General features: G+C 37.1%; 2 protein-coding genes and 1 long non-coding RNA gene across 5 annotated transcripts; 1 reads left to right on the forward strand and 2 right to left on the reverse strand.

Annotated features, from left to right (window-relative positions):
• Positions 1-32662: 32662 nt before the first annotated feature.
• CCER1 (coiled-coil glutamate rich protein 1) lies at positions 32663-35648 on the reverse strand. The gene is made up of 2 exons (XM_077955976.1): positions 34298-35648; positions 32663-34252 (listed from the first exon to the last, which is right to left on the reverse strand). Exons 1-2 carry the CDS (start codon positions 35213-35215, stop codon positions 33959-33961), a joined length of 1212 nt encoding a protein of 403 aa, XP_077812102.1. The 5' UTR covers positions 35216-35648; the 3' UTR covers positions 32663-33958.
• A 16549-nt stretch (positions 35649-52197) lies between these two features.
• Positions 52198-107621, reverse strand: EPYC (epiphycan). The gene is given in 7 exon segments (NM_001194215.3): positions 52198-52845; positions 58606-58701; positions 60314-60516; positions 61323-61481; positions 66658-66832; positions 104992-105169; positions 107542-107621. Coding segments are annotated over 6 exon segments (969 nt in total). The 5' UTR covers positions 105157-105169; positions 107542-107621; the 3' UTR covers positions 52198-52674.
• On the forward strand, positions 70134-74047 carry LOC144332707 (uncharacterized). Of its 3 annotated transcripts, none has more exons than XR_013400698.1 (3): positions 70134-70571; positions 71717-71900; positions 74020-74047. It is a non-coding gene; the product is annotated as an uncharacterized LOC144332707 (long non-coding RNA). The 3 variants fall into 3 exon arrangements; XR_013400697.1 differs by lacking the exon at positions 74020-74047 and adding an exon at positions 72553-72669; XR_013400696.1 differs by lacking the exon at positions 74020-74047 and adding an exon at positions 72491-72669 and having other exon boundaries at positions 70135-70571.
• Positions 107622-144179: the final 36558 nt, after the last annotated feature.

A 144179-nucleotide genomic window follows, 5' to 3' on the forward strand; every position in this document is an offset into this window, starting at 1 on the left:
ATTTATGATAATGAGGATTTACTGTACTAAAGACAATTCAACCATGAGACACCAAAGATTACAAATGTTATTAGGTTGGTGCAAAAGTAATTGTAGTCTTTGCTAGTACTGGTTTTTGTTTTCTTTTATTTTGTTTTTATGCGTATCCTCTAAGGCCTCTCTCCTTTGCTTGCATTTATTTATTTAGAGACAGAGTCTCACTCTATCACCCAGGCTGGGGTGCAGTGGCGTGATCTCAGTTCACTGAAACCATGCCTCCCAGGTTCAAGCAATTCTCATGCCTCAGCCTCCTGGGAGCTGGGACTACAGTCACGTGCCACCACACCCAACTAATTTTTGTATCTTTTTTTAATAGAGACGGGTTTTTTCCATGTTGACCAGGATGGTATTGAACTCCTGACCTCAAGTAATCCACGTGCCTCCACCTCCCAAAGTGCTGGGATTACAGGCGTGAGCCACTGTGCCCAGCCCTGCCATTACTTTGAATGGCAAAAATTGCAATTACTTTTGCACCAACCTAATATTCGTTCTTTAGTGAGGTTGGAAATAATGTTTTTAACTTTTTCACCATTTTTCAGCTTGCATTTTACACTAGTGGTAAGAAGCTGTTTACAGTTTCCAGATATATTTATTCTTACAAGCCTCTAAAGTTTTGATTGCGTGGCTCCCTCTGCCTGGAATGTTGTAGTCCTATTTTCTTTCATTATTTAATTTTCATGCAATCTTTAAAGCTCAATTCAGCATAATCTCCTCCAGGAAGCCTACTTCCAAGCTGACCAAGGGAACTCTGAATTTTTGCATTCCTCTATTTTCTCAATTGGAATTTAACAGATATTCTGTCACCTCTGTATTAAGAACTTCTTAATAAGGCCTGTATTTACCATTTTGTAGCCTTAATATCTAGCACAATGCCTGGCTGATAATAGGTGACAAATATTGACTTGAATTGAACTGAGCTGAATGAGGAAAAGCATTGGAAAAAAACTGTTAATGTATAAAAGGATGAGAATTCAACTTAAATATGTAAAAAAACCTAGGACTGAATTAAATAAATTTAAATAAAATATTACAGTGAGGAACAAAGGACAAATTTGATTGATTTAAGAAAGGAAAGATTTTGTATGCTCAAGTACTGAGAAAAAATGATTTACACTCATCATATAATACAAATCAGATGAGTCAGCTGCATAAAGCAATTTTTTATAAAGGAAACATTATGCTGGAATATATTAATAGCAGTATGACTAGCTTATCATGAGTGAGTAGTAATCTTTCTTCCATATTTGGCAATAATCAAGCCTTTCCTAAAGTATTTATGAAAGTTGTAGAGAAATTGGAGCACATTCAAAGAAGATCAACAAAAATGAAAATAAGACTATTAGAAAAGATGAAAGGGACTCCAGGACTCCAAGCAGGGCAGAGTACAGCAAGAAAGATCATGAATTAAAACTTGTCATCAAGCCCAGCCCAATACTGGGCACAAAACTCAATAAGAAACTTTTTGATTAAGTACTTAAATTGAGGCTCAAAGGGCAAAGATCAGTAGTCCTACCTTAGCATGGTGGCCAAAACCGCATGAAATATATTAAAATTCAAGAAATAGATTAAAAGTTATTTGAAGGAGAATCTCCTGATGATACCAAGTAATTAAACACTGGAACAAAAACTTCAGTAGAAATCATGAAATATTTCTGCATCCATATCAATTAGAATCATTTAGGTAATAAACTGCTTTGAATGGCATAAGTTCAGCCTAGAAACAGAGAGCTGGGCTAGTTGCCCTTCTAACAACTCTTTCAGAATGATAATGCTGATTGGTATATCTAAAAATCTCTTACTATAGTTTTATTTAATCAATTTAACCTGTTTGTACCATAACTATTTTCATATTTCTCATTTTCTCTCTGATGTGGTTTGGTTATGTCCCCACTCAAATGTCATCTTGAATTGTAATTCCCACAATTCCCATGTGTCATGGAAGGAACCTGGTGGAAGGTAATTTAATCATGGGATCAAGTCTTTCCCGTGCTGTTCTCATGATAGTGAATAAGTCTCATGTGATCTGATGGTTTTAAAAATGGGAATTTCCCTGGACAAGCTCTCTTTTTTGTCTGTTGCCATATGAGACGTGCCTTTTATCTTCCACCATGATTGTGAGGTCTCCTCAACCATGTGGAACTGTAAGTTCAATAAACCTCTTTGTTTTGTCAATTGTCCAGTCTCAGATATGTCTTTATCAGCAGCATGAAAATGGACTAATATGCTCTCTGAAAAAATTTTCCTAAGCGTGATAGAAAAAAAGTGTCTTCATTTACTTTCTTCTCCTTATTCTCACCTTGTAAAATATTTGAACCAACCTACAGAAAAGAAAGAAATCTTGATTGGGAGAGTAGACTATATCTCTTGTATAAATAGAAAAAAAATTATTTTTATAGTATCTATTAAGAATGTAATTTCCAGGCCCTATGATTCTGGCTTTATATGCTTTATCTCCTTTAATCCTAAAATAATCTGAGAAAGGTACTATTGTAATCTCTTCCGTGGATAATTTTAACTAAATTAGTCTAAGTCGCAGGAATTCAGAGAAAGAGTTAAGACTGCAATATAGATTTTTTTTGACTCCAGAAGAAAACTTCTTAACATTTTCTATTCTAGTCCATTCTTTTTTATTCTATTTTATTCTCTATTCATCCGTTTATTCAAAAAGTATTTATTGAAGCATCAACTGCACATCATGGTTTTTACAGGTGCAAGGGTATAGATTGGGTTCCCCAGGAAACAAAGGCTGAGATGGTTTGCCTGCAGGAAGTTTATTGAGGAATTCTCTCAGGAACAACATTTAGAGGGAAGTGAAAGAAGCAGATGTTGGTGGAGGGAGAGCTGAATCACAGCACAGTTGCGAAAAAGACTTCCATCTTTGAACTGAACTCATGAGCTCGAGCTCCATGCACCTTGAAAGGTGTCCTTAAATGTGGCAAGAAGTCTGGGCCTTTGTACTGTCATCAACCAGTCATGGAATGGTGGCTTCTCCCAGGGGGAGCACATATCTTGGTGAGGCATATCCTATTTGGCCAAGGACCTTTACAGGAAAGAGATTCAACTGTGGGCCGACTCCCAAGTGGATACCACAATGCACCGAAACAGAAGAGTACCTACCCTCATGATGCTTATTTACTAGTGGGGAAATTGGAGAAAAGACCAATTAATAAGTGTGTTGTTTTGTATTTTTCCTATGGCAGATGGTGATATGTTGTAAGGAGAAAAAGAAGGGAAGAGGTAGTTCAAAGGGAAAGGGCTGAGTATGATAAAACTTAAGTAAAGCTTCATCGAGAAGGTGACATTTGAGCAGATTTGAAAGAGATGAGGAGGAGATACACTAGTACATATGGGGGAAGATCATTGTTGATGGGGAAAACAGCCCCATGCACACACTCCTAGAGGGAGCATGCCTAGAATGGTTGAAGCACTGCAAGAAGGTCAGCTGACCAGTGTGGATAACAGCCTGTAAAGAACAGAATGCTAAGAGATAAAAGTCGAACAAATAATAAGAGATAGAAGACTAAATAATGCAGGAACTCTATGACACATTAAGGACTTTGCTGTTTTTTTCTGAATGAAGGAAGTCGTTTGAGAGGTTTGAGAGGGGTTTGAATGATCTGACAAATTTTAGAGGGCTCCCTCTTATGTGTTAAGAACAGACTCCAAGGAGACAGCAAAAATAAAGTATGAGTTGAACTATTGGAATAGTTCAGGCAAGAATTGGTGGTAGCTTGTGCCAAAGTGGTAATCGTGAAGGTGGTGAGAAGTAGTTAGATTCTGGATGCATTTAGAAGATGGAATCAACAGAATTTGCTAATCACAGCGCGACAATTTACTGTTTAGCCTTAAGCAAACTAGCTAATTTCTTAGAGCCTTAGAATCCTTTCCTTAAAAATAGGGATAATATGTCCATTCTACAGAGCAGATTGTGAGGCTTAAATGGAAAATATATGTGATGTGCTTGGCATTATGCCTGAAACACAGCAGATGTCCAATAAACACGACTTTCTCTCCTATTTTGTGGCTCCTATATTTTTCACTGTGCTTTTTCTTTCATCATTACATGTGGTCTTAAAAAAAAATACTCTAAGGTACCAGAGTACCTTAATAATACCTTCAAAAGAAAATACTCTAAGGTACAATATTCTAAAATACCAAATCAACCTTGATTTATAAATAAGGCAATCAATACCATTAATTTAAATGATTTATATAAAATTGCATCAAAAGATAATGAAAACATCTCTGGACTTAACTCCCCATGCAGTGTACATTCAAGTGTAGAGTGAGATTTCTTACATGTTGATCTTTGAATCCTTTCAGATATCTCAGAAGAAACAAAATTCACCCTGGTGGATTTTAAAAGAGTGCTCTCCAAATTTTAAATTTTAAAGGTTTCTTTTAAAGAAACATATGCTATCCCAGCTGTCTACATCTAATAAAGCAACCACTGACATAAGGGGGAGAAAAATGGAATATAACATTTCAGAGGTTTTTCAGATACACTGGGGACTTTTGAATAATATGAATGCCATTAAATCAAGTTAAAATATAAGTACAGGAATTATGGAAGAGTGAAAGTCTCTACAAGGCATGTAGTATCTAAGACTTTCAAAGGCAATACTGTCTACAATGAATACATTATTAATTAACTAGAAATATCACAGATTATTAAAAACAAAATCTCAGTTTTTTCAGCTATTGACACATTTAAAATAATGTGTTTTTAAAAAAGATTCTTATATAAGGTTTTATTATAACAAGATTTATAATTTTGTTCATCTAACTTTTGTTCACTATGTGAATAATTCTGCAGAGTACCAGTGCATGTCTCTGTGTGTTATACTTGCTCCTGGTTAGACCTAGAAGTACTGCAGCATTCTGTTGGTAATATTGCTCACTAAAACAAATTTATTGAAGGTCACAATGGTCAAAATCTGTGGTAGGGCTCCTCTCACCAGGCACCAACCGTGGTAGTGATCTTATATAGGCCAAGACTAACCTTTGTCCTACCACAGGTGCTTAACTGCCTCCTACTGCGGGGTGGGCAGAAGTTTATTACCCACCAATGGCGTTTTCTTTAGGCCTCAGGACCTGGCCTTTCATCTTTACCCTCTAGTGGTGTTTACTCACAATCGTTTAATCTTTACTAAATAAATGTAAGTCTCACTGATTGAGGCCAAGTCACAACTGTTTACAGGACTCTGCTGGAGTCTGTAAGTGGCTCAGACACACTCAGCTGGACTGGCAAAGTGGAATATCTGTGTGCGAGTGTCCTTTAATCATCGGTCACCGGGTCAAGGGTCTGCAAGGGACAGAACCACCGCAGCTGGTGCGCCCGTGAGAGGAGCGCTACCACAAAAATCAGAAAAAAAAAAAAAGTATTATTAGACTTGCTAATAACTAATGCTATGCTTTCAATTTGAGTCAATAACTTAAATAAAACAATTTTTCATATAATTGATCATGAGAGCTAATATTTTGTGTTATTCGTTGTATGACTTAGTTTTCAAAGTCAACTTAGTTTCAGGCACAAATAATTCTAATCTTAATTTGCTCACAAAAAGGCAAAATTAGTGAGCCAGGGCCAAAAAGAAAGAACAAGGACTCCCCAAGCTGTCTACGTCCTCTTGATAGTCTCTCTTCTGCTGGGGAAGTCCAAATAAAGGCCTAATAAAAGGAGAGTTATGAAAGGCCCAAGTGAGCCTCACTATCAGAATCATCTGGAGGTTCATTAAACATACAAATTCCTATACCACAACCACCCCTCCAAAATTAGAATCTTTAGGGCGGAACCTAGAAATCTTAAGATTTTAGATGGTGTTGGTCTACAGAACGCTCCACCCCAAATCAACAGAATATACATTCTTCTCAGAACCACATCGCACTTATTCTAAAATTGACCACGTAATTGGAAGTAAAACGCTCCTCGGCAAATGAAAAAGAACAGAAATCAGAACAATCTCTCAGACCAGAGTGCAATCAAATTAGAACACGGGATTAAGAAACTCACTCAAAGCCGCACAACTACATGGAAACTGAACAACCTGTTCCTGAATGACTACTGGGTAAATAACGAAATTAAGGCAGAAATAAATAAGTTCTTTGAAACCACTGAGAACAAAGACACAATGTACTAGAATATCTGGGACACAGATAAAACAGTGTTTAGAGGAAAAATTATAGCACTAAATGTGCACAGGAGAAAGTAGAAAAGCTCTAAAATTGACACCCTAACATCGCAATTAAAGTAACTAGAGAAGCAAGTGAAAACAAATTCAAAAGCTAGCAGAATATAAAAAATAAGATTAGAGCAGAAGTGAAGGAGATAGAGAGACAAAAAAAAAAAATCAATGAATCCAGGAGCTTTTTTTTCTGAAAACATTAACAAAATAGATAGACTGCTAGCCAGACTAATAGAAAAGAGAAAAGAATCAAATAGATAAAAAATGATAAAGGGCTTATAACCACTGATTTCCCAGAAATACCAACTACCATCAGATAATACTATAAACACCTCTATGCAAATAAACTAGAAAATCTAGAAGAAATGAATAAATTCCTGGACACACACACCCTCCCAGGACTAAACCAGGAAGAAGTTGAATCCCTGAATAAACCAAAAATAAGTTCTGAAATTGAGGCAGTAATTAGTAGCCTCCCAACCAAATAAAGGCCCAGGACCAGACGGATTCACAGGTGAATTATACTAGAGTTACAAAGAGGAGCTAATAACATGTCTTCTGTAACTATTCCAAACAATAGAAAAAGAGGGACTCCTCCCTAACTCATTTTATCAGCATCATCCTGATACCAAAACCCAACAGAGACACAAGAACAAAAACTGGAATTTCAGGCCAATATCCCTGATGAACATCGATGCAAAAAATCCTCAATAAATACTGGCAAACTGAATCTAGCAGCACATCAAAAAACTTATAAACATGATAAAGTTGTCTTCATCTCTGGGACGGAAGTCTGATTCAACATATGTAAATCAATAAATGTAATCCATCACATGAACAGAACCAATCACAAAAACCACATGATTATCTCAATGGATGCATAAAAGGCCTTCCAACATCCTTTCGTACTAAAAACTCTCAATAAACTAGGTATTGATGGAATGTATCTCAAAACAATAAGAGCTATTTAAGACAAACTTATAGCCAATATCATACTGAATGGGCAAAAGCTGGAAGCACTCTGTTTGAAAACTGGCACAAGACAAGGATGTCCTCTCTCACCACTCCTATTCAACATAGTATTGGAAGTTCTGGCCAGGGCAATCAGGCAAGATAAAGAAATAAAAGGTATTCAAATAGGAAGAGAGAAACTCAAATGTTCTCTGTTTGCAGATGACATGATTGTATAATTAGAAAATCCCATCGTCTCAGCCCAAAATCTCCTTAAGCATCTGATAAGCAACTTCAGCAAAGTCTCAACATACAAAATCAATAGGCAAAAATCACAAGCATTCCTATACACCAATAACAGACAAACAGAGAGCCAAATCATGAGTGAACTCCCGTTCACAATTGTTGCAAAGAGAATAAAATACCTAGGAATACAACTTACAAGGCATGTATAGGACCTCTTCAAGGAGAACTGCATATCACTGCTCAAGGAAATAAGAGAGGACACACAAAAATGGACAAACATTCCATGCTCATGGATAGGAAGAATCAATATTGTGAAAATGGGCATACTGCCCAAAGTAATTTATAGATTCAATGCTATCCCCATCAAGCTACCATTGACTTTCTTCACAGAATTAGAAAAAACTACTTTAAATTTCATATGGTACCAAAAAAATCACCTGCATAGCCAAGACAATCCCAAGCAAAAAGAACAAAGCTGGAGGTATCACATTACCTGATTTCAAGCTATACTGCAAGGCTACAGTAACAAAAACAGCATGGTACTGATACCAAAATCAATATATAGACCAATGGAACAGAACAGAGGCTTCTTCCCTGGGATGCAAGGCTGGTTCAACATACGCAAATTAATAAATGTAATCCATCACATAAACAGAACCAATCACAAAAAACACATGATTATCTCAATAGATGCATAAAAAGCCTTCAAACGGGAAGCTTCCAGCTTTTGCCCATTCAGTATGATATTGGCTGTGAGTTTGTCATAAATAACTCTTATTGTTTTGAGATATGTTCCATCAGTACCTAGCTTATTGAGAGTTTTTGTCACATGAAGGGATGTTGAATTAATGCCACATCTACAACCATCTAATCTTTGACAAAGCTGCCAAAAATAAGCAATGGAGAAAGGATTCCCTATTAAATAAATGGTGCTGGGAAAAATGGGTAGCAATGTGCAGAAAATTGAAACTGGACCCCTTCTTTACACCTTATACAAAAATTAACTCAAGATGGATTAAAGATTTAAATGTAAGACCTAAAACCACAAAAACCCTAAAAGAAAACCTAGGCAATAATACCATTCAGGACACAGGCATAGGCAAAGACTTCATGACTAAAACAACAAAAGCAATGGCAACAAAAGCCAAAATTGACGAACGGGATCTAATTAAACTAAACAGCTTTTGCACAGCAAAAGAAACTATCATCAGAGTGGAGAGGCAACTTACAGAATGGGAGAAAATTTTTACAATCTATCCATCTGACAAAGGGCTGATATCCAGAATCTACAAGGAAATTAAACAAAATTACAAGAAAAAACAAATGACCCCATCAAAAAGTGGGTGAAGGATATTATTGGGGGAACCCACCCCCAATATCTCAATGTAGGTTCTTTCTATTTTACATAAGTGTTGGCCAGCTGAGAAATAAAGAGAAAGAGTACAAAGAGAGGAATTTTACAGCTGGGCTGCTGGGGGTGACATCACATATCAGTAGGACCATGATGCCCACCTGAGTCTCGGACCAGCAAGTTTTTATTAAGGGTTTCAAAAGGGGAGGGAGTGTAAGAACAGAGAGTAGGTACGAAGATCACATGCTTCAACGAGCAAAAAGCAGAACCACTAATAAGGGTCTAACAAAAATCACATGCTTCTGAGGGAATAGGACAAAGGGCAAAGACAGAACAACTGATAAGGGTCTATGTTCAGTGGTGCATGTATTGTCTTGATAAACATCTTAAACAAGACAAAACAGGGTTCGAGAGCAGAGAAGTGGTCTTGACCACAAATTTACCAGGGCAGGGTTTTTCCCCACCCTGGTAAGCCTGAGGGTTCTGCAGGAGACCAGGGCGTATCTCAGTCCTTATCTCAACTGCATAAAGCAGACATTTCCAGAGCGGTCATTTATAGGCCTCCCCCCAGGAACACATTCCTTTCCCTGGGTATTAATATTAACGTTCCTTGCTAGGAAAAGAATTTAGAGATATCTTTCCTACTTCCATGTCCATTTATAAGCTCTCTGCAAGAAGAAAAATATGGCTCTTTTTGCCAGACCCCACAGGCAGTCAGACCTTATGGTTGTCTTCCCTCATTCCATAAAAATTGCTGTTATTCTGTTCTTTTTCAAAATGCACTGACTTCATATTGTTCAAGCACACATGTTTTACAATCAATCTGTACAGTTAACACAATTATCACAGTGGTCCTGAGGTGAGGTACATCCTCAGCATACAAAGATAACAGGATTTAGAGAGTAAAGTAGACAGGCATAAGAAATTATAAAAGTATTATTTGGGAATGATAAATGTCCATATTAATATGAAATCTTCACAATTTATGTTCCTCTGCCACAGCTCCAGCCAGTCCCTCCATTCGGGGTCCCTGACTTCCCGCAACAGGATATGAACAGACACTTCTCAAAAGAAGACATTTATGCAGCCAACAAACATATGAAAAAAAGCTCATTATCACTGGTCATTAGAGAAATGCAAATCAAAACCACAATGACTTTCCATCTCACTCCAGTTAGAATGGCAATCATTAAAAAGTTAGGAAACAACAGATGCTGGAGAGGATGTGGAGAAATAGGAAAACTTTTACACTGTTGGTGGGAGTATAAATTAGTTCAACTATTGTGGAAGACAGTGTGGCGATTTCTCAAGGATCTAGAACCAGAAATACCATTTGACCCAGCAATCCAGCTACTGGGTATATATCCAAAGAATTATAAATCATTCTACTATAAAGACACATGCACACTATAAACGTGTGTGCAAGTATTCTTTTTGAATAATGACTTATTTTTCTCTGGGTAGAAACACAGTAGGGGGATTGCTGGATCAAAGCGTAGTTCTACTTTTAGTTCTTTAAGGAATCTCCACTGTTTTACACAGTGGCTGTACTAGTTTACATTCCCACCAGCAGTGTAGAAGTGTGCCAACATCTACTTATTTTTTATTTTTTTTTTATTATGGCTGTTCTTTCAGGGGTAAGGTGGTATCTCATGATGATTTTGATCTGAATTTCCCTGATCATTAGTGATTTTGAGCATTTTTTCTTATATTTGTTTGCCATTTGTATATCTTCTTTTGAGAATTATCTGTTCATGTCCTTAGACCACTTTTTGAAAGGATTGTTTGTTTTTTTCTTACTGATTTGTTTGAGTTCACTGTAGATTATGGACATTACTCCTTTGTCAGATGTATAGATTGTAAAGATTTTCTACCTCTCTGTGGGTTGTCTGTTTACTCTGCTGACTGTTCTTTTTTTTTTTTTTTTTTTTTTTTTTCCATGCAAAATCTCTTTAGTTTAATTAGGTCCCAGCTATTTATCTTTGTTTTTATTGCATTTGCTTTTGGGTTCTTGTTCATGAATTCCTTGCCTAAGTCAGTGTCTAGAAGGGTTTTTCCAACATTATCTTCCAGAATTCTTATACTTTCAGTTCTTAGATTTAACTCCTTAATCCATCTTGTGTTGATTGTTGTATAAGGTGAGAGAAGAGGATCCGGTTTCATTCTCCTACATGTGGCTAGCCCACTATCCCAGCACCATTTGTTGAAAAGGGTGTCCTTTCCCCACTTTATGTTTTTGTTTGCTTTGCCAAAGATCAGTTGGCCGTAAGTATGTGGGTTTATTTCTGGGTTCCCTATTCTGTTCCGTTGGTCTATATACCTATTTTTACACCAGGACAATGCTGATTTTATTACCACGGCCTTACAGTATATTTTGAAATCAGGTAGTGTGATGTCTCCAGGTTTGTTCTCTTACTTTGGCTATGTGGGCTCTTTTTTAGTTTCATATGAATTTTAGAATTGTTTTTTCTAGTTCTATGAAGAATAATGGTGATATTTTGATGGAGATTTCTTTGAATTTGTTTATTGCTTTTGTCAGTATGGTCATTTTCACAGTATTGATTCTATCCATCTATGAGCATGGGATGTGTTTACATTTGTTTGTGTTGTCCATGATTTCTTTCAGCAGTGTTTTGTAGTTTTCCTTATAGAGGTCTTTCAACTCCTTGGTTAGGCATATTCTTAAATATTTGATTTTTTTCTGCAGCTGTTGTAAAAGGGGTTGAGTTCTTGATTTGATTCTCTTTTTGGTCACTGTTGGTGGATAGAAGAGCTATTGATTTGTGTATATTAATCTTGTATCCAGAAACTTTGCTGAATTCTTTTTTTCAGTTCTAGGAGCTTTCTGGAGGAGTCCTTAGGGTTTTCAAGGTAAATGATCTTATCATCAGCAAACAGTGATAGTTTGACTTCCTTGTTGCTGATTTGCATGCCCTCTATTTCTTTCTCTTGTCTGATTGCTCTAGCTAGGACTTCCAGTAGTATGTTGAAGAGGAGTAGTAAGAGTAGATACCCTTGTCTTTTTCCAGTTCTCAGAGGGAATGCTTTCAACTTTTTCCAATTCAGTATTATGCTGACTGTGGGTTTGTCATAGATGGTTTTTATTACATAAAGGTATGTCCCTTGTTTGTCGATTTTGCTAAGGGATCCTGGGCTTTTAGAATGCTTTTTCTGCATCTACTGAGATGATTATGTGATTTTTGTTTTTAATTCTTTTTATGTGGTATATCACATTTATTGACTTGCATATGTTAAACCATCCCTGCATCCTTGGTATGAAACCCACTTGATTATGTTGGATATTTTTTATATGTTTTTGGATTTGGTTAGCTAGTATGTTGTTAAGGATTTTAGCATCAATGTTCATCAAGGATATCTGTCTGCAGTTTTATTTTTTGGTTATGTCCTTTCCTGGTTTTAGTATTAGGGTGATGCTGGCTTCATACAATGAATTAAGGCAGTTTCCTTCTTTCTCTATCCTGTGGAATACTGTCAAAACGATTGGTACAAATTCTTCTTTGAATGTCTACTAGAATTCTACTGTGAATCCATCTGGTCCTGGACTTTATTTTGTTGGTAATTTTAAAAATTACCATTTCAATCTCACTGCTTATTATTGACCTGTTCATAATATCTAATTATTTCTGATTTAAGCTAGGGGGGTTATATTTTTCCAGGAATCTATCCATCCCTTCTAGATTTTCTAGTTTATGTGCATAAAGGTGTTTATAGTAATACTGAGTGATCTTTTCTATTTCAGTGGTGTCAGTTGCAATATCTCCTGTTTTGTTTCTTAGTTAGGTTATTTGGATTTTCTCTCCTCTTTTCTCTGTTAATCTTACAATGGTCTATCAATTTTATTTATCTTTTCATTTATCTTTTTGTATTTTTGTTGTTGTTGCTGTTTCAATTTCATTGAGTTCTGCTCTGATCTTGGTAATTTCCTTTCTTCTTCTGGGTTTGAATTTGGTTTGTTCTTGTTTCTCTAATTCTTTGAGGTGTGACTTCAGAATATCCGTTCGTGGCCTTTAAGTCTCTTTGATGTAGGCACGTAGGGCTACAAAACTTTCCTCTTAGCATTGCCTTTGCTGTGTCCTAGATGTTTTGATCATTGTGTCATTATTGTCATTCAGTTTGAATACTTTTTTAATTGTTATCTTGATTTTTTTTGACCCAATACTCATTCAGGAACAGGTTATTTAATTTCCATGTGTTTGCATGGTTCTGAAGGTTCCTTTTTGAGTTGATTTCCAGCTTTATTCCACTGTGGTCTGAGAGAGTGCTTGATATAATTTCAACTTTCTTACATTTATTGCAGTTCGTTTTATGGCCTATCATATGGTCTATCTTGGAGAAAGTCCCATGTGCTGTTGAACAGAATGTATATTCTGCAGTTGTTGGATAAAATGTTCTGTATATATCTGCTAAGTGTATTTGTTCCAAGGTATAGTTTGTTTCTTGTTGACTTTCTGTCTTGATGACCTATCTAGTGTCATTGGATTCTGAAGTCTCCCACTATTATTGTGTTGCTGCCTATCTCATTTCTTAGGTGTATTAGTAATTGCTTTATAAATTTGGGAACTCCAGTGTTAGGTGTGTATATGTTTAGGATTGTGATATTTTTTCTGTAAGATAAGGGCTTTTACCATTACATAATGTCCCTCTGTCTCTTTTTAATTACTGTTGCTTTAAAATTTGTTTTGTCTGACATAAGAATAGCTACCCTTGCTAACTTTTGGCACCCATTTGCATGAAATGCCTTTTTCCTCCCCTTTACTTTATGTGAGTCCTAATGTGTTAGGTGAGTCTCCTGAAGGCAACAGACAGTTGGTAGGTGAGTTCTTATCCATTCTACAGTTCTGTATCTTTTAACTGAAGCATTTAGACCATTTACATTCAATATTAGTATTGAAATATGAGGTACCATTGCATTCATTGTGCTTTTTGTTGCCTGTGTACCTTGGGATTTTTGTTTTATGTTTTTGCCTTTTAAAATTTATTTTTGTTTTACATGTCCTGTGTGATTTATGCTTTAAAGAGGTTCTGTTTTGATGTGTTTCCAGTATTTGTTTCAAGATTTAGAGCTCCTTTTGGCAGTTCTCATAGTGGTGGCTTGGTAATGTCAAATGCTTTCAGCATTTGTTTGTCTGAAAACAACTGCATGTTTCTTTCCTATATGATGCTTAGTTTTGCTGGATACAAAATTCTTGGCTAATTGTTTGGAGGCTGAAGATAGGGCCCCAAATCCTTTCTAGCTTGTAGAGTTTCTCCTGAGAAATCTGCTGTTAATCTAATAGGTTTTTCTTTATATGTTACCTAGTGCTTCTGTCTGACAGCTCTTAAGATTATTTCCTTTGTTTTAACTTTGGATAATCTGATGACAATGTGCCTAGGCAAAGATCTTTTTGAAATGAAATTTTTCAGGTGTTCTTTGTGCTTCTTGTATTTGGATGTCTAGGCCTCTAGCAAGGCCATGGAAGTTTTCCTCGATTATTACCCTGAATACGTTTCTCAAGCTTTTAGAATTCTATTCTTCCTCAGAAACACTGATTATTCTTAAGTTTGGTCATTTAACATAATCCTAGACTTCTTGAGACTTTGTTCATATTTTCTCATTATTTTTTCTTTGTCTTTGTTGGATTGGGTTGATTTGAAGTCTTTGTCTTCGAGCTCTAAATTTCTTTCTTCTACTTGTTCAATTCTATTGCTGAGACTTTCCAGAGCATTTCATATTTCTAAAACTGTGTCCAAAGTTTCCTGAATTTTTAATTGTTTTTTCTTTAAACTATCTATTTCCTTGAATATCTCTCCCTTCACTTCTTGTATCATTTTGTGTCATTTTTTTTTTTTTTTTTTTAAATTTCCTTGCGTTGGGCTTTACCTTTCTCTCATCCCTCCCTGATGAGCTTAATAACTAACCTCCTGAATTCTTTTTCAGGTAAATCAGGGATTTCTTCTTGGTTTGGATCCATTGCTGGTGAACTAATGTGATTTTTGGGTGGTGTTAAAGAGCTTTGTTTTGTCATATTACCAGGGTTGGTTTTCTGGTTCCTTTTCATTTGGGTAGGCTCTGTTGAAGGGAAGGTCTAGGCCTAAAGGCTGCTGTTCAGATTCTTTTGTCCCATGGGTGTTCCCTTGATGTAGTACTCTCCCCCTTATCCTGTGGATGTGGCTTTCTGTCAGCCAAACTGCAGTGATTGTTGTGTCTCTTCTGGGTCTAGTCACACAGAGAGTCCTGGCTCTGGGCTGGTACTGGGAGCTGTCTGCAAAGAGTCCTGTGATGTGAACCATCTATGGGTCTCTCAGCTGTGGATACCAGCACCTGTTCCAGTGGAGGTAGCGGTGGGGTTCAATGAACTCTGAGTGTTCTTAGCTTTGGTGGTTGAATTCTCTTTTTGTGTGCTGGTTGGCCTCCTGCCAGGAGTTGGTGCTTTCCAGAAAGCATCAGCTGTATTAATGTGGAAAGGTACCGGCAGTAGGCGGGGCCCTATAACTCCTGAGATTACATGCTCTTTGTCTTCTGCTACCAAGGTGGATAGGGAAGGACCATCAGATGGGGGCAGGGCTAGGCGTGTCTGAGCTCAGACTATCCTTGGGTGAGTCTTGCTGCAGCTGCTGTTGGAGAAGGGGATGAGATTCCCAGGTCACTGAAGTTGTGTACCTAGAAGGATTATGGCAGCCTCTGCTGAGTCATGCAGGTTGTCAGGGAAGTGGGGAAAAGCGAGCAGTTGCAGGCCTCACCCAGTTCCCACACAAACCAAAGGACCTGTCTCACTCCCACTGTGCCCCCGCACAACGGCCCCAAGTCTATTTCCAGGTGGAGGGCAAGTTGGGCTTGAAAACTTGCCTGAGACTACCTGCCTCGCAACTGTGAAAGAAAAGGGCTTAGTTCTTCTCATGCCTGTGGAGTCTGCACACTAGATCTGTGCCCTTCCCCAAGTTCTGGCCAAGAGGCTTCTTACCCTGTTCAAATTGTTACAAATTTCAGCTAAAGAATTCCTTCTCTCTGTAGAGTTTTACCCCCTGTTCCTCCAGTCACCCTCCCTATGGGTCCCTTTGGTGCCAGGAAGGAATGGCCTGCTAGGGGATGCAGCAAGCTCCCAGGGCCTTTCTGCTGCTTCCTCTACCCCTGTATTTCCCTCAGCTCTCTAAATTGACTCAGCTTCAGGTAAAGTCAGAAACTTGTCCTGTAAACAAACCTTAAGCTTCTCCAGTTGGGGTGTGTGTTCGGGAGAGGAGGGTCTCCCTGTCTCACTTCTGTAGTTGTGGCACTCACAATAATTGGGGTGTTTCCCAGGTCCTGCAAGAGCAGTCTGCTTCTTTCAGAGGGTCTGTGGGTCCTCTCGGGATTGCTGGTTTGTTCTCACAGTTGATCTGGAGCTAAAGTTCATAAAGTGAGCTTCCACAAGCTGCTCTGCCCTGAGCTGTAGTCTAGTCCTTCCTCCTGTCTACCATGATCACTTCTAGGTCACTTTTAATTTCTTATATGGTATTTTCACATACTAAAGTTTGAGAGTCAAAATTCTAACTTCAAAAATAACATAAACAAGTCTTTGAAATTTGTCAATTCACAATTCCCTTATATGTAAATTGGGGATAATTGTATTCACCTCATAAGATCACTGTGAAGGTTAAATCAGATACAACCAAGATAAAGCATATGGAACATGCAATGTTTGGTGCTATTTTTTGTCATTATTATTGACTTCGAGTTTATGGTTTCCTGGACTGGTGCAATGGAAAGAGAAGAGAAAAGATACTTTGAAAGACAAGAGATAATATATTTTTAAGAAAGCAATTCGAGTAAGATTGTGAAATGTATATATTACTGATTACAGTGAAACCAGAAAAATTTGGCAGAGTGAAATAAAAATGAGTTCTGGAGGGCCTGAGACTCTTAAAAATGTCAAAGAAAATTTGTAGTTAACTTATCTGGAGAGTTAGCAGGATGGAGAGTAGACAGAAAGCCTGTGCTCCTTCACCTTGAATTTCCAGAATGGAAGTGTGTGTTCATGTGTGTGTGTCAGTAGTATGCATATAAAATTGTTGGAAATGTGATAATGACAGGTGACAACGTGCTAGCAGCCCTCGCTCACTCTCGGCGCCTCCTCGGCCTTGGTGTCTGCTCTCCGAGCTGGCTCCCTCTGCTCACTGGGAGGTGTGGAGGGAGAGGCATGGGCAGGCGCCAGGGCTGCCCTCAGCACTTGTGGGCCAGCAAGGGTTCTGGGTGGGTACTAACTCCATGGGCCCCACACGCGGTATGGCTAACCAGTGCCTGTTGAGCTTGATCAGGAGACAACTCCCTCTGGGCTGATGGAGTGCCCGGGCTAGATGCCACAAAGTCCGGGGAGAGTGTCAGTGAGAGGTGAAGGGGCTGGGCTTCAGGGTGGGTGGGGACTTGGAGAACTTTTCTGTCTAGCTAAAGGATTGTAAATGCACCAATCAGCACTCTGTGTCTAGCTAAAGGTTTGTAAAGGCACTAATCAGTCATCTGTGTCTAGCTAATCAGGTGGGGACTTGGAGAACTTTGTAGCTAGCTAAAGGATTGTAAATGCACCAATCAGCACTCTCAAAATGGACCAATCAGCTCTCTGTAAAATGGGCCAATCAGTTGTCTGTAAAATGAGCCAATCAGCAGGATGTGGGTGGGGCCAGATCAGGGAATAAAAGCAGGCCACCTGAGCCAGCAGTGGCAACCGACTTGGGTCCCCTTCCACCCTGTGGAAGCTTTGTTGTTTTGCTCTTCACAATAAATCTTGTTGCTGCTCACTCTTTGGGTCCCTGCCACCCTTTAAGAGCTATAACACTCACCGCGAAGGTCTGCAGCTTCACTCCTGAAGTTGGTGAGACCACGAACCCACCAGAAGGAAGAAACTCCAGACACATCTAAACATCCAAAAGAACCAACTCTGGACACACCATCTTTAAGAACTGTAACACTCACTGCAAGGGTCCGCAGCTTCATTCTTGAAGTCAGCGAGATCAAGAACCCACCAATTCCAGACACAATATTATCAAACATACATGAAATCAACTACAAAGATACAAAACATAAGACATCAGGCATTTGATATATAATGAATTAAAATCTCCTTGAGAGAAAATAAAATCCTATCTCTATTGCATCCAAATAATGTTTTCCTCTCCCCTATAATGTGTCAGCAGAGTAAAGGGTTATGAGAGTAAAGGGTTAGAGAACATAACAGGGGAAAATTGTCAAAGAACAAGAGATTAAAATGTAAGATTTCCTAGTTCTAGTGCCTCATGGCTATGTCAAGGTGCAAGATATAATTTCAAAATTCAGTTATTAAAGTGGAGTTGAAGAGTAATGGGGCTGAGGTCAAAGGCCAGTGACAGAGATTGTTGCATGGATTGTCAATGTAGCTGGGGGATCGCAAGGTTTGAGGGTGAGAATATTGTACTCTAGAGGCAATGAAATAATCAGTGAGAGGGGGAATAGAATACAGGAGGCTGACTGATGAAAAGTAGTAGAGTGTAGTGGAACCACTGTCAGGATATGCACCTCATTGACATTAGGTGGAAAGAGTAATGCTTTATAAGTGAGTCAGCATTGTGAAGCTGAAAATTCTTCCTGCTTCCCTTTCCTCCAGCACCCATGAGCATGAGAGTATAAGCAATGCATGCTCAGGCAGGTTCCAATGAACCAAACACCTCTGAAGAGCACCAGATTTCAGTAAGACAGAGACCTGATCTGTAAAATGGTTGAGAATATGGGGAAAGCCATTTATTGTGGAGGGGACAGACACAATTTCGTGACTGCTCTCAGTGCCATCAAATAGAGCCTCACTCTACAAAAGGGACCCTGCTCTTGGGACTTAATGCTCTGTGGACATTATCTTGAAATTCTTTTTTTTTTTTTTTTTTTTTTTTTGAGATGGAGTCTCGCTCTGTCGCCCAGGCTGGAGTGCAGTGGCCGGATCTCAGCTTATTGCAAGCTCCGCCTCCCGGGTTCACGCCATTCTCCTGCCTCAGCCTCCCGAGTAGCTGGGACTACCGGCGCCCGCCACCTCGCCTGCCTAGTTTTTTGTATTTTTTAGTAGAGACGGGGTTTCACCGTGTTAGCCAGGATGGTCTCGATCTCCTGACCTCGTGATCCACCCGTCTCGGCCTCCCAAAGTGCTGGGATTACAGGCTTGAGCCACCGTGCCCGGCCCTATCTTGAAATTCTTAACAAGATTATCTTGGAATTTGTGTTATGTAAATGGAATCTGATTGAATATTAGTAGATGTGTCAGAGCTTGGAATCTTGGCTCACCTGTGGTACTGCCTTTCCACTGCTTTCCTGCCTCCTCACCTTCCTAGGACAGAATCACAGCTATCTGCTCCTCTCACCTGCCCAATGACTTGCTACCCACAGTGGAGGCCTAGGCATGGGTCTGGGGAGGGACAAGGTCAGGCATATGAGCCCCACAGTTTGTGGGCAGGACCCAGGTGCCTGTGATGGTTTGCACTTGCCTCGCATGTATTTCCATGCCCCAAAAAGCATGAGATTAAATAACAAAACCAAAGAACAAAAAAGCCACATAACTGGTTTAGAGATAAATCACAGAAGGAAAATGGTTTTTTTTTTGTTTGTTTGGTTTTTTTTGGCCTGCTTTTTGTACAAAAAGCCTTGCATTGACATTTTGCACTGGACTCCACAAATTTTGTAGCTGGTTCTGATTGGAGATTTCCAAAGGTCACAGTGGAAAGGTGGAAAGAGTAGAGAAGGAAGGCAATGGTGAAGAGTTGGGAAAAAGGAACATCAACAAGACTTTATGGGAGGATGGATTCATACATTGAGATAATGCAGCTGATGAGCTTAACATTTTGAAAAGTGGCCAAGGGTAAGTTTGGAAGATACAGGAAGTTAGTCTGTCAAAGATCCAAATGGAACTCTGGCCAAAATTTTAGTAAGTACACTGAATTCCAGTGCTTAGCTTTATTGCCCATGGCTTCTGCTCAGGGTACCAAACATAGAGTTAAGAGGTTCTCATAAGTTGCTTCAATAAATCCTTTCCCAGGGGCTATTTAGACACTTCACTTCAAATTTGAAACCACTCCTGACAGTCAATACAGGAGTAAACACGTTATTTGTGAGCAGGAAGAAGCCAAGGGAAGGCAGTGGAGACATAGTATGAGTCTCATTATGAAGACTGATTACAGTCAAAACATGAGTGAACTTACAAAGGAATCAGAAAATTCTTTGAGTCTTGGGTTTCCAGTGGCCAGCTTTTTAACTCTAATGAAAGACCTTAACTTCTCTGAGGTTTATCTGTAAATTGGGGATGATGATGATTCCTGCTTTTTAAATGCTCAGGGCTGTTGCAAATGTCAAAGTACATCACTAATATAAAGTTTCTTTGCAAATAGCAAATATCGTTATTTTAATTCTATACTCCTGTTTTTTGTTTTTGTGTTTGTTTTGTTTGTTTTTTTCTGAAGGCTTACGGGATGCTTCGATTGCTCTGTGGCTGCATTTAGGAGAGGGAAGCTGCAGTCATGCGTCATCACTGCCAGCCTCACATCTCTTGATGGTTAAAGCCTTAGGGTGGAGCAAGGGAAAATTTAAAGTAACAAACAAAGCAAAAGCAAGAGGTGACGTTCCAAAGCAGAGGAAGGCTAAGTTTATGTATGTATGTAAATGTCAAGTGTGTATGGGTGTCTCAGAAGGTTTACATCTTCTATAGAAATGTAGAAGTAAGGAGACTGTCTGCATAGGAAGAAAGGTCTTTTTTTTTCTGAATTTTAGAATATTTTCTGCTCCATATCATTTATCTACACCTAAGTAGTCTGTTTTTCTATTTTAATGTCTCCTCCTATCTTTCAATATATTGAGGAACATGCTAAGATGTAAGTGGGCTTAGCCCTGCCTAGTCACCTGTTTCATTCACCAGTGGGATATCCTACCTAAAGGAGCTGTCACAAAAGAGCAGCTGTGGGCAGCATGAAAAACAGCAACAACAACTATAACTCTAAAGAGATGGATGAAACCCATTGTTATTTCATTAAATCACAATGTTGGGGTTTTAGGAAGAAAGCTGTAAGCAATGAGCCCAGAAACTAAAATTTGAGTATGATTTATCATGCTACATCCATAATTAACCAATATCCCAGAACTAATGTTTTTGAAATATCTTTTCGCTAACATATATTTAAGTTCTTAAAGTAGATAACATCTATACATCCAGTTTTGTAAGATTTTTGAGAAGAGGCTTTAAATTTATATTGTGTCCCCACCAAAAAATTGTATTTTCCCTTCTGTGTAGATGAAGGTAGCATTATTAATAGCCAGAGTGTGGTATACATTTATATTAACTCAATTTTCTTTGATGGAAGTGCCTGTACAGCTTCTTTGAAAAGATCGCCACCTAGGGGAAATTAACAAGAGTTAATGCAACATCTGCAATGCACCACATATGCTGCGTATTATCTAATGGCGTATGTATTTAAGGAAAAAAAATGCAAAACTGTGTCATATTTCAGCAAATGTGGTGGGCCACCTAGGAAAAATAGACTACTTTGTAGACCTAGAAAGTGTGCTTGGGCACAATTTTATTGTTATTTCTAACTAACATAGAACTGCATGTAGCTTTTGTTTATTCATTAGGGCTTGATTTTAATGACTTTCTCCATATCCAGAGAGATTTTAGAATATAGATTTTTTACAAAATAGATATCCATTTGATTATGAGTACAAAACATATTTTTGGCAATTTTTACTATTAAAAATAATAGTTTTAATTAGTACAAATGTTAAGATTCTTACATGTAAAAGAATTTCTATCTGAATTAAGCCTCAGAAATTAACAAAGATGTTTCTCCTTGAACTCATTTATTTGTTTCTGAGAATTTATAGCTAGATCTCCAAATGAGAGCAAGTAAAGTGGGAAATAATTTAGTTGGTTCATTCAAGTAAAAATGGATTATTTTTCTTTACTTCAATTTCTGATATTTTTGATAAATGTCTTAGAGAATCACTGCATTTTCTGAAAGCACATTTAACATAAAATATGATCCATGTTATAATCTTTACATGCTATGTTGCAGATATGGGAACCTGAAAGAATGCAACCTATCTTTAAGTTGAAATGGATGCTTTAGCAACCATGAAAAATTTATGTTTTGTTTTATAAAAACAAGCTACTAATTTCAAAAGTCAGCTTTCTAAAAAGTCAAAATGTAATTTTAAATTAAATCACATGCTCTGAAGATAATTTTTGGTTAATTAGATACTTTTGGATCATAAATTTTAATGCATCAAGATTATAAAGTAGGCAAGAGTCTCATAGGGAAAAAAACTTCAGGGATTATTTGAAAAAGTTTTATGTATACTGTGTTTACAATTATTAGAACAGTTGTCAAACTGTCTAGTGACTGCCTGTTAACTCAGTCTTCTCCATTAAGTGGAAAAACTCTTGGTGACAGTGAGTATTTTTATATACAATTATTCCTGAGGTGCTATTTGAGCAGTATCTGTTCTGATTACTTGGTGCCCATAGAACCAGTAGTTAAACAATTTGAATATAACTCCTAGGTGTATCTATAGCATTTAGAAGAATGCCGAACATTTAGAAGGGACATGAGACACAATGGGTGAATGAATGAATAAATAGACCCTCAAATTAGGCCTGTCCCCTGCTTTAAGTATATGTTTATGGAATATATAACCCTCTCATATACACACAAAAATGAGTCTACTGTAGAAGGCATAGTTAATCTTTGTAAGGTAAAGGTAAATATAAATTATTCTATCCCTTTTGAGATTATCCCTGCCACAATCATCTTGATAGATAATCAAGAGCTAGTGGTACACCAAAGGAAATTGTTTTGTCATATGCAATTATATGTATGTAATTATTTAGTGTGTATATATACACACAACATATTATATATGTATGTATACATATACAATATGTATATATATTGTGTGAATATCTATATATAGATATAAAATTTTAGAAATCAGTAGTATATTTGATCATGGAATAGAAAAGATTCTTCGATGAACTAAGATGAACTTATATACCTGGATAAGTAAACTTGATATTTTATCCCTGCCTATTAAAATCGTTTAAATTATTTGGCAATCCAACTGTAACATTCCTTAGCTATGCTAAATTCAAGAAGCACTAATTATCTTCAGCTTGCAAGGTGGATGTGTTTTAAGGTATACCAACATTTAAACTCTGTCTTTTCCTTTACTTCTGGCTGAATCTGATGGTACTTTTAGTGAAATAGGAGTTATAATATCTTACCTGTAATAGTGTTCTTAGACAAGTTCTTATTTCTTACTAAATCTAATCCATATTGTCTATTTAGATTTTTGCCTACCCTGAAATTCCTGATACTTTCATGGCTCATCTTTTCAACTTTTAACTTTCATTCTTTATTATATCCATTTTCTTTCGACTGACCTCCAGATAGTGGCTATTACTTTGCTTTTATACTGTATTTTTTTTTTCCTAATTGTAACTGCCATATAGCAGCTCTTGGGCTCTTCTCCTGCCAGTAGCTAGTAGTTTTCCATTTCTACCCACTTCCATTAGTAAAGGCTGATTCCTAATTTAGAGAATTAAGAATTCTGCAATCAGAGTGAGCTTTATACTTTCACCTCAGAAGAAATGGAAAAGGGGTCAGGGAACTGCTTTAATGATGTGAATAGCCTAGCACAGTTTTGCACTCTGCTGTTTTACTCTCTTTAAAACATCTCATCACATAAATAATTTATCACAGAACTTTTGGACATCAATTACTGAGACTCAGCACTTTTTCCAGGACAGCATTACGATATGCGGTATGACTGCAAAAGTTTGGCTTTGGCTATTGACTCAAAGTTATGTCCTTGAATAATCTGAACTTAATCTAAGATTTCATCACACTCCCCTCCATTTCAGAGTGGACTTAATGGTATAAGGAAACAGACTATGTGGCTTCCAACCTCTATCACCTATTAGCTGTGGGATCTTGGGTAAGTTGGTCAAGAGCTCTTAGCATTGGCTTTTTCAGTGCTAAACTAAGCATATGTTCTGAATACAGCTTCTACACAAGGTAAACACTCAGCAAAGTGAAACAGAATAAAATAAGTGTTGGCTATGTCAAGCTTCACCAGGTACTCTAAATTTTAAAATTACAATAGTCTAAAAATATATTTTCATGTGCCTTTTAGAAACAGGAACATTGACATGAGCATTTTCAAGATGGTTTATTTATACTCATGGTGATTCTGTGGCCCAGCAAGTTGGAACCAAGAGCTTCTTGTTACATTATAAAATTTTGTGTTCAATTCCTGTGCAAATCTATGCATGAGGACAGGGCTATTATACCACACAGTTTAGCATACAAGAGATGTGGTTGAGTCTCTACTTACTCTTTATTCTGCTTTCCTAATGAAGTAGGTTTTAGTACACACATGGTTAAGTCAGTATGCTTCTCTGTTGGAACTACCTAAGAATCATGGATCACTTCATAGATTTATTTCTATTTTATTCTTTTTTAATATTGAAATTATGTATTAAGAGCTTCTTATGTGCAAGATTGTGCACTGGAACTAGAAAGATGATCAATTCCTTGCCCTATAGCCTTTTCTAGACAGAAGAGAACCACAGGTAATTAACGATAATTTAGAAAGGATAATGGAAGTATCAATAAAGTGAAGTGTTAAGGAAGTACAAAGCAAGAAGTACAGAGCACCTCTTTCTAGAAGTACTGTGGAGTAACTGATGAATGCATCACTAAGGCAGTTGTAAATGTAGAAACTACCTCTCAGGCTAAGGCAGAGCCCACTCGTAGCATTCATTTGTGCTCCCACTAGACCTAAATAGCAGCTGGAAAGAGCTGGGAATCAGGCAGCAATAAAAATATTAATTATCTTCTGGGTGCCAGAGCAACAAACAAGCAAGTTTATTTATTTCCCTAACAAGATGTACTCTAATTAGTGGCCATGACCATTAACAGATTACACCGTGTTTGAGTCCCAGGAGGTGACTGACTATCACAAGTCCTGCTTTTACTACCAGGTCAATGGATACATACTCTCATTTTTACTTCTCGGGATTAAAGAGTTAAGCATTATTTAGTTTAGCAATTTCAATTTTGATAATTGTCTTGTCTATTGTCAGTATTTAAAGGAAAACAAATACACTGTCAGTACAGATTGTGAATGTTAATTAGTGATGTTACTGTCAAAAAGACTTTGAATAGACAGAAGTATTAGAGAAACACCTTTAGATAAAATATGATTCATGGAATAAAGTTATTCTAACTATATCAAAATAATAATCCATAGACATACAAGGAATCTTGTGGGCCAATGTTTTCCCCCTTTCCTTCACACACTTTGGTAATTTATGTTTATGTCTTAGTCTTGTAGGTCAAAAAGATACTAACTTTTAAAAACCAAGCCATATAGCAGCATATTCAAATAAATAATGTAAATATCTATCTTAATAGATAGATATTCTTAGTGCTTTGTCACAATACCATTACAGTACTCTTTTTGCATTTGTATTAGTGTATTATGTATTCCAAAAAATGCATCTGCGAATATAGTACAAGAGCTCATCAATCATTAGCTTACATGTAAATGTTTTGCCTTTGCCACTAGGTGGCACCTATATATTAATAGTTGTAGAGCATAAGTTCTACATAAGAAGGCAAAATAGACAGTGAAGGAGAGATAAGTAAGCTATTTTATTAAATCCGTTTTGTATTTCAATATTTGTTCAGGAAACAATGTAAAATTCACAAATTTGTTTAAGACTAAGGGAAAACATTAAATACTCATTATTCTTTTTTAAGAGAAGATGAACATTGATTTTGGAAAAATTCGCTGGGGGTTGCCAGGGGAACATATAGAACCACTTAGTCTTGACCTCACCTTGCCATCTTATATTATAATCTCCCAGTTCAAGGAAATTCTGCAATCAAAACATCAAGAAAAAATAAAAATTGTAATTATATATGGCAGCACTAAAATTCTGCTTTTGGTAGTACTATTTAATGATAAATGTCATATGAAATGTCTAGTCTAACAGAAATTTTTGTGAGAAATGGTAAATTAACACTAGTTAAGAGTCTTAAATTACTAGGACTAAAAATGACATGCTAAAAATCTAAATATATTCATAGGAGAGGATACACAATGCATGATAACAGAACTATCAATCATTATAAAAATTTCAAATGCCATCTGAAACCATCAGAAGATGCCACTATTAATAACTTAAATAACAGCTAAAAATGCCAGTTAATGTCAAATCTAAATTTTTAAAGAGAAATGTGGATTTCTAGTCTTAGGTGTTAAAAGTTTACTCAAAGTAACCTTCCCAGGATAATAAAATATCACCAATAGAATTTGAAAGAAATCAAAAAGTAAAAGAACATGCAGTAATCATTAAAATTTTATTACAACTCTTGGTACTGTCTATGCTTCACTAAATATTGCATTGCATTTATTTATTGAAATCACAGTATTGAATTTAGGCAGCACAAACTTAATAGCTGAATAGAAGTATAGTGTCCAGCTCATGAGAAGAGTGCATGGATAGTATGTGATTAGTGTCTTGAGAATAACCATTCTAAAAGCAACATCCAAAAAAGAAAAGGAAAAAGATTTAGGATGAAGGAAGCAGCCTAGAAAGACGGTAAGTCAAAGTGTATGTAACACGAACAATGGTGTAAATAAGTAGGTGAGCTTCTCCAAAAGATAGTCCAAATATAGCCAAGTCCTTTTTGGTTTGAGATATAATACCTTTGTTTATTTTCCTATAATGCAAAACTAGGACCAGTTGGTGGAATTGGTGGTCAAAAGCAAAAGCCTTCCTTTTTTTTTTTTTCAAGGTAAGCGTCTTGCTCTATCACCCATGCTGGAGTGCAGTGGCTCCATCTCTGCTTACTGCAACCTCCATCTCCTGGGCTCAAGCCGTCCTTCCACCTCAGCCTTCCAAGTAGCTGAGGCCACAGCCATGGACCACCATGCCTCAGATAACAAATATTACTTTTTTTGATGGGGATGGGTTTCTCCATGTTGCCCCTGCTGCTCTTGAACTCCTGGGCTCAAACAATCCCAAAGTGCTGGGATTACAGGCATGAGCCACTGCACTGGGTCAGACATTTTTTTTTTTTTTTTTTTAATTAAAACTAGAACTTCTTACTGCGGGAAATAGGACCATGTATTTTAAATTGCAAAAAACAGTTCTGCATGTGATCTTCCTATAGAAAACAATATATTTTCAGTGTAAAAAGAAGGGAGGAATAAAAGATTTGAGCTGATGACCTTTTAACATACAAAGTCTTCAAGCTTTTGATTTAAAGCTATTGCTTGTATGTTAAATTTTACAACAATTGAGATAATTATTGATACTCTAGTAGTTGGAAACCAGAGTTAGAAATACATGCATGGTCTACATGTTGGAAATAATTTTGTTATACTAAGGTAGACCTACTAGGGTATTATAGCATCTGCAGTGGAGAAATGACCCTAGCACGTTGTCAAAAGTCACCAGGGGCTCAAAGTTGTAAGGCATTAGGACCTAGTGTTCATAGTTCCAGAGAACATTTTAGCTCTATTATGTAGTATCCTATAACTGCCCATTATTCAAGGAGGGCAATTGTCAGTCACTCCCCTTGGGAATCCTTCTGAATATAGGATTTTTCTGTTAGAGAAACTCTGCTATGTACCTCTATTTATACAAGTATTTATATGTAAGCGGATTTTCTAAAATGGTTGACATCTAAAAGTTAAATTCTGCACTTGTTATACCCATCTTGACTGATTTATTTTGAAATGAAAGTATGCTTGATTTGAGGCAATGCCAGAGAAGTATTTAAATGTAGTTTGTTCCAGGAATACATTTGTCTCAAACACTCCCTCCCTGCCTCCTACCCTGCCCCTTATAGTAGAACTACTACATCATATTACCATGCAGCAATATGTAGGTACAGCAGTGAAAGATTCTCCCCAGAGCCTGAAAGTTTAAGGGAATGAATAACTCCTCCCTTCTCAGGCCGAGTCCCAAGACACAAGACCACTTGCGCCAGCAGCCTGCATCAGCAAGATAGCAAAAGCAGGAAGAGAGCTGCCTGGAAAACACCTACCCTGGCCAGAAGACACCTACCCTGGCCGGAAAACGTGTATCCCTTAAGATTAAGAAAGAGGACATCTGGGTACTAAGTAGCAGTCACGTCAGACTGCGACACTTCCTGTTTACAGAGAGCTATAAAACCCCTGTCCCATCCTCACTTGGGGATGATGCCATTTTAGGCCTCAGCCCGCCTGCACCCAGGCGCTCATTAAAACAGCAGGTTGGGCCCCGCTGTGGCTCACGCCTGTAATCCCAGCACTTTGGGAGGCCAAGGCAGGCAGATACGAGGTCAGGAGATCGAGACCATCCTGGCTAACACAGTGAAACCCCGTCTCTACCAAAAATACAAAAAATTAGCCAGGCACGGTGGCGGGCTCCTGTAGTCCCAGCTACTCAGGAGGCTAAGGCAGGGGAATGATGTGAACCTGGGAGGCAGAGCTTGCAGTGAACCGAGATAGCGCCACTGCACTCCAGCCTGGGCGAAAGAGGGAGACTCTGTCTCAAAAAAATAAATAAAATAAAATAAAATAAAATAAATAAAATATAGCATGTTACTCCACATCGCCTTGTGTTGTGTTGTTTGTTGGCGTGGCTCTCTGGGCTCAAACCAATACAAGCACCTTTCAAGCAATATATTCCTCAGTGTCTTGATCCTCCAAATAACTCTCTTCTAATTCCTCCTGACCACACACACACACACACAAAAGCACTTATACTCTAGGATGGCTGATTCCAGCCCAGTGGCCTGGCAAGGGTGAATTACACTTTGCATATCACACTCTTGATATTTGTGTGTGCTAGCATAAGAATTATAATTGAAACAGGGATTTAAGTATCTCTTGTCTAGGTGCCTACCTTCCTTGGACTCAGGTCAAATTTATTAAAGGAAGTTTTGTTTCTAGATAGGTTGTTTGAAATAAAACAACAGTATGTTCAAGTAACAGTGTACCTACAGCTTTTAACTAAAATAGAGGACTTGGGTCCTGAAACAATTTCTTTTGATTTTCAGGTATTTTATCTATTAAAAGGGAGATAAAGCATTAGTTCATAGGGTAGTTATATGTTTAAATGTGATCATGTATGTTAACTACCTTACATGTATTCAAATGTGTTTTGAAATCTAACGTCTACATTTTGATAGTTTAACTGTTCTACATAAGGGACTTACAACAAGCATTAAATATTGTTTGGCATTTTCATCTATCTGTATCTGTATCTTAATCTACAATGAGCTTAACTTTAAGTGTAGCATAAAACAGAATCTTCAATAAAGTAATATTAGGAATGATATCCAGTTATTTTATGCACCTATAAAGTTACCTATAAATTCTTATGAATATTTTTCTAAAGTAAAATTTTGATTTTACTTTATAGATGAGAAGCAACAAAGCAACATTTATAACAACTTCTCGCATTCAGGCATTTTTTTCCCACCAAATGCGTATATTGATATACATACACATAAAATATTCCTGTGTTACACTGTCATCATATCACTTTCATAAACTATTAACCGACAGAACTTTTTTTTCAAGTATTACAGTTGCATTGATTTTGATTTTGAAAATATACATTCAACTATCCATTGCTTCTATGGAAAAGGACGGGTAACTCTTAGCACCAACCATTAGAGCATTAACGTCAACCGTAAAAGGAAACATCACTGACCTGGGGCAAGGGCAGGCGCAGGGGAAGATAAAGCGTAAAGAATATTATCTGGGGAAAGAGTCCAACTCTAGAGATTTAACTAGTTCTCATATAGTCTGCATAATAGTATCTGCAACTCAAAGGTAATGTATCTGATTACAGTTATACTAGGGGGAAATAGGACAGAGTTAATGAATCATTTTGTTATTTTGAGAGATTTTACATTTGTAGTTGCTTGCATTACTAACAAGTAACTTTTAGACACCAAATAATATGTCTATGACTTCATTTGTGCATTTACTGAATACTTACTATAACTAGGAAGTATTGAATGTCACTGTTTGGAGTGCTTGGTAACTATCATCTCACTTAGTCTTTACAATCTAATTTCATCCATGAGGTAGGTAGTATAGATGAGGAAAATGAGATGTCAATATTTCAGTAACAATCCTGAGGTCACACATGTAAAAAATGATAGTTTTGAATGCATAAACCATAATCTTAATCATTAAATTCCCGTGAGGCTTCTACAATGGATCTAACACCTGGGTGTCAGTGCTGCTGGTTCATAGACCACACTTTAAATATCATGGCAGTAGACCATGTGAAGTGTCCATTTACACACTATTTTACCTGAAGCCAGAACTACATTTCAAGGACAAGTTGGTTCATACTTGGTTCTGTGATATTAATAACAACTGAAATATCTGATACGTCAGCCTCATAGAATTGCTATGAGATTTTCTGGGCCTTGCTAATAAATTTAGACTGAACTAATGTTCAGAAATTATGTGAGATAACTTTATAAAATGTAGTTTAACGTATAATGGTCAACAGTGTTTTGCAGTTATAACACAATTCTTCTTAAATATTGAGTATTTTGTCTTCACAATACACCTAAGTGATAAAGTATAATCACTAATACTGAGGAAACAGAAACCCAAGACAAGTGGCTACCACCACAGGTCACTTAGGCAGCAGGACAACACACATCCAGGCCTTCCCATGCCACATCCAAATCTTTTCTTCTCTTCCATTAGCTGACCTTGACAATGGAGTGTATTCCACTAATTAACTAAAACTAAATAAAGAAAACTGCTACTCAGCTACTGAAACAGCTAAGATAGCCACATTCTGATTTTGATTTTAATAAATAGATAATCAAGGCCAAAGTGCTTTGACAACATTGAGTAATTGTCAGTTGTTTTACATTAACATAAACCTTATTGAATACAAAACATGGCTGCATGTATCGTTTTATTACGCTGCTAAAAGCAAAATACAATTCAAGGACTTTTTCTTAGTCTTATCGACTCCCTTAACCCAAGGTCACCTATGGGGGATGTATCATTTATATCCCAGATCTGTAGGTTTGGTGTTAGCTGGAGGAGATTGGTCATTTCACCTCTTACATTTATTTTAATGGAACTAAATATGTTACAACTACTGTCTTCCTCATATAAGGATGTTCTACAATTTTATAAAATCATACTCAGAGTTCAGAGTTGATCTCTAGATGTGAAGTGTACTTAGCATCTTTAGAGGGATAATATTTTTATGGAAAACAAAATTCCTCTAAGTTACTGTAGAGACAAAGTAATAAAGACAAATCAAGAAATGCTGTCAGTCTCTAGAAGATGAAAATGCCAGAATCTCTACGTGAGAAACAAAACCTCAAAATAGACAGCAAAGATGCTTATCAAGTCCAAGTCCTATAATCATGTTTTATGATTTATAATATTATTCTTATGACAATTGGCAAAATAGCTCCATTCTTGAGAGAAATGCCTAACAGGTACTTCATCCTCACTGTGTTCACCTGACAAAGTTTGAAATGATTTTAATAATAATGAATTTATTTTGGAAAATTGTATTTTCTCTTCAAGTGTACACATACCTCTAAAACTAAAGACTGGGTTTTTCAGAGCCATACAAACACTGTAAAGGCTATGGGATCATCAAGTTTTACTGAATAAATTTTGCAAGAGGCTCTCCATGGGAGTTGAGAACTGTGGTGCTCCAATCATGCTGAGCAGGAAACCCTAATATCCCCCTCATTACATGATAGTGGGTGGTTAGAATGGTGAGTGTTCCTGGATGACCAATCCCTTCAACCCCTAACATGGTTTAATTATTTCATATTACCCGTCAGGATTAGTAAAGCATCACAGTATCTGGCTAATTATTAAAAGAAAAAAAAGGTCAGGTAGAGAATCATCAATGACTAATAGTTTTTTCCTCTCCTTATGTTTTGCTGGTGTCCATTTCAGAAGATACGGATGGCATAAAAGTGAGTAGATAATATGGTTTCTGCACCCTTCTCTCACTTGTCATTGGCCGTTGCTTCCAGACATGCTGGTCTTTCTATCCTCAGTTCCTCAAAGGCATCAAGCTCCTCTCAGCTCTTGGCCTTTAGACTTAGGGGTCCCTCTGCCCACAATAAACAGCCTCAGCCTTACTCCTGGGTTCGCTAGTGATCTATGTTTTTATAGTGGTACATTTCCTTCAGACCACTTGCAATGAGCAATCCATCTAACTCATTTTGCTTGGCCTCCAGTAGTTCAATATTTGTTGAATAATGGTTCATGAGCAAGAATGTAGACTCCTGAGGCATTGCATATGTTTACGTCCCTTAAAATAACTAGTGAATAACACCTTTGCATATGAAGGCTATTAATATGTTGTGAATTCTTAAATTTAAAATATTTCGCAGGAAGAAATGGAGAAATATCCAGATGGGATTGTGAATAAATTCAATCCTAAATGAAAAAAAGTCTTCTCCAGTGAGAATATACCTAAGTTTGACCTTTTGATTAAGTGTCGTGAGTAAAGTATTTATGGGTTATGACTTGCATGGATTTATTACCTAGCTTCAGGAGCTGGATTCTTGATTTCCCTCTGCATATATGTATTAGAACAGTAAAACACATAGGGATGGCTACTTTTAATTTTATAGGTCATTCAGAAATTACATCTTGTAGAAAGTAAAGATTTCTTAGAGTTTTGGTTATTCACCACTGCAATTTGGAATGTTTGGTGTAATTTTAAAATTCCTAAGTTTTTGCCCCTTTCTTCTATTCATCCTTTTGACCACTGAAGCATTGCTGCATGGATTTGTGATATTTAAATAATGAGAAATGAGAGGCAAGGTACTTTTATTTAATATTTTTTATTATTTAATAACTTAAGTTTATCACCTTGAAAACTGCAATGTATCAGTAACAATCAACATTCAGGTAAAACATCACCACACATTCTTCTCTTCAACAAATAAATGCTAACTTGTGGTCCAAAGTCAAAAGATGTAATTTCTGAGAAGGCATGTTTAAATTCATCATCTAGGGATATTCTGGAAATATGCTATGGATGGAACTTTTATCAACTGTCCAGGAAGAAATGTATTATTACTTCCTAAAAATGTTTGAACAAAAGCTATTATTTTGAATGATGTATTCTCCATAAGTAATTGCTGTTTAGACATCAGAAATCAGCTCACACAGACTCACGCTTACACATCTTTTACTCTCCTTTATAACAAAGACAAATTGAAAAATGAAGTAAGATATTCTACCCCCAAAAGGTCAATAATCTTTTTCTCTAAAAAAATCTATTCTGCAAAACATTTTTTATGGCTCCTCAGAACTTAGGATAAAGACTCTATCCAATAAAGAGGCTTCAAAACCTAAGCTATGTTCCATTGTTTGCAGTTACCTTGGACTTTAACTAGATGTGCAAGTTGACTTCTAACCATGGGGAATCCTCTCCATGACTGGATTATGGATTGTTGAGGCCATGGCAGATAACCAGTTCCACAGAAGCAACTTCATGTTTTTCTGAGGAAGATCCATAGCACTGTGGAACAAGGAATATCAATAAGCGATGCCACAAGAGACTGCAAATGGGGTTAACAAAATACAGCCCTCAAAAATGAACTCTGATGGTGGAAAAATCTACGAGGTAAAATATTGTTGAAAAAAAATACAGGGATTGAAAATGGCTTCAGTTATGTTAAGAGCACTGGTGAACATTCAGTAGCGTTAGAATGTGCTTTCTTATGCATGTAACAAACTATCTCTTCATGCCAAGCTCATTAAGTGGCTAAGTTGTATAAATTTGTTCAAAAACAAACGCTTTTCCAGCATTTATAGATTTAAAAAAAAAAAAACAGCAACTTTGTTTTCTAGTGGGGAAAACACCAGGTGAAAATATTCTAATGGTAGTAATAAAATACTTGGCCTTTAATCAGTTCCAGTAAAATTATATTTGAAAGCTCCCCCACCACCACCCATAGTCATACACATACGCATCAAATTTTAAGCATTTTATAATGGCCAAAGAAGGTGTTTACATCTGTTTATTAATGGAACTCACTTTTTAATCAGTTTTTAATAAATTGCTAATCCAGTTTAGCCTCAAATCAGTTCCATCCCTTTCCTCAATCCCTTTTCTGATGTCTAACAGTTAAAGTCCTGTGCAGTGAACAGGGATTCCTGTGGCACTTTGGGAATTATCTGCTCTGGGTTTAAAAAAGTGCAGCTTATAAAGTTCTCTCTCTTTTCTTCAGCCTCTACGAAGATTGATAAAGGCATTTCCAGAGGCAAATGAAATTCTTCCCCTCTCTGCTCGTTCTCCTCCAGGACCTCCTCTTCCCCTTCTACCTCCTCCTCCTCCTCCTCCTCCTCCTCCTCCTCCTCCTCCTCCTCCACATATTCAGCCTCTTCGACCTCTTCCTCCTCCTCATCTTCGACCTCTTCCTCTTCCTCATCTTCCACCTCTTCTTCCTCATCTTCGACCTCTTCTTCCTCATCTTCAACCTCTTCTTCCTCCTCCTCGCTCACCTCCTTTGCATCACACACCTCCTGGTCATACTCCTCCTCATCATCATTTTTCTTCTCCTCTTCCTCCACCAGCAACGGGGCAAGAGACTGGTTTTCCTCTGATTTAGGACTGAATGCTAGAGAGGGATTCTGCACAAAGCCATACAGAGCTTCCTGCAGTCCCCAGGTTTCCTCGCTGCCGCCAGGGGGCGCGTCGTTTCCGGAGGATCTGGCCGGGGAGGCCTCGCCGCTCACCGGGGCCTTCTGCGCCCTCAGCGCCTCCTGCTGACGCTCCAGCTTCTCCTGCTGCCGCATGTCCTCGTAGATCTGGTTCATGATGAATTGGGTGGTGTTGGGCGGCGCTCGCATGCCAGGCTCTCTCCACTCGTACAGCTTGACCGGCCGCGGCAGCGTGCTCACATTCGCTGGCGGGCTCCGCGGGGAGGAGCGGCGAGGGTGGTGGCGCAGGCCGCGACCCCTGCGGCCCCAGCGCTTCTTCCTGCCTGGGGGCCTCGCCCAGCTAGGGTTCCAGGACCCGTTCCAGCAGGAGCAGCAGCAAAAGCAGAGAGGGTGCAGGCCATACACCCGAAACACTTGCACTGGGCAATGGAACTTCCGGAATCCTGGAGGGGGTGGGCGCCAGGGCCCTCCCCAGCACCCCCAGTTAAAGCACACGGGTGGTTGGAACCAAAAGCCCGGGCCGTGCTGTTGCTTCGGCTGCTTCCTTGGGGGCCCATACTCGGTCTTGGGGCTATAGCGGTGCGGCCTATTGTACACTGGAGCGCCCTGGCGCCTTCGATGGCAGGACGACCAGGAGCTCAAGGAGGCCGAGTGTGCCCAGCCACCGCCGCCCAGGTTCAGAGGGTCTTCCCTTGTGTCGAGGGTCTGAGTCATCGTTCGGGGAGCTCTGAGAGGTCTAGATGGTAGCGACCCAGAAGCTGTCGTCAAGTTTTGCCAGATAGGACGGTCAGAAGAGCCTCGTCTCGTCACCCTGTCTCTCCACGCAGTGCCACGTGTCTACCCCTGGGATCACGTTTTCTCTCCAGGAGGCCGCTCTCTTCCTGGTTTGCGAGCTCTTCGGTAGTAATCGCTTGTCCTTCGCACCTGGGTTGTCTCACCCAGGTGTGCTGGGTGGGACTGGGGCTGGGCAAGGATGGTGGGGGAGGAAGGTGTTGGCAGGCGACACGCAGTGAGACCCACTCCCGGGTCCCCCCCACACCCGGCTCTGCTGAGGCACGGGCTGGGGCCGGGGGAGGCAGGGGTTGCGCAGTTACCTGCTGCTACCTCTCAACCCAGGTGCTTCACTGTCGCCGTCCTGGCAGGACTGGGGTGGCGAGGGCAGCGGCAGCCTTTAAATACTGGCTGTGGTCTCCCGCGTGCCCACCGCGTTCTTGGTCGCCCAGGGCAACAGCCAATTGGGGTCGAAATCGTCCTCCCTGTGTGCAAGACCGGGTTCTGGCTGGAACCAGGCTCTAGGTGAACATTCGCAGGGGGCTTGTGACGTAGCGTTTGGGGGAGGCGAAGAGGGGCTCAGGCTGGGTTTGTGCTGCTCAATTCAAGCACGTCTGGAGGCAGTTTATCCGAAAGCTTTGTGTCACCTTGAGGCAGGGGTTTAGAAGATGGGCCTTCATCTGAACCCGGTGGGGGCGGGAGAACTTGAGTTTTGAAAACCCCACATTCTACACCTTTGGAGGGTAAAATGACAAAGCCAGGGTAGGGATGCCTATTTTTACATCAAGCACAAGTGTCTTTACATGTACTATATCACCTCTTTTGTATTAATAGAAAATTAATGGAAAATTACTGGAGAAAGAAAACTTGGCCCAACCTCTTACTTTCTGGCCGGTGCCAACTCTTCTTACTCCGGGGAAATGGAATTCATAATACATAAAACAAGGCCACAAACATTTATTATTGCATGTGCTTCCTGACACATAATCCTGTCATCTACCCTGAGAGGTAGGCGTATCTTATCACCTGTCACAGATGAGGGAACTGAGGGGTTAATTTCCCCATGGTTGTGGGGCTAATACATTTTCGGGCTACTATTTAAGCCTAAGCCTGTTTGATGCTAAAGTTAGATTCTTAATGGCATTGCTGTATGTTCTACCAAACCATCAGTAGGACCCTTGTGATAACTAAATGACATGCATTTGGGAACGTACTTTGTTATCGGTAATATACCATACACATGTACCTCAATTAAACAAATACTATTATTACCAGGATGAATACCACAGGTTTGTCCTTGGGAAGAGGAATATTCAGATTGTTTTTCCTTTTGTCCCTTCACTGACCATACAGTCTGTACACAGGAAGCCTTTAAAGCACTGTGGTTAAGCATATGGGTTTTAATTTAAATAAATGGGGTTCAACTTCAACTCACCAATTATTTATCTCTGTAAGCCTCAGTTTCCTTACCCATACCACGATTATACTACCTTTTTTTTTTCTCAAATATATTTATTAAATTATCATGTATAACCAAAATAAGCTTATTTTTTTTTTCAAAGAAAATTTGGCATTACTTTTATTATTTGACAATGCTGCCCATGTACTTGAATATGTCAAATAAGCCCAGTTATTTTAGTATCTCTCTCTTTTTTTATTTATTTATTTATTATTATACTTTAAGTTGTAGGGTACATGTGCATAACATGCAGGTTTGTTACATATGTATACTTGTGCCTTGTTGGTGTGCTGCACCCATCAACTCATCATTTACATCAGGTATAACTCCCAATGCAATCCCTCCCCCCTCCCCCCTCCCCCCTCCCCCCTCCCCCCTACCCCCTCCCCCCTCCCCATGATAGGCCCCGGTGTGTGATGTTCCCGTTCCTGAGTCCAAGTGATCTCATTGTTCAGTTCCCACCTATGAGTGAGAACATGCGGTGTTTGGTTTTCTGTTCTTGTGATAGTTTGCTAAGAATGATGGTTTCCAGCTGCATCCATGTCCCTACAAAGGACACAAACTCATCCTTTTTGATGGCTGCATAGTATTCCATGGTGTATATGTGCCACATTTTCTTAATCCAATCTGTCACTGATGGACATTTGGGTTGATTCCAAGTCTTTGCTATTGTGAATAGTGCCGCAATAAACATACGTGTGCATGTGTCTTTATAGCAGCATAATTTATAATCCTTTGGGTATATACCCAGTAATGGGATGGCTGGGTCATATGGTACATCTAGTTCTAGATCCTTGAGGAATCGCCATACTGTTTTCCATAAAGGTTGAACTAGTTTACAATCCCACCAACAGTGTAAAAGCGTTCCTATTTCTCCACATCCTCTCCAGCACCTGTTGTTTCCTGACTTTTTAATGATCGCCATTCTAACTTGGTGTGAGATGGTATCTCATTGTGGTTTTGATTTGCATTTCTCTGATGGCCAGTGACGATGAGCATTTTTTCATGTGTCTGTTGGCTGTATGAATGTCTTCTTTTGAGAAATGTCTGTTCATATCCTTTGCCCACTTTTTGATGGGGTTGTTTGTTTTTTTCTTGTAAATTCGTTTGAGTTCTTTGTAGGTTCTGGATATTAGCCCTTTGTCAGATGAATAGATTGCAAAAATTTTCTCCCATTCTGTAGGTTGCCTGTTCACTCTGATGGTAGTTTCTTTTGCTGTGCAGAAGCTCTTTAGTTTAATTAGATCCCATTTGTCAATTTTGGCTTTTGCTGCTGTTGCTTTTGGTGTTTTAGACATGAAGTCTTTGCCCATGCCTATGTCCTGAATGGTACTACCTAGGTTTTCCTCTAGGATTTTTATGGTATTAGATCTAACATTTAAGTCTCTAATCCATCTTGAATTAATTTTCGTATAAGGAATAAGGAAAGGATCCAGTTTCAGCTTTCTACTTACGGCTAACCAATTTTCCCAGCACCATTTATTAAATAGGGAATCCTTTCCCCATTTCTTGTTTCTCTCAGGTTTGTCAAAGATCAGATGGCTGTAGATGTGTGGTATTATTTCTGAGGACTCTGTTCTGTTCCATTGGTCCATATCTCTGTTTTGGTACCAGTACCATGCTGTTTTGGTTACTGTAGCCTTGTAGTATAGTTTGAAGTCAGGTAGCGTGATGCCTCCAGCTTTGTTCTTTTGACTTAGGATTGTCTTGGAGATGCGGGCTCTTTTTTGGTTCCATATGAACTTTAAAGCAGTTTTTTCCAATTCTGTGAAGAAACTCGTTGGTAGCTTGATGGGGATGGCATTGAATCTATAAATTACCTTGGGCAGTATGGCCATTTTCACGCTATTGATTCTTCCTATCCATGAGCATGGTATGTTCTTCCATTTGTTTGTGTCCTCTTTTATTTCATTAAGCAGTGGTTTGTAGTTCTCCTTGAAGAGGTCCTTTACATCCCTTGTAAGTTGGATTCCTAGGTATTTTATTCTCTTTGAAGCAATTGTGAGTGGAAGTTCATTCCTGATTTGGCTCTCTGTTCGTCTGTTACTGGTGTATAAGAATGCTTGTGATTTTTGCACATTAATTTTGTATCCTGAGACTTTGCTGAAGTTGCTTATCAGCTTAAGGAGATTTTGGGCTGAGACAATGGGGTTTTCTAAATATACAATCATGTCATCTGCAAACAGGGACAATTTGACTTCTTCTTTTCCTAACTGAATACCCTTGATTTCTTTCTCTTGCCTGATTGCCCTAGCCAGAACTTCCAACACTATGTTGAATAGGAGTGGTGAGAGAGGGCATCCCTGTCTTGTGCCAGTTTTCAAAGGGAATTTTTTCAGTTTTTGCCCATTCAGTATGATATTGGCTGTGGGTTTGTCATAGATAGCTCTTATTATTTTGAGGTACATTCCATCAATACCGAATTTATTGAGCGTTTTTAGCATGAAGGGCTGTTGAATTTTGTCAAAAGCCTTTTCTGCATCTATTGAGATAATCATGTGGTTCTTGTCTTTGGTTCTGTTTATATGCTGGATTATGTTTATTGATTTGCGAATGTTGAACCAGCCTTGCATCCCAGGGATGAAGCCCACTTGATCATGGTGGATAAGCTTTTTGATGTGTTGCTGAATCCGGTTTGCCAGTATTTTATTGAGGATTTTTGCATCGATGTTCATCAGGGATATTGGTCTAAAATTCTCTTTTTTTGTTGTGTCTCTGCCAGGCTTTGGTATCAGGATGATGTTGGCCTCATAAAATGAGTTAGGGAGGATTCCCTCTTTTTCTATTGCTTGGAATAGTTTCAGAAGGAATGGTACCAACTCCTCCTTGTACCTCTGGTAGAATTCAGCTGTGAATCCATCTGGTCCTGGACTTTTTTTGGTTGGTAGGCTATTAATTATTGCCTCAATTTCAGAGCCTGCTATTGGTCTATTCAGGGATTCAACTTCTTCCTGGTTTAGTCTTGGAAGAGTGTAAGTGTCCAGGAAATTATCCATTTCTTCTAGATTTTCCAGTTTATTTGCGTAGAGGTGTTTATAGTATTCTCTGATGGTAGTTTGTATTTCTGTGGGGTCGGTGGTGATATCCCCTTTATCATTTTTAATTGCGTCGATTTGATTCTTCTCTCTTTTCTTCTTTATTAGTCTTGCTAGTGGTCTATCAATTTTGTTGATCTTTTCAAAAAACCAACTCCTGGATTCATTGATTTTTTGGAGGGTTTTTTGTGTCTCTATCTCTTTCAGTTCTGCTCTGTTCTTAGTTATTTCTTGCCTTCTGCTAGCTTTCGAATGTGTTTGCTCTTGCTTCTCTAGTTCTTTTAATTGCGATGTTAGAGTGTCAATTTTAGATCTTTCCAGCTTTCTCTTGTGGGCATTTAGTGCTATAAATTTCCCTCTACACACTGCTTTAAATGTGTCCCAGAGATTCTGGTATGTTGTATCTTTGTTCTCATTGGTTTCAAAGAACATCTTTATTTCTGCCTTCATTTCGTTATGTACCCAGTAGTCATTCAGGAGCAGGTTGTTCAGTTTCCATGTAGTTGAGCGGTTTTGATTGAGTTTCTTAGTCCTGAGTTCTAGTTTGATTGCACTGTGATCTGAGAGACAGTTTGTTATAATTTCTGTTCTTGTACATTTGCTGAGGAGTGCTTTGCTTCCAATTATGTGGTCAATTTTGGAGTAAGTACGATGTGGTGCTGAGAAGAATGTATATTCTGTTGATTTGGGGTGGAGAGTTCTATAGATGTCTATTAGGTCTGCTTGCTGCAGAGATGAGTTCAATTCCTGGATATCCTTGTTAACTTTCTGTCTCGTTGATCTGTCTAATGTTGACAGTGGAGTGTTGAAGTCTCCCATTATTATTGTATGGGAGTCTAAGTCTCTTTGTAAGTCTCTAAGGACTTGCTTTATGAATCTGGGTGCTCCTGTATTGGGTGCATATATATTTAGGATAGTTAGCTCTTCCTGTTGAATTGATCCCTTTACCATTATGTAATGGCCTTCTTTGTCTCTTTTGATCTTTGATGGTTTAAAGTCTGTTTTATCAGAGACTAGTATTGCAACCCCCGCTTTTTTTTGTTCTCCATTTGCTTGGTAAATCTTCCTCCATCCCTTTATTTTGAGCCTATGTATGTCTCTGCGTGTGAGATGGGTCTCCTGAATACAGCAGACTGATGGGTCTTGACTCTTTATCCAGTTTGCCAGTCTATGTCTTTTAATTGGAGCATTTAGTCCATTTACATTTAAGGTTAAGATTGTTATGTGTGAACTTGATCCTGCCATTATGATATTAACTGGTTATTTTGCTCGTTAGTTGATGCAGTTTCTTCCTAGCCTCGATGGTCTTTACATTTTGGCATGTTTTTGCAATGGCTGGTACTGGTTGTTCCTTTCCATGTTTAGTGCTTCCTTCAGGGTCTCTTGTAAGGCAGGCCTAGTGGTGACAAAATCTCTAAGCATTTGCTTATCTGTAAAGGATTTTATTTCTCCTTCACTTATGAAACTTAGTTTGGCTGGATATGAAATTCTGGGTTGAAAATTCTTTTCTTTAAGAATGTTGAATATTGGCCCCCACTCTCTTCTGGCTTGGAGAGTTTCTGCCGAGAGATCTGCTGTTAGTCTGATGGGCTTCCCTTTGTGGGTAACCCGACCTTTCTCTCTGGCTGCCCTTAAGAATTTTTCCTTCATTTCAACTTTGGTGAATCTGGCAATTATGTATCTTGGAGTTGCTCTTCTTGAGGAGTATCTTTGTGGCGTTCTCTGTATTTCCTGGATTTGAATGTTGGCCTGCCCTACTAGGTTGGGGAAGTTCTCCTGGATGATATCCTGAAGAGTGTTTTCCACCTTTGTTCCATTTTCCCCCTCACTTTCAGGCACCCCAATCAGACGTAGATTTGGTCTTTTTACATAATCCCATACTTCTTGCAGGCTTTGTTCATTTCTTTTTCTTCTTTTTTCTTTTGGTTTCTCTTCTCGCTTCATTTCATTCATTTGATCCTCAATCGCTGATACTCTTTCTTCCAGTTGATCGAGTCGGTTACTGAAGCTTGTGCATTTGTCACGTATTTCTCGTGTCATGGTTTTCATCTCTTTCATTTCGTTTATGACCTTCTCTGCATTAATTACTCTAGCCATCAATTCTTCCACTTTTTTTTCAAGATTTTTAGTTTCTTTGCGCTGGGTACGTAATTCCTCCTTTAGCTCTGAGAAATTTGATGGACTGAAGCCTTCTTTTCTCATCTCGTCAAAGTCATTCTCCGTCCAGCTTTGATCCGTTGCTGGCGATGAGCTGCGCTCCTTTGCCGGGGGAGATGTGTTCTTATTTTTTGAATTTCCAGCTTTTCTGCCCTGCTTTTTCCCCATCTTTGTGGTTTTATCTGCCTCTGGTCTTTGATGATGGTGATGTACTGATGGGGTTTTGGTGTAGGTGTCCTTCCTGTTTGATAGTTTTCCTTCTAACAGTCAGGACCCTCAGCTGTAGGTCTGTTGGAGATTGCTTGAGGTCCACTCCAGACCCTGTTTGCCTGGGTATCAGCAGCAGAGGCTGCAGAAGATAGAATATTTCTGAACAGCGAGTGTACCTGTCTGATTCTTGCTTTGGAAGCTTCCTCTCAGGGGTGTACTCGACCCTGTGAGGTGTGGGGTGTCAGACTGCCCCTAGTGGGGGATGTCTCCCAGTTAGGCTGCTCAGGGGTCAGGGACCCACTTGAGCAGGGAGTCTGTCCCTTCTCAGATCTCAACCTCCGTGTTGGGAGATCCACTGCTCTCTTCAAAGCTGTCAGACAGAGTCGTTTGCATCTGCAGAGGTTTCTGCTGTGTTTGTTATTGTTTACTGTGCCCTGTCCCCAGAGGTGGAGTCTACAGAGACAGGCAGGTTTCCTTGAGCTGCTGTGAGCTCCACCCAGTTCGAGCTTCCCAGCGGCTTTGTTTACCTACTTAAGCCTCAGCAATGGCGGGCGCCCCTCCCCCAGCCTCGCTGCTGCCTTGCCGGTAGATCACAGACTGCTGTGCTAGCAATGAGGGAGGCTCCGTGGGTGTGGGACCCTCCCGGCCATGTGTGGGATATGATCTCCTGGTGTGCCAGTTTGCTTAAAGCGCAGTATTGGGGTGGGAGTTACCCGATTTTCCAGGTGTTGTGTGTCTCAGTTCCCCTGGCTAGGAAAAGGGATTCCCTTCCCCCTTGCGCTTCCCAGGTGAGGCAATGCCTCGCCCTGCTTCAGCTCTCGCTGGTCGGGCTGCAGCAGCTGACCAGCACCGATCCTCTGGCACTCCCCAGTGAGATGAACCCAGTACCTCAGTTGAAAATGCAGAAATCACCGGTCTTCTGTGTCGCTCGCGCTGGGAGTTGGAGACTGGAGCTGTTCCTATTCGGCCATCTTGCTCCGCCCCCGATTATACTACCTTTTCCATACAGTTGTGTAAAGAGTTAAATGCATATAGCAGGTCCTCTAATAATGTTTTGCTCAATATCATTTCCTTATAACATTGCTGAGGCAAAACAACAACCATAACAAAACCACGTTTCAGTATATGTCTTTTCATTTAAAAGTAGCAGTTTCCACGAACCTATGATGCAAAGTGAGGGACTTACTGTAATTCCTTAAAGCACTTAGTGCAGGTACCCTGTAAGTACTCAGTAACTCTTAACCGTCATCCTTATATTTAAATACTTAATGACTTACAAAAGAGGTGATATCGGACATGTAAAGACACTTGTGCTTGATGTAAAAATAGGCATCCCAACCCTGGCTTGTGTCCTTTTCTTGTCCTTCTTTGTAAAACGTAAAGGAAAGTGCTACCATACTCGATCCTAGAGAAAACTGTCTCAGTGTCTATCCCTTTATTGCTTTTCTATGCTGAGTGGAATTGCACAAAATGGAACACTGACCGCTGGGAACTTCGGTCTATATAAGGCTCCATTAAATGCCAGAAAAGCAGAATGTGTGAAAGCCCTGAAGCTAGCAACGGTCATTTATGCATTCCTGGCTTAAAATAGAGAACAGTGTAGGGGGTTTTGGATCAGGACTCCAACATTTGCCCTGAGACCTGTAGAATCCACAGGCTTCATTTAATTTCATTTGCTCTGGGGTTTGCTGAGGACAAGCCTGTTTGACTCAAAAGTACAGAATGCTGACATGTTTAGCCTGCAGTATCCCTTTCTAGATATGGACTCACCTTTGGCAGTTATTCTGACCCTGCTCTGCTTACGCAAAATTGAATGGTGAGAGCCCAGATTTATTTTTTTCTAAGGACCTATGTGTCATGCAAAAATGGGTTTTAATTGAGAGCATTACAGATGGACCATGTTGCTGTATTGGAATTCCAACCAGTTTCTTTTTTTTTTTTTTTTTTTTTTTTTTGAGACGGAGTCTCACTCTGTTGCCCAGGCTGGAGTGCAGTGGCCGGATCTCAGCTCACTGCAAGCTCCGCCTCCCAGGTTCACGCCATTCTCCTGCCTCAGCCTCCCAAGTAGCTGGGACTACAGGCGCCCACCACCTCGCCCGGCTATTTTTTTGTATTTTTTTAGTAGAGACGGGGTTTCACCGTGTTAGCCAGGATGGTCTCGATCTCCCGACCTCGTGATCCGCCCGTCTCGGCCTCCCAAACTGCTGGGATTACAGGCTTGAGCCACTGCGCCCGGCCTTTCTTTTTGTTTTAAAATAGATGGTTAACTCATTTTACAGGTAATTAAGGACATCATTTTTTGATCAGTTGATGTGACCTTTATACAGCTAACCTTGGCATTATATACTTTTTGCATAGTGAGAATATTTATTCTCCCTACTAAAAAGCATTGACACGTTATTGCTTTGCCCAAATTTTCTTAAGAGAAGCAGCAATTTATTATTTTGATTATGATTTTAGTTTTACAAAGATTGCACTTATAATACAAGTTTTGAATGTACTGGTAAATCGTCCAAGAAAATTTACCACTGAAGCATGTTAAAAATCAGACATTTATTTAATTTTTAAAGACACACTTTTATAGTTTTTTTAATGACAAATGATTGTGTGTGTGTGTGTGTGTGTGTATATATATAGCACCATGTGATGTTTCCATACATATATACTTTATGGAATGATCAAATTAGGCTAATTAGTATATTACTTCAAGTATTTGTCATTTAATTTTGGTGAGAATTTAAAATCCTCTCTTGGCTATTTTGAAATACACAAGACATTAGTGTTCATTGTAGTCACCTTGATGTGCATTAGAACACCAAACTTACTCCTTCTCCGTACCTGTAACTTTGTACCTGTTGACCAATGTAAGGACACATTTTTAATTGACCCATATTCTTTCAGTACCATGAAATGAAATATTCTGATTCAATATTGAATATAACACATTCATCCTGTTGTTGAATACTGTATTAGTTTTCTGTTGCTGCATAACAAATGACCACAACCTTGGTTACTTAAAACAATATACATTTATTATCTCAAGGTTTTCAGGAGTCAGGAGTCCAGGAATAGCCTAGTGGGTCCTCTGTCCAGGGGTTCAACAGGCTGTGATATGGTTTGGCTGTGTCCCTACCCAAATCTCATCTTGAATTGTAACTCCCATAATTCCCACATGTTATGGGAAGGACCCGGTGGGAGATAATTGAATCATGAGGGTGGTTTCCCCATAATGTTCTCATGGTAGTGAATAAGTCTCACGAGATCTGATGGTATTCTAAGGGAAACACCTTTCACTTGCTTCATATTCTCTCTTGCCTGCTGCCATGTAAGACGTGATTTTGCTCCTCCTTTACCTTCTGCCATAAGTGTGAGGCCTCCCCAGCCGAGTAGAACTGTGAGTCCATTAAACCTCTTTTTCTTTATAAATTATGCAGTTACAGGTATGTCTTTACTAGCAGCATGAGAACAGACTGCTACAGGCTGTAATTAAGGTTTTGAATGGTTTGAGTTCTCGTTGATGTGCTCAACTCAGAAAAATTCACACCTAAGATCATTTATGGCATTGGCAGAATTTATTCCCTGTGGCTCTAAGACTGATGGCCCTGCCTTTTAGCTGTCTGTTGGCTGGAGGCCACCTTTAGGACTTGAGGCCACCCACTAGTCTTAGAGGCTAAGGGCAGTTTAGACACTGCCCACAGCAAGAACTGTGGGCTTCCTCAACAGGGCTGCTCACATCATCAAACTGGCAAAGATAATCTCCGTAGTTTCTCCTAGCAAGATGGAAAGTTGCAGATGTAAATACAGACATATACACGTGTGTGTGTGAAAATGTGTGGCTGTTTATCATAATCCTGGCCTTGACATTCTTGCCTTGACATAATCCTTGGCTTTCTATCACCTCTGCCATCCTCTGTGGGTTAGAAGCAAGGCCCACGTCCCCGTGGACACGCAGTGTGGAGGGGTTGGGGCGTAGGTTCTGCTATGTTTTATGTTGTGCAGAGCATTACGTTTTTAAGTTGAAAACATATTGCAATTTTGGTGTTGGTTTTTGTGCATTTGTGTGACTTGAAATGAAGAGTTCTAACACTTGATGGCAGTAGTAGCTCATTCAAAATATAGTCAGCAACCGTTCCTATACAAAACAAACTGAGAAGTAAACACCTCATTTTTGTGTTTTATCATAAATTCAACTTTTAAACAATTCCAGGTTGCAATATTAATTACCTTTTATTCTTGTGCGTAGAATTGGGTGCTTTTATTTATTATACTTTAGCATTTTTCAATTGACTTTGAAAAAGCAAACCTCTGCCAATTAAACTTGTAAATAAAATTCTTCAGAGAGAAGTTGGATATGCCCAATCCAGTCAGATAAATTAAATTCAACAAATATTTTTTAGATCCATCTATGTCACTAATACAGTGCTATGTGATACAAAAATAGAATGCATGTTTGCTTAAAGTAGTTTTAAAGTATAATGTATTCTGTGGCAGTAGTATGCAGTGTTCATTTTTTTCTTGGCAAATAACCTGTAATATTTAGAGAAAAATAAACATATATAGCCATTGAATAGAAGAAAAAACAATTTGATGCTTAAAAATATATGTTCTGTCAGGCTTGCCTTTCCCTATTGCTGACATCCACGCAACAGGATTTTAAAACCAAAGGGTCAACGCCATCTTGTGGTCACAAAGTCTGAGTACAAAGTATTAAGCCTTTCTAGCTTTTCAAAGGTGGGATAGAGATTCAAAGGGACATATTGCTTTCTCTTAACAATTTGGGAAATTTGGGGTTAGTTTGCAGATTTTTGAGGTGTGTTGTGCATCAGGGAACACCATTGTGGTTTTTTTCCATTTATAAATCCTCGAGTCATTTTAAGCAAATTTTGAAGAGGGAGTTAACTTTGTGATGACAAAGACAATGTTTCTATAGATTCAGAGAAATAAGAAATGCCAGTTTTACAAATCATAGTACTATGTGTAGGTATTATTTGCTACCACCTTTTGAAGTTATTATTGATCCTATAACAGTTCAAGATTTGCAGAGGATTAACACAGCATGTTGTAGTTATCACATCTGAAAAATCTGAACATTCAGAAATACTTAGATGGGAATTGTTAGCCTGGTCATGTTTGCTTATAAGTAGTTTTAAAGTATAATGTATTCTGGGGCAGTAGGATGCAGTGTTCATTTTTTTCTTGGCAAATTAACCTGTAATGTTTAGAGAAAAATAAACATATATAACAACTGAATAGGAAAAGAAAGCAATTTGATGCTTAAAAATATGTTATGTTTTAATCAGAAGTCAGTTTTAAATTTAGAGTTTTCAAATAAGAATGTGAGGTATTTGAAATGGCCACTTAAATATGATACATTTAGCATCATCACTAAAATATTATCATCACATTTTAAGAGTTATAGTAAGCACTTTGTCTTAGGGTTCATGTAAAACTATATCTGCAAAGCAACCTTATTGGGAGGCAGTCATAATGCCTGTGAGAATGTTGGCTAGCACCATAACATTTGTATAATATTGCCCTTTTTATCCCAGTATTTTATTTTGTTTATTTCATTTTATTTCTTGCTAAAGACTCATCTTCCCCCAGATTCTGTAATAATTGTATGCTGAGTAGGCTGTGAGGACAGAAAGTTATTCTATGCCATTTGTGGGGGAAATCTGTTATCATCAATAATGTTCTTGTAGGCAGGACCTCATTAAGACTTCCATGGACCCCTTTCTTCATAAAAAATTAGTTAAACTCTATTTTATGGCTTATTGCTACAGAAAAGAATATAATCCAGGTTTCACTGATTATTGCACATACATTATTATTACCACGTTCTCTTTATTTTAAAAGAAACTAAATATTTTCATATGTTCCAAAGACTCCTGCAAGCTGTGGGCACTGTGCCTACTGTACCTAATGAATAAGTCAGTACTGTCTGCTGGGAGTCTCCTCTTACCCTGATGGCACTAAGTATCTCAGTCCGTCTTTTTGCTGATTTTCCAGAGGCTGAAGTATTTGGAGGACTACTCTGGCCTCAGGAAATGGTCTCTCCATGGTGCTTGAAATAAGGCACTAGACCAGTGGGAAGTCACTGTTGCATACAAAAAGCCGGTGCTGATCTTTGCATCTTTGTCCAGCCTGTACACCATTTTCTTTATTTTATAAAACTGGAAAAAGGCATGTCTGTGGTACTTGAGGTGCAACAATGGAGTCAAATAGCACAGGATTTAGGAGTCGGCTGTTGATCCAGGCCAAGTTATTTAATCTCTCTTCTCTGATTTGTGACTTGGAATAGTGATTGTCTCCAGCTCCTAGGATATTGTGAATTAATACATGCTGAACACCTTAGTGGATGCCTGGCATATAGTTTGTATCCTCTAGTTGGTTGCTATTATAACAACATGTGTATACATGAATTAACTTTAAAACTACTTTTAATATGCTTCAAAGTTAAACACCAGGCCTAAAAATGATGTTCTGACACTATCCTCTAAGGTGTACTCTTATATGGCTTCTTCTATTTCATAGCAGTCATGTTGTGTAGCTCTTATTTCTTTTTTAATAAGAGTTGAGCAAAGTTGTCCTGTGGCTGTATGGACACTCTGGGAGCTACAAGTTTGTCTACTGACAATGTTAATCATTTAACCTCATTAAAATGCATACACAATAAGATATAGCAAATGATTTTTCTTTCTTATTACTTTCATTTATATTTCCCACAAATGCAAGCAAAAGTAACATTAGAATGTAGTTTTATCTAAAAATATGTCTACATGTTTAAAATAACTGAACTTTTCAAAGAATCATTGCAATTCTTTTTGTTAAACTATAACAAATGAATCAAAACCAAATCATCCACTTGGCTACCTCACTGGCATAGCAGAAATTGAAAAGTCAGTGACATTGTGTATTTCTTTGTCCACATAGAGACATCATCAAAGGGTAGCTATTCCATCCCAGAGATACAATAATAAAAAGCTTTCATTAAATGTTACTAATATTTCCTTATTATTCCCACTGCTATCATCACTATTTTTTATGTCTTTCTAGGAGGATTTAAGAGTAGAGAAAGAAGGGCATTATCTGTGGTGAATCACCACTTGCTTATACTACTAGGATTTGCAGATTGTGTTAGGTAGAATTTTAAAGATAGGTCTCTGAGATTCCTGCCTTCTGGTTATTCAAACATTCTTCTAGGTATTGTTAAAAAACAATTACAGGGCCGGGTGTGGTGGGTCACACCTTTAATCCCAACACTTTGGGAGGCACGCAGATCACTTCAGGAGATCTAGACTATCCTGGCCAACATACTGAAACCCCATCTCTACTAAAAATACAAGAAAAAAAAAATAGCTGGATGTGGTGGTGTTATGCCCAGACCGTTTATTCCCCGAAGAAGACCACCAGAGTCCAGAGTCAAAGCTAAGCAGCAAGGATCTTTATTACAGGTTCGAACCTGGAACTCTCCCTCGCTCGTGAAACGAGACGGGCAGGAGAGCTCCCCCACTGAGCTCCGAGCAGTGTTATATAGTCTAAGAAAAGTGGGCATAGAGTTGTTATACAAATCAGATATATGATTGGCTAGTGTTTGAACAAGGCGATTTGGCTAACTATGATTGGTTCCCGCCATTTCTGATATTTTGGTTCAAACTTTGAGGCGGGAGAGCAGGTTTATGGCAGCAAGAGTTTATCTTACTTAAACACGTCTTGTGACCTTGCCTCAGAACTTACAAAATCTCTGGTATGTGCAAAACAAAATCTCTGGTACGTGCAGAAAACCAGGTACTCACAGAACTTACGAAATCTCTGGTATGTGCAAAGATTAGAGAGCAGAACAAGGGTGTAGCGGGTGGGGGGCGGGTACACATCTATCTTTGTGTCCTTTCAGTGGCACACACTTGTAGTCCCAGCTACTAGAGAGGCTGAGGCAGGAGAATTGCTTGAACCCGGGAGGCAGAGGTTGCAGTGAGCCGAAACCATGCCACTGCACTCCAGCCGAGAGTCCGTCTCAAAAAAAAAAAAAAAAAAAAAAGCAGATATAATTAAAGCCCCAAACCAGTTGGCCTTTTCTAAGTTCATATGGAGGTTACCTGAGTGGGCTTGCCCCTACCGAAAGAGTACTTTAAAAGAGGAGAATTTTATCTGGATAGTAGGAGATGAGGAAATCAGAGAGATTGAAAGTAGAAGGAGGATTTGACATGCCATTTCAAAGACATTTGACATGTCTTTGAAAATGGAGGAGGCCTTGTAATGAGGAGTGTGGGCGTCATCCAGAAGATGTGGGGAGCCTCTGGCTGACAGCTAGGTATTGGGGACCTACAACTGCAAGGAAAAAAAATTCTTCCAAAAAGCCAGATAAGCCCAGAAGTGGGCTTTTTATGTCTTTCATGCAAGAACCTGGGGAAGAACAACTGGATTTTGGTCTTTTGAAATCCTAAGTAGAAAACCTAGGTGAGTCTTGTGGAACTTCTAACTTAGAACAAATATGACATAATAAATAGGTGTTGTTTGAGTTGCTAATTTTATGGAAATTTTTGTCAGGCCACAGTAGAAATCTAATATATATGTACAACATTAGATACAATTCTACTTTTAGTCTGGTGCATGGTCATATAGTTATTACAAAGTGTATCTAAAAAGCCAAAAGAAAAGCTTCTAAATAAATTTTTAATTGTCACTGGTTTGTGGCATTTGATGGTTAGATGGTCATTCTATTTGAAAGTTTTCAACTTTTGGGGTATACAAATTTGATTAATGATTAATTTTTATCCATAGATCTCAAGCAAATTAACGGATCTTTTTTTGTTATTAAAGACATGGAGGTGTTTATACTTTTTAACTGAACCAGAGGAACGTTAATGCACCTAAAGTGAAAGATATTAGAGCAATGCTCTCTAGTCATTACATTTTGAAAATTTTTGATTTAACTGTAGTATCTATATTTAGCAACATACAAGGAATGGTGTAGAGCAATGGGGAAAAATTCAAATAATTTAGACAGAAATATATTTGATTGAAAGATACAGTTGAAAAATATATTTAGTGTTTTTCAATGCTGGAGGAAGTATATTGCCAATTAATTGTCTCATTTTTTAATATGTTGATTCAGAAATAGACTATGAAGTGATGAAAAGATTTGCTACTAAACCATCTTAGTGAAGTTCTAGAGAATTATGTACTTTCCCACACTGTTGGTGAAAGTGTAAGTGGTTACACTGTCTTTGAAGGTCAATTTAGTAATATTTATTAAAATTTAAAATAATAATCTTTGACCCAGAATTCTACTTTCATGATTTTATCAGTACATGTACTCTCACATGTACACAAACTTATTCATGTTCAAGCAAGGGTATTCTTTGCAGTTTGGTGTAAATGAAAAAAATGTGCATCCATGTGATGGACTGATATGTGGTTTCCAGAATCAGCACAGCTATATGTGCTGATATGGAATGATCATCCAGCAATAATTTTAGAATAACAAGCAAAGTTCAGAATAGTGTTTATTTTCTGTACTTAAAAATGTGTATTTTATGTATAATACACACATTCTGGTGAAATGCACATGTAGCATGTGCACATATGTATTTGTGTAAAAAAGAAAAAGTTACTTATATGCAAGTTTTTGTTTCTTGTGGAAATCTTTATAAAATTATCAAGAAAACATTATTTCTGGGGAGCAGACCTGGAGGTGTTGCAGCTGGAAGGAAACTTACCTTTCATTGGATACTCTTTCATTGTCTTTCAGTTTTGAACCATGTATGTTCCTGTATTATGATTATACATTTTAGAAAGATGAACTCTCCTTAGAAAGTATTACTTAACTTCTTCCCTAGTATGATTATCATATCATCTTCTATATTTTCCATTTTCTATATTTTATTTTTCTTATAGGCACAGAAATACACTACATAACTAACCAGTTTATCAAAGATCTAAAATGAGTTGTCAGCTCTTTTAAGATGATGAAAGGTTATATTTCAGCAACTGGAGGTTATGTGTATTATTGTTGAATATGATTATTTGCATGGTGTGATTATAATGATTATTTCACAAGGCCATTATAATTTTCTAATACTTTTATTCTTCATGCTCTTTAGTGGATTAGGGGAATAAACATGCCTTAGTGGAAAAAAAAGGAAGAGAAAAGTTTAATTAAAAACACCTACATGTTGGCAAAAATACCTAAAGTGTTCATTTCAAAATTTTACTTTATTATGTGCTTAATTTGAAATTATATAGGATATGAACTCCTAAAACTTGCAAGTGATACACAATCTATAAGAACATGTGTGAAATATTTTCTATCACTTAGTTTTGCTCTTTTTGTAAATCTTATAGGTTTATTCCTAACTCCTCTGGTGTTTTCTTAAATTACTACATTTTCATTATATTATAGCATTTAAAATTGTATTTTATGTACTCATATCATCTCTCAGAACACAATCTCAAAGTATCATGCTGAGTTTTGTTTTGGAAGAGAGCAGTAAGAATGGTTTATTTATAGTAGGCATCTTAATGCCAACCATTATCTGAAATTAGACAAGGCTCCCAACAGGCAGACGAGGCAGACACATGTATGCTTGAGGAGTTTTGCTGAGATTAATAGGGTTTCCATCCAATCGAATGTCCTCTAGTGCCTTACGAATATAAGTCAAATTTTTAACATTGCAGAACGTATCTTCGTGCATCTCCAGAATGTTGTTATTCTAAAAAAGATGAAAATAAATTATGACAAGATACAACACATCCTTATTGATTGATAGCACAGTCCATTGTGCTTCACCCTTGTTTTTATTCTTTTGTTCTTTTCCACAATCAAAATTACTTAATGTATATGCCAAGCACTTTCTAAGCAATGGGGATAAATTAGGAAACAGACATGCTCCTATCTTTAAGGAGTTTATATCTTTAAGGAGTAAGAGAAATACAAATTGAGGTGAGAAAACTACTAAAAGAAAAGTTATTTCCAAAAATGATGAGTATTGTGAAGAAAATAGGATGACTGAAAAGTTATCGTTAGAGGTAACAATTGAACTGAGATTGGATTGACAAGAAGAAAAAGGTATGGGGAAAAAAAAAAAAAAAAAACAAGGAAAGAACATTCTAGGCAAAGATAACATCAGGTTTAGAGCCCTGAGGAATTAGCATGGAATGCTCCTCCCTCAGCATTCAACATTCAAGTCAATGTGGCTGAGAGGAGGGGAAGGAAGGAGGGAGCAAATATCCAGAAGGTAAGCAGGACCCTGGACTGGATTTTTAAACCTAGGTTTATTTACTGTATCTCACATACCATAAAATTCACCCACTTAAATGGTACAGTGCAGTGTTTGTAGTGTATTAACAGAACTTTGCAACCATCTGTCTAATTTTAAAGCATTTTCAACACTTCCAAAAGAAAACCACACATTCCCCTCCTCCCACCCTGGCAACTGGTAATCTGTTTTCTTTTTCTATAGATTTTCCTATCTGGACATTTCACATAAGTGGAATTATATGTATATATATTGGTACTGAGTTCTTTCACTTAGTATTGTTTTCAAAATTCGTACATGTTGTAGGATGTATTGGTATTTCATTCTTTTTTATTGTCCAATAGTATTTCATTGTATTGATATACCACATTTTTGTTTATTCATCAATTAATGGAAATTTGGATTATTTCCAAATGCAAATTATGCCTCTTATGAATATGCTTCTGTTAACATTTGTGTACAAATTTTGTATGTATATATGCTTTCAGTTCTCTTGGGTATATACTTAGACATTGAATTGCTGAGTCATATAGTAACTTCATGTTCTAATATTTTGAGGAACTGTCAGACTGTTTTCCAAAGTAGGTGCACCATTTTACACTTCCACCAATAATGGATGAGGGTTACGATTTTGTCTGCATCTCAAGCAACGCTTCTAATTATATCTTTTATTTTAGCCAAATAAGTGAGTATGAGTTGGTATCTCACTGTGTTTTTGTTCATTGTTAGTGTATTGAAACATAATTGATATTTTATATTGATTTTATACCCTGTAACATTGCTGAACTTTTTTATTAGTTCAAATACTTTAGTGGATTCCTTTGGATTTTCTATACCTAAGATTTATAGATTAATTTGGGGACCATTTCCACCTTAGTTGTAAGTCTTCTGATGCATGAATATGGAATTATCTTTTCTTTATTTAGATCTTAATTTCAACAATGTATTGTAGCTTTAAGTATACAAAGCTTATACTGCCTTTGTTAAATTTATTTTAGGTACTTTTAAAATTTTGTGACTATTATAAACAGGATTGTTTTCTTAACTTTTTTTCAGATTGTTCATTGCTAGTGTATAGATATCCTGTATACAATTGATATTTGTATATTGATTTTGTAACCTGCCACATTGCTGAACTCATTTATTAGTTCAACTAGTTTTTAGTGGATTCCTTAAGATTTTTCATATGCAAGATCATGTCATCTGAAAATAGAAAAATGACTTCATTTCCAATTTGGAAACCATTTATTTATTTATTATATTTTATGTATTTATTTTTCCTAATAGTCCTAGCTGTAACTGCCAGGCTCAATACTGAATATAAGTGGTGAGACAAACAATTTTAGTCTTGTTTCCGTTCTTAGGAAGAAAGCGTTCAGTCTTTCTGCATTGAAGATGATGTTAGCCTGAGTTATTTATAGATGTTCTTTATTGGATTGAAGAAGTTCCTTCTATTCCTAGTTTTATATTTCTAGTAATATTATAATAAAATGGTGTTGGATTTTGTCAAATGCTTTTTTGACATCTCTTGAAAGAATCATATGTTTTTTAACCCTTTATTCTATTAATATATTACATTGGTTGCTTTTTAAATGTTAAACTATTCTTATATTTCTGCAATCTCACTTGGTCGTGATGTGTAATCTTTTCTATATGTTGTTGAATTCAGTTTGTTGTGTTTTGTTGAGGCTATTCGCATCAATATTTATAAAGGGTATTGGCCTGTAGTTTCCTTTTCTGGTGATCTATTTGTCGAGTATTGTTATTGGGTAACATTGGCTTCACAGAATGGGTTAGGAAGGAAATGTTCTCTTTTTTTTGTTGTTATTTGAAATAGTTTGTGAAAGATTGTTATTAATTCTTTTTTAAATGTTTGATAAAGTCAACCAGTAAATCCATGTGGGAGTGGGTTGTCTTTTTTGGAAGATATTAAATTGCTAAGTTAATATATTTGCTTATTATAGCTCTATGCAGATTATCCATTCTTTAGTCAATTTCAATAGCTTGCATTTTTCTAGAAATTTGTTCATTTAATTTGTTGGTTTACATTTGTTCATAGTAATCCCTTATGATCCTTCTTATTCCTATAAGGTTGGTAGTAATGTCCCCTTTCTTATTCCTGATTTTAGTAATTTGTGACTTTTTTCCTAGGTCACTTCAGCTAAAAATACGTCAATTTGTTGATCTTTTAGAAAACCAAATTTTAGTTTTGTTTCTCTATTATTTTTCTATTATATATTTTACTTATTCTGCTTTAAATTTTATTATTTCTATCCTGCTCACTTTGGGTTAGTTTCCTCTACTTTTTCTATTATCTTAAGGTGAAAGGCTAGGTTATAGATTTGAGATCTTCTTTTTGAATATATGTGTTTACAGCTGAAATTTCCCATTAAGTGCTGCTTTAGCTCCATCCATACATTTCAATATGTTTTATTTTTGTTTTTATTTATCTCTGATTTTTTTTTTTTTTTAACTTTCTTGAGATCTCTATTTTGGCCCATTGGTGATTAAGAAAAATTTCATTGCATATCCACATATTTGTGAATTTCTTAAATTTTATTTTTTTTTTATTTTGAATGCAATTTCATTGGAATCAGAAAACATACTTTGTATAATTTTAATTATTTTCAATTTACTAATACTTGATTTGTGGTCTAGTATGTGGTCTACCTGGGAAATGTTCTTTGTGCACTTGAGAAAAATGTGTATTTTGAAATTGTTGGGTGGAATGTTCTGTTGATGACTGTTACACCAAATTGGTTTTCAGTGTTGTCCAAGTTTTCTATTTACTTAGTGATCTTATAGATAGTTGTTCTATCCACTATTGAAGCGGGGCCAGGTGCAGTGGCTCATGCCAGTAATCCCAGCACTTTGGGAGGCTGATTCAGGAGGATCACTTGAGGCCAGGAGTTCAAGACCAGCCTGGGCAATATAGTGAGACCTGGTCTCTATAAAAAATTTTAAAAGTAGCCAGGCATAATGGTTCACACCCTAAAGTTCTAGCTACTCAGGAGACTGGGGTAGGACAATTGCTTGAGCCCAGGTGTTTGAGGCTGTGGTAAGCTATGATCATACTACTGCATTCTAGCCTGGGTGACAGAGCAAGACCCTTTCTGTAAAAAAAAAAAAAAAAAGTAAATTTAAAAATGAAAACAAGAAGTTGGAATATTTCATTACTATTGAACTGCCTATTTCTCCTTTCATTTCTGACAGTTTTTGCCTCATGTTTATAATCATCTATGTATTGACCCTGATATATTAACCCTCTTATCATTATAAAGTGTCAGTGAGGAATAATGCATATTTTGTGCCTATTATCTCTGCTCTTCCCTTTGATGTGTGATAGATATGTGTTGTTAATAACTGTGACTTATATTTAAGTATTTATCATATATCAGTAGCTATATTAAATGCTTTATAAACATTGTTTTATTCATCCTCCCAGCCATCCTGTATAGTAGATCACCTTTTAATCCACATGAGAAAACAGAAATTCAGGGAGTTTCAGATAGTTTTGGGTCTAGAATTTCAGCCCAGGGCATACGCTTTTTCCAGAGCCTTCAGTTTTAATTGCTATACGCAAATATTTTTCAAATGAATAAAAAAGGGGATTTATTTATGTATTAAAAAATATAGAAATTGAAGACAATGTAAGCGAAAAACAGATATATGTATATTGGATGTTGTGAGGTGACAGTGATGGAGAAAATATTTTTAAGTTGCACTTACTGACTTTCAAAGCTTAGAATGGGAATGCAAAAGCAGTTACTTTAAAAAATTCCCTCATGTTATATATACAAACAAATTATGTTTAAATATAACATCAAAGACTTCTTTCTTGGTAGGATCAGTATCATCTCAGATAATAGTAATAAAATTTAATTCATAATTGGAAAACACATTCCAAAATCTCTTTAAGTACTCCCTTGGAAATCTTTCCTTCAGTCATAAACAAGGAAAGAAATCTTTATATGTATAGAAATTCACCCCCAGAAAAAAAGAGAGAGCCATCCAGAAATCAAGCCAAATGGCTAGAAAAATACATATACAATAGGCAAGTAAACAAATCAGACAAACCCACAAAAGAGACAGATATCCAAGACACATACATGTATGTATATACACACATATATACATAGTGTGTATATACATATATGTATATATAGAGATATATATTTATACATATGTAGACACTGAAAATATGAAAATGTTTATATTAATAGGAAAAAAGAAAAGGCACAAAGGTAAATATTCACAAAATCCACAAGGGGAACTACAGGAATTCATGTCCTGCTCTTACATAGCAAAATCGCTTTTTGTACATTTCTGCCATAAAATATAATGCTAAACTATGACGTTGTTTCTTTGTTTCCTTGTTGCTTTGAGCATGAAATGGGTGTTTTCTCTATTTATTCCACAAAACAGATCAATTTGTTAGAGAATGTTGATTATAACTACAGGCTAAAATTTACAACTGAAATAAGAAATAATTTATATTTGTTTAACAACCAAAAATATTCATTATGATTGAAAAATTTTTTAATCACATAGGTGAAAATAAAATATTATTCATTCATTAAACTAATCAAACTGAATACTTCAAAGATAACATGTAGCTTAATGGGATTTAAAATCACCAAAACTTTCAAATATGTTTTTTATTTAAACAAAACAAAACAAACAAACAAAAATGCTGCACTTTCTTTATCCAGAGAGATGGAGCTTGCCATCTCTCAGCACATAGGAATGCCTTCGGATTGAATTTAATTCAATACATAAAACCTAAAATCACAGGCTAAAATTGATTTTTTTTTCTCTGACAACTAAACATCAACTTAGATTTTTATTTCTCCCTTTACTTTTCCACTTCTAATCTTTACATTTTCTTCAACAGGTGAAACTTTCAGTGTTTTTTGTTTGTTTGTTTTTTGTTTTTCGTTTTTTTCCTAAAGAGATTTGTGTACCAAAAGGGTGTATTTTGCTTCAGAAAATAAGTAAAAGAGTAAAGTTATCAGAATTCAATTAGAAGAGAGTGTTGAATGTATAAAGATAGCTTTATATTCAGATAAAGAGAATAAATGAGAAAAGAGAAAAAGAAGAAAAGTTGTCACAGTGTGTCAACATGCCATTACAGACAAATTCTTGTGTCCTGATGTCCTTCTTGGCTTTGCTTTCTCTGAAGCTCTTGGACACACCTTACTGGTAGACTCCTACCTGGAGGTGAAGGGCTCGTAGATTTTCTGGCAGTGGCAGAGGGATGTGGTCCAAGTTGTTATCAGTGAGGTACAGATGATGGAGGTCATACATGTCCTGTAAACATTCCAAATGTGGGAACTCAATAAAAACTCGAGGTGCCACAGTTGTGTTTCCCATTCCCTCTCCATGCAAATATTTGTAAAATAATGTGTTCCAGTTCAGGTCTTGTTTTGTAAAGTTGAGGCAGCTTAGTTTTCTGAGTTATTAGACAATTCAAATGAGTTTTGGAAAAATTGGCTGCAAGCAAATATTTCTTTATGAAAATACAATGTGTTTCTCAGTCTCTAGGAAGAACCATGTTTTGTTCAGTCTAATTTTCTCAATTTAAGCAAGGCTGCTTCCTCTTATGAAAGACATTGTGCAGTGGGATTTTGAGGATTTTGATGAGACATAACAAGCATTTCCTTTATTTTATAGGCATGGGAACAAATAGTTCCTCCCTAGCAATGGCCTGGTAGCCCAAGTACCAGGAAAGGGGCAGCCTAGCAAGACAGAAAACATTTAGACAATAGCTGTTCTACTGTAGCCAAACACCCTAGAATAAACTGTGACTGATCACCACCTGTGCCAACAGAGGCAGAGTGGGCAGACTAAACTATGACCCTTGCCTGGCTGTAGTGAGATGCCCTAACTCCCGTAGCTACCATTGATGGTATCATAGGAGGCCTAGTAGAGAGACAGGGTATTCACCACCACTCAGTGGTAATGAGGCCACACTATTCCCTGTGCCATTCCTGAGAATAATGTGGTGTCTCTCTAAAGAGTATTTTAAAATTATGTGTTCAATGTGCACTGGGAGGGGCTGCTTGAATGCCCTAAGAGGGGGCAAGAAAGCCAGTTCGTTGCTGTTCTCAGACCCTATGCTGTTTTTCCAAGCAAGTCCTGTAGCCCCAAACCTGCTTGCTTCACTTAGAAAACAAAATCTCTAAGGTTAACTGAATCCATCCTCTTTATAAGGTCATTTAGTAGCCTGCTGTCTTCAAGATATTGCCCATTTCCTGCCAAGTAGCTATCCTTTTAGCCAGATAGTCTTTCTGAGTGGAGGGTCTGATCAATACAGATTCTCTGGCTTGCGTCACTTCCAGGTGCTCCTGTAGACTGTAGACGGTGCTTCAGGTGGCCACCAACTTCTTATTCTAGCCCTGCTTTCTGTTCTTGGTGCTTGATCACCCTCACAATGTACTGGAACATAGTATTTCTCAAAAGCACGATAGATGCAGTTGATAAGTTTATTTTGAAAGTTAAAAGTCTCACTAAATTAAATCCCCTTATAGAAGTTGAGCATAGTGGCTCACACCTATAATCCCAGTACTTTGGGAGATCAAAGCGGGAGGATCACTGGAGCCCAGGAGTTTGAGACCAGCCTGGGAAATATGGCGAAACCATGTCTCTACAAAAATATACAAAATTTAGCCAGGCATGGTGACACGTGTCTTGTAGTCCCAGCTACTGGGGAGGCTGAGGTAGGAGGATCATCTGAGGCCAGGGAGGTTGAAGCTGCAGTGGGCTGTGATCGCACCACTGCACTCAAGCCTGAGTGACAGAGTGAGACCATATCTCAATCAATCAATCAATCAATCAATTTCCCCATACGAATAAAAAGGCTAGTCAATGACAGCAAATAAAATTGGAAGATAAAAATCCGCACATCAAACTTAAAACTTACTTTAAATGCTTCTTGCTTTATCCCTTTCCTTCCAAGTCTATTGTTGCTAATATCAATAAATGTCAAAGTGGTTGGCAATTCTGGGAGTTGCCTTATTTTGTTGTCACGCAGGACAAGCTCTCGAAGTTGAGGCAGTTTTCGGAATGCATCTTCATCAATCTCAGATATTACATTTGATGTCAGATCAATCCTTCTTAAATCACCTAGAAGAAAAAAATAAAGGAAGTAGTTAAATATTCTTGTTTTGCTCACACAAAAAATATGAATGTAATTTTCCTTTATTTTGCAAATATAAATATGAATTTAGCAATGCACAGTTAATGAAATGATTATCTTTCTTTTTATAAAAATTATTTCCCCAAATACTATTCATATTTATGTACTTAGGAGTATAACTTTAGCAAAGAAATTGGTATACCACATTTAAAATAACTGGTCTTCTCTCCATAATCTTCATAAAGTTTGTCTGGATTTTATCATTTAAAATGTTTCCCTCAGTGATAAAGAGTGTTGTGTTTTCTAACAGTCAAAGATACAGGCATTAGAAAGAAATCTTCAAATGATTAAAACATTTTATGACACATACCAAAATTCTTTTAAGTTGGCAACAACTATAAAGCCAGAATTCATCCATCATAAAGCAACTATGCTTTAGTGGAAGTTTATTTTTAAAAAGCCAACTCCTCATAAATATGACCATGACATTTTACTCATAAGAACATGAGAAAACATTCCAGCATGTAAAATATAATTGTTTATCATGCATATTTAGTTTAAATTGCTCATTTGAAAACATCACCTATGTGGTTTTGAGATGACTATTGCTTGTTTGTTGTTTTTTCTTATAATTATTAAAGCAAATTGTCAAATTTTTAAATAACAAAAAACTATTGATTCATGAACCAGGCTTTGGCATTCAAGCTGCATTCTCAGCCAACATTTGACAATGTAAAAATTTTAGGGAATTCTGTAAAGCAGTGAAAACCGCTGTTACTGCTGTCATCCATACTTAGGCTTGCAAAGTCATTTTTGTTGATCTTTTTAATTCTGTTAAAGCGGGAATAGAAATAAGCGGTGTTCTTGGGCAGCGGAGGAATAGCATCAAGTTCATGGTCATCACAGTACACGGTGGTACTTATACAAGTACACAGAAGACAGGTTGGAAAGTCTAAAAGATAAAGGAAAATGAAATTATTTGTAAGTACCAAATCAATTTCTAAGAAATAATGTGGAATGTTTGATAAACAAGATTAGACTCTCCCACTAACCAAGGAGATTTTATATTTTCTCATAATGTTTTCTGTAAATAGAATATTCAAGTCAAACATACCAATTAAAATTGTCTCAACAGGCCAGGTACGGTGGCTCAAGCCTGTGATCCCAGCACTTTCGGAGGCCGAGACGGGTGGATCACGAGGTCAGGAGATCGAGACCATCCTGGCTAACACGGTGAAACCCCGTCTCTACTAAAAGATACAAAAAACTAGCCAGGCGAGGTGGCGGGCGCCTGTAGTCCCAGCTACTCGGGAGGCTGAGGCAGGAGAATGGCGTGAACCCGGGAGGCAGAGCTTGCGGTGAGCTGAGATCCAGCCACTGCACTCCAGCCTGGGCGACAGAGCGAGACTCCGTCTCAAAAAAAAAAAAAAAAAAACAAATAGTCTGAACAATTAGTATATTCAATGTAACATTTTAAAACTAATTTAAAATTACTGAGTACTTTTCTATTTATTAGAAATTCTATATTCAAAATTTAAACATTATTATTGTGCTTTTCATAAAGTTAAAATATCACATGTAATATTTTCATTAAGTCTTTGGTTTAATAGTGAAACATCTCACTGAAAAAACACCTGCTTCAAGAAAAATAAAAGATAATAATTATTAATATTCAGTTGCTCAATACATATTATTGAATCCTTTCTGTGTAAATGGCACCATGCTAGCTGGTGAAACAGTGCTGAGCGCAAAGAGACACAGTTGTGTTTTATGATCTGCTACGTGAAATGAATGTTAATCACACAAGTAAAATTATGAATGTGACAAATGTCATGAAGTGTCATCTGAACATAACATAGGGGGATTTGACCTAGTCTGGAAATCATGGAAGGCAACTCTGAAGTGAAAGCTGAGCTGAGATCAGCAGAAGAGGAATAATTGACTATGCAGGTAGGAAGGAATAGTATGCCAGGCAAAGGAAGCAGCATGTGCCTTCACTTTGGAGGGACTGAAAGATAGTCCCTATGGTGAAAACTCAGAGAACATTGAAATGTATGGGACATAACATGCAGGGGCCTTGTAGGCTGTGCTACAGCTTTTATTTCTTCCCATGAGGATGGACAGAGGTATCATACGATGCAGTTTGCATGGTAAGAGTTAAGTCTGCTGGAAGGTGTAATGGAAGACTGAAGCAGGGCAACTGGAAAAAGTGGAAGTGAATCATAGTGTAGACAAAAGATGGTTTTAGACAAAAGGGTTTTAAGGGAAAGGAAATAATCAACAACCTAAGCCTCCTGAGATGTCAGGTAAATTAAGGACTGAAAAATGTTCTTGGATTAGTTATTGCAGTGGTTATCAGAGAGTTACAAGATATGCAAAGTGAGGGAGCTGAAAGGCAGATTACAGTCCATTAAGGGAGAAGTTGGAAGTAAGGGAAAAGTTGCCACAAATGTAGAAAATGCAGAGAGGTTTGTGAAGAGCAAGGGATGAGACATAGTGATAACTATAATAAAATATGCTTGTGGTTTGTATGATGAAGGGGGTGATTAATGTGGAAGATATTTGGAGAAAAAGATCCAGAGGAGGTGAAGTTGAATATAAAAAGGATCATGAAAGGACAATAGGAAATAGAACTCAAAGAACATGGAAGGATTTTCATCCCACCTGTGGAAGGACAGAGTGTCTTTGTTGTGCTAGAAGGAGAGGGAGATAGAAGAGCACATTGATATAGATGTAGGTAGATTATTTGTCTGGAAACAGGAAGACCAAGGATCTGCTGACTAAGAAATTGCATTTTCTTTGTGAAGTAGGAAGTTAAGTTATCTGACAGGCTTGAGGAGTCTAGGGATGAGGTAAATAAGGGTTGTAAGATGTGAGATGAATGGAGAAAGTGAAATCTCTATGACATAAACTAGAAGAGAAAAGTGGTGGAAGAAATGTCCTGAAATTGCTCAATGATCAATTTGTCTTGGTTTACCTGAGACTTTCCTGTTTATAACATTCAAAGACACTTGCTTTGGGAACTCCTCACACCCAGACGCACCAGGAGATTTGATCACCCTAGTTGAAAGGTCCATTTGTGGTTTGTAATCATGAACTAATAATGTACCTATTAAGGTCTTATTACTATCATTAAATACAAAAGTCATTTCCATTTTAAGAATGGAAAGCCAGGAAAAAATATTTAAGCGGGAGCTGTAAAATATTTAATATGTGCTAATTTCTCCAATCATTGTAAATTAATATTTTATACTCGTCATAAAAATTTTAAGAGTTAAGACATTTGATTCTTCTAGATATTTATCACCTTGATAATTAAGCAACGATTGCTTAGGGTAATTTTTTACATATTCACAGTAGTTATAATTTAATTCTAAGTTTTTCTACACCTAACTCAAGGCTACATTACATGGTTTTAGAATGTTAGTTTTAGAAATTTGTTTTAGTAGTAAAAATATGGTATTTTTATTTTTACTATTCTAAATATTTCTAAACTATTTAATTTTGATGAATCTGTGCTTCTTCTTTGAAATTAAAATGTGAGTTTGAGTTTTTAACTTCATTATTTATCCTCAGAGTACTTTAGAGACAAAAATTTTCTTTAAAAGTCTTAGTTTTTTTTATGTTTCTAAATTGACATTAGTGAAGCATTACTTGACTCAAGCTTTTGAAAGGATTGGGCATTCTGCTTCTCTGTGGTTACTGGCTCAGCTGAGAGATCCAGAGTACAGGTATTGATACCAGGTTGGTCAACTTTTGAAGGATCTGAAATCACTTAAACATAAGTAATGTTCTAGGGATATTTAATTTTCCTATTTTGGGTGCTTTATGCTGGATATTTACATTTCCTTCTCATTATGTCTCTTCCTTTTTCTACTTGCAGAGTGTTCTACTACACAGAAATTTAACTACACAGAAAGAATATAATATATTCATTAATGACACTGACAACATTTATTGGTCTATGTTGCATTCCACATACCACCTCTGTGATACTGGACACATTTTATAGTATGTTGGAGTTTTAGTTTTCTTATTTTTAAAAATGAGTGATCAGTGTCCAGTACATAGTGTTATGACTCTTCCAAAAGTTAATGTAGATAAAACAATTCGAGTGTCTGGCATATAGAAGGCATTGGATGAAAGGGCAACTTTTCATATTACTTATTGAAGAACAGCTAAAAACTCAAAGAAGCAAAGAGTAAAATGGTCATTACCAGAGCCTCAGGAAATGGGGAGTTGTTCAAGGGGTATAAAATTTCAGTTATATAGGATGAATAAGTACTAGAGGTCTGCTATACCATAGTATTCATAGTTAATAATAGTGTATTGTACACTAAAAATGTTAAGAGAGAAAACAGTGCATGAACTCCTTTATCAATATTAGAATTTTCGTAACTAACACTATGTTTACTATGGGCCAGTAACTACACGTATTCATTTAATCCTGACAGCATCTCTGTAAGGTAAGTTCTATTATTTATTATCCCATGTTTTTTTAGATGAGAAAACTAAGGCACAAAAATATTGAATGCCTTGCTCAAGACTATAAAAACCCAACAAGTCACAGTGCTGGGATTTGAATACATACATTTTGCCTCCTCTGTCTCTCCAAGAAACTCTCAGTTTTGATTCCTGTACTTTGCTTTTAGTCTTGCCTTAGGTAATATTGCTCCTCCCACTCTTTTTGTCTCCCAGTGTGTTCTGGACACTTTTCTCATAAGACTTGTAATACAGTGATACAGTTTGGCTGTGTCCCCACCCAAATCTCATCTTGAATTGTAGCTCCCATAATTCCCACATGTTGTGGGAGGGACCTGGTGGGAGATAACTGAATCATGGGGGCAGCTTCCTTCATACTGTTCTCGTGGTAGTGAGTAAGTCTCACGAGATCCGATGGTTTTATAAGGCGTTTCACCTTTCACTTGGCTCTCTTTCTGTCTTTCCTGCTGCCATGTAAGATGTGCCTTTTGCCTTTCACCATGATTTTGGGGCCTCCCCAGCCACGTGGAATTGGGAATCCATCAAACCCTTTTTTCTCTGTAAATTACCCAATCTTGGATATGTCTTTATCAGCAGTGTGAACATGGATTAATACATACAGTATTGCCTCTAAATTTGTTTGTATGTCTATCTTCCTGTGCTAGGCAGAAATATTCATGAAAACAGTGGTTACTTAAAGTTTTGTGTCTACAGAACTTGGAATACAGAGACACTATACTCACTTGACTCTTGCAGTGGGAACTCTCCTTACTTTTTTTCTACACTCCCTAACTATGCCATTCTCTGTATATATAAAAGTATTCCAGTGTGAGTCTTCTTGAGTACCCCCAAGGTTGATAGTGACACATTCAAGCAAGAAATATAGACATATAATAGAATCACATGTAGCACCAAGAATTCCTTCTCATTAACTAAAAGGCCCTGGTTTCATCTGCAGGCCAGGCAACATAGTGTCTGATGTTGTGCAACAAATTTCCTCTCTCTGTTACTTCTTAGGAGTGAGTGAGAAGAAGCCTGTTTTTAAATAAATAAACAGCCAAGAATCTGAACAGGCTGGCTTCAAACCCACTATGTAACAGCTTTGTGATATCTGGCAAGTTACTATCCCCTTTGAATTATAGTTGTTTCCATGATAATGAAAAGAGTAATATTAACACTCTCACAGGGAGGTTTTAATAATCCAATGAGATAATGTGAAGTGCTGAGCATAGGGGCCACAGATAGTATATGCTCAATTAGTGCAAAATATTATTACTATTACCATCATCTTAATCCTCATCATCTCTTATCCCCTTGAAATGCTGTGGCCTGATCTCAGAGGCAAAGATTTTTTCCTGCTTATCAAATACTCTCTGTTCTACAAATACATTCCACTACACAGGTTTCGAGTAATGATGTACAATATTTTCATCCCAAATCTTTGGTTATTTGATCATTTTAGCGAGACCAAAGCTGAATTATTAAAACTGCTTTATATTTGAATGTAAAATCTATGTATAAATCTACTTCAAACCTGGCCTATTCCAAAACTTTTTTTCTTGGGTCATGTCATGTGGTTTCTCTATAGAGTTGAAGCTTTGCAGTTAATGTGGACTCAGTTGTAATTCTGCTTTGATGTATCTGACCTTCATTTGTGTGTGGCCCCAGAACCCCTGTGAATTCAGGCTCCTGCGGGGAAGAGCCATCAATCAGCCTGGGAGTGGATTCTTCCTCCTCTTCCTCTTCCTGGGCCTCCTCAGGCTGTGGGGGTGGAGTGAGGAGCTCTCGGTTCCCTGAGGGCATCACTGTGGCTATTTCAATCTGAAAAAAAATAAAAGAGAGAATTTCTTCAGGCAAACTTCTCAGTCACTCTGTGTGGCAGTGACACAAATTTAAAATGTACCCATCTTTGCCACAAGAGGACACTCATGTTCTAAAGTTCAACAATGTGACCATCCTGCTTGCTTGGAGGAACACACATGGTTCTAGTAACTGTTGTTGTTTTTAATTAGTTTTGTTTCTCAAATCTTAGAAGTTGTTTTCAATTCTTCCTTTTTTTTTTTTTTTTTTTTGGTCTTCTTGTTCTTTAACATTTTATATGTTTGTTCATTTCATAGTTTCTTAAAAAAAGCTCATTTATTGTTTTCCAATAATAAGTAGCATTACAAGAGTGTATCAATGTTGTGAAAGCTTCACATTAATTCAGAAGTGTACAGAGTAAAATGGAAAAGTCCCCATCACCATTCAGCCCTCATTCTACTCCCCTTGAAGGTAATAACTGAGCAGAAATTGATACATATTATCCTGTCCTTTCAATCCTTGATTTCCGAGATTCAAATATTCTGTTCCTTACCAGTGACTTATACTTTCTCTAATGGCGTTTTACTGAAAAGTATCCTTTATACTAAAATAAAATATATAGTGACATAAAAACTATGATTTGATGATGATATGCCATTTCTTATGTGTTTTCAATATTATTAAAATAACAAATATTCCAATGATATCTAGGTATCTTAAAATGGACTTTTTTGAGAGCTTTGACAGGAAGAGGCAGTTATAAAATTACAAAATTATTCAAAGATTATTTTTTGTATATTGTATTTTAGATTATACCTGTTTTGCTCTTATCTAACTTGTACATTGTAAGTAATGGAGTCATTGCTTTTAAGAATACTGTTTGTATTTAGGAGAAACCTTCCTTTCAGATTTCTTCCTTTGTCTGAATGTATATTTCTTTGTGGTACTTAGTAAATATCTACTTCTCTGATGGCCTTGTAATCTTGGGTTGAAAATTTGCCCCAGGCAATTGGGATGGCGACTTCCAGGACCCACCCTTTGTGGCCCAGTGTCCTTGTGGTATCCCCAGAAATCCCAGATTTTCCCTTCACCACACCAATATGGCCTTTTGGTTTTTTCCACCCTTTATTTGCTTTCATTAAAGAAGTAAGGAAACACATAAATTATTTCTGTATTACTTAATAACAAATGATGTGCAAACTATTCCTTTCATCTATAACACAGGTGTATTTTCAGACCAAATATTTTCTAGATGTTAAAATAACCAAAAAATTTTAAAGATACACTTATGATTTGATATCATTTTTAATATATTTCAATGCATTGCAAATCACAAATGAAAATTATTCTTTTGAAGAAACACTAAACTTTATTTTATCAGTTTATATTTCTGAATTGTGCATCCTTCAGTGCTTCCTTAGTCTCTCTCTTTCAGCTTTTTCTGTGCTGTATTACATTGGTTCCATTTGTTTTCTGCATATCCAAGCCTGCTGGATGGTAAAGTGTGTCATCTCTTTCATCTGTGTACCTCTAGGCTGTAAGCATAATAGGCAATCAGCAAGTACTTATTGAAGGATAATTTTTTCAAACTTTGCTTGTCCAAAATATCTCTCATTCACAGCTCTACGTTTAGAGATTTTCTGAGACGAATCAGTGAATGTGCTAATACTTACTTTAAATTATTTAAAGCATGAAATCAAAACAAAAACAGATTATACTGTCTTTGATACATTAGGAGCAATACATGAAGATACAATAAAGCTTGGCCAGAAAACTCCAGCTGAGAAGATGGGGCACATTTTCTTAAACAGAAAGACATACGGTTTCCATCTGTAGGTCAGAATGAGGCAGATTCAGAGGGAATGGATTTGTAGAGAGACCAAAAGGAGGCTCCAGGAAGAGCGGAAATTGAGACAGATGTTTCATGGAATGGAGACAGCCTAAAGGGAGAAACAAATTCCAGACACGTTGCCTTGAATCTTAGCTTTGTAAGAAAAATGTTTGCACATACTTTTTACAGATAATTGTTTTTCCACTGATTTGATGTGAAGCTGTAAGATCTCACTTGTCATCCAATATAATGAGGCAAAACAGCTTTTTGCGTTTATCAAAAATTGTTTTGTTCATGCTTCCTTGCTAATAAAACATAAATGCAATACAACTTTGAAAACCAAGAAAAAGGAATGCCTTTTCACATCAGCAAAATTGCAGAACCTCAAAGTACTGTGGCTGGAGAGACTTTTGTTTTGTAGACACATTTATTTTCACTATTAAGTAGAAGTGATTTAGGCATCTTTTCCCCCTCTTCAACAATCTTCATACTGTGATATGAAGTTGTGAGGCAATGCATACAAAAAAAAAAAAAAATGAGTCCAGGGAAACAAGACCACCGGGCCTTCCGTGTGGCAGACTTGTATGCTTCTGTTGCAGAAAACTAAATTTGAACATAAACACAAATGACCAGAAAAAAATCCCTGCCCTTTTTTTCAAGCTACAATTGGTAACACTTGAATGCAAACATAATTGAGCCTCTTCTACAAATACTCATAAATTCTTTCAGTGTTTTCCTCTATTTGTTTTTCTTTGGCCTCTTGTTTTACTTGAATTGCTTCTTCCTGTTTTGTTTTTTTTTTTTTTGAGACGGAGTCTCGCTCTGTCGCCCAGGCTGGAGTGCAGTGGCGGGATCTCAGCTCACTGCAAGCTCCGCCTCCCGGGTTCACGCCATTCTCCTGCCTCAGCCTCCTGAGTAGCTGGGACTACAGGCGTCCGCCACCTCGCCTGACTAGTTTTTTGTATTTTTTTAGTAGAGACGGGGTTTCACTGTGTTAGCCAGGATGGTCTCGATCTCCTGACCTGGTGATCCACCCGTCTCGGCCTCCCAAAGTGCTGGGATTACAGGCTTGAGCCACCGCGCCCAGCCCTGTTTTAACTTTTTAATCTGTTCATTATATTTCCCTAAAGTTTAAAAATATAATACAAATGGTCATTACTACATATGACTTCGATTTCTGTCAAAGGCACTGCACTTGTGTGTCTTCTTAACATAGTACCAGCAGGGTACATCTTTGAGTTGACAGTTTGCAGTAAGTTATCTATTTCTATTTTCTTGTGTACCTGGTCTTAGAACTGTAGATGAAACTAGGCCGCATAAAACTTAGAAACTAGGCCTCATAAAAAAAGAACTTAAAAAAAAATTAACACCAGGTGGCTCTGGATAGGGTCCCACCCTGCCTCGATAGGGTCCCACCCTGATAGGGTCCCACCCTGCCAATTCCAGGAAACAACCTCATGGGGTCCCACCCTGCCAATTCCGGGGGTCCCACCCTGCCTCGAAGTTCCCGGAATCAACAACTCCAGGAAAAAAACCTCATAAGGTCCTGCTCTAACCAATTAGAACAAGACACCTTGCTCAGGCCATAGACAGACCCAATTACCCCGCGCCTAAAGCTTTGTTTGAATTTCGCGCCCTAAGCTGTGTTTGAACTTGTGTTTGCCTATATAAACAGCCTGTAACAAGCAGTCAGGGTCCCAGGGCCAACTTAGAGCTTGGGACCCTAGCGCGCTAGTAATAAATAACTCTCTGTTGTGAATCTCGTGTCGGTGATCCTTCGCGGCGACCCCTGCCCAGGAGGGAATTGACAGTTCGGTTCCAACATTTGGTGCGTTGGCCGGGAAGTGGGGTCGTCCGAGGACCCCCGACCCATCCGGCGGAGACCCATCTGGCCCGGGCCACGGACTGCTGACTGAACGGACCTACCAGGTACTTTCGTTTTGTTCTGTCTGTCTTGCTGGCTAACTCTGAACTCTGGGGAGTACTCCTTCTGAATTAAATGAGGAAGGGGGACAGACGTGTCCGGCACCTTCCCACTTACGCCCCAGGGGACGCCCTGGAGGTAGTCTGGGAGAAGGCTGACGACTCAGTCAGCCTCCTTAAATCTGTAGGCAGGTCGCCCCTGCTGTCTGAGTATTTTATGATCTTGTGGCGCCACTCTCTGGCCGCGCGGCTTCTCCTTACTTGTCTGGTCTTTGTTTTTGTTACTTTCATTTTGTCCTTGTTATACGTGGATGAAATAAGACAGACGTTGACGACTCCTTTGTCTCTGACCCTGAATCACTTCCCTGACGTTCGGGCTCGAGCCCACAACCTCTCCATAGAAGTCCATAAGGGACGATGGCGAAAATTCTGCTCATCCGAATGGCCTACCCTCCATGTTGGGTGGCCCCGGGATGGAACATTTGACCTCCCAATTATCTTACAGGTTAAAGCAACAGTGATGGATCCTGGGCCACACGGACACCCAGACCAGGTGGCCTACATAATTACTTGGGAGGATCTGGTCCGAAACCCTCCCTCTTGGGTGAAACCCTTGCTCCATTCCCCTTCCCCACCCCAGTCTACCCTTCTTGCCTTAGAAGCCCCAAAAAAATCGGAAACCGGACCCGCATAAGCCAGTCCTCCCAGATGAACCCCAGAGGGATCTCCTCCTTCTTGACCCCCTGCCTCCTCCACCTCAAAACCCCCTTCTGAGACCTCCACCTTACGCTTCACCCTTGCCCCCTGTCTTGTCCCCAGCTCTTTCCTCTACCGCCTCGGCCCCTACCCTTTCTCCAACTTCTCCCTCGGCCCCTCCCTCCACCCCGTCTCCTTCTCCAGCCCAGCCCAAACTCACCCCTCGGACGCTGCCACCGACACCTCCTCGTCTCCGCTTGTGGCAGACTGAGGACCCAGATGGCCCTTCCACTTGGCAATCCTCCCTTTTTCCCCTCCGTACCGTCAATCGCACAGTCCAGTACTGGCCCTTCTCTGCCTCTGACCTCTACAACTAGAAAACCCATAACCCTTCCTTTTCCCAAGACCCCCAGGCCCTAACCTCGTTAATAAAATCCATTCTCCTCAGTCACCAGCCCACTTGGGATGATTGCCAGCAACTCTTGCAGGTCCTCCTAACCACTGAAGAAAGGCAGCAAGTCCTCCTGGAGGCCCGGAAAAATGTGCCAGGACCAGGAGGCCTCCCAACCCAACTTCCCAATAAAATAGACGAGGGATTTCCCCTCACCCGCCCAGACTGGGACTATGAAACGGCACCAGGTAAGGAGAGTCTCCAAATCTATCACCAGGCTCTGTTGGCGGGTCTCAAAGGGGCAGGAAAGCGCCCCACAAATTTGGCCAAGGTAAGGACCATAACTCAAGAAAGGGATGAAAGCCCGGCAGCCTTCATGGAAAGGCTTCTGGAAGGGTTCCAAATGTATACCCCATTAGACCCAGAGGCCCTAGAACATAAGGCTACTGTAGCTATGGCATTCATAGACCAAGCTGCATTAGATATCAAAGGAAAACTCCAAAGACTAGATGGAATCCAAACCTATGGATTACAGGAATTGGTTAAGGAGGCAGAAAAAGTGTATAATAAGAGAGAAACCCCTGAGGAAAGGGAAGCCAGGTTAGCGAAGGAACAGATGGAGCGAGAGGATCGTAAGGACCGAGTGAGGGATAAGCATTTAACAAAAATCCTGGCGGCAGTTGTGAGAGAAAAAGGACCAGGGAGAGAGGGAGAGAATCGGAGGCGGCCGGCTGGCCCCCGTGTCTTCGCATCATGGCAGCCACCGCTATGCTGGTCAAGGACTCTGCTAAGTTAACCCTTGGGCAGCCACTAACTATTATTACCCCACATGCTCTAGAGGCCATAGTGCGGCAGCCCCCGGACCGGTGGATAACCAACGCATGCCTAACCCACTACCAGGCCCTCCTACTGGACACGGACCGCGTCCAGTTTGGCCCTCCGGTCACCCTAAACCCTGCTACGCTGCTGCCGGTACCAGAAGACCAACCAAGCCCACACGATTGTCGGCAAGTACTGGCTGAGAACTCCCAGACACGGATCACACCTGGTACACAGACGGCAGCAGTTACCTTGACTCAGGTACCCGGAGGGCGGGAGCGGCGGTAGTAGATGGCCACAACACCATTTAAGCACAATCACTACCTCCTGGCACGTCTGCACAGAAGGCTGAGTTAATAGCACTAACCAAGGCCCTCGAGCTGTCCAAGGGAAAGAAAGCTAACATTTATACTGATAGCCGGTATGCCTTTGCAATGGCTCATACTCATGGAAGTACCTAAGAAAGAAGAGGTCTCCTAACCTCAGAAGGAAAGGAAATCAAGAACAAAGTTGAAATAATTGCCTTATTAAAAGCCCTTTTTCTTCCTCAAGAAGTGGCTATAATTCACTGCCCCGGGCATCAAAAAGGACAAGATCCAGTCGCAGTAAGAAACAGACAGGCCGACCAAGTGGCCAGGCAAGCCGCCATGGCGGAAGTACTAACCCTAGCCACAGAACCTGACGAAACCAGCCACATAACTATTAAACATACTTAAACCCCGGGAGACCCCAGGAAGAAGCAAAAGCCATAGGGGCTATAGAGAACAAAGACACTAAAAACTGAGAAAAAGGAGGAAAAATAGTCCTTCCCCAAAAGGAGGCCCTGGCAATGATCCAGCAGATGCATGCCTGGACACACTTGAGTAGTCGAAAAGCTAAAATTACTGATTGAAAAAAACTGACTTTCTAATCCCAAAGGCAAGTACCCTCGTAGAACAAGTGACATCTGCCTGTAAGGTCTGTCAGCAGGTAAACGCTGGGGCTACCCGAGTGCCAGAAAGGAAACGAACTCGTGGTAATCGCCCAGGAGTCTATTAGGAAATAGACTTCACTGAAGTAAAACCTCACTATGCTGGATATAAGTACTTACTAGTGTTTATAGATATCTTTTCAGGATGGGTAGAAGCCTACCCCACCTGGCAAGAAATGGCACACATAGTAGCCAAGAAAATTCTGGAAGAAATCTTTCCTAGATTCAGACTTCCCAAGGTAATTAGGTCAGATAACGGGCCGGCCTTCATTTCTCAGGTAAGTCAGGGGCTCGCCAGGTATTGGGAATTAATTGAAAATTACATTGTGCCTATAGACCCCAGAGCTCAGGACAGGTAAAAAAAAATAAATAAAACAATAAAAGAGACCCTTACTAAATTGACCTTAGAGACTGGTTTAAAAGATTGGAGACGCCTCCTATCCTTAGCTCTGTTAAGGGCCCGAAATACGCCTAAATGTTTTAGGCTCACTCCATATGAAATCCTCTACGGAGGACCTCCCCCTTTGTCAACCTTGCTTAACTCCTTCTCCCCCTCCGATCCTAAAACTAACCTACAGGCTCGGCTAAAAGGACTCCAAGCAGTACTGGGCCCCCTTGGCAGAACTGTACCAACCAGGACATCCACAGACCAGTCACCCCTTCCAGGTGGGAGACTCTGTCTACGTTAGACGGCACCGCACTCAAGGACTAGACCCTCGGTGGAAAGGACCCTACATTGTTCTCCTGACCACGCCCACAGCCATAAAGGTTGACGGAATCTCCACTTGGATCCACGCATCCCACGCCAAGGCTGCTCCAGAGACGTCCGGACCAACACCACTTGAGACATGGAAACTCCTACGCTCCGCGGACCCGCTCAAGATAAGACTCTCTCGTATCTAACTCCTTGCTTATTGTTTGCCCTTCTTCCCTGTGCCGTCTCTAGTGTAGTTTTTGACGCTAACCCCCACCGGCCATTTAGCCTGACCTGACAGATAATTAATTTTAATAATCAAGAGGTCTTAAATAAGACCTCCGAGAATGCTCCTATAAAGACTTGGTTTCCAGACCTCTATTTCAACCTAAAAAAAAAAAATAGCAGGAAAGATAAAAAACACAGGCCCCCGGTTTACTGGTCCCACAGGAGTCCTATTAAGGACTCCTCAGGATGGACAAGAATGGAAAGGACAGGCTAGAAAGGTGTCCATCAGCCGGAACAGGTTTTATGCCTGTCCCGGATTCAGGACAGGACAAATAAGAAAAACTTGTGAAAATCTGACTCACTTATATTGCAAAAGCTGGTCCTGTGTGACTACTAATAATGGAAAGTAAAAATAGGCCACAAAACCTTGGTATATAACCATGTCCTTTGTCCAGCCCTGTACCACAACCCGATATTCGGAAAATTGCAACCTGGTTCGCATCAAGTTTGAAGATGCGGCAAAATCTGATAACAGATAGATAACAACAAGGTTAATATAAGGTCTCTATTTATACCAGCACAACCCGCCTAAAATTCCCCTCCAAATCAGACTATTAGTCAATCCAGACACTGCCCCTGTTGCAGTAAGGCCAAACCAGGTTTTATTAGAAGCTAGGAAGCCCCCGGTTTCCATATCGGAGAAGCCCCAACTAAAAGCTCCTCAAAGCACCTCCCCGCCCTTAATCTCCCTCACCCTCGCCGACATGTTAAGAATTAAGGTAGCGGCTAGAGTTGAGACCGGGACAGCAGCCCTAGTGCATGGTAACCATCATCTGCAACAACTTAGAGTAGCCATAGATAAAGACCTTAGAGCCATAAAACAATCTATCACAAAACTTGAAGAGTCCTTGACTTCTCTGTCTGAAGTTGTATTACAAGACTGACAAGGACTAGAAATTGTCTTTCTAAAAGAGGGCGGGCTCTGTGCAGCCCTGAAAGAGCAATGTTGTTTTTATGCAGATCATTCAGGAGTAGTTAAAGATTCTATGGCAAAACTAAGAAAAAGATTAGACAAGAGAAAAAAAAAAATCTCAACAAAGTTAGTTTAAAAATTGGTACAACCAATCCCCTTGGCTTAGCACCCTAATCTCCACCATCTTAGGACCCCTCACCCTGCTCACGCTCATCCTGACTTTCGGACCATGCATACTCAACCGCTTACTCACCCTTATTAAAAATAGATTAAACATAGTACATGCTATGGTTCTGACCCAACAATACCAGACCCTCAGGACTGAAGAAGAGGCTCAAGATTGAGCCTCTGACACAAAAAGAGGAGGAAATGAAACTAGGCCACATAAAACTTAGAAACTAGGCCTCATAAAAAAAGAACTTAAAAAAAATTAACACCAGGTGGCTCTGGATAGGGTCCCACCCTGCCTCGATAGGGTCCCACCCTGATAGGGTCCCACCCTGCCAATTCCGGGAAACAACCTCATGGGGTCCCACCCTGCCAATTCCGGGGGTCCCACCCTGCCTCGAAGTTCCCGGAATCAACAACTCCAGGAAAAAAACCTCATAAGGTCCTGCTCTAACCAATTAGAACAAGACACCTTGCTCAGGCCATAGACAGACCCAATTACCATGTGCCTAAAGCTTTGTTTGAATTTCGCGCCCTAAGCTGTGTTTGAACTTGTGTTTGCCTATATAAACAGCCTGTAACAAGCAGTCGGGGTCCCAGGGCCAACTTAGAGCTTGGGACCCTAGCGTGCTAGTAATAAATAACTCTCTGCTGTGAATCTCATGTCGGTGATCCTTCGCGGCGACCCCTGCCCAGGAGGGAATCGACAGTTCGGTTCCAACATAGATAACTTATATTATGGTAGCTTTTGCTTAGGGAGTACATTCTGCATCCACAAAACAGTACATCTATTCCAGAGATGACAAATGGATAGTTCACAGTGACCTAGGCTGAGTGAGATATCAGCAGATGTCAGTATGAAGAGATAACTACCAAGAGAAGAAGTCCTTAGGCCTGTCCCAGTCTCTGCACCCTGCACAGCCGTGACTCCATGTAAGCAATGTATCACCTCAACCCAATCTCAGGGTAAAAGCGGTTGAAGTGACCCTGGAGTGTCTCAGGCTAAGTTTCTGCTCCCTGGAGAAATAAAGACTCTCCATAGAAAATAATCCAATTACATTTATTGTTTCAGATTGAACTGAGACTTTTACTAGCAATATTTGTGTTATTATTAAAAACATGACAAAAGATTAAAAGCTTTCATTTTCTAATAATCACCATTGTTGTCAACAGAAGATTATCTCTATAAAAACATTCAGAACCATTTTAAGTGACAATAAGATTTGGTTAACAATAATTTTGATGAAATTCATTTGCCCCTTAGCAAAAAGTGCATCTAAATGATCTATATAATTATATTGCTGCCACTAAGCCTACTTTTTTGTCTTAATTTCAGGGTAAAAATATGAAAAACTGGTGTGTTCAGAAACAGCAATCATACATCTTCCTGATTGCTTCATTATCCACTGAGTCCTTTTAGTGCAGATTTCTTGTTGAACATATAAATTATACCTGTTTATGGGGATCATAAACCATTCGCTGCCATTCAATATTGTGGGGGTTTTTTTGTATTTTTTGTATTTTAATTTTTTAAATTTTAGTTAATCTACAGCTAAGTTTCTAATAAGGAAATCAGTGATAATGTAATATATATGTTCTGGAAAAAATGCTGTTAAGGAATTCAAATAAACTAGATTTGATTCCTACCTTTATGAATGAATAAAAGAATCACCAGGTGAATGTGTGAATTTGTAAATGGTGGAAGGTTTGCCAATCTTTATCTAAAATGTCTATGTCAAACATTATGCTTAAGTTATGATCAACTGTTCACTTGATTTGTCAATACTGTTTTCTAAACATCTATCAATATCATTACTTTTGTTCCCTATCTGCCATCATCACCATTATCTAAATTACTATCCTCTCTTAGCTGGAATACAGCAATAGACTACTTGTATAAAGTTAGGTTGTCCTCTAGTGTAGATGTACTAAGAATGGACTCTTTTAAAAACAACTTTATGGAGATACAATTCATATATTATACAGTTCATCCATTTAAAGTATATAGTCTAATTTTTTTTAGTAACAATTATGCAACTATCACCCAATCAATTTTATGGCATTTTCATCACCCAGAAAAAAAAACTCTGCAACTATTAACAGCCATTTCCAACTTCTCTCTTCTCATCCTCTCTCCTTCCCCCCTCCAACCTCCTGGCCCCAGGCAATCACTTACCAACTTTCTGTGGTTGTACTTTTGCCTAATCTGTTTCCATATTTGCCTATTCTGGACTTTTCTTTTCCCTCCTCTTTAACCGTAATTATGTATCTTCCAACCAACCTTTCCCCATTTCCTTCTTTTCCCTAACTACCTAAGCCTCTGGTAACCACCATTCCACTCTATCCTAGGGAATTAACTATTTTAGATTCCACATACACTGAGATCATATGGTATTTATCTTTCTATGCCTTGCTTATTTCACCTAACATAGTATTCTCCAAGTTCATCCATGCTATCTCAAGTGACAGGAGTTCATTCTTTTCATGTCTGAATAAAATTCCATTGTGTGTATAAACCACATTGTATTTATCTTTCCATCCATTGATGGACACTGAGGTTTATTCCTTGTCTTGGTCTTTGTGTATAGTGCTGCAATAAACATGGGAATACAGATATATCTTTAACATACTGATACATTTCTTTTGAATATATACCCAGTAGTGGGCTTGCTGGATCTTATGGTAGTTCTATTTGTAATTTTTAAGGAATCTTCACACTGTTTTTCATAGTGGTTGTACTGATTTACGTTTCCAACAACAGTATGCAAGAGTTCCCTTTTTTCCCACAAACTCACCAACACATTTTATCTTTTAGTAGCCATGTAGTCAATGTGAGGTATGCATTTTTCATCTCTGGAATAGATGTACTGTTTCACGGACACATAATATACTCCCTAAGCAAAGGCTACCATGAGATAAGTTATCTACAGTTCTAACTGCTAACAGTTCTAATATCGTCAAGCAGGGAGTACCACTGGACCCCTTTCACTTGCTATTCTGTCCTATTTTTCCTTAGAATTTGGGGGCTAAACACCAGGCACCTGTCAGCCAGTCAAAAGCAACTAGCATGACTGCCAGACTAAAGACATGGGTGTCAGGCTTTCTGTGAAAGGGCTCTCTGACAAGCCCTGACTCTTCAGACTTGGGAGCATTTGTTTGCCTGGAACCAGCTTCTGGTTTTCGTGTACTTCCAGACTGAGCTGATGGTTGACAGAGAGGAAAGCCATTCAACTCCGGGGTCCCGACAAAAACATCATTCTGATACTAAAGCCTGGCAAAGACACAACAACAACAACAACAACAACAACAAAAATAGAATTTTATACCAATATCCCTGACGAACATCAATGCAAAAATATTCAATAAAATGCTGGCAAACTGAATCCAGCAGCACGTCAAAAAGCTTATCCACCATGATCAAGTGGGCTTCATCCCTGGGATGCAAGGCTGGTTCAACATATGCAAATCAATAAACATAATCCAGCATATAAACAGAACCAAAGACAAAAACCACATGATTATCTCAATAGATGCAGAAAAGGCCTTTGACAAAATGCAACAGCCCTTCATGCTAAAAACTCTCAATAAATTCAGTATTGATGGAATGTATCTCAAAATAATAAGAGCTATTTATGACAAACCCACAGCCAATATCATACTGAATGGGCCAAAACTGGAAACATTCACCTTGAAAACTGGCACAAGACAGGGATGCCCTCTCACACCACTCCTATTCAACGTAGTGTTGGAAGTTCTGTCTAGGGAATCAGGCAAGAGAAAGAAAGAAATGGTATTCAATTAGGAAAATAGGAATTCAAATTGTCTTGGTTTGCAGATGACATGATTGACTATTTAGAAAACCCCATTGTCTCAGCCCAAAATATCCTTAAGCTAATAAGCAACTTCAGCAAAGTCTCAGGATACAAAATCAATGTGCAAAAATCACTAGCATTCTTATACACCAATAACAGACAAACAGAGAGCCAAATCATGCATGGACTCCCATTCACACTTGCTTCAAAGAGAATAAAATACCTAGGAATCCAACTTACAAGGGATGTGAAGGACCTTTTCAAGGAGAACTACAAACCACTGCTCAATGAAATAAAAGAGGATACAAACAAATGGAAGAACATTCCATGCTTGTGGATAGGAAGAATCAATATTGTGAAAATGGTCATACTGCCCAAGGTAATTTATAGATTCAATGCCATCCCCGTTAAGCTACCAATGACTTTCTTCACAGAATTGGAAAAAAAAAAATACTTTAAAGTTTATATGGAATCAAAAAAGAGCCCACATTGCCAAGACAGTCCTAAACCAAAAGAATAAAGCTAGAGGCATCATGCTACTTGACTTCAAACTATACTACAAGGCTACAGTAACCAAAACAGCATGCTACTGGTACCAAAACAGAGATATAGACCAATGGAACAGAACAGAGCCCTCAGAAATAATACCACACATCTACAAACATCTGATCTTTGACAAACCTGACAAAAACAAGAAATGGGGAAAGGATTCCCTATTTAATAAATGTTGCTAAGAAAACTGACTAGCCATAAGTAGAAAGCTGAAACTGGATCCCTTCCTTACACCTTATACAAAAATAAATTCAAGATGGATTAGAGACTTAAATGTTAGACCTAAAACCATAAAAACCCTAGAAGAAAACCTAAGTAATACCATTCAGGACATAGGCATGGGCAAGGACTTCATGTCTAAAACACCAAAAGCAATGGCAACAAAAGCCAAAATTGACAAATGGGATCTAATTAAACTAAAGAGCTTCTGCACAGCAAAAGAAACTACCATCAGAGTGAACAGGCAGCCTACAGAATGAGAAAATTTTTTTTGCCATCTACTCGTCTGACAAAGGGCTAATATCCAGAACATACAAATAACTCAAACAAGTTTACAAGAAAAAAACAAACAACCCCATCAAAAAGTGGACAAAGGATATGAACAGATACTTCTCAAAAGAAGACATTTATGCAGCCAACAGACACATGAAAAAGTGCTCATCATCACTAGTCATCAGAGAAATGCAAATCAAAACCACAATGAGATACCATCTCACACCAGTTAGAATGGTGATCATTAAAAAGTAAGGAAACAACAGGTGCTGGAGAGGATGTGGAGAAAGAGGAACACTTTTACACTGTTGGTGGGACTGCAAACTAGTTCAACCATTGTGGAAGACAGTGCAGCGATTCCTCAAGGATCTAGAACTAGAAATACCATTTGACCCAGCCATCCCACTACTGGGTATATACCCAAAGGATTATAAATCATGCTGCTATAAACACACATGCACACATATGTTTATTGCGGCACTATTCACAATAGCAAAGACTTGGAACCAACCCAAATGTTCAATGACAGACTGGATTAAGAAAATGTGGCACATATACATCATGGAATACTATGCAGCCATGTCCTTTGTAGGGACACGGATGCAGCTGGAAACCATCATTCTCAGCAAACTATTGCAAGAACAGAAAACCAAACACCGCATGTTCTCACTCTTAGGTGGGAACTGAACAATGAGAACACTTGGACACAGGAAAGGGAACATCACACACCGGGGCCTGTTGGGAGGTGGGGGGAAGGGGTAGGATAGCATTAGGAGATATACCTAATGTAAATGATGAGTTAATGAGTGCAGCACACCAACATGACACGTGTATACATATGTAACGAACCTGCACGTTGTGCACATGTACCCTAGAACATAAAGTATAATTAAAAAAATAAAATAAAAACGTTGGTTGACCCTGCAGTCATGAGTGGAACTCTCAAAGTCATGTCCCCCAAGCAAGACTCACCCATCTATCCTATCTATCCTGACCCTTGGCTCCTGGGTCTTAATGCCTGTCAGACAAACTTCCTCCAACCTCTCTTCTCTGATTCTAGTCCTGCTTCTAAAAACCACTCCCTGTCTCTGGTGCTTTTCTAGTTTTTCCTATAAGAATGATTTCTAGTATAAATTTCGGGACTCTGTTCCTTTCTTTAGGCACCCAGACTCACTAATCAGAAAGACAAAATTTTTGCCAAAGCCCCATTGTGGGGGTTACTATCTAGAATTTTAGGATCCCTCTTCAGACAAGCAGACCTAACAAAAGCTGTTCCTGAAGCTAAGATATGGAGAGCCCCAGAAATGATATCCTTCCTATTCATATGATGAGAAGTGAGGATAAAAGGCATCACTCTTCCAACCCTGGAGATCCCTTCCCTCCCTCAGGTTATGGCCCTCCACTTCATTTTTGGGGCATAACATCTTCATAGGACAGGGGTAAGGTCCCAATACTAACAGGAAAACGCTTAGGACTCTAACAGGTTTTTGAGAATGCATTGGTAAGGACCACTAAATCCGGCCTTCTTTGATCCTCTTTGTGGTCTAAGAGGAAAAGTAGTGTTTCTGCTGCTGTGTCGGTGAGCATGACTATTCTGATCAGCAGGGTCCAGGGACTGTTGTAGGTTCTTGGGCAGCCAGGTTGCGGGGGACAAACAAAGCAAAACTGTAGGCAGTTTTGTCTTTCAAATGGAAAACATTCAGGCATCAACAGGCTCACCCTTAAAATGCATCCTAAGCTATTGAGACCAATTTGACCCACAAACTCTGAAAAGGAGGCGGCTCATTTTTTTCTGCACTATGACCTGGCCCCAATATTCTCTCTCTGATGGGGAAAAATGGCCACCTGAGGGAAGTATAAATTTTAATACTATCCTGCAGCTTGACCTTTTCTGTAAGACGGAAGGCAAATGGAGTGAAATACCTTATATTCAATCTTTATTTTCATTGAAGGAGAATATGCAACTATGCAAAGCTTGCAATTTACATCTCACAGGAGGACCTCTCAGCTTACCCCCATATTCTAACCTTCCTACAGCTCCTGTTCCTATTAATGATAAGCCTCCTCTAATCTCCCACAACCAGAAGGAAACAAGCAAAGAAATCTCCAAGAGACCACAAAAAAAAAACCCCGGGCTATCAGTTACATCCACTTCAAGCTGTAGGGGGAGGGGAATTTGGCCCAACCCAGGTACATGTCCCCTTCTCTCTCTCTGATTTAAAGGAGATCAAAGTAGACCTGGATACGTTTTCAGATGATCCTCATAGGTATATAGATGTCCTACAGAGTCTAGGGCAAACCTTCAACTTCACTTGGAGAGATATCATGCTATTGTTAGATCAAACCCTGACCTTTATTGAAAAGAATGTGGCTTTGGCTGCAGCCTGAGAGTTTGGAGATACCTGGAAAGGGACAAATTTCCTACTGGTCAACAAGCCGTCCCCAGTATGGATACCCACTGGGACCTCGACTCAGATCATGGGGACTGGAGTCGTAAACATCTGCTGACCTGTGTTACAGAAGGACTAAGGAGAATTAGGAAAAAGCTCATCAATTATTCAATGATGTTCACCATAACTCAAGGAAAGTAAGAAAATGCTTCTGCCTTCCTCAAGCGACTATGCGAGGCCTTAAGAAAATATACTTCCCTGTCACCTGACTTCCTCAAGGGTCAATTGATCCTAAAAGATCCTAAAAGTTTATTACCCAATCAGCCACAGATATCAGGAGAAAGCTCCAAAAGTGAGCCCTGGACCCTGAACAAGATCTGGAGGCATTATTAAACCTGGCAACCTTGGAGTTCTATAATAGGGACCAAGAGGAACAGGCTGAAAAGGAAAAGCAAGATCAGAGAAAGGTCACAGCCTTAGTCATGGCCCTCAGGCAAACAAACCTTGGTGGTTCAGAGGACAGAAAATGGAGCAGGCCAATCACCAGGTAGGATTTGTTATCTGTGTCATTTGCAAGGACACTTTAAAAAACATTGTCCAATGAGAAACAAGCTGCCCCCTCACCCATGTCCATTATGCCGAGGCAATCACTGGAAGACGCATTGCCCCAGAGGACAAAGGTTCTCTGGGCCAGAAGACCCTAACCAGATGATCCAACAACAGGACTGAGGGTCCCTGAGGGAAGCACCAGCTCATGTCATCACACTCACCAAGCCCCTGGCAAGTTTAACCATTGAATGCCAGGAAAATGACTTCCTCCTGGACACTGGTGTGGCTTTCTCAGTGTTAATCTCCTGTCCCGGACAGCTGTCCTCAAGGTCCATTACCATCTGAGGAATCCTGGGACAGCCTGTAACCAGGTATTTCTCCCACCTCCTCAGTTGTAATTGGGAGACTTTATTCTTTTCACATGACTTTCTTGTTATGCCTGAAAGTCCCACACCCTTATTAGGGAGGGATATATTAGCCAAAGCTGAAGCTATTATCTATATGAATATGGGGAACAAGTTACCCATTTGTTGTCCCCTGCTTGAAGAGGGAATCAACCCTGAAGTCTAGTCTTTGGAAGGACAATTCAGAAGGGCAAAAAATGCCTGCCCAGTCCAAATCAGGCTAAAAGACCCCACCACTTTTCTTATCAAAGGCAATATCCTTAAGGCCTGAAGCTCATAAAGGATTACAGGATATTGTTAGACATTTAAAAGCTCAAGGCTTAGTAAGAAAATGCAGCAGTCCCTGCAAAACCCCAATCCTAGGAGTACAAAAACCAAATGGTCAATGTAGACTAGTGAAAGATTTTAGACTCATCAATGAGCCAGTAATTCCTCTATATCCAGTTGTACCCAACCCCTATACTCTGCTCTCAAATACCAGAGGAAGCATAATGGTTCACTGTTCTGGACCTCAAGGATGCCTTCTTCTGCATTCCCATGCCATCTGACTCCCAGTTTCTCTTTGTCTTTGAGGATCCCACAGACCACACATCCCAACTTACATGGATGGTCTTGCCCCAAGGGTTTAGGGATAGCCCTCACCTGTTTGGTCAGGCACTGGCCCAAGATCTAGGCCACTTCTCAAGTCCAAGCACTCTGGTCCTTCAGCATGTGGATGATTTACTTTTGGCTACCAGTTTGGAAGTCTCATGCCAGCAGGCTACTCTAGATCTCTTAAACTGTCTAGGTAATCAAAGGTACAAGGCATCTAAATTGAAAGCCCTACTCTGCCTACAACAAGGCAAATATCTTGGCCTAAACTTAGCCAAAGGAACCAGGACCCTCAGCAAGGAATTAATACAGCTTATACTGGCTTATCCTTGCCCTAAGATGTTAACACGGTTGTGGGGGTTCCTTGGAATCACCAACTTTTGCCGACTGTGAATCCCTGGATACAGCGAGATAGCCAGGCCCTTCTGTACTCTAATCAAGGAGACCCAGAGGGCAAATACTCATCTAGTAGAATGGGAACCAGAGGCAGAAACAGCCTTCAAAACCTTAAAGCAGGCTCTAGTGCAAGCTCCAGCCTTCAACCTTCCCACAGGACCAAACTTCTCTTTATACTTCACAGAGAGATAAGGAATAGCTCTTGGAGTCCTTATTCAGACTCATGGGACAACCCCACAACCAGTGGCATACCTAAGTAAGGAAATTGATGTAGTAGCCAAAGGCTGGCCTCACTGTTTATGGATGTTTGTGGTGGTGGCCGCCTTAGTATCAGAGGCTATCAAAATAATACAAGGAAATGATCTCAGTGTCTGTACTACTCATGATGCAAATGGCATACTAGGTGCCAAAGGAAGTTTATGGCTATCAGACAACTGCCTGCTGAGATATGAGGTGCTACTCCTTGAGGGACCAGTGCTTCAGATATGCATGTGTGCAGCCCCCAATCCTGCCACTTTTCTCCCAGAGGATGGGGAACCAATCCATCATGACTGCCATTATCAAACAAATTATAGTCGAGACTTACACTGCCCTAGAGGATCTCTTAGAATTCCCCTCAGCTAATCCTGACCTTAACCTATATACCGATGGAAGTTCATTTGTGGACTTCAAAGTTCATTTGTTCATTAATGGGATACAAAGGGCAGGTTATGCCATAGTTAGTGATGTAACAGTTGAAAGTAAGCCTCTTTCCCCAGGGACCAGTGCCCACTTAGCAGAACTAGTGGCACTTACCCAAGCCTTAGAACTGGGAAAGGGAAAAAGAATAAATGTGTATACAGATAGCAAGTATGCTTATCTAAACCTACATGCCCATGCTGCAATGTGGAAAAAAAGGGAGTTCCTAACCTCTGGGGGAACCCACATTAAATACCACAAGGAAATCATGGAGTTATTTCACACAGTGCAAAAACCCAAAGAGGATGCCGAAGCCATCAAAAGGAGGAAGGATAGGGAAGAACAGCAGCGTAAGTGGCTGGCAGAGGTGGGGAAAGACCAGTAGAGAAGAAAGACAGAAAGTCAAAGAGAGAAGGGGGATGGGGGTGAAAGACAGAAAGTCAAAGAGAGAGGGGAAGAGACAGGGACAGAAAGCCAAAGAGAAGGAAAGAGAGATAGCAAGAGACAGAGACAAAGAAGGAGTCAAAGAGAGAGAAAGAAGCAGAAAGTCAAAGAGAAAGAAAGAGAAAGAGAGAAATAGTAAAGAAAAAACAGTGTACCCTATTCCTTTAAAAGTCAGGGTAAATTTAAAATCTATAATTGATAATTATAGGTCTTCTCCATGATCCTATAACACTCCATTACCACCTTGTTGTCAGTGTAAACAACTGCGTAGCCCGAAAGCACTGAGGCCACTGACAACCTGTAGTTTTCCTATCAAAAGTCCTTAACCCAGCAGGTTTCCTAACAGGGGATCTAAATCTTAATTAATTACCATACAAAAGTCTGACCAGATCTAGGAGGAACTCCCTTCAGGATAGGACAATAAATGGTTCCTCCCAGGCAATTAAGGGGAAAAGACACAATGGGTATTCAGTAAGTGATAAGGAAACTCTTGCAGAAAAAGAGTTAGGAAAATTGCCTAATAATTGGTCTGCTCAAACATGTGAACTGTTTGCACTCAGCCAAACCTTAATGTACTTACAGAATCAGGAAGGAGCCATCTATACCAATTCTCAGTTAATATGGACTGAATGAGGTCTTATTAATAGTAAAGAATAATTGAAATCCCAAACTTACAAGGTTTTCAACAGAAGTAAAGTTTACTAGAAGTTAGCAGTGAAACATATTATCCTACTATCACACACTCTCAACGGATTTCTCATACAGTTTGCAAGACATAACAAAATCTATCCTTACTCTACAATCCCAAATAGACTCTTTGGCAGCAGTGACTCTCCAGAACTGCTGAGGCCTAGACCTCCTCACTGCTGAGAAAGGAGGACTTTGTACCTTCTTGAGAAGACTGTCGCTTTCACACTAACCAGTCAGGGATAGTATGAGATGTCACCCAGTGTTTACAGGAAAATACTTCTGAAATCAGACAATGCCTTTCAAACTCTTATACCAACCTCTGGAGTTGGGCAACATTGCTTCTTCCCTTTCTAGGTCCCATAACAGCCATGTTGCTATTACTTGCCTCCAGGCCCTGTGTTTTTAACATCTTTGTCAAATTTGTTTCCTCCAGGATCAACGCCATCATGCTACAGATAGTCTTACAAATGGAACCCCAAATGAGCTCAACTAACAATTTCTACCGAGAACCCCTGGACCAACCCTTTGGCTGGTCTAGAAAATTCCCCTCTTGAGCACACTGCCACTGCAGGGCCCCTTCTTTGCCCCTTTCCAGCAGGAAGTAGCTACAGTGGTCATTGCCCAATTTCCAACAGCAGTTGGGGTATCCTGTTTAGAGTGGGGATTGAGAGGTGAAGCCAGCTAGACTTCCTGGGTTGAGTGGGGACTTGGAGAACTTTTTTGTCTTATAAGAGGATTGTAAAATGCACCAATCAGTTCTCTGTAAAAATGCACCAATCAGTGCTCTGTGGCTAGCTAGAGGTTTGTAAAATGGACCAATCAGTGCTCTGTAAAGTGGACCAATCAGCACTCAGTAAAACGGTCCAATCAGCACTCTGTAAAATGGACCAATCAGCAGGACGTGAGTGGGGACAAATAAAGGAATTAAAGCTGGCCACCCCCAACCAGGAACGGCAGCCCACTCGGGTCCCCTTCCACCTGTGGAAGCTTTGTTCTTTGGCTCTTCACAATAAACCTTGCTGTTGCTCACTCTTTGGACCCATGCCACCTTTGAGAGCTGTAACAATCACTGCAAAGGTCTGCGGCTTCATTTTAGAAGTCAGCAAGACCAAGAACCCACTGGAAGGAACTAACTCTGGACACACTAAGAGGTATGAGGTGATATCTCATTGTAGTTTTGATTTGCATGTTTTGATGATTAATGGAAAATGAACTCTTAACAAGATGAAAGTTGTTTAAAATTCTTCAATTTTTTTTAAAACTTTGTTCATAATAACCACAAGAATAATGGCCTTGCAGAAACACTATTACAAATTGGTTAAAAAGAAGGATTTGGACTAGGTGAGTTTGAATCTAGCCTGATTGTGAGACTTGGACAAGTTACTTTACCTCCTTGTGCTGAGACCTTGTGCTGAGCTCAGTCATGGAGACCCTAACCCAGCAGTGCTAGAGGAATTAAAGACACACACACAGAAATATGGAATGTGGAATGGGAAATCAGGGAACTCACAACCTTCAGAGCTGACAGCCTCAAACAGAGATTTACCCACATATTTATTGACAGCAAGCCAGTGACAAGCATTATTTCTATAGATTATAGATTAACTGAAAGTATTCCTTATAGGAAACACAGGGATGGGCCAAAACAAAGCGATGAGCTCTGGTTAGTTATCTGCAGCAGGAACATGTACTTAAGGCACAAATTGCTCATGCCATTGTTTGTGGTTTAGGAATATCTTTAAATGGTTTTCCACCCTCAGTGGGTCAGGTGTTTCTTGCCCTCATTCCAGTAAACACACAACCTTCAGCGTAGGCATCATGGCCATCACAAACATGTCACAGTGCTGCAGGGATTTTGTTTCTGGCCAGTTTTGGGGCCAGTTTATGGTCAGATTTGGGGGACTGTTCCCAATACCGTGTCCCTCAGTTTTTTTTATTTGCAAAACCCTGGGATAAATAGTACAGATGATTTTAGGATTAAAATCTAATATATATAAAACATTTAGAATAATGACAGGTATATAGTAAGTGACCCAGAAGTGGTTGTTATCATTATTAGAATAAATTCAAAATCTTTTGACTTATAGGACAGTTTCACCCTTCTAAGTGTTATCATCTTCCATCTCACCAGTTGAGCTCTTCTGCTATCTGATTAAGCTACACTGGCCACCTTTAATTTCTTATGCTCTCAATGTTCCTTCTCCTGTAGAACATTTGTGTGCACTAGGTCTTCTGCCTGGAAATCCCTTCTCTCTCCAGCTTTTCTAATCAACTGTTTATGTATTCTTCATATTTAGAACAAGGGTCACTTCCTCAGAAAATTTTTTGTGATCTACTTGACTTAGACAAGTATGTTTGGTTGTTCCCAGAGCATTGTGTACTTCTTGTTGGCACATCAACTATTGCATTTGTGTCCAATTCTTTAAATTGTTGCAGTTACTCCCTTCCTTGGATCCATGCCCCTTTGCAATATGACTTTCCAGTTCCTGTAATCACAATTTAGAGCCTAATTCCTTATCTTTGATTATTGAATTTAGAATGGCCCCCTAATTTGGTTTAGTCAACAGAATATGCTGATTTCATGTTAATTTTGAGGATAGTTGTCCAGAAACATTGCAAACTTTCATTTGTCCTCTATGAACCCTGTTTAATAACCATATAAACAAGCTTGGGCCAGCCTGTTGGAAGATGAGAGAGCACATGGTGGAGAGGAAAGCCACTTCAACTGAGGCCAAGCTAGTCCAGCCAGCAGTGTACCAACCTAGCATATACCCAGTGTGAGTCAACCCAGTGTGAACCAGCAGCACATCAGAGACCATATATCTGAACTACAGAATTGTAAGCTAAATAAATTGTTGTTTTAAGTTACCAAAATTTGGAATTGATTGTTACACAGCAAAAACTAGCTGATACAGATTTTTATATTGTATCTGTGGGTATTTGATTAATCTATCTCTCCCCGTGAGGCTAAATTCTACATATTTCTTTTTTTTTCCCCATTATACTCCCAGCTGCTACTCCAGTATGCCTAGCAATTATTAGGCCTTCTGAAAAATACAGTTGAATCAGTACAGGTAAATCATGGCAATTTTTGATACATTAAATGATCGTTTTGTGTATAAGAGTAAGAAAATATAACATGGTTAAAGTTGCATGAGAGTGACAGAGCAGGATTATCACCACCTTGGACAAGCACTGCCATTTTAAAATTTACCTTGATCAAAAACTGCCTAAATTCAAAGAGCATCAACCTAATGGCGAAGGTCAGCATACCCATAAACCACAAATAACATCTCCAGCCAGAAACATTCCAAACCCCTCCCTGACCACAGACAAGCTAGCCCCGAGATAACCTCCCCTCCAGCCAGAAAGATGTCAGCCCCAAGATAACCTCCCCTCCACCCAGAGACATTCCAACCCCATCATAAACTTTTCCCCTACGCAGAAACATTCCAAGATTGCGATGGGCCCCGTCACCCTAAAACCAATATATACTCTTAGTCTGTGAGCGAGAATACTCCTGACCAAAATTGGTCAGAAGCCCCTCTCAGGTTTATTTCTCTAAAATAAACCTGCCTTTGATTGTTAAGCCACATTTCATGTGTCTTTCTTATTTATCTCATAGCGAGAGCAAGTATGAAAATAAGTAGTTATGGCTCAGATATCTCCATGTCTGCCTACAGACATTCATTATATGTGTTAACATATGAAAGGAAACTAAAGAAGATGTGCTTCAACTTCTTTAGATGAAACTAGCTTTGAATCTATTGCTGAGCCAAGAATTTTAGCTATATATGCTCTATATTTGAAGGAAAGATGGAAAAATTATACATCTAGTGGTAGAACCACTCCATTGCACAACTCTGAGAAGCACTATCTATGTGGTGTTCTATGTGAATGGTGCTTCCTAGATGTGTACAGTGTAATAGCCTTACCTGAGTACATATTAACTCTTAAGTGATCAGTTAACCAGTCTTCACACCTAGGTTTCTCTTTTCTTTTTCTATAGCCTTTTTATCTCAATCATACTCCTTACAATTTTGACTGAAAACCCCAATTTTGTCAGGGAAGGATAATGTTTTATTAATCTTTCCTTTGCCTGTATGTGCAAATGGTAAATAAAGAGAGTCCAGGAAATCCCTGAAGAAAGTAAAAACATGTATACACTGAGATCCTTATTGATTCATTGATATTTATGAGGATACCATTGTTCCTATTAAAATAGGAAAAACAAGGCATATTTTAGTGTAGATACACCTAAGGCCAGAGATAGTCACATTAAGGTCCCCATGCCAAGCAATTAAAGTTACTTTCAGTTTTTCTCATCATAGAAAAGTGATATTAAAAATGCCCAACAAGAGGAAATGATTCTTCTGAAGCCATTAGGAGCAGCTTCTTTATTCTCGACTCTAGCTGATTAGTGATGATGATATAGCTAAAGAAAAGAAAGTAAGCTAAGGAGGCAGCCTAGAAAAACTGGGTTCAGAGAAGAATGGTTTGTTATTATGGTCAGCACTGTTTGGAGGAGGGAAATATTGAATTTGTTGAAAACAAACAATTCAGTCCACTAAAGAGATTATATCCGACATGGAGAAGAAAGGTTTAATTGGACCTCATCATGGGCCAGATGAAATATTCTGCAATTATGAATATAACTAGCATAAATTGTATACTCAGCCATGTATATTTCTGCTTAAATCATCTATAAAAATGCTAAAAATTTCTCCCGTTGTACAACTGGGAAATGCATAATAAAGCAAAAGTTGAAAATGTCTATATTATGGCAAGTTACATTAGTAGCTGTAACAAACTAGTCCAAAATCCCAGTGGTTTAGCACAATAAAATATTCTATCTTGCTGATATGACTCTCTAATGCAGGTAAACAAGTTTATGACATTCCTCTATGTAATTACTCAGAGATCCAAATTTCTTTCTTGCTAGGACTTCACCATTTTCAGCTTCAGACTTCAAGGTCCACAGGTATTGTCTATCCATTGACAAATTAAGGGAAGAGAACTAGCCACATGAGCCAACATAGAATCAGAAAAAGTAAACAATGTGTTTTATCTGAATGCCCAGAAGGAAAATGAAACAGGTGAATACATGGAATTGTCTCACCCATCATGTAGACATAGGTTAAAGTTTCAGTCTGACACAATACTTACTTCTCATAAAAGTAAGAAAAATTATAACAAACACTGATTGTAGTTTACAAACCCCCTATATCAATGTTAAATAGAAGTTTTCATACTTGTCAATTTTAAGGGATGACTAATTATAGGTTTATTTATCTAGTACATATCATTGACATTAGAAGAAATAAAAGCATATTTTTGTCTCTTTATCCTCTGATTTCTTTTTTATAAACAACTGTTCTTAGATCTTATTTGTTGTAGCACTTACTGAAATATAATATCACCAAATTTGTGTAAATTCACCATTATTTCCATTTATTTATTGTTAAATCTCAGTATTTTACTAACTGAAGTCAAAATTAATAAAGTTATGTAATGAATGAATATTTGCAAGTCAAATATCAAAATAGTTAATGGCCTTTTTATTACACCAAATATCATAAAATCATTATATTTGGTATTGACTTGCTAGGATATCAAGTTTAGAACATGCACATGCTTTTTTAAAAAATCTATCCCAATGTATAGTTAGTTTTCACAGATTCATATCTCTAAAAGATAATGCTTATTCGTACACATTGCAATGTTTAAGTGAAAAATTCCATGCCAAAGAAACAAGAGCTGATTTTAAGGTTTCATTTAATCATACCCTCTAGTCTTTGTCTCTTTGGGGACTTTAGTATTTTTTTCTTTGCTCACATACTTCTCTTCTTATTTCCTTTTCTTATTGTCAGAAAATGGCAATATTCCATTTTTAGTCACCAGAAAGAGTTTCTACTTCAGCTTCATCCCAGTTTATTCAAGACTCCATTCACCATCGTCTCCTTAGTCTCCAGAAACTTAATAAGTTTTTAAAATGTGTCATCTAGTTCTAATTAAATGTCTCCAAATAATATTGGTAGGGAACTTTGGCAAACACTTTAGACACATTATCTAACAGCAAAGTCAGTTCATATTCCCTTCCCCCTTATTGCCCTAGTTCCCTATGTAAGGATGCCAGAAAGACAATTTAGACAATTTAATGTAGGCTGAAATCAGTAATCTCATGAGGATGGGAGGAGGGGAGCAAGTCAGTCACAGTAATTGAAAACAAAGAAGTTGGACTGAAAACCAAGATATTTGGAACCTTCAAAACTCTAGCTCTTTATTTCTGATGGAGTAATTTAGTATTTTTTATTCAGTTTCAATCTTTCTCAGTGTAACACAAAGCAAATTGTTTCTTCTAACACAGCCTTTATTGAGGCATAAATCCATGCCTTTTAATTTGTAGAACTTTTTTGAATAAAACTACTATTTATACATAATGACAATGATGATAATAATGATGCATATATTATCACAGGGTAACTGTGATATAGACATTTCGTGTAAGAAAAAAAGTGTGTATTTACAGAGGATATCCCAGAGAGGACCAGCTAACCACCAACTGCCTTTGAAAGGGATAATCGTTACATGTTAATTTTTTATTACTGTCCGCTATCACTGGCAAATTCTTGCAAATTTTACAAACTTAGAAACCTGACTTTATCTCTTGGGGCAAAATTATCTTAAACAAGTTCAAAGACCACATTAAACCTGAAGGCTAACCTTCATCCTCTTAGTGCCACCACATTCTCTGTAGGTAGTCCCACTTGGGAAGCTAATTATAGTCAAAAGATTGTTGATGACCACAGAACCAGTACAAAGGACTCTGGATAAATCAGCTCCATAATAACATGAGGCAAAAGAAGAACTCTTTTCCAAGGGATCAAACTCTTTAAATGTGTTAACTCTCATAAGTTTTTGCAGTCGTTAGCATGATAAAAAAACACCCTGCCAAAAGACGACTGCCGAATAGTGATTTATTGGCCTTGACAACATTAGCCTCTGGGATCTTCTTTTTTTCTCTCTACTTCCAAAATTTACTGATCCTCTTCAATGTTCATTCTATCCTCTTATACATTACAGAATTAGTGTAGTTATAGTAGAATAAATTATTTTATCTGAAATGGCCTAGATTTAATTTCTTTCAATTTTATGTTTTTAATCAGAGTTTTGATATTATAACTCTAGAGAGAACACACTGACAAAAAGATTTTATCCTGTCTCAATATTTTTTAGATCTATTTCTTTGTTCTTCTCAAACATGTCAAGGAATGGAGCATATAATATACATTTACATACATGTTATTTAACTCTTTAAAGCCCACATTGAATATTAGCAAGGGGATTTTCATGCCTATATGTGTACACATTAACCAACAAAGGGTAAGTTTCTCTGTCCCTAGAAAACTCAAGACAAGGCCTACTAGAATTTGCCCTAAGAGGGAGAATGAGAAATGTGGAATTAGGGAAAATCCAGCGAAGCTTAGGCGTATTAATGGAGGGCTAGGGAGGACAATAACAAGTGAAGTCCCAATTCTGGCTTAGAAATTAGTCTGATGGGACAACATATCGAATTACCCACTCAGGAATCTGAGGATTTCCAAAATGTTTTGGACAGTGTTACTTTTAGCAGATTCATAAGTTACTGATTTACAGAATGTAGAGGACTATGCCAGAAAACGAAGGTGTGGAACAGAAAGAAAATAAAAATTAACTAAAAAAGAAGGCTCTTTTTCCAAAGAACACAGTACTAGAGAAGTAAAGAGACAAAATTAAGAAGTGTATTAATTTTTTAGAAACAACTGCATGTGACACTGAAAGTATAGATGAGGAAAGTCAAACACCAAACCTGGGTGTCATCCACAAATCATTCCAATTTCAGTAGTCCTAGATATGGCTTAGGCATCGGGATTTTTAAAAGCTCTAGAGCTGATTCAAATATGTGACCAAGGTTGAGAATCACTGCACCAGAGAAGTGACTTATGATGCAGACTAGGATGTAGGAGACAGAAACACTAAGTTCTAGAACATTGAACTATTGAACAAAGTCTTGAGGAGAATGTGGTAAAGGGATTGTTTTTTACTAGGTTCCCGGGGGGCATAGACTTCAAAAATATCAATAGCAACTTCAGTTCAAAAATATGCTGAGGTTGATTCTTCAGATCAGCTGTCCCCAACCTTTCTGGTGCCAGGGACTGGTTTTGTGGAAGACAGTTTATCCACTGGGGATGGTTTCAGGATGAAACTGTTCCACCTCAGATCATCAGACATTAGATTCTTGTAAGAACAGGCAACTCAGATCCCCGAATGCGCAGTTCACAATAGTATTTGCATTCCTATGAGAATCTAATGCCACTGCTGATCTGACAGGAGGCGGAGCTCAGGCGGTAATGCTGGCTGGCCTGCCGCTCACCTCCTGCTGTGTGGCCTGGTTCCTGACAGACCTCAGAGCTTGTTAAGAACTGCACAGCCAGGGGATTAGAAATTCCTGCTTCAGGTGACAAAAGCATGGGGAATGGAGAAAACTCTCTGAGAGGTAGACTTCTTGAAATCCATAGCAGGAGGAAAGGGTGAAGCCACTGGGCATATAACATCCAGGCTGGAGAACCCAGAGGGTTCTTGCTCACTAAAGAGTCTGTCATAGGACAGACCACCTATGCAATGCAGCATCAGGTGCCAGAAAGACAGGTCTTAGCACAAAAAGGGGTAACTCAAAGCTTTCAAGTTTTCAGAAAGAAAGAGAAACTTCAGGTAAGACTGGACGACTGATTCTGCCACCATTGCATATTTACAGACTGTGCCAGAAAACAGAAAGATCTCAAATGTTACTCTGAGAGAAGGAACATTATATTAGGGAGAATTTTCCGAGTTCAATTCTTCTTAAATCATAGGCTCATCAGAATGATCTGGCTTGTTCACTGAACTCCTTCCATATAGCTTCTGATTCCTTAGGTCTAGAGTGGGACTCGAGTATTTGCATTCGTGACTAGCTCCCAGGTGATGCTGATGCTGCCAGTTCAGGGACCACATTTAGAGAAGAAGAGCTCTAATATTAGTCAAATGTGGTGTCATAATTTAACTCTTGGTGGGGCATTTCTCCAAATTGTGTTTGAGTACATAGATTACAGACCAGAGTCAAGGGACATAAACTGACCAACATCTGGATGAGGCTAAACCAAGATGTTTTCCATCTTATGACTCTCTCCAGGAACAATCAAAAGTCTTCTTAGATCCTCTGTTGATCCCTTTTCTCACTCCTAAGGTAATTGATGATTGAGAGAAGGAACTGGTACCAGGTGGTTCCCTTTCCCTTTTGGGGAGAACTGACTGTCAATTGCATACATTTCATTTTGCCCCTCCATGAAAAAAGATTTACAGGGGTAGATTCTGTACTGAGGCTTGTGGCTGGCCAGCACTGCCTGTGACTGATGGCATAGTTTATTTCTGGAGTTTTGTATTAGGGAGCTCTTACTTGCTTCACACTGAAGTAATGCATTAAATTCAGGGGGTACACCTCGCCTTTATCAATATAAAATAGAACATTTTGAGCTCTATTTTTGTGTGAATCCCATTTCTCCTTCTCACCTGATCCTGAATTTAGATAGGACATAATGGGAGCAAGTATAGAAGTCCCCTAAAACTTAGCATTACTGCCCAGAAAACTTTACTATTTTTATGTATCTCTATGAGTTTAATACAAAAAGGTGTGAATTTTGATATATCTACCCAACTCCTGGCTTTGTATTATGTTCACAACTATTATTTTTTCTTTGTCTCACTTTCTTAGTTTGTATTTGTCGCCTCATAACACATGATCAGTAATATATATAATACAAGGTATGATATAGCAGGTAATATAATAGAAAATTATATACTTATAATACATATATAATATTTTGAGATAAAGTTATTGTACTAAGATTTATGTTTTCATCTTTGTATGTTAATTTGTGTGTACATTATAGCATTTATTCATGTAAGTAAACTTAAATACTGTTAAGAAAAGGTGTTGGATAAACAAGTAAATACTTTATATCTCAGATTAGCTGCCAGGTTTAAAACTAATGACAGATTCAATAACATAATTTCTCAGCATATGCGTTTTGTGAGTGAACTCATAAAAACTTACATTCCAATAGATAGCTATAGATCTTGTATACATATATCTTATATGTATCTTTTTAAACTTCCTCTAATGTACTGAAACTGTAAGACTACTAGCCTGAGACTGTCAAGGCACAGGAAGAGATTTGGTCTAATTTGCCTTCCCCAATTCTTGACTCTCAGCAAAAGATTGGTAAGTGGATCTAATGTGAACCCAAGCACAATGGGAGTTAGCCTTCATCATAGCCCAAATCCCATCCCTTCCTTTAACACATCTGTGATCATCAGTACATAAGTTTCAGTGGCTTTTAATTGAGTGAGTGATCCAATGGTAAAGTTAGTTGCATTTATTAAACATTTGCTATGTACCAGCCTCTATATTAAACAGCTAACATGTTTATCTTACTTAATCCTCAAAACTATATTCTAAATAGAAAACTGAGGCCCAGAGAGGTTGTATGACTTGCTCGAGCTTACACAGTTTGTGTGACAGACCTGGCACTTACATCTAGAAGTCTGACTTTAAGCCCTGTGTTATTCAGCATTATGACAAGGCTGCCTCCCAGTGAGGAAATGGGTGTAGAAATGAGCAACACCCAACACCAGTGGTTTCTCCCATTATTCTTTATAGTGTGTGTGTTAATGGTTATGTGCTCAAGCAGAGCCAAATTGGAAAGAAAATATTTGTACCTATTTATTCACTTAATTTAGAATACCCATTGCACCAATTACTAATGAGAAAGCCCAGACCTAGAGCAGATAATATTCAGCTGATAATATTTAAATGACTGATCTTCCTTGTTTTGTTTAAAAAAAAAATGCATTTGAAATCCAGAATATTTGGACTTTTACTCAAGCACAGAATTAAGGTTTTCATTAAACGAAATTAAATTTTGAATTTAACTATCTCTTAATTTGTTCTACACGGTTGAATAAATTAATCTTGAAGCAACTCCTCTGTATTACCGCTATGGCAACCATTGACTTCTAAAAGCTTTAAAAGGCCCTGCACTGTTTGGCCTGAGTTACTAAAGATGTATTTTTATGGGTTTAACATACTGACATGTAGATACGTTAAGCACAGTGGAATTCTGCTTTAAACATGAGCCTGGTTCTCACTTTTGTTTCCGTGATCTACATTAATTATCTAAAAGACTGTAACCATGAATACCTGGCAATGAAGCTGTATCTTACTTTCTATTTTATCTTGAAAATAGATGAGGAAGAAATGTATTTGGCAAAGCTTGCTCAATCCTCATATTTCTGACAAAGCATCTTTCAGTTCAGAAGGATCATATTACCTCTTGCCCCTTTAAACACTTTGACAGCTTAACAGAAATATTATGTTAATTGTAATCACTTGAAAATGGTTGTTTTTCTGATTCTTAATAATCAAATCACTTAATTTCAGAGAAAAGAAACCTCAATATTGGGCACAGCTCAAAGAAGTAAAGATTAAACAGAAGAAGCAGAAAAAGAATGGGGACTTTTAGGGCCACGGTCTCTCTCCTTTGGCATTAAAAGACTGGATTAAATTTTACTCAGAAACTTACTAGATGAAAACTCTGGACAAAATTCTGTTCCGCAGCTATCCTTATTTAATGGTTACAATAATACCTTATTTCTAGGGTTAGTTATTTGAGTTATCTTATGTTTGTGGTCTCATAAATAATATATAATACAAATATAAAGAAGTCACTGGCAAGGACTATCAGTATTTGTTTTCCCAATGAGTCTACATGATTGTATATTTTTTGTTGCTTAAGTTTTTAAGGTTCTTAAATACTATAGCTTAGGATGAGAATTAAATAGTTTAACACTGTTTTTAAAATAGTCTTATGGAAAGTCAATGAGACAACCATATTAAAATCTCATCAGCAAAATTCTTTCCTCCCTTCCTCCAAATCATCTTCAGTAAAGAGAGAGATTAGCTTTTATTTTTCACATACTCTGGAAAAAGATATTTAATTCAGGCTGATTGTGTTAAGGTTTCTTCTTCCAACATAAAGTTTCATATGTATGAAACTTTCAAATACACTGTATAAATTGGCCACAGTAGGATATATTTTTAAATATAATGACAAGTATTGCATATCTTTTGCCACCAGAATAGTATAAATATTGCTAATATAAGTACTTTGTGTTCACTAAATACAGAGACAATTTCCTAGACTAATTAGCCTTTAACATTAATGCAGTCCTATACCAATTTATTATGGTTACAAAAACTAATGTTAAGATACTTTTTATATATCATTATCTAAAATGTACTTTGATTTCTGGAAGTTGTCCAGAATTAGCTTGATTCTCCTTAAGCAATTTCTGGTGTTACAGAGCATCAACATATATTCTAAAGTTATTATCTCTTTTTTAAATTTTATTTTTATCAAGTTCAGGGGATACATGTGCAGGTTTATCACAGGGGTATATTGCTTGGTGCTGAGGCTTGGTTAGTTTGCATTGCACCATACTATAATAAAGACAAATAAAAAGAAACAATTCCTCAAGTTTTAATTAATACAACTGCCTTTATTGAGTTCTCTACCATTCCTACAACTTTGCTAAATATAATTTCATCCCTTTGAAATATCTTCCAGAGTTTTAAAGAATTCATCATCTGTAACTACTATACTTTATGGTGCCTTTCTTTACAAGAATGATTTTAAACAATCTAGCCACTTTATCTGTTCTTGGAGGAGAATTTGCCTCAATTTTAAGATCATTGGAGGGTAATATCGAGGAAAGCATCTCTCAAGCAAGAAATTTTCTATGACCAGTTTTTACTGATATTCCTTTATTCATTGCTACTGTTATTTACTGATGGATGCATATACCATATCATTCCAGAAAGGATACGAGACAGTTTTAAAAGAACATATGGTAATACTTTTAAAAAATCTACATACGTAGTTGAGGTGACAAGAAAATAAAGGTAGGCAAAGTTATATGAAACCAGGGAAGACTGAGACAAAAATTGGGCCCCAGGTTGCTGAGCAGGCAAGCCATAATGACAAACACACTCAGTTACCAATACAGAACCCCGAAAGTAAGCAACTGTTTTTAGAAGTAACCCATTCTGACACTGAGACCTGAGAGAAATTTTTCTTACACATCCCCACAAAGCCCATTGGATAGTGCCATTGTAAATGCCCTCCAGGTCATCGTACAGCAAATACAATTAACAGCTCTATAGCACTTTGTAGTATAACATTTCTTGGTGTTTACTGAATACACAGGGATAGTACAGGAAAAGTAAAAGTAATTATATAAGGCTACATTAATTAATGTAGTACAGGTGAGGAGGAGTTTATTAATCTGGATGAAGCCAAGAAAATTTTACTGGAGGAATGGATGCTGACATCCTTCTATAGAGCCTCTATAAATCTTAACATTGCTACCAAGCACTTTGCTGGAAAAATGCTTTACTCATAGGTAGGGCTCATGTTGTTCTTAGAAAACAAGTTGAAGCCCCCTCCAACCTAAGCAAAATGAAATATCAATAACTTTATAACATGAAAATGGAGACATCAAATAACCACCTTCATCAAAAAGTCTATCTCAATTTAAACCACTCAAATAATATCAACTTTTGAACAATGCAGTTTTCTGATGAACCCTTTAAGGCAAATAGAAAAACGTTTTCCTAGACTAGTAAATATGTGATAAATATAAAATTATAGTCCAGAACTTAGATATACGTTGAAGAATGCATATTTACAATTAGAAGTAGTCTCATACCATTCTTTCTTACAAGAATTAGATAACAGAGTCAGTTATCTATAAAGGGTACCTCTAGTTCACATTACCCATAGAAAAAGGCTTTTCTTTTCCTTTTAGGAGTTGCGGAGTACTTGGCATTCAGTTCAACTAAAATAAATATCAAGTTAAAAGAACAATGTAGAGCTTGACAGAAAATGGGGGCAGAATAACAGTCTTTTATTACCCTTTTGGAAATTATTCTGTGATATGAGAAGACAGCATCACTATTATGATATATAATTACTAACTGTTTAATCTTAGTCAAGTTACTTACCTAACTGCTCTTTGTCTGAAAATCCTCATCTATTCAATAGGAATAACAATAGTAATTTATAGTTTTTGTTGTGAGAAATAAATGAGGTAATATATGTAATATGACTACAACAGTACCTAGCACATAATAAATGCTCACTTAAGGTTAGCTGTAGTTTATCAGAAAGCAAAAAGTCTACCTTTTGATCACATAGCCTATAACCAATTCCTATTCACAGCACTAGAGTAAAATGAAAGTGCAGTAAAAGCTGCAACCATTTTATGTCACACCAATACATTTACGTACTGGGTAATACATAGCACTCTGATGGCATTGTTGGGTCTAAAACTTGCTTCTAATATAGAAAAGAGTGGATCATAGATAGTCTAGATCATAAGAAATCACACAAATCATCAGTTTGGAATGATATTACTGAATACAATTTTCAAACACAAATAGTTGAATGACCCTTTCTCAACAACTCAGGAGCCAACAAATCTACCACCATCAGTAGAAACCAAGAAAGTTCAATTGAGATTCTTCCTCTGGGTTTTGGGGGCAGTTTGACTTATTGACCACCTAAATCACCAGACTCACAAATGCAACACTTACAGTGGAATAATTCAAATTTGATTTTCAGATAAAAAACTTTTAAGTTGTTCCATCTTGTTTTATTATTATTATTTTTTTTACTGCTGCGTAACAAATTGTCGTAAACTCAGTAAACCCATACCCAGTTTTTTAGCCTACAGTTTCTGTAGGTCAGAAGTTCAGGCCTGACCTGACTGGCTTCTCTTCAAAGGGTCTCACAAGGTCAAAGTCAAGGTGATGACCAGGCCTGTGGTCTCATGCAGAGCTCAGAGTTGCTTGTGTCTATAGGCCTGAGGACCACATATGCTTACTGGCCATCAGCTTCTCTCACCATTTACAGGCCTTCTACATTCCTTGCCAAATTGGTCTTTCTGTCTTTTAAGTCATCAACAGACACTTCACTTTGCTTTGAATCTCTCTCATGCTTCACATTTTGACTCTGACATCAAGATGCTGATTTAAAGAGCTCATCAGTTTAGGTCAGGCCCTTTTAGATAATCTCCCTTTCTTAAATTCAACTGTGCCATGTAGCATAGCCCGATTATAGAAGTGATATCCCCAAATGCCCATGATACTAAGGATTGTAGAGGGCATGGGCATACTAGGAATGGGCCTTTTAGGGAACATCTTAGAATTCTGCCCACAATATACATCACAAGCCTTAAGAATTAATCTGCCAAAGCCTAAACCAAGGGTCCATTACACTGGTACAAAATGCCAGGTCTTATAATTTGTAAGAAACTGGCATATATGTTAAAGGCATTGTTCAGTTATCCTATACATTTATAATTTTAGGATAAAGGTTTTCTGTTCTACAGATGAGATAAATTATAGGCTAAAACAAGCAGAACCCTACCCTTGCCATTGGAGATTAAAAAAAATATGAAGAATTTCATCCTATCATTTTCCATTGTTTTATTTACCATGGATTTTTTTCTTTAACTGTACCCTATATGGGTTATGTTAGTAGTATTTAGTCAGAATGTTTCATAGGAAATTAAGAACATTTGGAACAACTCACCTTAATATACAAAAATGAGATAAATAAGCTTACCACGAGTCACTGAAATCTGGACTTCCAGGACTGCATGAAGAAATTCATGTCATGAGTAACTCTATTAGTTAATCTAGTCACATGACTGGATCTATCATCTTTACGTCACATCACCCCATAAGAACTTATGCAGTTTTTTCACTTGTTTGAAAAGTAATTCATTTTAATTTGTTAATATCTGAGCTAAAGTTCTTCTAAATTTTGTTCCTCATGTCATCTTACTTACTTTATCATATATTTTCCTTTTTGTATTTCTTTGTTTCTTAGGTAATGGATGACTGAGTTGGTTGATTTCTTGTTGCTAGATCTACCCTATAAATATTTTTAAAAACTATTTACAGGTTTTAAGTGCATTATAGTTATTATAGCATACGTATATGCCTATTTAAATCTATACCATCTACCTACAAACTGGTTTTTCTGATGATTAGCTCATCATCAAGGAATGTTAAGTAAGGGATAACTAATATATTTCAATCAACCACAAGGGATTGTTAGTGGCTATCTGGGTCCCTCAGTCACTGAGGATTCTAAGTTTAGTTACAAGTAAAATTGCTCAGAAAGGACCGTGTGAAGTTAGAGTTGTTTGTATGTGTTAAAGGCTGAAGTTTGTAAAGATGCAATGCTTTATATTTGGTATTTCACATTATATTTGGCATTTCACAGGAAGTTGTTATTCCAGAAAACACAGATACTAAGGAGATATTGTATATTAAATCATCTTTTTATAGATATGTTTTTAGCTTAAATTTCTTGATATCCTGAAAAATGTCTGAACCTCATGAGAATGCCTAGAGCTTTACGGGCAGTGAAAATGATCCTGATGGTAAGGAATGGGTTAAAAGAGTTCTGCAGATATAGTCATTTTTTTTCATTTTTGCCTAGAGAAGCCATGATCCCAAACAGCTTTTTTTTTTCTACTGTGTATTTGGTCTTGTGAAAGGAATAAACAGCACCCTTGAAACCATTCCCAAAACCTACTCAAAATAGAAGATTCACTTATGGCAATCATCAAGTCTCTTTGATCCTCTGTAATAGTTTGGGGGGAAATGACAAATAAGCTTGAACTAAAATGTTTAACTTGATAGATAAATTCAGAAATGCACTACAGGTTTTTTTTTTTTTTTAACAAATGTGTTTTTATGCAAGATGAAAAAAGAAGCAAAGCAGACGAGTTAACCACTGAAAAACTTTCATCTTATATTCTATGTTGATGCATCACATTGGAGCTGTAGAAGTCACATAGGGCAAGATCAGTGTTAACAACCATAAATTCTCAACAGAAAATCCTGTTAACAAACAGAATCCATACAGTGAAATAAAGCAAACAGTGAATATTATTAAAGACTTAGAAAATAAAGTCATAATCAAACTTGCAGAAGAAAAATGATCTGCTATTAAGCCTAAACTTTATTAAAGAGAGGAAAAATGGGAGGGAAAGATGAAATGAGGGTGAAAAGAGGGTGAGAGTGAAAGTAAGAGAGAAAGAGAGAGAAGGGAGAGAGGGGAGTAGATTTTTAAAAACTATCACATTGTGAAAATCTGACTGTTGTATTCATAAGGCAACATAAACAATATTGAAAAATTTTAGTATCTTAGTAAAGATATATCTAAGTTCAAGACAAGTTAAATATATGAATTCATCTAAATATTTCCTAACTTTGGTTATCAAAAGTAGTTATTCTAAGAAGATTTGCACTTTAAAGACGGCCCAAAATATGTTATGATCCTTTAAAGGTGAAGTAATTTCCCTTTTTGTTTATTTATAGCTAATTAGTCTTTGTCAGTGTTGCACATTAGTTACACTCCAGCATTTCAAGGTCTGTTTGCTTTCTGATTCATAAAAATTAACCTGTATCCTTTAGTTATATTAAAAGCCTTGTATTTAATTAGGAACATGTCATGTCAAATTTATGGAATGGGCTACAACCTTGCCAATTTCTACATTACTGCTGGAGAGACAATCAGTTATTTAGGGAAGCACATTCACTCTTGAGCTACAATGGAGTTCCAAACTATTGTTCTTTCTCTGTATTTTTATTTTCTTCTGGTTTATTTCAATCTCACATCTTTCTCCTTTACCCCAAATTTTCCTCATCATTGCATGCATACCATTTTAACTCTCTTCCTTGCTTATTAACTTTTTCTAATTTTCTCTGTTCTAACTTCACAGAAATGCATCTTAATGTTCAATTTGGCAATAAAATTTGAAGGAAATAACATGAACTTTAAAAAAGAAAAAGATTGGCCAGGCACAGTGGCTCACGCCTGTAATTCAGCACTTCGGGAAGCTGAGGGGGGTGGATCATGAGGTCAAGAGATCAAGACCACCCTGGCCAACATGGTGAAACCCCGTCTCTACTAAAAATACAAAAATTAGCTGCATGTGGTGGCACGTGCCTGTAGTCCCAAATACTTGGGAGGCTGAGGCAGGAGAATTGCTTGAACCTGGGAGGTGGAGGTTGCAGTGAGCCGAGATTGCACCACTGCACTCCAGCCTGGGAAACAGAGTGAGACTCTGTATCAAAAAAAAAAAAAAAAAGCAAAAGACTGTTCCGGTATTAACCTCCAAAAGATTGAACATGTTTTGGAGAAAAGGTTAATATGAAATTATTAACAAAAAATCTTTCTACTTATTAAAAAACCAACCATCTATTTGAAGAGAACAGACCGCAGTCATTCCTCATCCCATGCATTTAAAAGGTTCAACAGTAGGAGAATCGATTACCTCAACCTGATCAACAGGTATGTTTTCATAGTTGTACAAATTATCCAGGTCTTCCAAGGTGGCATCATAGGTTTCTGAGTCATAGTTGATGGACTCTAGAGTTGGGGCAGTCACAGCAGCATCAAAGATGACAAGTCCCAGAACAAGTATTGCTAATGTCTTCATTATTCAAACTTTCCTAATTATAAAATATTAAAATGCATAAATATTTAATTAATAGTTTATGAATAGTTTCCACTAAATAGAAATGATAAATTAGTGTCATTATCAAAGAACTCAAGCTGGGAGCTTTCCTTCCATGGATAATTTATAAACATAACACATGAAATCATCTGATTTCCTAGGACCATTGCCGCCAGATGTTCAAATTAATTCACAAACCTGTCTCTGATTTTACAGTGGATATTTTAATTACAGTAAAATTTTATTTTATAGAGAACAACAGAGCTTATTCACAAAAGCTTTTTCATCATCTAATGGTTTTACCATTTATTAAACATTAAGATCCTTCATCCACTCTGGGATATGAAGTTGAAGATGATGAGGATAATGATGATGATGGTGATGATGACTGCAACTGTCATACCATTTTATAGGTGAAGAGACTGAGACAGAGTTGACTGGTAATACAACTAGGACATCCACAAATAATTCCAATTTTAGTGATCCATGGTGTGGCTTAGGCATTGGGGTTTTAAAAATAATTTAAAGAAAATAGGACTCATAACTGTTTCTTGTACATTGAAGCCTAAGGCCTTTTTCAGAACAAAGTAACAAAGTTTTGTTTGTTTTTTCTGTTACTTTTTTGTAGCATCTGGATATATAAATACATACATTATTTAATATGTATATCAGTATTCCATGCAATATTGTCCAAAATGTTCCTAATGAAATAGAATAGAAAAAAAATTTTTCCTTTGGTCCTCAGTATTTTATTTAATTCTTAATAGCTATCTAAGATTTGAACTCAGAACCAATAGGAATACGTGTTTAAAAGGCACTATTTAGCATGATTCCCTTGTATGCCTATGGGATTATAGCCATCTTTTTTTTTTAATTCCTTAATAAGCACAATTCTTATTTTCCATTATAACTTTTATTATGCTTTTTGAGGATTCAATCAAGATCCTATAATTTAAATAATTTTTTTAGTTCTGTATATACTCATTTGAATACATTTTGGTTTAGAAAAAGAATCTTCATGTTTAATTTTAAACATTTAAGTTAGTCTTATCAAAATGTTAACTGGTGATTCTTTATTGAGGAGGCAAAGTATTGTAAAATTCTTTATCAACCATATCTAATTTTAGAAGCTTTTATATTTTGGACACACTGCCTGGGTTTACTTTAAGAACAGTACCTGTGGTGTTAGTACCTATGCATACATATAAAAGGGAATTCATGATAAATACTACTTTTAAACTTGAATGCACTGGCAGACAAAATGACCTTCAGTTACTTGAAAGACAGTCTTTATGAACCAGGTTTAGGCAGAAGGATATGAAATTCCTCTGAGAATAAGAAGCAGTACAAGGAGCTCCTTCTTAGCTCTCCTATGCTTTCTTCAAATAAATTTCTTGTTCACATTGGATAAACTAAGCCTCTCTTTCAGTTTCCTTTGCAGAAATCTTTGCAGGATTGCAGATTTGGAACTGTTTTAGGCAATTACCAACAAAGTCCTACTTAATAAAGCAGTGGATTTGCAAATCTTCCAAGAACCATTCTCCCATAATCAAGTTGGAAACATTAACAGAAGCCACTACCAACTTAAAACAATATTTTCCTTATATGTTTCTGGCAACTTCCATTGTTCAAAGAAATTATACACTTGCTGGCCTTTTTTTTCCTCACTTCATACTATATTTGATTACATATGGCTACATCTCAGAATTTACTTGCATTTTGCATCACTCCTAGAGCTATCAGCTATAAGGCAGTCTGTGTGAATCGTAAAAATATAAACAGCATCTATCTATGTTTGGTTTAAAAATTTATATTCCTTTCTGCAAGTAATTATAATAGCATTTAATGTAGTTTCTTAATTAAAACTTTGTGTTCACTTTATACCATTTCTTAATATTTTTAAATTTATGTGTTTAAAACTTTCAATATATAGCTCAAAAAACATTCTAAATGCATAATGTCATGTCATCATTACAATACTTTTAATCTCCTGAAATTTCACCATTTCCTCCCTTTGCATAAAATTTCAATTAATATCAATCAATAGTGCCTGTCTATACTGGCAAAGAATGTGGTCTGTGTCAGGACATTTTACTTAAGGCATATATTGGAAACTACTATAATTTTATTGGCATCTGTCGTGACTATTGAGATTAACTATTTGCTGTATGTTATTAATTCTTAAGCTAATTCAAAATTTTGGATTTTCCAAGAATAATACAAATACAAAGTCAATAACAAAAATAAACCAAATCCATTGAATCAAAGTTCACCAGAAGATATTAAGGCAAGTTGAATTATTTTTTAAAGGTTGTTATAGTAGGGAAAAAAGTCTGATCCAAGAAGAAAGCAAGTATAAAAACTTACCTTTGGCTCTGACGTGATGAAATGGCACAAAGTGACTGAGGATGCAGAGCTAGTGGTATTTGCCCCTGACCAATGGATGTGAATTCTGGTCTGTGGGAGGTGGAATTTATAACACTCAACTTTCTGTTTGCAAAACTTAACATTGAGAAATGCTTCTCAGTCTTTAAAAAAACCCCAAATTATTTTATAGTCACCCAAACTAAGCAGTGGGATCCAAATCACATATTATATAAAGTTCTTGAAATTATGTTAATGGAGTTATAATTGCCAAAGTAACACCTTAAAATTTTTTAATGGAAAAAGTTGGATTTAACATACCTCATCTATAACAAATTTACCAATTAAGAAATGAAGTTCATGTATACAGTGATACTATAGATGGATATTTTGGCTCTAATAAGAAATAATTTTCCCAAAACTTGAAGTCTTGAATTGCTTTCTACACTTTTCATTAGTGTTAAGTGAAATTTGGTAAATGTTGCAGAAATCGTACCTGTTTAATATTGGGTAAGTAAAAAAAGATATCCCAATTATTTTGATTGCATGGAATGCTTTCATAGCAAAGCAGGGAACAATGAAACTTTTGCATAACTTAAAAAAATTACGTCCAGAAGTAACGCATAAATATGATCTGAGTGTTTTGAGGAGAAAAGGGACTCTTTTTTTAAAAAAAGTTATTTTATCTATCGTAGACAAATAATCAAATTTCACATTTTTTTCCTTAGAATAGAAGCTTTATTTTAAGCTCTTGTTAACTTCCATGGTTTGTAAAATTGAACTTTAATACAAATATGAAGAGAAAAAAATATGCTTTAAATTTCCATACCTCAATTTTACATTGCATAAGTCTTAGAGAAAGATGAAAATTGCTTCTTGTATTCTGGTGTGCTTTTTTTTTTTTTTTTTTTTTTTTTTTTTGAGACGGAGTCTCGCTGTGTCGCCCAGGCTGGAGTGCAGTGGCCGGATCTCAGCTCACTGCAAGCTCTGCCTCCCGGGTTTTTACGCCATTCTCCTGCCTCAGCCTCCCGAGTAGCCGGGACTACAGGCGCCCGCCACCTCGCCCGGCTAGTTTTTTGTATTTTTTAGTAGAGACGGGGTTTCACCGTGTTAGCCAGGATGGTCTCGAACTCCTGACCTCGTGATCCGCCCGTCTCGGCCTCCCAAAGTGCTGGGATTACAGGCTTGAGCCACCGCGCCCGGCCTCTGGTGTGCTTTAGATAAATCTAGGAATTTGGTTCTCACTTACGCTTCAGGAATCTTTTCCTTCATATCTGCAAGTGAATAGATGTATTGAATTTTGAAAGCGGGATTACTCCTGGGCAAAGTGATGGGAGAGAAGGTGGTTTGTCTTTAGGATTCTCTCACTCCCCTTCCTGCCTCTGCTCCCACCTTCCCTGCCCTCAAAATGTCTTTGCCCATCTATTCAGGGCATTCTCATTTGTCATCCCCATCATCCAACCCTGTTTCCAAATGATTTGTTCTTAGTATGCATTGTTTTTCTCAACAACAATTTTATTTGGAACAGAAGCAGTGATAATGGATAATGTATGAAGTCTACTAAGACCTCTCAAAAAATGAAGAGGCCATCTTGGAGACAGGGACTTCTTTCTGGTATCTGTAAAGTGTCACCCCATCTTATAAAGGCCGCTTTTAGAAGCAGTGCTGGAAAGATGCCTGAATCTGAGTTTCTAGGCTGGCCCTCTTTAGCAGCAAGGTCTATGTGGGGTGTCAGGTGATTTCATATATGATTGTTAATCGCCTCAACACATTCTTAAGCAGAGTGCTTACCACTATTCATATTCACAGATGGGACTACTGAGACTCAGATGTTAAATGATACAGCACCATGTGTGACACAAAGAAAGAGGAAATCAAATTGGCTTTTCTCTGTGTCGGGTCCCTGGACATGATTGAGCCTGTCTGAGGGATATGCGTATACACAAAAAGGCAGTGTTAGCGCTCAGTTCCACAGATTTCTGATTCACAGCCTATTTACCGGTCACTAGCTTCAGGCTCTGCTGAATGTTTTAGAAGAAACAACCGATTCCTTGAGTCTCTATGAAAATACCTAACTTTCTTCCTTTTCCCTCAATATTTGATCTAGTACTCTGTGCACCTTGTTAGGTGACAGAGAGGTGGGAGCTGCCTAGCCCCTTGCCTTCTGGAGGGCTCTGGTTAAACTTACAAAACTATTTCCAGAAATACTGTTTCGATGCTATCCTTTGTTGAACTGTTGGTGTTTGAATTGTGTCTTCCTTAGGCTTCAGAACACTGTGTAGTTGAAGTCTGATTTTCATGACAATTTAAAGGCCAAACTATTTGTCTTTGTATAGCGTTGAAAGCAGAAATGATCATTCTTGAACCTTTCTTTCTCCAAATAAATATGATTTTTTACATGTCCTTATAATAATTAATTTCTTAAATCGTTTCTCTTCATCTTATTGGGACCCTCTCCAATATTTCAAAATCTATTTTGAAGGCTGAGCACTCAAATTGGTTACAATTACTCAAGGACCTAATCGACACTGAGCAGTGAGGAAGGATACGTTACCAGCTCTAGCCTTTCTTATCCTTGGTGAATATCTTCTGGTCTCATGACAATTTTCTTAATAGTGCCCAAGCTTGGTTATTAGAAACCCTCGGGTGATCAGTTATTATGACTCCTGGAGTTATCTAGAAACCGAGGCTTTGCGGCTTTATCCCTTTAAGCCCCAAAGCACTTTACAAAACCTTTTCACTGTAACTCTTTGCAAAATTAATTAACATCATCCTACTTGCTTAAACAGAATTAATTTTAAACCAAACACAGTCTTTTCCCAGTGATTACTTTCTCTTTGTTCTGCAGCAAAGGTGAGCAGACGCTGTGAGGACAGCCCCCTGCTGCCTGCTCTTGCCCCTGGCTTCAAAAGGTGACATTATTAAGAGCTATGAGAGGGTGTAGATATTCCACCTCACCAATTATAAGGGAAAACAAAAACAACAGCCACAGAAATTCACTGCAATGATTACCTTATCTTCCAAAAAAAGAACTATTAAGATAAACCTCATGTTGTCTCAGAGGCCTCCTACTCAGCAGAAATCCAAAGCCCCAGGCCGTCGTATCACCATAAACCCGTATGTACCATGCTAATTTTATCCAATCTTCTCCTCCCAGTATCTTTCAAGCCTTCTCTGCAATCTTTGTCTCAGCTTCTTTCAGAAAATGGTCCTTTATTTCCATTACCTTAAAAGAATCTGGCTGTCTCCTGACAAAGCTTTTCCTCTGCAGTCTTTTCAAAGTGGTGGTTGGTTGGCTCTTCTTCCTCCCTCGCATAATTCAAGAATGGAGAGGTTTTTTTTTTTTTTGGCTCCACATTTTCTCTCCTAAATGATCTCTTTACTTTTTCAAAAACATTATTCATTCTGAAACTCATAACATGTGGCTTAGTTACCCACAGCATCCTCCCTGTCATCAACCGCTAGACATCCTTGTCAAGCTCTTTTATGGTTGATTACTTTTGTGACTGGTTCATTCATTCCCTCCACACATGCACATCATCATTCACAATTCCATGAACCTCCGTGTGTGATCCATCTATCATGGGGGCCTGGTGGTTGCTTTGTCTTCTCACGTATAGAAATTACCACATTCCTACCCAGCCTCTCACCATCATTGTTGAACCCATCAGCTTGTGATCACCAGGCATTATATAACCTACCAGTAGAGTATTGTCATCATTTGTCTTTTTGCCTCAGAAGACTTTCATTCCGTAGACCTCATCACTTTTTTACCATCTATTAAAACTTCTATCTTCACTGTCTCCTTATCCTTGGATTCCGTGGGCCATTATCATAATTACTTCCTTTCAGACACTTTTGCTGTTTCTCTTTTCCCTTCTATTATACTCACCTGGGAAAACCTCAACTTTGGTTTAGCACAACTTCCAAGTGTCTCCCATTCTGCATCTGAGAAGCTGTATATTACTAGTGAAGATCACACACAATGATAATTGGTTTCACTTCAAGTTCTTTCAGATAAGCTTCAACCTTGGTTGGCAGATCTAGTGTGTTTCTGACATTGATTCCCTTTCCAACATTAGGATGAATATTTTATAACATAACTTCTGTCCTCAAAGATCCTATATTCCATTTCTCTGCACTGAAAAGATAGGTCATCAGAGAAATAGTTAACTTTCCACTATCAAATTCACCTGCACGTCCTCGTATCTTCTTTGACTTCCCTGTTACAACAGTGCAAGAAGTTCAAAATACATTCCCATTCCTAGGCTCCTATTCCATTTTCTCTTCTCAAGGTTTGTGTTTATTCAGTTGTCTCCTCCTTCTAAGTAAAGTATCCCACGCTTCTGCTGATCCATTCTATGTAGATGCACACATTCTCTGAGCACAGGGTCAGGCAGGTATTCGATATAAACCAAATGAACTGAATTAAAGTCAATCAAAACTGGTACATACAGGAGAAAATTAGAGAGAACATGCTAAGTCTAAAGGAATTCAAAATCAAATGATTTAAAATTACTATAGAATCCAAAAGTGTATCTGCAGATTTAATTCAGTCTATAAATCCTTCAAATTTGGTTTCTGCAATTATGCTTTTTTTTTCTCTTCTTTTTTTTTTTTTTTTTTTTTTTTTTACAAAATAATGGCCCTTGAAGTCTACATTTTCATCTGCTACAGTCCTTTTTTTCATGTGCCCTTTTTCAGAAAAATAAATTCCCAAATAAACAGTATGCATTGACTGTTTCTGCTTGCTCTGTTCCCATTCACTCATCATTCCACTGCAGTTGGGTTCTGTGTGAATAGTTTTCTGGTTTTGTCTTAGTTAGTGTCCCAGCAGCCTACCTTGGCCTTGATGTGGTTTTTCTCTGACCACATGAGCTATGCTTTCTCAGTTTCTTTGTTTGCCTTCTTTTTCTCAAGCCAGCCTCTAACTTTCAGAATGCCTCAGGTTTTAGTCATATGATTCATCTTTTCTCTAGTGATCTTTTCTCTGTGGGTGACCTCATCTGTTTCCATGCTATAATTACAACAAAAACAATAATATGTTAACAGTAACTAGTTTTGAATACATGCTATGAGCCTGACATTGCTTATTATCCTCATTTATGGAAGAGGAAACTAGGTCCAGGGAGGTTAAGTGACTTCAACAAATAAGAAGCAGAGCCAAAATCAAAACTGAAGCACTCTGGCAGCAAAGCCCAAGTTCTTAACCGCAACACTGAACTAACATTTTATGTGCAAATCGTCCAGGTTTACATCCTCAGCCCCCATGTTTTATTCTGAGCCAAAGATTCATATATGCCGTTGACTACTTAGAACTTGACATCTTCACTTGGATGTCTAATTAGAAGATCACAATACGCCTGATATGAAAGCTTTTAGACTCACTCTAAGCTTTGATCGTCTCCTCTTCACAGGGATCAGGTGGTGTCACATCACCCTAGTTGGCTCCAGCCCAAAGCCGTAAAATTGCTATTGATTTCTTATATTTCCTAATGTTTCCCCTCCATCCAATCTACCAAAAGAAATTAATTCTACTACAAAAGTGTCTCATTTCACAATCATCTCTCTCCTCTACTACCAGAAAAGCATATTATCAAGTCTTCCTGCTTCCTTTTTTTTCTGTTTCTATCATTCACTCATCAAACACGAGCCAGCGAGATAATGAAAAAAATACATAAAACTCCACATTTTTGTCTGTGTGTTTTATCTACTTTATTTTATTTTTAAATTATAAGTTTGATTTTTTTTCATTATACTTTAAGTTCTGGGTTACATGTGCAGAACGTGCAGGTTTGTTACATAGGTATACACGTGCCATGGTGGTTTGCTGCATCCATCAACCTGTCATCTACATTAGGTATTTCTCCTAATGCTATCCCTCCCCTAGCCCCTGACCCACTGACAGGCCCTGGTTTATGATGTTCCTCTCCCTGTGCCCATGTGTTCTTGTTGTTCAATTCCCACTTATGAGTGAGAATATGCGGTGTTTGGTCTTCTGTTCCTGTGTTAGTTTGCTGAGAACGATGGTTTCCAGCCTCATTCATGTCTCTACAAAGGACATGAACATTTTATGGCTGCATAATATTCCATGGTGTATACGTGCCACATTTTCTTTATCCAGTCTATCATTGATGGGCATTTGGGTGGGTTCCAAGTCTTTGTTATTGTAAGCAGTGCTGCAATAAACATACATGTGCCTGTGTCTTTATAATAGTATGATTTATAATTCTTTGGGTTTATACCCAGTAATGGGATTGCTGGGTCGAATGGTATTTCTGGTTCTAGATCCTTGAGGAATTGCCACACTGTCTTCCACAGTGGTTGAACTAATTTACACTCCCACCAACAGTGTGAAAGCATTCTTATTTCTTCACATGCTCTCCAGCATCTGTTGTTTCCTGACTTTTCAATGACTGCAATTCTAACTGGCGTGAGATGGTATCACATTGTGGTTTCTATTTGCATTTCTCTAAAGACCAGTGATGATGAGCTTTTTCTCACAGGTTTATTGGCCTCATAGATGTCTTCTTTTGAGAAGTGTCTGTTCATATCGTTCGCCCACATTTTTTTTTCTTTGCAAACTTGAATAGCTTCACATTTCTCTTTGAGTAAAATCAAAACTCTTAAGCCATGGCCTGCAAAGCTCCCTGTCAGCTAGATCCTTCCTACTTTTCCAAGCTTAGATCAAGCACCTGTTCCTCAGTCACTCCACTTCAGTTATATGGATGACCTTTCTATTCTGGAATGAAGCCAAATCAGTGCATCCTCAAAATACTGCATTTAATATTTGTTTCCACACTTTAGAATGGCTGCTTCACTTTTTAAACTTCTGCATAAATATCCCCTCAAAAGAGGGTTTCCCTGACCCCCTCCACACCAGGGTAGACCCTCTTCCTTCCCATTACAGTCTACCTGCCCTCCACATTTGTTTCTTCATAGCCCTTGCCATATTCTGTTACATTTTTCTATTCTTAAATATGTCTGTCCAAGGTGAATAGAAACTCTATGAATAAACATACTTTACTGGTCAGATTTGCAGTTGTATTCTCAGTGTCTAAAATAGTCCTTGGCTCAAAGATTATGCTCAGTATTTTTGAATGAATTAATCAATTAATGAAATTGTGAATTAATAAATAATCAATGAATAACCATTATGATTTGCTTGAGCTATTCTAATATATAGGAGGTTGCTTGTATTTATGACAATGATAACAGGTTCTTGGCCAACATGTTAAATTCATTCCTTTTCCTGTTTTTTTTTAATTACTTTTTTTCTGTTCTTTCTAGGCAAACGACCAAACTGTTCAGTGACACTTTTCAAGCTGCTATCCATGGGCCTCTTGAAGTGAGGTTTTACTTTTATTTGCTGCTAAGACTTTCTTATGTCACCTATAAAGATACATGGCATGGACTTTTGATGAGAATCTGAAAGAGTTTCTGTAGCACTTAAGACTCTTACTGGCTAAAAGTTAAGAAAACCAAAAATCAAACTGGCTTAGGAAAAGATAATTGATTTGCCCAAGTAACAGAAAAGTACAAGTTTCTCTTTTTCCAGAGAGCTTCCTTTGGTAAGCACCATTCTCAGATGGGTTTCCAAATGGAAGATATGGCTACAGCTGCTCTATATCTTATAATTTTTTCAGGTTGAAATCCAGAATTGAGAAATTATTTATTCTAGAAAGCCCTCCAAAATATTTCCTTTGTGTACTCGATTCTGATCAAGCTACATACTTATCACTAAAAAAAAAAAAAGAAAGAAAGAAAAAAGCTGGGGGGAGTTGGGGGAATTAAAAGTCCTAATTTGCTGAATCCTAATGTCATTCAAAGCTTTACTCAAATGGCAGATGTTACTTCTTCAGTTGCTTCTTCCCTCACCACTTCATTTAAAATAGATCCAACTTCATTATAACACTTAAAACTATATGACATGATTACATAAATTATTAGTTTATTTATATCCTCTACTAGAATGTTATCTCCATGAAAACACAGTTTATCAATTTTATCTACTGCTGTATTCCCAGCCTATAATACATAACAGGCATTCAGCAAGTATTTGTCAAGTAAATACATGAACTGACTTAGACCTTAGGACAAATGCTTTCACCCCTTAGTTTTCAGACAACTAAAGAAAGGGTGGAGTGGTTCTCAGCAGGGACTAGCAAAAGAATAGCAAATAGATCATGAGTAGCAGTAGTCTTTGAACCTAAGCACATGGCCTTTCTGACACCTGTTTTGGCTAAGCTAAAGTCTCTTGTGTGCATTTCTCAGTCTTGTCTGCATTCCAAATGAATTGAATGCAAGATATTCATAGTTCAATTGATAAACAATATGTTATAGTAATATTAAATCTCTGCTTCATGAATAGCTTGTGGTATACTATATCATATCACTTTTCACAATACACATACTTTATCAGTAATAATTAAAATCCTAGTTATAGTCAACCACTATGAATACTCATTTTATCATTATAATTTGGACTTCAGATTCTTCTCTTTTACTTGCCTTTTTTATATTTCATTTTTTAAAAAAAGCTTATAGTTTTGGTATGCATCACATCTTTTATCATTATAAAAAGAATAATAACTAGATATGTTATTCTCTTTATGACTATTTTGAATAGGATTCCATTTTTGATTTGGCCCTCAGCTTGGATGTTATTGGTGTATAGAAGTGCCACCGATTTTTATGTATTAATTTTATATCCTGAAACTTTGCTGAAGCTTTTTATCCGATCTAGGAGCCTTTGGCAAGAGTGCAGAGACTATGCGGTTTTCTAGGTATAGAACTATATCACCTGAAAAGAGAGTTTAATATCCTCTCTTTCTATTTGGATGCCTTTTCTTATATTTCTTTCTCCTGTCTGATTGCTCTGGTTAGGACTTCCAGAACTATGTTGAATGGACTGGGGAAAGTGGGCATCCTTGTGTTGTTCCAGTTCTTAAGGGGAATGTATCCAGCTTTTGCCTGTTCAGTATGATGTTGGCTGTGGGTTTTTTCATAGATGGCGCTTATTACTTTGAGATATGTTCCTTTAATGCCTAGTTTGTTAAGCATTTTTAATATGAAGGGATATTGAATTTTATTAAAAGGCTTTTCTGCATCTATTGGAATGATCATGTGGTTTTTGTTTTTTAGTTTTATGTGATGAATCACATTTATTGACTTTCATGTGTTGAACCAACCTTGCATCCCATGGATAAGGCCTTCTTGATTGTGATGGATTAGGCTTTTGATGTGCTGCTACATTTGGTTTGCTAGTAGGTTGCTGAGGATTTTTGCATCTATGTTGGTCATCAATATTGGCCTGAAGTTTTCTTTTGTTGTTGTTGTGTCTCTGCAAGTTTTGGCATCAGAATGATGCTCACCTCATAGAATGAGTTAGGAAGGAGTTCCTCCTCCTTGATTTTTTTGGAATAGTTTCAGTAGGATTTATACCAGCTCTTCTTTATAAATCTTGTGGAATTTGGCAGTGAATCCATCTTGTCCAGGACTTTTTCTGGTTGTTGTTTTTGTCGTTGTTGTTTTGTTTGTTTTGTTGTTGTTGTTTTTTATTGCTGCTTCAATTTCAGAAGTTGTTGTTGGTCTGTGCATAGTTTTAATTTCTTCTTGGTTCCATCATGGGAAGTTCTTTGTTTCCAGGAATTTATCCATTTATTCTGAATTTTCTAGTTTGTGTACATAGTGGTGATTATAATTGTCTCTGAGTGTTTTTTTGTTTTTTTGTTTTTTTGTTTTTTGTATTTCTATTTGGTCAGTGATAATGTACCCTCTGCCATTTCTGATTGTGTTGTTTGAATCTTCTCCCTTTTTTATTAGTCTAGCTAGCAGTCTATCCATCATATTTATTATTTCATATATCCAGCTTTGAGTTTTGTTATCTTTTGTATGGGTTTTCACATCTCCATTTCATTCAGTTCAGCTCTAATTTTTTTCCTGCTAGCTTTGGTGTTGGTTTTCTCTTGATTTTCTCGTTCCTCTAGGCGTGATGTTAGGTTGATCATTTGAATTTTTCTAATTGTTTTGTGTGTGATATAGAATATATCTACTATGAGAATTACAAGACGTTGCTGAAAGAAATCAGAGATAACATTAACAAATGGAAAAACATTCCATGCTCATGGATAGGAAGAATCAATATTGTTAAGTGGCTATATTGCCCAGAGGAATTTACAGATTTAATTATATTTCCATAAACTACCAACAATATTTTTTCATAAAATTAGAAAAAACAAACAAACAAAACTATTCTAAAATTCATATGGAACCAAGAAAGTGCCTGAATACATAAAGCAATTCTAAGCAAAAATAACAGAGCTGGGCATAGCACACTACCCAACTTCAAATTATAATAAAAGTCTACAGTAATCAAAACAGCATGAAACTGGTACAAAAACAGACACATAGACCAATGGAACAGGTTAGAGAACCGAGAAATAAAGGTGCACACCTACAACCATCTGATCTTCAAAAAACTGAAAAAACAAATAATGAAGAAAGGACTTCATATTTAATAAGTGGTGCTGAGATAACTGGCTAACCATATGCAGAAGACTGAACCCCTTTCTTTCATCATACACAAAAATCAACTCAAGATGGATTAAAGACTTAAATGCAAAACCTGAAACTACAAAAACTCTAGAAGAAAACCTAGAAAATACCATTCTTGACACAGACCCTAGCCAACATTTCATGATGAAAACTCCAAAAGCAATTGCAACAAAAGCAAAATTGACAAGTAGGACCTAGTTAAACTGAAGAACTTCTGCACAACAAAGTAAACTATCAACAGAGTAAACAGACAACCTACAGAATGGGAGAAAATATTTGAAAACTATGCATCTGACAAAACTAATCTGAATCTATACGGAATTTAAACAATTTAAACAGCAAAAAGGGACAACCCCATTAAATGGGCAAAGTACATCAATAGACACTTTTGAAAAGACATACACATGATCAACAAGCTTATGATAAGATGCACCACAACACTAATCATTAGAGAAATTCCAGTTAAAACCACAATGAGATACTATCTTATATCAGTCAGGATAGGTATTATTAAAGTCAGAAAATAACAGATGTTAGCAAGGCTGTAGAGAAAAGAGAATGCTTATACAATGCTGGTGGGAATCTAAGTAGTGCAGCCTCTGTGAAAAGCAGTTTGGAGACTCCCAAAGAACTTAGAACTATCAGTTGACTAACAATCCCTTTACTGGGTAAACACCAAATTAAATATAAATTGACATACTCTCATATGTTCATTGCAACAATATTCACAGAGGCAGAAACATGGAATCCACCTAGAAACCCATAAACAGTGGACTGGATAATGGATAATGAAAATGGTACCTGTAAATGATGGAATAGTATGCAGGCGTGAAGAAGAATGAGATCACGTTCTTTACAGGAATGCAGATAGTGCTAGAGGCCATTATCCTAAATAATTAATGTAGGAAGAGAAAAACAAATACCACATGTTATCACTCATAAATGGGAGCTAAACAATGAGTACACATGAACATAAAGAAGGAAACAACAGACAGTAGGGCCTACTTGACAGTGGAGCTTGGGAGAGGGGTGAGGATTGAAAAACTACCTATTGGGTACTCTGCTCACTAGCTGGGAGATGAAATTCGTATACCAAACCCCAGTAACATACAACTTACTCATGTAACAAACCTACACATGTACCTCCTCTCAATCCTAAAATAAAAGTTGTAAGTAAAAATAAAATTTCAAGAACTATAATTATTTTGAGTAAAAGGAAAAATAATCCATCTTAAGTATTATTTACCACCTTAAGTATTATTGTCTCTGCATATCTACAGATAAAACAGAGGTGGTATATATAGCTACATGTAAATAATATTACAAAATATAAGATATCTGATTTAAAATATTTAATTCTACTTATATTTCATATTAGAAAAATACTGTAATTGAAGGAATAGATGAGAGTCATATAGATGTTTCATTACAGGAAATATAATTTGAAAAATTATCCATTCAAAGATTAATATTAGGAGTAAAATTATTTTTTAAATATTTCCAAGTTAAATGCACTTACTTATATTTACATTTACATTTTACTCTACAATTTTTGTTATGTTTTTACTTTACAGAGATTGACAAAAATTTTCCTATATCTCAAAGCACACCGTTTGCTTGCTTCAGCTAGTATATTTTGAAGAGTTATGTCTCCTGCACTTTTATTTATATATTATAGCACATTTAATCTTCACAAAAATCTGTGAAATAATTCTACTATTAACCTGCCCAAGATTATACAGCTAAAATGTTTTAGAGCTGAAATTATAATACAGAATTGTGGATCCAGGCTATTCTCTCTGTCCAGTTATACAGCACTGTATTTTTTACCTTTGATACATACACACTGTTGTTTGACCTTAGATAAATAAAACAATGGTTTATTTAAATGGATTATTTAATACAAATAATATATATTTTTTTGTCTCTGCCTCATTTTTGAAATGCACGATTTTGATACAATTTTCCTTTTCAGCTATATTCGTTTCCAGACAATTTTTTCCAAAAAGTCTTATATGTACTATGTTCTTTGAGTCCTTGCATGTTTGAAAATATCTGTGAACATTTTATTCTAGGGACAAATTGTTTAATGGAATACTGTTGGACAACATTTTTCTTAGGACACTGAGACATTGCTTCATTTTCTTCTGGCACTAACAGTTACAGTGGAAAAGTCTGAAGCCAGCCTAATTATTTTTCACTGTTTAAGTCACTTGCTGTTTCTCTCTGGAGGCTAGTAAGATGTTTAGTAGACCTTGAACCTTAGTAACATCACAAAATGATGACTGGGACTTTATGTTTCCAATGTTTTCTGGAGAAAAATATCCTTTTTTTAAAAGTTTTCAGTTTGTTATGTTTAATTTCAACACAGACCTCTTCTACTTTACCTTTGAATTTTTATTTCTGCTGAATTCACTGTGATCTATTTTCTGAGATAATAATTATATTGTGTTGAAATTCACAAGACAATTATGGCAAAAAACTACTTTGCTTTTTTCCCATCACTATCATTTTTCTCTCTAGTCAGTTTTATTGTTTTAGCATTTTATGAATCCTGCCTTTCTACTACTGATTTTAACAAATATTTTGAAATATGCCCAAAGAAAGCATAAAAAAGGCCTGCCCTTCATGGAAACTTACTCTAACAGGGCCCTATCTGGTGTGAACTAAGGGCAATCAGCCAACTCTAGCCCCATCTAAACTTCCTGTCTCATATAAGGAAAGGAAAAAAGGGGGCTAAGGATTGCTTCTGAATGTCATAGCCCAGGAACTCAAGTCTACTGAAATCATTGATTTAATCATAAGACTATAGAATGGTTACCCTCCCGGCACCTTACCACTATATCAACAGGGCTTCTGTATAAAATCAATGTCTCACAACTAAGAGAGGTTCAAGACACAGACTCTATTTAATAAGGAGTTTTTAGAAAAACCCAAAGACAAGAGGAAGAAAAAGTCCAACAAAGAAATTACTGGAAACAGAAGGTGCTGGCACCTGTAGCTATTGCAAACATTCAACACAGCCCAACGCTGCCAGATTAGCATAAAACTTTACATCAAATACCTGTTTACTTTAGTGCCTGTTAAATAATACATCATGTGAAGTTTTCAACAAAAAAATTATATGGCATTTTAAAAGGCAAGATAAAAAGTTTGAAGAGATAAAGCAAGCATCAGAATGACTCAGGTGTGACACAGATTTTGGAATTATCAGATAGAGAATTTAAAATAATTACAACTAATTTGCTAGTAATTAATGAAATGTAGACAAAATGCAAAAACAGATAAGTAATTTAAGCAGAAAGATGGAAATTCTAAGACAGAATCAATAGGAAATTCTAGAAATCAAAGACACTATAATATAAATAAAAAATGCTTTTGTTGGGCTCTGTAGTAAACAGAACATGGCCAAGGGAAGAACCAGTGAGCTTGAGAATATGTCAATGGAAACTTCCAAAAGTGAGATATAAAGAGAAAACTTTTTTTTAAAGGAACAGATTATCTAAGAAGTGTAAGACAATTACAAAAGACGTAAAATATGCATAGTGGAAATACCAGAAGTATAAGAAAGATAGGAAGAGAAGAAATATTTGAAATAATAATACAGTATTTTTCAAAATTAATAACAGATACCAAACTACAATTCAGGAAACTCAGAACACTAAGTAGAATAAATACCAAAAACCTATACCTGTGAATATTGTATGCAAACTTCAGGAAACCAAAGACAAAGAGAAAAGTCTGAAAAAATCCAGGCCAATGGGTGGGAGCCTTATCTTTAGAGGAATAAATGTAAGAATTGCACTGAATTTCTCATCAGAAACCACGCAAGTGAGAAGACAGTAAAGTGAAATATTGAGTTTTGAAAAAAAGAAACCCAAATTCTAGAATTATGTGTTCATTGAGATTAGCTTTCAAAAATGAAGGAGGAATAAAGACTCATTCAGTCAAACATAAATGGAGGAAATTTGTCACCATCAGGTCTGCTTGCAAGAAACGCTAAAAGTTCTTTTGAGGGAAGGAGAATGATATAAGTCAGAAATGTGGATCCACATAAAAAATGGAAGAGCAGAGGAGAAGCAATAAATTGAGAGAAAATAAAATGTCTTATTTCTCTTATTCTTAATTCATCTAATAATGGTTTTTTTTTTTTTTTTTTTTTTTTTTTTTTTTTTTTTTTGAGACGGAGTCTTGCTCTGTCACCCAGGCTGGAGTGCAGTGGCCGGATCTCAGCCCACTGCAAGCTCCTCCTCTCGGGTTTTTTAAAATAGTAATAGTCACAACATATTGGGAGATTATTGTATATAGACGAATGAAATAAATGGCAATGCTAAAAAGAATGGGGGAGAGGAATCAGGAATACTTTGTTTATAGCAGTTTTATTCATTATTGTCCAAAACTGGAAACAATAAACATGTTCTTCAATGGATGAAGGATAAACACGTAGTAGTATATCGATACAATATAGTATTTTTCAGAAATTTAAGATAACTGAACTATCAAGTCATGAAAAGACAAAGGAAAATTTAATGCTTATTGCTAAATGAAAGAAAGTCATCTGAAAAGCCTACATATGGTATGATTTCAAACATATGACATTCTGAAAAAGTCAAAAATCTAGAGACAGTAAAGAGATCACTGGTTGCCAGTGGTTGGGAAGGGGTGGGTAGGGATGAATAGTGAAGCACTGTGCATTTTTAGGACCATGAAACTGTTGTGTTTGATACTGCAGTGGTGAACGCATGACATAATGCATTTGCCAAAGCTCATATAAGTGTACAACAAAAGTAGTGAACTTTAATATAAACTATGGACTTTCATTAATAGTAATGTACTAATATTGGTTCATTAGTTGTAACCAATGTCTCAAACTAATGCAAAATACTAACAAAAAGGGAAGCCTATGCAGGAAGGGGGAGGGTATTTTGAGAATCTCTGTACTTCCATTTCTGTTTTTCTACAACTATAAAATTCTTCTGAAACACTTCACTATTTGTATTTTATATCAATAACAAAGATTAATATATTCATTTACTCAGTAATTTGCCTTAATTGTTAAGTACCTGCTATATCTCAGACACTGTACTTGGGGCACAAGCCCTTAGGAAATAGTGTCATGGAAACACAGACTAATATAATATCATACTGAATTAAAGATAGACCACATCTTAACATGAAGTGATTATTCTTAGGTGTACTATCAGTCCCACTGTTACTACATCTAGTTATGGATGGGTTGCCACATTCATCTGCAAGGGTAACCACACACTATGTACATTTTACATAGACTCAATAAATTTTGTCTCCTTTAGCAAATATTTTTTGTTAAGGAAAACATTTGAAATCAAAAGAGGCTTTTACCAGAGCAGGAAACTGTATCACACACTGCATTAATGGTGTTCTTACTACAGCATATTCCCCGGCTTCCAACTTTTGAGGTCTACACATGCATATAAATGTCAGCAGTCTTAACACTTTTCTCTCAAGTTTTCTAACTCTGACATTTGTTGGCTCTGTTATGATTAGTATCTAGTCTTTCTTGGGCTGAAGTTTCTTTGTGTTGTCTAACATAGTTAAATCACTCGTTCTAAATTAAATAGGCTAATTCATGTACTTGTTTACAAAATGATATGTTTTTCATCTTGGTTTTCACAGCTGGTGTAGGTGAATAGGGTTTTTGCTTTAAGCTTGATTCTGATTCCAAAACATCATCCAGCTTTCACTCTTTCTACACCTCAACTGTGGATTTTGCTCTGGCGTTTGCACTTGAGATAGAATTTGGTATAGTTTTTACAAGCTGCTACTAAGTTTTTCCTCTCTCAAGCTTTAGCTTTTTAAAAAATATTATTGTCATTGTTGTTACCAAAAGGAATACTTAGGTAATATAAACACATATACCTAAGAATTAAGAGTAGGATTTTAGTGGGTTTATTAATAGTTATCTAAATATTTGAAAAAGTGACTATGTCATGGCTCAGGTAACTTAGATACCAAATAAACACATCAAAAAAAAAAATCAGAAATGCTTTTCTTTTGCAAAAGAAATTTTAGATGTTTTGTTTGTGACAACCAGGGAATTTTTTCAAGTAAAGACTACAGAATTTTATTTCTCCTTAATGCATTATGTCTAGTCTGAGCTTCTTTAAACTGTCTACAGTGCATCATTTTATACTGCCGTTATTTTTTAAACGTTCTCTATTGATATTGTTGGTCATTTATGACGCAGCAATAACTCTTGCTTGTGCTTAGAATTAAATAATGAATCCTTTATGTAGCCTAAAAAATATTTTGCAACATGGCCTCCTGCCTTTCCAACCTCATGCTACCATGTCACTTGCCTCACTTTCCATGTGTGGAATCACACTAGTCTTTCACTTCCTCCAATAAGGCAAATTATTTCTCACTACCATTTCCCTGTCTAGGTTGTCCCCTTTGTTTTCTATGTGCTTTTCCACCTTTCAAAATACCACCACTGATCATTTATGTCTCAGAGAGGCCTTCATAGCTGCTCCCCACTCAAATATGTTTCCTGTTGTTTTTTCCTCCGTAGTATCCTGCTTTATTTTACATACTACTTGTTGAATATTTGGTATTTATTGTCTAATTTAATTTCCCCAAAGTGGAATTCTATGGTGACAACAATCGTTTTTACTTTCCCATCTCTGTCTCTGGAGCAAGGAAAGGCTCCAATCAGTGTTTGTTGAAAGAAGACTGATCAGCTTCAACTCAATTTCATTTAGTGGAATTAGTGCAGAAGTACATCAGATCCAAGCAAAGACCTTCCAAATCACCTGTTTCCTCCAACATTCACAGCTTCTATGACTAGAAACAGTACTTGGTACTGGTGACTATTTGATACACTTCTTGTCATCTTGTGAACACTTGAGCTGGTACCACTTACTGAACGCTTGTTATTATGACGTACCATTCTAGCCACTCAGTGAGAAACACTTTTAGTTTTCCTAACTTTTCTCCCATTTATCATTTTTATAATAGCCTTTCCTTTATTCCTTTAAGAAGTGTTATTGAATGTTGACATATAAGTCATTGATCAGTATTATGAAATCTAAAATGAATAAGAAAATATAAAAGTTCAGAGCTGGAGAGGTTGGAAGAAGGCAGAAGAGAGAATATATCAATTCATCATTCTATATATGTATATATACACACACATATGTACATATATATGTATATATAAACACACACACATATATACATATATGTGTATATATATGTATATATAAAATTCGGTGTAGATGTACATACATACACGCGTGCCTGCACACACACACACACACACACACACACAGAAATACACCCAGAGGTTAATAATGTTTATCTATATGTGCTAAAATTACAATTAAAATGATATATGTTAAAAGTTATTTTTTATACAATTTCCACTTTTCAAAGATTTTAGTTCCTAAATTAAAAAAAAACATGTTATCTGCCTTAAACCCTTTTTAGATCTGAGCAAATTACTGAACTATGTTACCTGGAAAATTCAAAGCTCTGGAAGTTTTCATGGTTATAATTTATTATAGTATTCAGATCAGTATTAAAGTCAAAAATCTCTGGAACGTATTAATTATTTTATGAATATTTTTCATGATTATGATGATGATTATTAAGAAACAGACCCTCACTTTGTCGCCCAGGCTGGAGTGCAGTGGTGCAATTATGGCTCACTGCAGCCTCAACTTCCCAGGCCCAGCTGATCCTCTGGCCTCAGCCTCCCAAGTAGCTGGGACAACAAGCGTGCACCACCATGCCCAGCTAATTTTTTTATTTTTGGTAGAGATGGCATTTTGCCGTGTTGCCCAAGTTTGTCTTGAACTTCTGGGCTCAGTCTACCTGCTTCAGCCTCCCAAAGTGCTGAGATTATAGTCATGAGCCACCGTGCCCAGCTGTTGATTCTTATATCAACAGCAAATGTAATATTTTACTCTCTTGTCTGATTTACCCTGTAATTGTACTTCTCAGTTACTATTGAGTATTACCAGGCTTACCAAATAAAAATACAGTATACCCAGTGAAATTTGAATTTTGAATAAATGACAATTTTTTTTATTATAAGTATGTTCTGTGATATATTTGGAATGTATTTGTACTAAAAAAATTACACATTGCTTACCTAAAATTCAAATTAACTGAGCATGCTTCATTTCGATGTCAACTCTAATTAGTTCAGCACTTGAATAGGAAAGAGGAAAAATAAATTTTTTCACACCCTAACAATTCACTAAAAAGATTGCTCATAGAAGCTTGCAAATCTTGGAATTTCTAGAATGGCATGGAACATAAAGTTCATTGACAAAAGCAAATGTACAATACTTAATACCTCTCATGGGGAATTCAAATGAAGTTTCATTGAAGGTAACTGAATCTAACTTAATCAAGGAGAATTTGGGAGCATATGTGTAGAGTCTTGGAGTAGTGGGAGTGGGTCAAGGGACCCACTCCCCTGACCTTTGAAATCTCCCTTTTAATCCTTTGAAATCTAATGTGATATCCTTGAAGTAGCCTGAAATCTTAAAGGCATGTGTTTTAAGCATAGCAGAGCCTAGGATTTCTGTAAAGTGTGTGTAAAGAATTTTCTGTGGTTTACAGCGGCTAGTATGAGTCAGTATGTAACATAATAAGGTATTTGTGGGTTCTGTTATAGCAAAGTCTATTTTAAGCAGATCTGTGACCAACATCCTCCTATAAGAGTTAGCTAGGTATACGATATAACTCAGGGTAAGTGTCAATGTCCCTTATATCAGGGTTCTCCTAAGAAACAGAACCATTAGAATGTATGCATATATCTCATAGAGATTTATTTTAAGAAATTGGCTCACAGAATTGTGGGGGCTGGCAAGTTCCAAATTTCTAGGACAGGCCAATAAACTGGAAACAGGCAGGAGTTGATGTAGCTTTGAGTCTGAAATTTGTAGGGCAGGATGTCACGCTGGAAGCTCAGGCAGAATTTCTAGATTACAGTCTTAAGGCAGAATTCCTTCTTCTCCGCCAAACCTCGGTTTTCCCATTCAAGGCCTTCAACTGATTGGATAAACCTAACCTACGTTATCGAGACTAATCTCCTTTATGTAAAGTCAACTGATTGTAGATGTTAATTACATTTACAAAATACCTTGGATAAACCTAACCTACGTTATCGAGACTAATCTCCTTTATGTAAAGTCAACTGATTGTAGATGTTAATTACATTTACAAAATACCTTAGCAATATCTAGACTAGTGTTTGCCCAAACTACTGGACATTTATAGCCTAGTTAATTTGACACATAATATTAACCATTACACCAAACTAGATGCTGACATCCTGCCTTGACCACTATTCCTCTTTCTGGTAGATTTTCCCAGGGAGTTCCACATATGAGGAATATCAAGAAGAAAGAAGTTAAATACAGCATTATTATTAGCCTGTATGCTTCCTGATATCTTTGGTAAGCTTTTTGGATAATCTCAGTCATCATCCTAAAATGTGACCATTCAGAAGAATGGTCATTTACCCTTTTGGGGCGGAAGGGCTAGAAGAAGATATGGAAGAAAGTGTGGGAGAAGCTTCAGATGCATGCCTTTAGCAGAGATGTCTGTGAGCAGCCTTATGAGGAGACAACCTGTTCCTGTAGGGGTTGCAGAATATAAGTAAAATTAGAATGTATTCAAAACCCAACTCATCACTGCCTTCCTCAAACAGGCCACTCCTTTTGTAAGACCCTAAATCCAATTAAAACAAGCTAACATATAGAATCCTTACCTTTTTCCTCCTGCAGACCCTCTTTTAAGTCAGCAGTGTGGAGCTGCCTTGCTGAGGGCCTGAGTTCCTATTTTCTTTCTTTTTTTTTTTTAATTTATTTATTATTATTATACTTTAAGTTGTAGGGTACATGTGCATAACGTGCAGGTTTGTTACATATGTATACTTGTGCCATGTTGGTATGCTGCACCCATCAACTCGTCATTTACATCAGGTATAACTCCCAATGCAATCCCTCCCCTCTCCCCCCTCCCCATGATAGGCCCCAGTGTGTGATGTTCCCCTTCCTGAGTCCAAGTGATCTCATTGTTCAGTTCCCACCTATGAGTGAGAACATACGGTGTTTGGTTTTCTGTTCTTGTGATAGTTTGCTAAGAATGATGGTTTCCAGCTGCATCCATGTCCCTACAAAGGACACAAACTCATCCTTTTTTATGGCTGCATAGTATTCCACGTTGTATATGTGCCACATTTTCTTAATCCAATCTGTCACTGATGGACCTTTGGGTTGATTCCAAGTCTTTGCTATTGTGAATAGTGCTGCAATAAACATACGTGTGCATGTGTCTTTATAGCAGCATAATTTATAATCCTTTGGGTATATACCCAGTAATGGGATGGCTGGGTCATATGGTACATCTAGTTCTAGATCCTTGAGGAATCGCCATACTGTTTTCCATAATGGTTGAACTAGTTTACAATCCCACCAACAGTGTAAAAGCGTTCCTATTTCTCCACATCCTCTCCAGCACCTGTTGTTTCCTGACTTTTTAATGATCGCCATTCTAACTGGTGTGAGATGGTATCTCATTGTGGTTTTGATTTGCATTTCTCTGATGGCGAGTGATGATGAGCATTTTTTCATGTGTCTGTTGGCTGTATGAATGTCTTCTTTTGAGAAATGTCTGTTCATATCCTTTGCCCACTTTTTGATGGGGTTGTTTGTTTTTTTCTTGTAAATTTGTTTGAGTTCTTTGTAGGTTCTGGATATTAGCCCTTTGTCAGATGTGTAGATTGCAAAAATGTTCTCCCATTCTGTAGGTTGCCTGTTCACTCTGATGGTAGTTTCTTTTGCTGTGCAGAAGCTCTTTAGTTTAATTAGATCCCATTTGTCAATTTTGGCTTTTGCTGCTGTTGCTTTTGGTGTTTTAGACATGAAGTCTTTGCCCATGCCTATGTCCTGAATGGTACTACCTAGGTTTTCCTCTAGGATTTTTATGGTATTAGGTCTAACATTTAAGTCTCTAATCCATCTTGAATTAATTTTCATATAAGGAGTATAAAATACCTAGGAATCCAACTTACAAGGGATGTAAAGGACCTCTTCAAGGAGAACTACAAACCACTGCTCAGTGAAATAAAAGAGGACACAAACAAATGGAAGAACATACCATGCTCATGGATAGGAAGAATCAATATCGTGAAAATGGCCATACTGCCCAAGGTAATTTATAGATTCAATGCCATCCCCATCAAGCTACCAATGAGTTTCTTCACAGAATTGGAAAAAAACTGCTTTAAAGTTCATATGGAACCAAAAAAGAGCCTGCATCTCCAAGACAATCCTAAGTCAAAAGAACAAAGCTGGAGGCATCACGCTACCTGACTTCAAACTATACTACAAGGCTACAGTAACCAAAACAGCATGGTACTGGTACCAAAACAGAGATATAGACCAATGGAACAGAACAGAGTCCTCAGAAATAATACCACACATCTACAGCCATCTGATCTTTGACAAACCTGAGAGAAACAAGAAATGGGGAAAGGTTTCCCTATTTAATAAATGGTGCTGGGAAAATTGGCTAGCCATAAGTAGAAAGCTGAAACTGGATCCTTTCCTTACTCCTTATACGAAAATTAATTCGAGTTTCTATTTTCTTAGGTGAAGATAGTAGGTAAACAGTGGCAGGGATAGGGGTCTTACAGGATATTTGGAGAGAGAAGCCATGGGAAAAGACTGTTTGGGAAGGTAAGAGATTGGGTTAGTTGCAATCTGAGTAATAAAGAAAGGTAATCTCATTTTATAGTTACAGACTAGTGTGGCTTAGTAATGCCTTGTTTAAATATGTGAATCAATGCAATATTTTCCAAAGTTCACTATTTCCAGACCACTTTAGTGATTTTCATCATATCCATATAAATCAGTTCTATCACTTAATCTTTTATAAAATCAAATACAATTTGATTCCTTTGAAAAGTTAGCCTCATACTGTCTAACAATTTATGTGAAATCATGGGTGATGTTGTGAGTGTAGGCATCACATTAAAACATAAATTTTAAACTTATATATGTAAACTACCTAAATCTGTATCTCATACAATGAATTGGGAGTATACCATACTTTTGATAAAACATTAGTTTTATTTAAGTGAAAATTTAGGTTTTAAACAGATATTTCCTAAATTCTGTCTCAATAAATATCTGTCAATTATAATGTTATTAGTTTTCCTATGCACTGTAAGTGCAGAACAACTGAGGCAGTCAAAATTCCTGTTTTAATTGAGTTTACTTTTCAAGTTGGGATAATATACACAAAAGAATATTTTAAATAATGAAATAGTCTATAGAAAATAAAACAGGTTAAGAGGAAAGTAAGTTACTGAGAGGGTGAATTTTTATATTTAATGTGGCTGGGTAAAATCAATATTCCCTTCTTGAAAATCATTCAGAGGCGACATGAGGGATAAGAAATAGAAACATTAAGTCGCTTCTATAAAAATGAATTAACAAAAGCATAGATGTATTAGCAAAAACTCTAATATATTAAAGAGAAGAAAGGATTGTCCAAATAGTGCATACCAATAGGGGTATAGAGAAAGCATCCTTGTGGTTACACAACTTAATTAAAAAGCCATAAGCATGGCTTATTGTTAAGTAACTGGCACAATCCTAAGATTCAAAAGCAACAGTTTCTTGTTTGCAAAATTGGCAATAGGGTGCCTGGACTGATGGGAGTGGGGGTGCTTCTCTAGGGCTGGCTTAGTTTTGAGAATGAAAAGATGCAGAATGAGGAGTGGAAAATCTTACAGACAACACACAGGCAGGTTAGTCCAGGGGGGATGAGAGATTCTTCACATCATTGTAAGACGCCTGCCGCTTGTTAACCTCAATATTTTCGGAGAAGTAAAAGCTGATAAATGTTTCACAAACACCAGCCTAGGGAATAAAAATCATTTCCAACTAGCCTGAAATATACCACTGGTGCATCCTTCAGAAAAATCTCCTTCAAATAATCAAGCTAGCAGAAAAACATGTTATTCAAACATGAGTTATCACAATGGAGCCAGCAACAATACAAACTCTAAAAATTCCAGGCTACCTATTCTAATCCTTAGAGCAACCCCTAATAATACAACAGAAAAGGTTGGATGACTAAAATGCCTGCTTCTCTTTCCCTTCCACTGTAAGTAGAAGCACCTTGAGACCTCCACCAGAAACAGATGCTGGTGTCATGCTTCTTCTACAGCCTGCAGAACTGGGAGCCAAATAAACCCTTTTTCTTCATAAATTATTCAGTCTCAACTATTCATTTATAGAAATGCAAACGGACTAAGACAGCAATTTTATATAATACTTTTAATAATTTTGTGTATGAAACAGTGTTGACTGTGATCCATCACTTGAGGTTAGGCGTCGAATTTTTTACTTGTGGCAATGCGTCAGTACTCAAAAAGTTTCAGATTTTGGAGTACTTCAAATTTCAAGTTATCACGTCAAGGATGCTCAGCCTGTATCACATTGACAATTGAGTTTTAACATACAAATTTTGGAGGACACATTCAGACTACACCACAAATAAATCTATAATAGAAGAAAAGTAGAAGAGTGGGAGTTTATAGGAAATTGAGTGCAAGAGACTGAGAAGACCAATGAAGGACATTTCTGGGTTGTTGTTAATATTCTATATCCTAGTAATAATTTGATACACAGATGTATATGTATGTTAAAATTCAGCAAATGCAAACTAAACGTTTACATATTTCATTGTATGCAGACTTTATAACAAAAGGAAAAATACCCTATAGATAAGAGTCTAATATATAACATCTATCAATATATAGTTATTATATATGCTGATATAATAATAATATCAGTGTATCCATATCTGGGATTTATTTTGAGAAGTGACAAAAAATGAAGTGGTTAATGGATGGCTAAAATAATTTACATATGATAAATATAAAAACAAGTAGGTTAGAACGTTAATTCTGAAATCGTGGTAAATATATGAGTATTCAATGTAAAATTCTTTCAAATCTCTAGTATATCTGGAAACTTTTGCAATAAAATGTCATAACACAGGCCAACACGAAATCTATAGGAGGATAACATTTTGAAACAATATTGATAAATTCAATGTCCAAGTGCGTTTTTCGTGAATTAAATTGATATGGAGAACAGAGATAAATACTAGTAAGGATTTAGAAAATTTGAAGAATAAAATTGCAACAGCTAGCTATTATCACAATAACATCACATAACAGCCCACTGAAAATTTCATAAATTAAAATACCAGTTATTTATTGTCAGGGATCTGAGGTTGCCTAGGACTCCTTCAGGTTGCTTTAAGTGTAATGGCTTTGCCCTACCTTGGATGGATAAGTTAGATGGAATATGCTTATTTCATGAGAATGGAAAAAATTACAACAAAACAATTGGGAATTTGTGAGATTTCTTAAGGCCTAGCTCCAAACTGGCAGACTATTACTTCTGTCCACATGGCATTCACCAAAGCAAATTATATGACCAAGGCCAAAATCACCTGACAAAGACATATATTCTATTCATGATGAGGCCATGGGAAAGATGAAGATGAAGAGAGGGGCAGAGGATTGGGGCTAATTGTGAAGTCTACTACAAACACAACATAACAAACATAGAACATTGCACCCCAAATAGCAGAATACAGATTATTTTTAGTTTCATACATTATATTTACAAAAATTGAACATTTGTTGCGCTATATAAGGCATGTCTGAAGACATTTTAAAGCACCAAAATCATGTGTAATATATTCTCTGACTAGAGGAAGTAAGCTACAAATCCATAACAAAACAATAACTGAGGCAAAGAGAAATTAGGAAATACATTTATAAATGACTCATGGGTCAAATTAAAATATTTTGAACTCAATTATAACAAAATACTATATATCAAAGCCCATGGGATGTAGCTAGTCATTAGTAGGAGGAAATTAGTAGCTTAAAGTACATACATTTAACCTGAAGAAAAGATAAAATATCAAGGATGTAGATATTTATGTAAAGTGTTTAGATACAAGACAGAAAAGTTCACCAAATGAAGGAAGGGAGAAAATAAATGAGAATCTAAAATTAAATAATAAAGTACAAAACAAAAATAGAAAAAAATCAAGAACACTTAATTTGGTATTTGAAAAACTAATCACATTGACAAATTTCTTATGAATTTGATCAAGAAAAAAACGTGAGAAAGGAGACACAATATGCGGGATGAAATGGAAAAAAATTACACTTCCCATTAAATGAAGATTTTTTAGCAAATTTGTGTCAATACATTTTGTTCACATCTTTCGTCATTTGGCTAAATAATTTTCTACGTTTTGTGTCAAAAACATTTCTAAAGTGTTGATTGACACATATTATCTCATTTAATTCTCACTAAACCCCTGTGAGGGAGGTAATTTTATTATTTCTACATTAAAAATAAGAAACCTGAGGCATAGAGAGTTTAAGTAATTTGAGATTAATTTGACCTAAGTCACAGAATTAAGCAGAATATAAGCAATCAAAGAAAAAACAGCAAGACAACAGAAGAGCAGAGCTAAGGAAAGTGAAAACATAAAATAAGTACCTAAATAAAGACAAAGCGAAAGCAACACAAAGCAAAGCAAATTCAGTATGACAAATGAGAAGGGACAGAGACGCATGAGGAAAACAGATGTATTAATGTGTCACAAACAAAGGGAAGACCGTGATTCCATAAAAAAGACTTTGTGAATTAAGCAAAGAGGTTGCATCAGTTAAGGATTCTATTATATTATATGTAAAAAATGGTTTTTCTGTGAAGCTGTAGTAACAAAATGCTTCACCACCTCTAACTTTCTGCTCATTTTACAAGCAGAAAAAAAGATAGAAGCAACAAAACAATGGATATGGTGCCTGCATCTGTAAATTTTAACATACTCTGAATGTTGTCTTCAATTTACATCTCATCGGGCGGACATCATGTGAGGAAACACTACTGCATTGAAACCAGGAAATGTAGCAGGTGGCGGGTATTGGATAGAACATTGCCACACCAAAGAAAATTGCAATTCCCTTAGTACAGAAGGAGAGAATAGATATTGGAAAGAGAATTTAGAGCCACAGTTCAAGTTAAAGATAGAAGTTAGCAACATGGATGTCCCTGGTGATAAACAGTTCCAGTAATACGGTAGGATTAGGAGCCAAATTAGAGTTACTTGGATTAAAAGAAGGGTAAAGAGAAGTGAAGAAGTGTAAAAAGCATGCAAGGACAACATTTTCATGAAATTTTACTCTAAAGGTAAGAGTAACTAAAGAAAATCTGAAGTACTGGATGAACTTTAAGCACTACACAATTATACAGACATACAATGTTTCACTTTTATTCGTTTTAAGTTTACAATGTTTTGAATTAAAATTTGTTCCAAAATCTCAAAATATGTTTATATATTCTCAAATATGAACATTTATATGAACATAAATGTATATATGCGTAGGCATTTCTGACTTCAGTTGCAAAATTTTCTATTTCTTAAATTGCAAAATTAGGGAAAGTATCTCATGAAATGAAATAGAGATCATGACTGATACAAAAAACAATTTACCACAAATGTTACCTTTGAGAATATTAATGCAGCAGTGGCCTCTGGCCTGCTTGTTGACTTGAAACCACGTGGTCTATCGGGGAATCACTTTTTATTTCTCATTTGTAGAAGGGAATATGTGATCCCTACATGAGTATTTTGTAAATATTATGCCTAAGAAATGAAATGATGATGTGACACGGCTGCTGTTTTAAAAGATTTGTATTGAAAGTGTCAAATTTTTAAAAATTGGGGAAAGTTGATAGTGACCGTTGGAGTCTTCTGTTGCTGTTTCCCACTGAAGGTAAGGGCTGTGGAACATTTCAAACATGTGGATTGGGAAGTAGGGTGAACTTTTTATGAACTTTATGAAAAAACTGTGTTTAGACAAGTGTTTATGATTAGTAAGTAAATCAGTCCAACCATATCTTTTATTGTAAGGAATGCATGAAGAATATTTAGTTGAGGAAAAATAATTTCCTTTTAATTTTACTGAGCAATTCAGAATTATTGAATATTTAATTTATAACTTAGATTTCCAAGTTAAGCCTTTTCTAGGTTTACAGACACAAAAGAAGGAAACATTTGTTCTGTTTTGTGTTTTATTTTTTGAATGTAATACTTTTTCTGACTTGGCATTCAAATCGTGATGCCCCAGTTATTTTGCTGAAAATGCTTACCAAGATAAGAAGGATAATTGTACTCGGTATCCCATTTTGTATTAAAACCAACTAATTAAATATTTTGTGTTTTACTCTTTATTTTTCTATGCATTATTCTTCTCCTACGCAACAATACTCATCATTATGCTCAAGATGTTTATGAGTCCAATAAATACTAGCTTATTTGATTTAAATATTGACATATTTTTACTGAACACTAACATACGAAGTTATAAGGTCATTCAGAAGTTTAATGCACATTGGAGTTTAGTAAAAAATAGTAATACAGTAATTCTGTGTGAAATTTATTCTATCGAGTTATTCTGTATGAAATTTTTTCTATCTCTTCCTGTGTCTAAGTGGTCATTTTTGCATAAGGGTTATCTTTGGTTTCAATAAAAATTTATAATTCTGGAATTGTTTAATTTTATGGAATGAATCACAGTCAATCCAAGAGTCCAAAATGTTCATTTTAAAGAGACAATTTGTTGGATACAATTATCTTACCTCTTCAGTCCACCTAATTATTAACCCTAATCAAGCAGAGCTACATGCTATATTCTCATATTTATAAAATGTCACTATCTTATAGCTGTAGTTGTAATAAAAATTAAGGCATCAGTGTGTAAACGTATTAAACAGACATTTGAAAAGAGTAATGATACATTTGGAATTTATAATAGAAATATAACCGACTGACTTTATCTAAAATAATATTTATTCTACTAGATATGGCGATAATGATATTGGCCAAGCCCAAGACCACTTGTAAGGGAAGCAGGTTCACTCGGGGCTTTTATGACAGTGAAAGCCTATGCCTAGTTTAGTACAGTGGGACACCACTCCTAAGCAATGCCTAGTTTTGTACAGTGTGACTCCTCTATGTCTAGTTTTGTATAGTGTGACACCACTCATAAGCACTTATTATCAGACTGTGACTGAATGTTGCATCCAAGAAAAGTATATCCATGAGAGACTATGAGGGTGCTCAGTGGAAAATGCTCTGAACAGCAATGTAATCATTGTCAGAATCCTAATACTACAGTGTATGGTTGCTTTCTTTTCTTTTTGTTAATGTCTAATAATTATTTCCAGATTTTTTTTCTAGATATAGAACAATCTTACTTATGAGAAACCTGCTGAATATGGTTCAGGAGGGTCTGAAACTGGTCCTGCCCCCACTGCTACAGGTATGACACAAAGATTGGTTCAGAGATGGGCTCATAATATGTTGTGTCAATTAGAGTCCATCAGAATCCTCCTTGAGGATATTACATTGAAGCAATTGGAATAGACATTCCCTTCCATCTAGGTCACTATATGAAATGCAATTCTAGAACTGGTGGCGTCAATCTAGTCCATTACATGGAACAAGCTTGTTTGAGACAGAGAAAGAGATTATTTAAGCCCCTGTTACAACTATTTCTGAATTCAATAATAAACTCTTACATGTCTGTTCTGTACACCAATAAATTGTGGTTGCTGATAATGCTAATTTTCTCTGGGTTTCTATTAACTAACTGCATATATCTCAATTAATACAGAACCTTTATTCATAGGCAAAGTGATCTGAAGCTTAAAAGGTACAGAAACATTAGAAATCATAAGAAAAGCAAAGTTAGGAGGAAGCAGAAGCAATTCAGGAAATAAGTTGGTTCTTGGGAAAGAATGAAGAACAGATGTTTAGAGATAGTAGCAGTAAATTAAAGGCTAGCCAGTACTGAATTATCTAGATCTTCTTAGAAACTAGTTCCAGTCTTTGTGATACCTTGCACGACTATGATTTTTCTTATCCTAGGGTTGTGTGCTGTAGTTTCATATTTCCTCACAATATATTCCCCATTGGATCCTTGTAATAAGCTACCCCCAACCCCACTGTTTGCAGCTAACTTGAAAAATTATATTTTACTTGCATCTACAAGGGATAAATTAAGATAAATTATTTCAAATTTTTTAGCAAAATACTCAAAATTTCCATACTATGAATTGGTGCCAGTTATAGAAACATTTCAAACAGAGAAATCGCCATTTTTTTCTGAAAAATTTTATTTGATGAAAATTTATAAACAATAAATTTTATGTAAAAATTCTGAATCTTAGCAACTTAATTTTTATCAACATTTTTGTTTACATATTCTTTAGTCAAAATGCTATGAGACAAACAAAATTTTCAATTTGACTCAAATTTATGATTGCTAAGGTAATATTATATAAATCACAACTCAGAGTCCACAGGCAGGCCGTGCAGCAGACTCTGTATGATATATCGCTCAATAGTGCAACCAAAGGCCCAGAATATATACAAATACATTTTTAAAAATGATGTGAAAGAAACAAGTACTTACAACATGCAACTTACTAAAGACCACAAAAAAAGAAAAAAATGAGAAAATTTGATGTGTCCAAGGCACTCTTAAGTTGATATATAATACAAGCTGGAATTTTGCTGAGTTGAGAAGAGTAAGAAAGGAGATCCTGAACGAAGGAATAACAGAGAAAAGAGCCCCACATCTGTACATGTATTCCACCAAAATCATTTTCTAACTACTGAGCTGCACACATGCAGGGGAAACTTCAGAGAACGCAGTGAAAACCAACAGCTGGAAGACTGAGATAAATGCATAGTTTCAACTGATGCCCACTTCTAGAAAATCAGAATTTTGAGTTTGAACCAAGCAATTTAATAATTTATTCTACTAGAATAAAAAAAATCTTTAAAAAAAGGTAAACTGCAGTCTCTACAATGTGTCATTAACAATATTGATGATGCAATGAAAAGGTAGTAGACAAGGAAAAAATATAAATTTCAACTCACATTTAAGAGAAAAAGCAGTTAACAGAAACCAATGATGAAATACCTTGAATATTAAAATTAAATTGCAAAAACTTAAAGAATTATAGATAAAAAAAGTTTGAGAACTTGAGTAAAATATGGTCATAATAAATAGGTAGATAAGGGATCTTCGGAAAAAAAAAAAAAAAAAAAGACACTAGAAAATAACCCAATGGAAATCTTCCAAATGAGCAAAACAATATGTAGTATTAAAAATGCTCCTATATATGGCAGAGTAAATGGTTACTAAGTTTGAGTATATGTGAATTTTAAAAATATATCAGATTTGAATAAGAAAGACAGACGAGAAGTTGGAAATAAAAGAGTAGTCTCCGTGATTTTTGAGATTATATCAAGGGGTCTAAGATATATGTAATTGAAATCCAAGAAGGAAAGGAGAGAAATAACAAGTTGGGGAGATATTTAGAGGACATATTAGTGTCCTTGGGACACAGTGCCACAAGTTGGGTAGCTTAAGCAACAGAAATTTATTTTCTCACAATTTTAGAGACTAGAAGTGCAAGATCAAGGTGCTGTCAGGTGACGGTAGGTTTCTTTTGAGGCTTCTCTTCCTGACTTGTAGATGGCCATCTTTTCACTGTGTCCTCACATACGGCCTCTTCTCTGTGTATGTGAGAAAAGAGAGAGAGAGAGAGATCTGTGTTGCCCCTCTCTCTCTCTCTTTTTTTTTTTTCAAGGACATCGGTCTTATTGAATTAAGGTCCCACCACTGACATTATTTAATCATTATTACCTCCTTATAGTGCCTATGTCCAAATATAGTTATATTGGGAGTTAGAGCTTTAACATATACATCTGGGGAGAACATAAATTAGTCCATAACAGAGGAATGATGCCTGAAATTTTTTCTAAAGGTGGTGACAAACAACTACTCTCATGTAGAAGATTCTCGGCAAACCCCAAGCAAGATAAATACAAAAAAAAAACAACCAAAAAAAACACACACACGCACACACACACAACCAGTTTTATTAAGTGATAAACTATTAAAAATAAAAAATAAAGAATATCCTAAAAGTAGACAGAGAAAAATATGTCAGATTCGATATATTGTCTAGAGGGGATTAACAATGCAAATAAAAATGGACTTCTGATAAAAAAAAAAAACAATAGAGGTCAGCTGACAGTGGAGTGACATTTTTAAGTGCTGAAATGATGTCTACTATGAAGTTAATATACAGACAAAAGTAATTATCCAGAAATACAGGAAATAAGCCAGGCAGAGAAACACAACTATCACATGCTCTCATTCATATGTGGGAGCTAAAAAAAAAAAAAGTCAAACTCACGAAGATAGAAAGTAGAATGATGGTCACCAGAGACTGGGAAGGGTCATGGGGAGACAGGGATAAAATGAGGATAGTTAATGAGTACAAAAATACGGTTTGATAGAATGAATAAGATCCTGGATTTGGTAGCACAATACCGTGACTACAGTTAACAGTAATTTATTATGTATTTTAAAATAACTAAAAGAGTGAAATTGGAATGTTCCTAACAAAAAGAAGAGCTAAATATCTAATGTGATGATTACCCTGATTTTATCAATACACAAAATATCACATGTACCCTATACATATATGTAACTATCATATACCCACAATAATTGAAAAATCAATGTAAAATAAAAGTAAAATAAAGGCATTTTCAATAAATTTTCAAAAAGGGTAGGTCGGCAGTGTTTAGTACTTCTAGAAGAAGTGCTAATACTTTTGTTCAGGCTGAAAGAAAAGCTTGAAGCTGGAGAAGGAAATGTGGGACATCATAAATGAAAAATATATACATAAGCATGCAACAATATTTTATTCTACTTGTTTAAAATAATTATATGTGACCCTAAAGCAAAACTTATAATGCTCTTTTATGGGAATTATAATATATGTGGATGTAATACATGTGATAACAACACACACAAAAATGGGGATAACTGGAACAATATCCTCTGAAGCAGGAATCCAGAGTTTAGACATGCTACACTTCACTTCCCCCATCTCTTTGATTGGTTTATACTGTATCACTGCTTCTCTTTGTAGTCTGTGAAAAAGTCATTCAACTTTCAAGTCATGTGACTCTATCCAATGCACCTTCTTGAGAAATTTTGGAGTAAACAAGTGCTGTAGGCTTCATTAACACCAATGATATACTTATTCCATTGTGTTGTAACTACCGTACATGACAATCCTCTGCTAGACTCCTTGAGAGCAGGCACTATAATTTAATTGTTCTGTGTACATGCTGTAGGTTTTATATCTACCTCCTGGAAGACACTAAATATTCAATGACTAAAGAGATGATTAACTGAAGGAAAAAATGATTGAATGAAAATATGCATTATTGATTAAAAGGGAAATTAGCAAGAATAAAGAACTGTTAGGAAAAAAAAAAAACCTAAGTTTGGGCATACTAAATTGGTGATGCTTAAGTAGCAATCATGTCAACATATTACAAAAGCTCTGAAACGTGGATTTGAATTATAAGAGAAGGGCAGAATTTAGAGATATAGCTAGTGGTGATAATTGAGACTAATCTCATTATAGGACAATAAAGTGCACAAAAAAAGAAAGCTCTTAGAAATCTCTTAAAAGTAACTTTCTTTTAGCTTTAATCATATGGCTGCTAACCTCTGGCAGCCTAAAACTCTATCCAAAATTTATGTATGTCCCCCAGCAAAAAAGATTTTGACTATATAAACTATGGTTGTCAATGGAAAAAAATGTTTTAATATGTTACAGAAGGTTTATTGCCTAACCAGACTTGCTCTGGCTCTTTATTTTCATAAGTTAACTTCCTACTGTTTAAAATGCAGCTTTCTCTCTCCATGAGTTCTTTATTTTCTGCTTTCATGATTAACATCTGGCATCAATAATACGGTATTTTGGGAAACAATTTTAATCATAAGGCTTTCTTGAGGATCTGGGTTTGTTTGAGATTTTTTTTATTACTTACACATGCTATCATTCCTTTTCTTTCTTTTTAAAATTCAAAATTAAACATTGAGTAACTTTTTTTTCCAAACCTTGAGGTAATATTGCTTGTACTACATGAACTATCATGAACATTTGTGAACTTGTACAATTACTTTAACAGATGATTTGTCTTCTCCTGTGGAGAGATTTTGTTTTAGCAGTGATAATTTATTCACTTTTCAGATGGTTTCCTGATATTGGAAAAGTATTCTGTTTTCTATTTAATGAAAAAAGGTAAATGTGGACGTGAAGATTTTGGGGCCCAAACAAGAAAGAGTAGAATTATTGTCAACCTCCTAAAAATGTACTTAATCAAATACCCTTGGAACTTAGAACTGGAAGAGCAGTTAGTTTCATCAGTGTTTTAAGCTCACATTCTTTTAATAAAAAAAAAATTCTAAGGCCCAGACAGAAAGACTATTCCATTTTGCTATCAGCAAGTGGCAAGGCCAGAATGAGTTAAAAAACTCAGGTACCCTATTCAAATTCTGTATTGTACCTACTACCAGGACAACTTTGCAATGCTATATACACATTAAAGCACATACTTTAACACGACATTTTTCAGACTATGCCTTCACCTCCAATTACTCTTGACGCAGTCATGCTCCATTGCCTGTTTTATAGAGGAGAGAAATTGAATTGGTAAGAATGGAAGTAATTATATAAAGGCCATAGCTTCTCTACTCCACACTGGATATTTCCAAGAAGTGTCCTACATAGTCTCTCAGACAGCCCCCACTGTGTTTCATCCTCAGTTGTCCAACATTCATTACCACATTCTTCATTAATTTTTCTTGCCTTTCTGCCTCAATTACCCCTTAATTTACTCCAGGGATAACTTACATTAGCTGTCGACACCCAAATCCTTGTCTTAGAATCTAACTTATGGATATATAAAATTAGGGCAAAGGGAGAATGGGACGTAAGTAATTTATCCTTCCCAGTCTCTATAGAGAAATGGGAAATAGAAAATGGGATTTGGGAATAGATTTTGGTGTAACCAATCAACCATTTTTACTATAGCATCTGTTATTAATCACACTTAACTAATGAAAGCATTATAGTCTAGATATGTTATAAGGAGTCTGAAATCAGACAAGAAGTGAGTCAATGGTGTAACTGACAAATATAATCTATTATTTACTTGCCACCAATTATAGGATGTGAAAACACATTCCCTGTGGCTAAAATAAACTAGGAATAGAAGTGGACAGAATTTCTTTTGTCTTATTTGATTCTACAATTTATTTTTTCTGCTTTGAAGACTGAGAATTAACATCTTTAATTTCTTATTTATAATAATTTTACTGGCTTATTTACACAGTTAAAGGTTCTATTACTATTTACTGGGCAACATGAATTAGATCCATGTATACTTACAAAGTTATCTATACATTTTCCAGTTTACATTTGGTGATTAAAAACAGCATTTTTTTCTTTAAATTTATTTTTCATCTTAATCTCAGCTATAAACTCAATGACTAGATTACCTTCTTAGACAAGGGCCAAACTGATCATAGGAGTTCTAGTTTCTGATTTTTTTAAATGTCATATAGGCACAGAATAATATTTTAACATATTATCTTCTGTTCACATTAGACTCATTATTTTCTTTGTTATTCCTGGCATCTTTATGATTTTTTTAGACACTGTATTACACAGCTTTTCACACTCCCCTAGACAAAGTATGTAGCTCAATAAATGCTTATTAAAAGCATTGTGAGTAGAGGCTGACTTTCCACTTAGAGAATAAGCATACTGGTCTCTGAATATTTATTTCTTTTCACATATACTGTTAGATGTCACCCTATCAGAAATTAGTATCACCACCACCACCACAAAAACAGGGGGGAAAATAGAATTTTAAAAAGGAACATTTCAGAGAATTTATTTTTTTAAAGAGTTTTATGTGCTTGGAATCATACAATTTTGATAAAAGACATTGTGTAATATGTACCATCTGGAATCAAAATACTTGCCATTTAATAAAGTAGATAAAGAATGAATATTAGGGCATTTTTACAATATGATTGTAGAATAAGTATTCTTCTGATTTTAACAAAACATACATTAAAACAAATTTTGTTTGCCAACATTGTTTTTGGAGGTACATAAAATATGAGAAATTAAATGTAAAACTCGTTTTTCCTGTGAAATTTTTCTTTAGAGTTGTCAATAATGGAGATTATACAATTCTTTCCAGATTTGCATTGGTTTGATTTTGTTGTATATGTGTGTATGCGTATGTGTATGTGCATACATGTGTGTGCAGTAAAATATGCAAAATGGGCTATCATTTTGGAACATTCATTCTCATTTACCACTGTGCACAATTTAAATTTAGTAAAATTACAACATACTTTTGGCATGAAGTCCCTGAACTAATTATATGGTATTTAATTGCAAAGCTGATTGGTATATATTTACATGGCATCTGTAAAGATCATTTCAAATGACTGTGAGCTTATTATATTTTCTTGCGAACATGTTCAAATTCGTAACTCCATTTGAGAAGGAAAACCTTGAGTATTAATTCATTGCCCTTGGGCTCCTCAGTCACAGCTGTTTCTTTTATAAACACAGAAGCTTTGATGTGGCAATTCTCATTTTATTCTGTTGAGATCTTTCACCAAACATTTGGACTTATTCCTTGGGGCCAAAATATTCTGTCAGATAACTTAGAAATCATTGAAAAATCTTGATCATTAGTGTTGTTGAAAATTTACACTGATCATTCTTTTAAAAGTTTGCTTAGATTGTGAGGGTAAAAAGCTTCAGTTTTCATAAGCAATGGATTGGTTTTACTCACTTCATTAATTAGTTTTATTTCTATCAGAAATTATGTATGCCTATATTTAAAGTTTGACATATTTTGTAGGGTTGATAACTGAGGTTGAATCTAGAAGTGACTGATGTGTTTTCCTTTCTCTGGGATGTCTTGCCTTTAATCTTTTGAACAAAACAAAACAATTGTATCAATCTTACAACTACAGTAACTTAATGTTGTCTGATTGTCCTGTAAGT

The sequence above is a fragment of the Macaca mulatta genome, chromosome 11, assembly GCF_049350105.2.
Source record: "Macaca mulatta isolate MMU2019108-1 chromosome 11, T2T-MMU8v2.0, whole genome shotgun sequence".
In the NCBI taxonomy this organism is placed as follows: Eukaryota; Metazoa; Chordata; class Mammalia; order Primates; family Cercopithecidae; genus Macaca; species Macaca mulatta.

Bases quoted from the DNA above. Each gene is read 5' to 3' on its own strand.
- CCER1 (XM_077955976.1), bottom strand. From the start codon at position 35,215: ATGACTCAGACCCTCGACACAAGGGAAGACCCTCTGAACCTGGGCGGC. The intron at 34,253-34,297 runs GTCGAAGATGAG...GAAGAGGAAGAG, and splicing joins TTGAAGATGAGGAAGAAGAG to GTCGAAGATGAGGAGGAGGA.